General features: G+C 54.0%; 11 protein-coding genes across 18 annotated transcripts in view; 3 read left to right on the forward strand and 8 right to left on the reverse strand.

Annotated features, from left to right (window-relative positions):
• The window catches only part of SIGLECL1 (SIGLEC family like 1), a 16,775-nt gene extending 2,663 nt beyond the window's left edge, over positions 1-14,112 (forward strand). Inside the window, exons 2-6 of one of the 2 annotated variants that reach the window (XM_028129428.2) lie at positions 9,324-9,453; positions 10,649-10,918; positions 11,038-11,143; positions 12,238-12,379; positions 13,365-14,112. In XM_028129428.2, coding sequence (XP_027985229.2) covers positions 9,420-9,453; positions 10,649-10,918; positions 11,038-11,143; positions 12,238-12,379; positions 13,365-13,379 — 567 coding nt within the window. In that variant the 5' untranslated portion in view covers positions 9,324-9,419 and the 3' untranslated portion in view covers positions 13,380-14,112. The remainder of the gene's footprint in view (positions 1-9,323; positions 9,454-10,648; positions 10,919-11,037; positions 11,144-12,237; positions 12,380-13,364) is intronic. The other variant, XM_028129429.2, reaches the window with a different exon arrangement.
• A 5,080-nt stretch (positions 14,113-19,192) lies between these two features.
• LOC103297734 (myelin-associated glycoprotein) lies at positions 19,193-32,242 on the forward strand. 3 transcript variants are annotated; one of them, XR_003613379.2, is made up of 7 exons: positions 19,193-19,277; positions 21,018-21,371; positions 22,095-22,343; positions 22,685-22,966; positions 23,884-23,986; positions 30,461-31,008; positions 32,167-32,242. XR_003613379.2 is itself a non-coding variant. In XM_028129401.2 (6 exons), exons 1-6 carry the CDS (start codon positions 19,253-19,255, stop codon positions 30,681-30,683), a joined length of 1,236 nt encoding a protein of 411 aa, XP_027985202.2. In that variant the 5' UTR covers positions 19,193-19,252; the 3' UTR covers positions 30,684-31,181. The 3 variants fall into 3 exon arrangements, 2 of the variants coding, with proteins under 2 accessions (XP_027985202.2, XP_054567285.1); XM_028129401.2 differs by lacking the exon at positions 32,167-32,242 and having other exon boundaries at positions 30,461-31,181; XM_054711310.1 differs by lacking the exon at positions 32,167-32,242 and having other exon boundaries at positions 30,467-31,181.
• A 1,988-nt stretch (positions 32,243-34,230) lies between these two features.
• On the forward strand, positions 34,231-51,413 carry IGLON5 (IgLON family member 5). Its single transcript, XM_054711313.1, has 8 exons — positions 34,231-34,309; positions 41,423-41,501; positions 42,284-42,516; positions 45,033-45,152; positions 47,294-47,428; positions 47,602-47,722; positions 48,224-48,378; positions 50,024-51,413. The coding sequence occupies exons 1-8, from the start codon at positions 34,231-34,233 to the stop codon at positions 50,110-50,112; spliced, it is 1,011 nt and encodes a 336-aa protein (XP_054567288.1). The 3' UTR covers positions 50,113-51,413.
• A 2,512-nt stretch (positions 51,414-53,925) lies between these two features.
• Positions 53,926-63,510, reverse strand: VSIG10L (V-set and immunoglobulin domain containing 10 like). 2 transcript variants are annotated; one of them, XM_054711303.1, is made up of 10 exons: positions 63,471-63,510; positions 62,551-63,396; positions 61,900-62,193; positions 61,455-61,739; positions 60,566-60,820; positions 59,840-60,121; positions 59,075-59,371; positions 56,255-56,368; positions 55,887-56,041; positions 53,926-54,461 (listed from the first exon to the last, which is right to left on the reverse strand). In XM_054711303.1, exons 1-10 carry the CDS (start codon positions 63,508-63,510, stop codon positions 54,390-54,392), a joined length of 2,640 nt encoding a protein of 879 aa, XP_054567278.1. In that variant the 3' UTR covers positions 53,926-54,389. The 2 variants fall into 2 exon arrangements, with proteins under 2 accessions (XP_054567278.1, XP_054567277.1); XM_054711302.1 differs by lacking the exon at positions 53,926-54,461 and having other exon boundaries at positions 55,766-56,041.
• A 3,524-nt stretch (positions 63,511-67,034) lies between these two features.
• Positions 67,035-78,938, reverse strand: ETFB (electron transfer flavoprotein subunit beta). The gene is made up of 6 exons (XM_008154306.3): positions 78,815-78,938; positions 72,646-72,804; positions 71,744-71,902; positions 69,717-69,779; positions 68,131-68,289; positions 67,035-67,246 (listed from the first exon to the last, which is right to left on the reverse strand). The coding sequence occupies exons 1-6, from the start codon at positions 78,869-78,871 to the stop codon at positions 67,076-67,078; spliced, it is 768 nt and encodes a 255-aa protein (XP_008152528.1). The 5' UTR covers positions 78,872-78,938; the 3' UTR covers positions 67,035-67,075.
• Positions 78,939-79,836: 898 nt separating this feature from the next.
• On the reverse strand, positions 79,837-81,652 carry CLDND2 (claudin domain containing 2). 4 transcript variants are annotated; one of them, XM_054711316.1, is made up of 5 exons: positions 81,608-81,652; positions 81,072-81,253; positions 80,603-80,740; positions 80,204-80,296; positions 79,837-79,953 (listed from the first exon to the last, which is right to left on the reverse strand). In XM_054711316.1, the coding sequence occupies exons 2-5, from the start codon at positions 81,238-81,240 to the stop codon at positions 79,880-79,882; spliced, it is 474 nt and encodes a 157-aa protein (XP_054567291.1). In that variant the 5' UTR covers positions 81,241-81,253; positions 81,608-81,652; the 3' UTR covers positions 79,837-79,879. The 4 variants fall into 4 exon arrangements, with proteins under 4 accessions (XP_054567291.1, XP_027985237.1, XP_008152527.1 ...); XM_028129436.2 differs by having other exon boundaries at positions 80,226-80,323; XM_008154305.3 differs by having other exon boundaries at positions 80,204-80,323.
• A 1,545-nt stretch (positions 81,653-83,197) lies between these two features.
• On the reverse strand, positions 83,198-84,785 carry NKG7 (natural killer cell granule protein 7). The gene is made up of 5 exons (XM_054711317.1): positions 84,382-84,785; positions 83,966-84,143; positions 83,737-83,883; positions 83,521-83,652; positions 83,198-83,423 (listed from the first exon to the last, which is right to left on the reverse strand). Exons 2-5 carry the CDS (start codon positions 84,114-84,116, stop codon positions 83,365-83,367), a joined length of 489 nt encoding a protein of 162 aa, XP_054567292.1. The 5' UTR covers positions 84,117-84,143; positions 84,382-84,785; the 3' UTR covers positions 83,198-83,364.
• A 5,261-nt stretch (positions 84,786-90,046) lies between these two features.
• Positions 90,047-94,377, reverse strand: LIM2 (lens intrinsic membrane protein 2). Its single transcript, XM_008154304.3, has 4 exons — positions 94,203-94,377; positions 91,987-92,136; positions 90,387-90,521; positions 90,047-90,194 (listed from the first exon to the last, which is right to left on the reverse strand). The coding sequence occupies exons 1-4, from the start codon at positions 94,375-94,377 to the stop codon at positions 90,133-90,135; spliced, it is 522 nt and encodes a 173-aa protein (XP_008152526.2). The 3' UTR covers positions 90,047-90,132.
• A 1,809-nt stretch (positions 94,378-96,186) lies between these two features.
• On the reverse strand, positions 96,187-97,503 carry C21H19orf84 (chromosome 21 C19orf84 homolog). Its single transcript, XM_008154302.3, is given in 3 exon segments — positions 96,187-96,396; positions 96,398-96,731; positions 97,469-97,503. Coding segments are annotated over 3 exon segments (579 nt in total).
• A 13,038-nt stretch (positions 97,504-110,541) lies between these two features.
• SIGLEC10 (sialic acid binding Ig like lectin 10) lies at positions 110,542-118,945 on the reverse strand. The gene is made up of 10 exons (XM_054711304.1): positions 118,495-118,945; positions 118,076-118,360; positions 117,732-117,779; positions 116,575-116,838; positions 114,936-114,983; positions 114,557-114,814; positions 114,160-114,467; positions 113,475-113,575; positions 113,228-113,387; positions 110,542-110,757 (listed from the first exon to the last, which is right to left on the reverse strand). Exons 1-10 carry the CDS (start codon positions 118,943-118,945, stop codon positions 110,542-110,544), a joined length of 2,139 nt encoding a protein of 712 aa, XP_054567279.1.
• A 14,317-nt stretch (positions 118,946-133,262) lies between these two features.
• Positions 133,263-136,132, reverse strand: part of LOC103297728 (sialic acid-binding Ig-like lectin 6) — an 8,239-nt gene continuing 5,369 nt past the window's right edge. Inside the window, exons 6-9 of the mRNA XM_054711150.1 lie at positions 135,334-135,439; positions 135,243-135,255; positions 134,913-135,011; positions 133,263-133,471 (exon numbers count right to left, since the gene is read on the reverse strand). Coding sequence (XP_054567125.1) covers positions 133,292-133,471; positions 134,913-135,011; positions 135,243-135,255; positions 135,334-135,439 — 398 coding nt within the window. The 3' untranslated portion in view covers positions 133,263-133,291. The remainder of the gene's footprint in view (positions 133,472-134,912; positions 135,012-135,242; positions 135,256-135,333; positions 135,440-136,132) is intronic.

Genomic DNA, 136,132 nt, shown 5'->3' on the forward strand with positions numbered 1-136,132 from the left:
ATGAGGATTTGGATTCAGAGAAGAGAATGGACTTGACCATGCTTACACAGCAGTTTTTAAGGAAAATTTGTGTCATGGAAAGGACACTGCCTTTGGAGTCAGGGGTTGAGTCTGAAATCTGTCAACCTAATGGCTGCAAATGTTTGGGTCAGTCATGTACTTCTGGGTCTGTGCTCTCTTCTGTGAAGTCATAATAATGAAACCTATCTCATAGGGTTATTGAGAGGTTTCAGTGACATAAAATTTCCAAGTCTCTAGAGTTGTAAATGACAACAATATTTTCTCATTAGATGTTAACTGCAAAGTGGTTACCAGTTGTAGCAGCTGGTATTATAATTGATTCATAATAGCCAAGGAGTAGAAACAATCCAAAAGTCTGTCAGTTGATGAATGGGTCAGCAAAATATGGTATATCTACCCATACATGAAATATTTTTCAACCATAACAATAGAAGCACTGATACAACGTGAATGAACCTTGAAAACATTATGCTAAGTGAAAGAAGCCAGACACAAAAGACCACATACTGTATCATTTTATTTGTATAAAACACCCAGAATAGGCAAATACATAGATACATAAAAATAGATTAGTCGTTACCTAACACAAGGGGGTGGGGATGAGGCTTAGGGGAGATTAAGAGTGAATATTCGCCCTAGCTGGTTTGGCTCAGCGGACTGAGCATTGGCCTTCGGACTGAAGGGTCCCAGATTTGATTCTGGTCAAGGGCATGTACCTTGGTTGCAGGCTCAATCCCCAGCCCTGGTTGGGGCACATAAGGGAGGCAACCAATTGATCTCTCTCTTTCTCACATTGATGTTCCTCTCTCTGTCTCTCTCCTTCCCTCTCATTCTCTCTAAAAATCAGCAGAAAAATATCCTGGGGTGAGGATTAACAAAAACAAACAGAAACAGAGTGAATGTTCCTGGATACCAGGTTTTTGGGAGAGGGGGGTACATTCTTTATGACTGCTGTGTGAAACATGGGTCATGTAGAAGGCAAGAGTGGAAGCACAGAGACCATTTGGGAGGCTGCTTCAGGCAGCCGGATAAAGGTGATGGCTTGGCTCAGAGTGAAGATTTGAGACTACTTGTATTTGGAGTTAAACTGAGATTAGTTGGTGAATTAGATAGAGAGGTGAGGGAAAGAGAAGAATCAAAGATGACAAGTTTAGACAGTTATTATGTCTGTCTCCTCCACCAAACTTTGAGCCCTGTGAGAAAATCACTGTGACTCAGTCACTCTGACTATCCAGCACGCAACATAATATGTGTCCAATGAATATCACTGATGAAAGAAAAGTTTTGAACTGAGAGTTGTTTTACCTACAATTTTATAATCGATTTTAAAAATTGAGATGTAATTGACAAACCCTAACACTCACCCCTTTTAAGTGCACAATTAGGGAGTTTTCAGGATATTCACAAAGATGTACAACCATCACTGTTATCTAATTCCAGAATGAATGTGTTAAGCATGATGAACTCCTCAAGCTTTACAATTGCTGTGCCCTCTGCCTGCCATTTTCCTCCCCCAGTTTGCCATGGTTTTACTCCTTCTAGGTTTCAGCTGAAATGTCACTCCTCAAAGAGGTCTTTTCTGACCCGCCCTACCTGTTTAGTTACCCCATCCCATAACATCCCATAGCTATCCTATCATCCTGTGTTACTTTTCTTCATAGTACTTACAACTACCAAATTGTCTTCATTGTCAACCTGCTTATTGTCTAGCTTCTGTATTAGAATGAGGACAAGGAAGAATCATTCTTGTTTACTGCCATCTGTCATATAGAAGGAGCTCAAAAATGTTGTTTGACTGGAGGAATGAAAGAAAGAGGGCCAACACAAAGGAATGTGCTTTTTTTAAAAAAATGGAATTTATTGGGGTGACATTGATTCACAAACCATCCAGGTTTCAAGTGTACAACTCAATAAAACATCATCTGCGCACTGCATCATGCACCCATCGCCCAAAGTAAAGTCTCCTTCTGTCCCCATTCCTCCCATTTGCCCACCTCAAACTACTCCCCACCCCCCTCTCCTTCTGGCTACCACCAACTATTGTCTGTGTCTATGTGTTAATCCCTTCACCTTCTTTCATCCAGTCCCCCAACTCCCCTCGTCTCTGACAGCTGTCAGTCTGTTCCATGTATCTATGCCTCTGTTTCTATTTTGTTCATCAGTTTATTTTGTTCATTAGATTCCACATATTAGTGAGAGCATGTGGTTTCTGTCTTTCTCTGATTGGCTCATTTCACTTAGCATAATAATCTCCAGGTCCATCCATGCTGTCACAAAAGGTAAAAGTTCCTTATTTTTATGGCCTAGTAATGTTCCAGGTATAAATGTACCACAGGGTTGGTGCAGCCACTGTGGAAAACAGTGTGGCGTTACCTCAAAAAATTAAAAATGGAACTGCCTTTTGACCCAGTGATTCCCACTTCAGGAAATATAGCCTAAGAAACCCACAACACTAATTCAAAAGATATGCAATCCTATGTTCATTGCAGCATTATTTACAATAGCCAAGATCTGGAAACAGCCCAAAGTGCCCATCAGTGGATGAGTGGATAAAAAAGAAATGTGCCTCTTGAGAGAGACTCATTAGAGGGAACAAACCACTCTTTGAAGAAGAGAGCCTCTCTGCAGAGTGGCAGGAGCTGAGATCAGAGAGGAAAGGGGAAAGGGCCACATTGTGTGGAACTTCGGCTTTTACTCTGATGAGATGAGAGAGAGCACAGAGTTTTGGGCAGCGAAGGGGGGGGCATTTTTAGGGTGACTGCTATGTGGGGAATAGACTGCAGGGGACTCGGTAAAGCAGCAAGGCCAGTGAGAAGGTTATTGCAGCAACTGGGCCAGGATGGTGGCAGTGGAGGTGATTAGAAGTGGGGAGATTTTGAGAGCAGCACCAACAGGATTTTCTGTGGGACATGGAAGAAAAAAGACTAGTCAAAAAGAGGACCCCAAAGTTTTGGGTCTTCATTTCTTCCTGGACATCATTTTATTCAATTTAGAGGCATGTTTCTGAAATTTTAGGTGATTGATTTTTTTTTTTCTGAGATGAGTGTGTTTAAACTTTTCATACTCATTTCTACTTTTACTTGATTGCCTATTGGCCAGAGGATTGGGTAGATTATAAAATGTCTACTCTCTTGAAATCTGGGTTGGAGAAAGAGCTTGAGTTTTAAATCCATCATCACCTATTTTTGCTCAGTGACCCCAGGAAAATCATTTATTTCTCTGCGCTTCAGCTTCCTCCTCTATAAAAAGAAAATTACAAGACTTAATACCACAGGGTTTGAGGAAACAGACAAAGACCTCCCAAATGAGAACAAACAGGCTATTCATTCAGAGCTTGCTATGGCAAGAGGGTCAGCCCCCATCACTTGCATTTGACAAAGACTCAAAGGCAGGCCGGGCAGTGGGGAATCCTTACAGTGAAGAGGGGAAAAAAGAGAAAGAATTTTAGATAATGCTTGACTGGAGACTGTGCTCATGGGGAAGCTGGGGGTTAGCTAATTACAAGTAGGGCACCTCATGTGATTGATGGGGGAATATATTTGACTTTGGTTGGTTCTGAGCTGGAAGCAGGTAAAAAATAGGGAACCTGGTACTCATTGACCAAGTTCTGGCTGTTATGAGCCAATTGCTCTCTGCTTTGGCTTCTTGGACTGGTTGCTGCAAAATTGGATCAGAGTCATGTAAGTTGTATAGCTGAGGCTTGAAGGTCATACGTGGTCTGGCCGTTGTCTTTCTGTATATTCTATCTCTCAGGTTCTTGGGAGGAGTGTGAAATTGACAGACATATAGTAGACAACAAATGAATATTAGTTATAAAATACTTTTATTATAACCTAATTATGTAATTCTTTGTTTTTTTACTAATCCATCTTTATGAAAATAATTTGTTCACTCATAACACATAAATGCAAACTAATGTGTCAAACAGTACCAAGTGTATAGAATAAAAACTGAAAATCCTGCTCCATCTTTTCCATCATCTCTGCTCTCTCCATAGGTAAGTACTGGTGCTGGTTTATTATGATCTTTCTGTATCTTTGTTATATTCCCTTATGTATGTGCATATTTATGAATGTATTATGTATGAATATATAAATATGTATGAGTACATATATTTATGTATAATACATATATATGAAGCTTTCACATAAATGACCGTTGATTATATTTTCATTAAATATTATGAAATATTTCAGACATACGGAAAGGTGTAAAAACTGTGCAACAAGAGCATGTACCTACCACCCCAAATACATCTCCCACTCAAACCTAGAGTGAACTGCTACCTTGATTTTGCCATTTATCATTCTGTGCAGTAAGGACTTTAACCTAAGCCTGAAGAGAGGTCTGTCCTTTGCCCTTGGCTCCTGGGAGGTCATTTCTAAATCCTTAGAATATCATGCCTGATAGGAGTATCTGTTTGCCTGTGGGCCTTGCATCACACTGAATAGTCTAAAAATGTGATTAAGGGCAGGGCCTGGCCACACCAGATGGTTTCACAATGTGATTTAAACTGGGGTCTTTGGATCACCTGCCATCAGCTCAATTTCAAAAGGAGCTGGAGACTAGGATCAGCCACGGGGGCCATCAGCCGTGCCCACGAGACAGAGAGCTGATAAAAACTCTGGACATGAGGCTTGGGTGAGCTTCTCTGGTTGTCCTTCTCTGTGCACATCGTCACACATCATTCTCCATGACTCCATAGGGCAGTGATGGGCAACCTTTTGAGCTTGGTGTGTCAAACTTCGACAAAAAACTGAGCATAACTCGGGTAGTGTGTCACTTTGAGGAAAAAACATTATTTCGCAAATGTTTAATCCTCAGGAGCAGCAAATGTTTCATCCTCGGCATGCGGCCGCCTCAGCGGCCGCGTGTCATCAGAAATGGCTACGCGTGTCAGTGCTGACACACGTGTCATAGGTTCGCCATCACTGCCATAGGGAGAGGACAGCTGGAAGCTCTCAGGTTGGAGCTTTCCTGGACTCCACCCTCTGTGCTTCCCTTGGCAGATTTTTTTTTTTAATCCTCACCCGAGGATATTTTTCCATTGATTTTTAGACAGGGAAAGACAGAGAGAAATATCGATGTGAGAGAAATATCAATTGGTTGCCTCCAGCACGCACCCTGACCAGGGCCTGGGCTAGGGAGGAGCCTGCAACCGAGGTACATGCCCTTGACTGGAATGAAACCCAGGACCCTTCAGTCCACAGGTCAACACTGTATCCACTGAGCCAAACCAGCTAGGGCTTCCTTAACAGATTCCAATCCATATCCTCTGGTTGTAATAAACAGCGACCACAAGTATAACAGCTTTTGGTGAATTCTGTGGGTACTTTTAATGAATTATTGAACCTAAACATAGCCTTGGAGGCTTTAAAGCTTGAGGTCAGTATCAGAAATGAGGGTGGTTGTAGAAACCCCTGGAATCTGCAGCTGGGGTCTGAAGTGAGGGCATCTTGTTGGGCTGTTCCCTAACTTTGTAGTTGGCATCAGAGATTCTGGAGAACAAACCTGGCTCACTGAAACGTGGTTAGGGAAGAGGAAGGATGTGAGGTCAGGGGATATTGAACCTTTGATTCCTGAATGGTCCCGAGGCCACCCACAGGCATGGGAATACAACTGTTCTGCAATCAGTAACAGGAGGTGAAAGCTACCAATAGTTTCTATAAAATTATGGATCCAATCCCCAAGAAGCATGAGGAAATGCAGAATAACAGGAAAGGAGCTAAATACACAGACCCTTGGTTAATTTTATATATGACTAGAGGCCCGATGCACGAACTTCATGCAAGAGTAGGTCTTCCTTCCCCTGGCTGCTGGCACTGGCTTCCCTCGGGCCCCAGGCAGGCATCCGGGACCCAGGCTTCCCTAGCAGGCCTGGCTTCTCACAGAAGGACATCCAGTCTAATTAGCATATTATGCTTTTATTATTATAGAAGATAGCTAAAAGGAAAGTAAAGAAAAGGATTGGGGTGGATCCTGATACTGGGCCGGTCCCAGGTTCTATCCAGTTTGAGCTACAGCTGCTGGCCTCAGGGCTGCTACTAAAGGAAAATGTTATGTTGAAACAACAGATAGCAAAGGAAATTAGAGCAATTCATAAGAGAATGAAAATAGATGAAGGGGTATCAACAATAAAAATAAAGTTAAAAAAAAGAACTTCCTTACTAATTAAAAAAAAAAAGTCAACAGGAAGGAAATTTTTATAAATAGTCATTAAGAAATGGGATGAATGAAGTGAACATTGATGGAGTCAAAACAAAGTTCTCAATGCAGCACTCTCAGAGATTGGGTAGGCCAGCAGAAACCCCAGCATCAAGGCCCTTAGTCCAGTCTGCTCTATTTACCCTCATTTGGAGGGAATTTAAAAAGCCAAATTTAAGAAGTGATGTGACAATGTGAAAAAATGACATTTTTCTTTTTTTTAAAAAAATGTATTTATTGATTTCAGAGAGGAAGGGAGAGGGATAGAGAGATAGAAACATCAATGATGAGAGAGAATCATTGATCGGCTGCCTCCTGCATGCCCTCTACTGGTGATCGAGCCCACAACCCGGGCATGTGCCTTTGGCCGGAATTGAACCTGGGACCCTTCAGTCTGCAGGCGGGTGCTCTATCCATTGAGCCAAACCAGCTAGGGTGACATTTTTCCTTCTCTAAAAATCAAATTGCATGAGGTGGTAGTCTCATATAATCTAATCAAGATACAGATTGATGAGAGGGCCTGGGTTCCTTGGCGCACCCCCCACTGAGGGCTCAAAGCTGTATGCACATTAGTGTAAAGTGGTCATGAGAAGAGATATTCCTGGGACTCCTTACGGTGGGAGCTCCATGATTCTAAAATCTGTTGGTGAGTCCCAGTGGGAGTTACAGTTAGATTGGGATGACATGGGAATGCAGGCATTGGTGGGATTAGGGTGATTGAACAGCTATTATGTGAAGTCATTGTGTCTGCTCCTTTACCTGAATGTAAATAGATGCTGTGTCTGACTGGGACACATTTCCTAACCTAGCACTATAAAACAGGACATGGCAAATGAGAACCAATAAGATTTCCCAAGGCCACGCAGGTTATAATTTGAAAAATATAGGATATCTGACTGCGGGGGGGGGGGAAACATGTTAGAAGCTCAGTGTTTGGTTGGCTTATTTGGATGTTGGGAGACACATAGTCTATATCTGTTACTATTACTAGCCTCTCTTTATAAAACTAGCAGAAAGAAATCTTGGAGTCCTTTCTTATGGCAAAAGCCAATGAGCACCACTCAGTGGCAACCAATGGGATTTTTGGCCAGAAAATTTCCGTTACAGAGACAACTGGGTGGCTATTGGGCTTTAATTGAAACTGCCCCTATGACTGAAAAACATAAAAGAATACTGAAACCTGAAATACCCATGACATCTTGGGTAATCCTATATAATAAAACGCTAATATGCAAATTGTCCCCTTGACTGGGAGTTCAGCCAGGGGGTGGGGCCGGCTGGCTAACTGCCCACAGCCCCTCCCCCCAGCTAGCACCACCCCCAATTGGCCCATCCCTGATTGGCTCCCCCTCCCCAATCTGAGGCAGGGCTGGCCGGACCCCACCCGTGCACGAATTTGTGCACCGGGCCTATAGTCTATAATAATAAAAGCGTAATATGCTAATTAGACTGGACAGCCGAACAGCCTTCCAGATGTCCTTCCAAATGACCTTCTGGACAAGGCCAGGCTGCAAGGGCTGAGGCAAGCCACCACCACTGTGAGGGCCAAGCCCGTTGCACAAATTTCGTTCATTGAGCCTCTAGTGTTGAATAAATACACTAATAAGGAAGGCCATGCCCAGAGGAGTTCCATAATAAAATGAAGATGGTTTATAGAGGAACATTCTAGCAAGGGAATGTGAGGAGGTAGTCATCGTTTTCAGGAGCAGGTGGCCTCTTTGTCCTTAGGACCGACTCTGGAACCACCTGAGAGTCAGCCAGATCCTCTTGCCACTTGGGTGGTGCCAATGAATAGCTCTCAACTGACTAAAAGCTGTGGCAATTCCAAGGTGAATGACTTTCTTTGAGTGGGAAATATTAGTGGTGCTGTGCTGGTACATATTTAATGGCCTGATTTCCAAAGGGCAGGGGAAGCCCTGAAGTACAGTATTGCCCGTTTCCACTGTGTAAATACTCTCCCCATAGTCCATTTCTAGCTACCAACTATGATGTAGCGCTAGGAAGAGCATTATGTAGTATTTCCATCATACAGATATAATAAATGTATGCAACCTCAAGAACACAGATAACAGTAAAATGTATTAGAAAAATTGGAAGTAATTGGTTTTGAGTAATTATTACCTTTGTTCGTAATATAATTTGCTTACCCATAGGTTTATATAATTTAACTTTTAATAATGAATGTGTTTACAACCAGCCATGAGCATTCTTAAAAATTGAATAATCAGCAGTGAAATTTTAAAAAGGCATGGGGAATGTTGGAAAAGGCACAGAGGGAGATGAGGCATGGGTGCAGCCAAATTGTAGAGAACCTTATTTGTATAGCAAGGAAGTTTGGAACTTTTCCTATCATATTTCTTCTTCCAAAGGTCTACTAAATATGCCCCCTCCTCTCCATCCCTCACAGCCCATGCACCATCTCCAGAGTGTCATTCATTCCATACCACCACACCCGTCTCTTCCCTGGCTACCTAGGAAGTCGCTTCCCCTACAGGCTGACTCTCACATGGGCCCCAGTGGGATATTTGGAACATGCAGACCTGAGCCTGTCCCTCTATGGTACATGAGCCTCCCATGGATCTCTGTTAGCTTTTAGAGGGAACCCAAAGGATCTGGTAATAGAGTCCCTCCAAGGGGGCTGGGACTGGGAGTGAAAAACGAGGGGAAAGTGAAGAAAGGAGACCGGGCATGGGGCTTCACAGGGGGATTGGTGTGGCCTGCCCTGTCCCTAGATGTTCTTGAGCATTTCCCATGTAATTCCTGCTTCTCGGGGTAGACTGGCCTTCAGGAGGACCAAAGAGACAGAAACTCCTGGCTTGCCAAGAATACTTTCTGGCCCAGCCAGTATGGCTAAGTGGTTGAACATTGACCCTGGAACCAAGATGTCAGGGTTCTATTCCCGGTCAGGGCACATGCCTGCTTGTGGGCTCAACCCCTAGTAGAGGACATGCAAGAGGCAGTGGATTGATGATGTTTTTCTCTCATCAGTGTTTCTATCTCTCTATCCTTCTCCCTTCCTCTTTCTCTAAAAATCAATAAAAATATATATTTTTAAAAAGAATATTTTCTGCTCCCTGTATCCCCACATCTTCTTTCAGTTACTCATCCTCTCATCCCTTCTGGACCACACAGTTCTGAGGTCGGAGCTGGCTGCAGTAAAGGCCCTAGACTTCTTCTGTCCCTGAGAGCCACCAATGCTGCAGATGGTGGTGCCGCCCAAAGGTCTGGGTGAGTGATGGAGAGAAGTGACACTGGGGTGTTTGAGGAAGCTGAGGGCTCTGGGAGCACGAGGAAAGAGAACACGAGGGTGCAGGATATCAAATAACCAATCCGGATCAGACATCTGTGGGCCAGATTCTGGCGGGGCTGGTGGTGTCCAAGGCAAGTAGCAGATTGGGCCAGAGAGTGGAATGGGAGGTGAGGGTGGTCTGCAGAAAAGAGAGCACAAGGAGCTGTTTCAGATACCACTGGCACTCGCTGGGAGCTCATAGGGAGTCAGGCATTCCACAAGCTCACTTTCCCAGATGGAAAAAAGAAATAATCTAGAGAACAGCAGTGGAGGACATGGTACACATCACCCATAACCAGGCCTGCAAATTCCTCATCACCTCAAGTGACCAGATGAAAGACCAAGATCCAGGGTTATTGTTTAGGGGGAAATGACCCCTTTCCTCCAGTAACCTCAACCAACTCCAATGAAAAAGAACACAAAAACACTAAGGACCTCCCTAAGCCATGATATTCACCAGGTGGACAATATGTCCCACCTATTCTTTGTAGAGTGAGGCAGCGTCAGATGTTGTTATTCAAAAGATGTCACAGCAATCTTTGCCTTAGATGAATGCTCAAGCATTGTCCACTTGCGGTTGGGAAGAAGAAACTCTAGAAAGGTGTCTGTTTATTGAATGGGTAATGCTTGACTGCACACTGAGCTAGGAATACTGCAAACATTAGGGCATTCATCCCTGCAGCAATGATAATATGACACAGGTTCAGTGAGCATCCCTATTTTCCAGACTAGGAAAGAGCAAAGAGAGGGAAAGGGATTTGCCCCACAGCATCCAGCAGTAAGTGATGAAGGGAGAAATTGATCACAGATGGAGCTGGGAAGGGGTAGGACCCAACGGGAGAGTGGAGATGGGAGGAAGAGAGGGGAAATAGGGGCTGAGACTAGGAAGTCTAGCCTAGGGGGTAGATAGGGATTGTATGCAATGTAGATCCCCAGAAAATTCCAGTCTAGAAGGTTAAGCATTCAGGTTCAGGCCAGATGAGGAGAGAGGTCTGTGAGGCTCAACTCCTCTGGGCCTCCAGAAAGTCTTTCAAAGTTCCTTGTGACTCACGAATAAGGAGCAGGCTGGATCCTGGGGAAAGTGAAGAAGGGAAGTCAGGATGCTTGCCAATCCCTGACCCTCCCTCCCCACAGAACCTGCGGAGCTGGTCTCTTCCTCTTGCTCTTTGAAGAAGATGCTGCAGTGCAGCTGCTCCTTCCACGGGGTTCCCGCACCCTATGTGCGGTGGTGGTTGAAAGGTGATGTCATCGGAATAGACAACCCCCAGGTGACTTCTACCATCCTTGCCCCCTGGAGCAACACCACCATCAGCCTGACCGAGATGCCAGAAATGGGCACACACCTTCTCTGTGAGGGGAAGAACGAATATGGAAACCATGCTATGAATATCATACTGATGTCAAGTGAGGATGGGGAAGAGCGGGATGGGGATGGGCACTGGGGCCAGGGGAGGAAGCAGAGCTTTGGCTTCAATTTGAAGGTCACGGGGGAGAAGCCTTTCTCATATGTTGTCTACTTTCAGTAAAGAGTCCTTTGGCTACCCAGAGTTTCATCAACGGGCTCTTCCAGGGCCTTGTCTATGGAGTCATTGCAACTACACTGCTCTTTCTCTGCCTCACCCCATGCATGTGAGTACTGGAGTGAAAACCCATCAGCCAGCCTCTCCCAGAGCCTGCTCCTCAGCAGGCCTGGGTGCGGTGCTGGCACAGAGCAGGCAAAGACAGGAGCTCAGGGCCTGGCAAGGGAAATAGGCATCACACATGGTCACCAAAATCCAGGGCCACCAGGACTATTCTGAGTCACAAACAGGCCTGAGAGACAGGAGCTTTCAGCAAATCTCAGAGGAGAAGGCAAAGGAGGGAGTGGCATCCCTGGAGAAGACAGCAGAGCCCCCAAAGTACTGTCTATAGCGAATCGGGGGGCCAGAGCACTCACTGTTTGGTGGAAAGCGGTCTATGCAGACCCTAGGACATGTTTGAGGAATTCCCAGTGATATATGCTATGTTAGTTGCATTGAGAGTGACAGATAATGGCCAAAAGTGAAGGTGAAAAGGCCCTCTGTGTCAGTTCAGAAAGATTCTTGAAACTTGGCTAAACCTATTGGCTAGAAGCCTAGAGTGAGAAGAGCAGAGTTACCAGAGGTGAGGCCAGAGTTTGGCCCGGCGGGGGAGGGGGGGGAGGAGGGGAGTCTGGTCAGTCCAGACGTCTTGGGCTTAATCCTGAATTGGGAGCCATGGACGCAGGCTAAGTTGGGGAGAAAAGCATGAGCTTGGGGTGGAGCACAGACCAGAGAGGGAGAGTCAGGAGGCCTGGGGACTAAGCCAGGCTGAGCCAGGGCAAGTGATGAGGAGCAGCCAGAGACATGGGACTTGGCAGTGACCGGATATCCCAGGTGAGAATAAAGAGGAGCAGAGTGGCAGGGCCAACTGGTGAGCCGTTTTCAAAGAAGAGTCATCTAGACTTAAAAAAACAGCAACAGCCCTTTACGGTTTGCAAAGCCCTTTCATAGCTGACCTCATCTGAGCTCCACAGCCTGATAGACAAGGTGGCCCCCTTGTATGAAATATTAACTAAGTCCCAGAGAGTGGTCTGGCTCACCCTAGATAACACGACAAGATGGTAGTGTCATTGAGGCTCTAAACCAGAACTGCTAAGACCACAGACCATGTGGGGGTACTGGGGGGTGGAGAGCCAGAACTGATCCAGAGGGTCATTTCCTTAGAATGGGCCACATCAGAAAGACATTGTCAAAGATAATTGCAGTGATCAAGGCCGAAAGGAGCCCGTCAGAACCCAACATGGCTCTGAATCCTGAGGAACCAGAAAAATCCACAATCATGCCGTCTTCTGGGAGCAAGAGTGTGGTGGGTACCCATTGTGTCTGGAATCTAGTCTACCATAACAATGTAACAAGACCCACGAGGAGAGGCACATGCAGTGCTCAGGAATTGCCCTCCTCAGCCTATAGAATGTCTGATTGTCCTGGACTGTCACCTTACAGATGATGAACCTAGGCTCAGAGAGGGGAAAAAGGATGATATTAAGAAAAACACTTGAAGGGTAATAAGAATCAGCAATACACACACACACACACACACACACACACACACACACACACACACACACACACTCTGTGTCCCCATTGAGAAGAGGGTTGAGAAACCTCTAACAGCAGTTGTAGCATTAGAGTGAGGACCAAAGGGTTTGGTCTCTGAGTGGCAGTCTACATCAGCACAGGCTATAGATGTCACAGGCCCAAATCAGCCAAGGTGCTGGAGGACCAGACTAAGCCTGGGTTACTTCATTCACCCTGCACCCCATATCCTCAGTGGGGCTTGGAGGAAACAGTGCTTGAGAGAGCTGGGTCTCACTGTTACCATTGTTGATTCTCTAGGACCAGAAGTGCCCTGCTCTCCTTATACCCTGCACTGGGAACTGGTGTTCTTTTGTATAAACCACGCATCTGCAATACTTCACAATATTTCCTGCAGTCTTTTCTGATATCCATGTGGCAATTCGGGGATCTCAGAAGTGGGTCCACCCCAGGCTGGTGGGACAGGCACCCTCTCAGTAACAAGGCTGAGCTGGGGTTCTGGTTGCCCAGAGGAAGCGGGGACTGAACCTACCTGCAGAAGCAGGCAAAACTTGCCAAGGGAGTCTGGGAACAGTCTGGTGCTGTGAATGCATGGGGAGGACCAGCAGGAGAAGACACAGTTTCAGGCTCCCACCAGGGCAATGCCTGCCCCATACTGCCCCAAGTGCCCAAAGAGGGGACCGAATTCTGTCCTTTTAGGTTTGGGTACCTCATCTCTGAACCTGTTCCAACATCCTTCTTTCTTTGCTCTCCAGGACACATTATCCTAAACTTCCAGGAAAAAGCAAGATAATTTGGGGCTGACAAACCCTGGGAGAACTACATTCACACCTGGATTGGCCATTATCCCACGGAACTGTTAAAGCCTGGAAACCAGGAGCCTGTAACAAATCTGGACCCCCTGAGTCTCAGTTTACAAAGGCCTCTCAAGCCCCTACCCTGTCCTCACACTGGTTCTCCATCGAATAGGGTTACTCTTGGACCTGATCATAGAAGCTTTGAAAGCAAACTATGAACTGTTGTTTTAGCCAGAAGAAATATGCCCTGTCCTGGAATGGTGTCAAAGGAAGGAAAAATAAACATGAGACTATGAAATAGGTCCACCAAAAAAGTGCCTTTTGAGCCCCTACTGTGTGCTCAGGACTTGGAATATACATACAAGAGGACCAAGCTTTGAAACCATAATATATGGATTAAATCCCAACTTCAGTGCTTAGTGGTCATATGTCTCAGATAAGACCACCTTTGACCTTTTAACTTTTAACTTCAGTATCCTCACCTGAGGTGTACCTGGATGGAGAGTGAGTGAAAAGTGTCCAGAGATACAGGTGGAGAAAAGAGACAAACATGGGCCATGGATGCCAACATAAGGCAGTGGAGCTTTATCTGGTAGGACTTTATTCTGACTCACTCAGAATGTAAGTTCCATGAGAACAGGGATGTTGTCTTTTTTTTTCTCTACACTTAGAACAGTTTAAAATAAACTCTCACAGTAGTTTAATAGTTTAATAATTTAATAGTTTAATCATTGAATGAATGGATGGATGAGTGGATGAATTGTAAGCTGCTGGAAGATTTGAAGCAAACAAGCGGGGTGACCAGATAAGGTGAAGGCAAAGAACCCAATTAGGGGGTTATTGCAATATTTCTTGGCCAGGCTGAAAGGTGGGCATACAAGGAATGAGAATGGGGTTCTGGCATTAGAATGGACCATGGCTGTGAAGGGTTCCCCCTCAGCGTAGATGACAACCTTTCTGGCGCCAGAGGCTGGTGACTTGCAGCTGTTGAAAAAAGGGTCATCTCTTCCCTGGGGCAGTATTTGGGAGTCAATCCAGTGGTTCTTCACTCAGCACCAGTGAGATGGCCGTCTTGTACTCAAGGTAGATGCTTATACAAGTCCCCACATGTATGGGCACCTTTCCTGTGTGCAGCTCATACACTCCACAGATGAGGCAAACCAGCCAGACACTGACTTTGCCTCTGTGGGGCTCATGGTCTCCATGAGCTACATAGAGAATGAAGAAAGAAAGAAACATAAAATAACCTAAAATGACAAGTGCCAAGAAGAAGAAGGACAGAATACTATGAGCATGTGTAAGAGACCAGAGGAGGAACCTAGTGTGGATGAGAAAGTCAAAGAAAGTGACATTTCTGCTGAGACCTCTAAACTATTTGGAGCTAGTCAGAGGGAAGAGCAGATTCTGGGCTCTGAGATGGGAGAGGTTTGATGAGTTCAAGAACCCCAGGTCAGCAGTGGAGTGGGTGGGTCTATGCTGCTGCAGCTCAGACTGGGGGGTGAGCTGCCGAGGAGACAGACCTTTCAGGGCCTCGAGGTGAGAAGTTCAAGTTTTATCCTCTCTTGGGGAGAGGTATTGCCTCATGTGTTTTGTAATCCTGGAAAGAGGGCTCCTATTCATTAGGACTTCATCTCTGAGAATATTGTGTAACAGAAGTTTTAAGTCGAAGGTAGGATCCTTCATTATAGGTCTTAAGTTTGCTTCTATCAAAGAAACAAATCCTGTATCAGGGAGGAGTGGACAAGGATTGGGAGGGGGGGTGGTAGGTTTGAGGAAGGGGTGGAGGAGGAGAAAAAGGATGGGAACTGGGGTGGAAATAGGTCAGGCCTGGGTTGTCATGAAAATGGAGAGCTGGGTCATCTTTGTGTGTGTCGTTTTCTTCGGGAAAGGGGCCTTGGTTGCAGGACAGGGAACAAGGGGGTACCAAGGCGCCTTCTGATTGGCCATGAGGGTTGTGCACTTGGCATTCTGGTCCTTGATCAATGGCCCCCAATCTGCCCATCACCTGCTTCCCCACAAGTACTGGGTGGAGGAAGAATTTCCCCAAACGACTGATTGGCTCTAGGAGTCTAGAAAGATGGTTCTCCTAAGGGCTGGGGAAGGGGATGCCCAGCTGGAGTCTAGGGTTCCCAGTAGTGACCGTTGTTCCAGACTGGCTCAGCCACTGGAGACCCAGGAGGCCCCTCCCCATTCAGCAGCCCCTGCGCGCATCCTCAGGCCTGGATTGGCTCCTGACGGCCTCGCGCATGCTCATTGGTGCACAGCGGGTGGGGGAGGCCTGGGGGCTTGGAAGACTGCTTCTCGGGGAGCGGGTATCCGCACGTGACCTCTGGCTGGTGGGACGTTGGTGAAGCTTGGGGACACCAAGGAAGTCTAATGAGCTGGTTATAAGGCGACTAATCAGGTAGCCTTCCTCCACCTCTCACTTCCCGGTAAGTCCCTTAGTGATTGTACACACGGTTATTCCACGGGTCAGTCAGTTCATCAGGCTCATGGTGAGACGTTAAATCAGCCCAACAGTTCCTTGCTATGGAAAGTAAGTTCCCCAATCAGTGTTCCATATCACTGACTATTAACTATAACTTATAGTTAATGAGTCCAGTTAGTCATTGGTCACTCAGCAAAATGCAGGAGGACATTCAGTTTTCCAGAAAGTAGCCGGGTGGACAGATGTTAAGGAGGGTCCAGGCTGGAACTCTTGGGACCTGAACCCGAGACGAGGAGGTAACCTTGGAAAAGGACATTTGGAAAACGAAAGAGGTTGCCCGTGAAGACAATACATGGAGGTGGCAAGGCCTGGAGAAGGGAATGAGATGTGGAAAAGATAAGAATGTTAAAAACTGAAGGACCGTTGCATATTGGGCAATAAAAACCTCTGGTGTTATAGATGAGGAAACCGGGGAGAAACCAGAGGGGACCGCGCTCATGGTTACTTCATGGTTGTCAGATGGCCCTTCCACCTCCCGCGTTACATCCATATTCCAGGGAAGAAGCAGCAAGTGACAAGGAGGAAGCATTGGTGCCAATATCAGAAAAGCAGAACTTCCCAAAGTCTCCAGCAGACAGGCTCATATATTTGGTATTTGGTATAGACGGGTCTCAAAATATTTGCTTAATAATAAGTCTAGCAGAGTCCAAGCATTTTTATTTTTGCATCGTCCATGTGGAAAAAGAAAAGCGTGCAATCCCACAGACAGGTATACAATTTAGGAAAACAATGCCATCCATCACAATGTTTTGTTACCAGAGCAAGAAATTATCAAGTAAGACAACTGGTCAAAACTCCATTTTATTTGAATATCATTTTCATAAGACATGGGATAATTTGTAATATCTTTGGAGTCTCATAAGACCACTTTGTTTAAATTGTTCTTTCAAGGGAGTATTTGTATTAACAGAGAATGGGACAAGTCAATAACACTCATGAATATTCATTAAAGAGCTGTATATTACAGAGGAGAACATAAATTATATTGTTTTTTGTTGCTATTAATCCTCACCCGAGGATATTTTTCTACTGATTTTTAGAGAGAATGGAAGGGAAGGGGAGAGACAGAGACACACAGAGAGAAGCATCAGTCGGTTGCCTCCTGTACTGGAGATCGAATCCGAAACCTTGGTATCTGCTCTGACCAGGAATCAAAACTGCAACCTTTTGGTGTATGGGACGATGCTCCAACAAATTGAGCCACACCAGCCAGGGCAAAAAACATGTACCATAGTATTTTTTTTTTTTAAACTAAGCTCTGGAGTTTTATTAATAGTATATACAAAAAAAAAAAATCCTAAAACAGATATTCAGATCTCAATTGTGATGGCAAAAAGAAAAATGGTTTAAAAGGCTGAATAGGCTTTTTAAAATGTATTTTTATTGATTTCAAAGAGGGGGAGAGAGATAGAAACATCAATGATGAGAGAGAATCATTTGATTGGCTGCCTCCTGCACTCCCCTACTGGGGATCGAGCCCACAATTTAGGCACGTGCCCTTGACCAGAATCGAACCCTGGGACCCTTCAGTCTGCAGGCTGAAGCTCTATCCACTGAGCCAAACCAGCTAAGGCTGAATAGGCTTTTATATCCTGATAATTCAATAACATTTTTTAAAATTTGACTCAGTAGCTGCATGGCCACCCCTAAATATAAAAAAGGCAGGGAAATACAGGTTTGTTTTTTAAAGAGCAGGAGACTTGATCACCTGAATAAATTTGGAATAATGAGGCACAGGAGGGTTGATATCATATAGAAAACTCTTCGGGACAGCCTGAGACATTGCCGTAAAAGATATGGTCAGATAGGGAGCTGAAGGGTCAGAGAAAGACGGCTTTCTGGTTGTGGATATTTTTTAATGCTACCATGAGGAAGTTCCATTTGATCTGGATTTGAACAGAGTGGTAGGATTTGAACGTAGGCAGAGGAGAGAGTTGCAGAAGGTTACCATGAAAAGGGCAATGGCCCAAATAAACACACAGAGGTAGGAATATATGACGTATGTTTGGAATCAGTCCCTTTAAAATATATATATATATAAAATAAAAGAATAATATGCAAATTGACCATCACTCCAACACACAAGATGGCCAGCAGGGGAAGGCAGTTGGAAGGGACCAGGTCTGCAAGGGAGGGCAGTTGGGGGCAATCAAGCCTGCAGGGGAGGGCAGTTAGGGGTGACCAGGCCGGCAGAGGAGGGAAGTTGGGGGCAACCGGGCCTGCAGGGAAGGGCAGTTGGGGGGAACCAGGCCTGCAGGGGAGGGCAGTTAGGGGTGACCAGGCCTGCAGGGGAGGGCAGTTAGGGGCAAACAGGCTGGCAGGGGAGTGGTTAGGGGGTGATCAGTCTGGCAGGCAGAAGTGGTTAGGGGCAATCAGGAAGGCAGGCAGGCGAGCAGTTGGGAGCCAGCAGTCCTGGATTGTGAGAGGGCAGTCAGACATCCCTCGAGGGGTCCCAGATTGGAGAGGGTTCAGGCTGGGCTGAGGGACACACACACCCTCCATGCACAAATTTTGTGCACTGGGCCTCTAATATATATATATTAGAGTGCCCTGGAATCAAACCATGACCTCCTGGTTCATAGATCCACCCTCAACTACTGAACCACACTGGCCAGGCTGGAATGGGTACCATTTTTCTCTTTTGCATGCAAATAATGGCATAGGTGTGGGGAGTGGGGCAGTGGAGATAGAACAAGTGTGGGGCAAAATCATGGAAAGCTCGAATGCAAAGCAAGGGAGTTTGGAATTTATCCTGTCCGCCATAGAAATGCCTTTGTGTGTGTGTGCAAATATCATAAGTATATCCCATCTTCTTACCCCCACCCCATAGTCACCATGCCAGCTGAGGCCACGTCATCTTTGTCCTGAACTCCTGTGTCCTCCTCAGTGCACACCCAGAGGGACCTTTATAATGCCCAAAGCTGCTCCCCATGGTTCAAAACCTTTCCGTGATTTGCATTTCTTCCCCATTGACTTGGGAGAGAGGCCAAGCTCCTCAGCCTGGCATTTGAGGCTCTTTAAGGGGGGAAGGAGCTGAGTGAAGATGCTAGGAGAGAGAAGAAAGCAGACATGGTGTAGCGGCTCCACAGAGAGCCATGGGGACTCTCCTCTCTTCTCGAAGCTCCTGGTGGTTGTTTAAATGAAGCTCCCCGTTCACAAGATGAACAGACCTTCAGGGTGATGGAAGAGACAATAGCCCCTAGTAAGAAGTGAGTCTGTTTCTGCCCCAACCTGTGTCGCTCACTGCTGCATTCCTCCTCACCCATTCCAAATCCTTCCCTCCAGATGGATCGGAGATCAGAGCTAGCGGCAGCATAGATGCTGGTCCTCTCCTGTCCCTGAGATCCTGCTGCTGCTGATGGCACTACCGCGGTTATGGTTGGGTAAGTGGAAGGAAAGGCAGAGTGGGAGGAGGTATCTCAGGTATCCAAGAATGCTCTGGGATGGAGGTGAGTGGTGGTGTAAGATGAGAAAGGCTGAGGTCGGGAAAAGTGGTGAGGACCTAAAGAATTAAGTACTTGATAAATAAGTAATAAAGAATCCCATGTGCACATTCTGTGACCCACCACATGTCCCATTTCATCTACCCAACCGCCCCCTGAGGAATTATTATGCCCATTTGACAGATGAAGACACGGGCTTTGAGAGATTAAGCAACTTGCCCTAAGTCCCTGGAAATTTTGCTAGTGGAACCCAACTTGACTCGTAGTTCCATTTTAGAACCAAGATGATAAGTGTGCCCACATCTGCTCTCTCAACATCATCCTGTATGATGAGCATTATTAGGTCGAATCTTAGAGAAGAGACACAGCACAGTGGCCCAGAACTGTGTCACGACCCACAGATGTGATGTCTCAGAGTAGCAGACTTCATGTGTGAAAAGCTGGGTCCTGGTCCTGATGATGCTACTCCTTTCTCTATTACATGGGACTATGTCCTTAATCTCTCTGAACCTCATTTTCCCAGACGTCTAGGGGACTAATAATAAAACTATTATGAGAATGGCTTAAGCTGATTTCTATGAAGGCATAGAAAATCTATATGCACTTACTCAAAAACCATAGTTCTAGCCCTAGCCACTTTGGCTCAGAGGATAGAGCATCAGCCTGCGGACCGAAGGGTCCCAGGTTTGATTCTGGTCAAGGACACATACCTCGGTTACAGCCTCTTCCCTGGTCTGGACCCTGGTCAGGGCTCACGCAGGAGGCAACCAATCCAAGTGTTTCTCTCACATCAGTGTTTCTCTCTGTCTTTCTCTCTTCCACTCTCTCTAAAAATCAATGGGAAAATATCCTCGGGTGAGGATTAAAAAAAACAGAAAACAGAGCTTTACATTCCAGATATTCCTATGGCCAGGGAGCCTGTGAGTAGACCTACACCATCAGAAGCTCCTGCATAGAAACCAAAGCCCACTTTCTCTCCTGGAAAGCGGCCAAAATCACAAGATACAGTTACTACCAATAACAAGAACAACAAAACAAAACAAAAAACAGCAGATGACATTATATTGGTGCAGTTTGGGAGTCCCAAGACCACCCTCAGGTTCCATGATTCACAAGAAGCACTCACAGAACTCAGCAGAATGGTTATATCCATGGTTACAGTTTATTAAAGCAAAATAATAGAGATTAAAATCAGCAGAGGGCAGAGGCATATGAGGCAGGGTCTAGGAGAGACCAGATATGAGCTTCCTGTTGTCTCCCCCAGTAGAGCTGTGCGGACGGTGCTTGCTTCTCCCAGCAACAATGGGTGGCAACATGCATGGTTTTGTTTGTTTTTTGTTTGTTTTTCTGCGGGGGCGGGAAAGAGTCTTATCCTATAGGCATGGCTGACCACCCCCATGGCCATCCTTAGCCCCCAGCCCCTACAGAAGTCAAGATGATATCGTGTGCCCCAAAGTCCCCACCTTCAATCACATTGTTAGCATATACTGTCTGTGGCCCAAGGCCTCAAGTAAACCAAGACACACTCATCATTCTGGATATTCCAAGGGCTTAAAGGTTACCTCCCAGGATCTGGGCAATGGCCAAACCTTTCTAGGATAAGGTTAATCCTTTAATGCACCATTGGGATACTGGGACACACTAGGTGAGTCTGTTTTCAACATGAATCTCTCCCCACAGGGTTACTTTCTCATGCTTTGATGGGAGTCACGAAGATACCACTGGAAGAGAACCTGTGTACCACAGTCCCTTGCAGATTAGCATTTCCCAAAGAACCTCTGGACAACTCCATGATCATGGGCTACTGGCTCAACAAAAATGTCAGCGCCCCTGTAGCTACCAATAAGTCCAATGTTATCATAGATGATCACAACAATGGGAGATTCCACATTCTTTGGAACCTTGAAGAACGAGACTGTACCCTGCTGATCCACAATGTACTCAAAAGGGACGACGCGACATACTTGTCCGCTGCAGATCTTCAAGAACAAAAGACTGCCTTCCTGAGGGAGAACATCACACTCTTCCTGTCAGGTGACGTTTAATCTCATACAATGGGTGGTTTGGAAAGGAGGAACTCCAGAAGGGGTTCTAGTAATTGTGTGGTGTCTACCTCACCAGGCACTGGGGTTAAAAAAAAAAACAAAACTTAGTGATTTAATTTTTACAACAACAATACAATGAGACAGGTACAGTTGAAATCTTTCTCTTTCTGAATCAAAATGGTAAAGAGAGAGAAAGTGACTTACCCAGCAGCAGCAAGCCAATGAGAGCTGGAGGCACAAATGATCACCGATCAGCTTGGAAGGGCAGCGCCTACAGGGAGAATTGGATTGAGAAGGAGGGAGGCAGAGTAGAAGTTGGCCTAGGAAGTCTAGGCTGGGGGACAGACAAGGGACCATAGGCCATCTAGATCCTCAGGAAATTCACTCACTTTCACCTTGAAAGTCCAGGGTTCAGGCTCAAGTTCAGGCTCAAGACCTTAAGCAAGTCTCTTTAGTTTGCTCACCTAGACAGTGGGGAATGCTCCTTTCATGCAGAGAAGACAAATATACTTATGAAAAGCTACCCAGGCTCCCTGAGGTTGGAGGAATGGGGGAGGGGCATTAAATGAGCTCATGGGTGGGAAAGCACTTTGTAACCTGAAAACGCTATGCGTCAGCGACGTGTCCATGAGGGTCCCTTGTCCCCAAGGTTTGGGTACAATACATCTCTGTCCCTCAGACCTGACTCAGAAACCAGAGCTCTACATTCCAGATATTCCTATGGCCAGAGCGTCTGTGACCTTGACCTGCACCATCAGAAGCTCCTGCATAGCAGCCAAAGCCCGTTTCCTCTCCTGGAAAGAGCCTGCCACGTCCTTCAACACCGATGGCTCCAGAAACTCCTCCGTCTCTTCCTCGGTGCTGCACTTCACACCAAAGCCCAAGGACCGTGGCACCACACTGCAGTGCTACTTGAACTTCCCTCTATCTAACTCGACCGCTGTCAGGTTCCCAGTGATCAGTGAGTGCTGGTGGGCAAGGGAAGATCCAGAGTCTGAGAGAAATGATAACCCCAAGAGAAACCCCTGAGGCCTCATAGGAAGGGAAGGGACATCTGGGGAGCAGTCACATCTTAACCTTGGCCTCTGGGGCTGAAAGGTCAGAGGTAAGAGCTGAGCCCAAGTCTGAGAAAGATGAGAGAGGATGGAAGGGGAACTGCTCTGAACTCCAGCCCCTCTGAGCTTCCAGAAAGTCTTACTGCAGCTCCTGTTGAATCATAAATGAGGGGAAGGCTGGGTCCTGGAGGAAGTGGAAAAGGGAAATCAGGGTGCCTTGGTGACTCCTGGCCCTCCCTCCCCACAGTGCCCGCCACACTGTTGTATTACGTGTGTTCCTTGGAGAAGATTCCGCAGTGCAACTGCTCTTTCTACGGTATCCCCACACCCTTCGTGCAGTGGCTTATGGACGGTGTTCCTGTGATAAAGAAAAACATGAGTGACACCTTCCAGGTGACGACCACCATAACTGCCCCCTGGGCTAACAGCACCATCAGATTTACTGGGAAGCCGGAAGAAGTCATGAGCCTTCGCTGTGAGGGGAAGAACAAATATGGAATCCAAGAGGCAAGCATCTTCCTGGTACCAGGTAAGTATACAGGGGTCTAGTGACTGGGCTAGAATGACAACACCTAGGGACTGGGATGAGGATGGGCACGGGGACGAAAGGAAGAAGAGCATCTCAGACTTCACAAGCTGGGCTGATGGCTGCGAGCATAGTGGCGGTGGTGGGAGCCTCTCTTGCCTCCCTGGCAGTGCTAAGGATGTCTGACTGTGGCTTAGGCCCACTCTCCATGGGCCTAACATTTTAGTGTTAATTTCATGGGTCAGCAGTTCAGGTACGGTCCAGCTGGATGATTCTTCTGCTTCCCTTGGCATCACTGACGTCACCTGGTGTAGTATTCAGCTAGCAGCTGGGCTGTGCAGGAGAGCCCAGAATGCCTTCACTCACATGCCCAGCATTTTGATGGGGGACAGCCAGAAAGCTGGGCCAGCTGGACCCCTGTCCCTTTCCCTGTAGCCTCAGGGCCTCGCATCTCTTCCAAGGCTGAAGTTGCCAGTCGTCTCTACGGTGAGGCCTGGAATTGACCGAGCATCACTTCCGCCATATTCTGACAGTCATAGGCTAGCCAAGATTCAAGGGGAGAGGAAACAGACCCTCGCTCTCCATGGGAGGAGCACCCAAAATCCGCAGCCATCTTTGAATCTGCCACAGGAACATGTGGACCACAGATTGAGTGTCAGACTTAAACAACAGAGACTTGTTTCCTCAGAGCTCTGGAGGCTGGAAGTCCAAGATTTAAGTGTCAGCAGGGTTGGTTTCTCCTAAGGCCTCTCTCCTTGGCTTGTAAATGGTTAGCCTCTGGCTGCCTCTTCACATGGTTATTCCTCTCTGCATAGACCTGAAGTCTATGGGTGGGTGGGGTGATGCCCTCCTACCCAGTGTCTTCCTTTCACAGCCTTAGGAGAAAAAACAACAACACTCTTGCTTCCCTCTGATTCCAGATGAGAGTTCAGTTCCCATATTGTTCGTGAAAGGGCTGATCCAGGGCATCGTGTATGGAGTCATTATTCCAGCACTATTCTACTTCTTCCTTGTCCTTCTTCTGTGAGTATCAAGTTAAAGCTTATCAGCATGCCTTTCCCCAAACCTAATACACTTACTTATTTACTAGAGGCCCAGTGCACAAAAATTCATGCACTCAGGGCTGGGAGGGGGGTCCCTCAGCCTGGCCTGCACCCTCTCGCAGGCTGGGATCCCTCAAGGGATGTCCACCTGCCGGCTTAGGCCCACTTCCTGGGGGATTGGGCCTAAGCTGACAGTCAGACATCCCTCTGGCAGCCCGGGAGCCCTCAGGGGAAGCCCAACTGATGGCTTAGGCCCGCTCCCCATGGAGAGTGGGCCTAAGCCACAGTCAGACATCCTTAGCACTGCCAGGGAGGCAAGAGAGGCTCCCACCACCGCCACTATGCTCGCAGCCATCAGCCCAGCTTGTGGCTGAGTGGAGCTCCCCCTGTGGAAGTGCACTGACCACCAGGGGGCAGCTTCTGTGTTGAGTGTCTGCCCCCTGGTGGTCAGTGCGTGTCATAGCAACCGGCCATTCCGCCATTAGGGTCAATTTGCATATTACCCTTTTATTATATAGGATTCATTTATTTTATATGTTTTTATTGATTTTTTTAGAGAGAAAGGAAGGGAGAGAGAGATACAAATATTGGTCAGCTGCCTCCTACACACCCCTTACTGGGGGTCAAGCCTACAACCTGCGTATGTGCCCTCACCCAGAATCGAACCAGTGACCTCTTGGTGCATGGATGATGCTTAACCAATTGAGCCACACTGGCAGGGACTTATTTTTGTTCTTTATGTACTTCCTTATAATTCCTCCAGTTTATTCTATTGTGTCTACCCTCTTGTTATGGATTTGTATTATTAAATTAAGTTATTCTTCTTTTCCAATATTTGCCTTTAAGGCTATAAATTTTCCTCTAAGAATAACTTAAGCTGCATCTCACAAATTTTAATATAAAATATTTTATTACCACTTAGTTAAAACATTTTAATTTCCATTATGATTTTTGATCCAATGATATTTTTAGATACATCAGTACTTTCTAATAACCCTCATTTCTTTATTTCTAGCTTAAGTCTAGTAAGTTCAGAGGATATATACAATGTATGATTTCAGTTTTTTGTTTTCTTTGTTTGGTACAATTTTTGTTTAGTTTTTATAAATATTCCATGTCGATTTGAAAATAATGTGTATTCTACACTTGGTGAATTCAGTGATATATATAGAGAGAGAAAGATAGATAGATAGATAGATAGATACTTTAAATCAAGTTAATTAATCATGTTGTTTAAACTTCTTGAGCTGTATTGTGACTTCTGCTTGGTGAGCCCCTCTTCACTTAGTCTCCCATTTCTGTTCCCTCCTCTTACCTGGCCGATGTTTATTCATCATTTAGTACTCAGCCCATAGCTCTTCCATCATGAGCTCTAGGAAACCTTCCCTGGCACCTGGGTTGGGCATCTTTTAATGTCTCCCATAGCCATCTGAGCTTTGGAGTACTCACACTAATAATGCTTTCACCCTGATATGACTAAGTGTGGATATCTTTTTATGTTTGTTCATTTGTTTGCTGTTATTTATATTTGGGGGCCTCTTTAATCTGTGTTTTTTGGTGTCTTTTATAAATTTTGAAAAATTCTCAATCTTTGGTTCTTTATATATTGCCTCTGTCCTTCCCTTTCACTGTGGGGTTCTCATAATATACTTGTCAAACTTTCTTTCAATCCTTTTTTATCTAACTCTGTAGTTTTGTATTTTCCAGCATGTATACAAGTAAACAAGTACTAAGTTAAAAGGTTTATACAAGGAAGATACTAAGGGAGCCCTATCCCTTCAATATTTCCATCCTTAAGTGGGGACAGAGCATCAGAAATGCTTCAGCTTATCCCTGGTCAGCCCTCTCCAACCTAGTACTCTGTCAGTTTTATAAATTAGTTTATTTCTTCCACAGCCCCCTTGTCTCCTCCCCCTCTCACTCTCAACAGCAAGTTTTACCTATACTTAACAGGAAAAAAGCAACTCCCAACACCTACAAAGTTATTGCCATTAGTGCTGATGATTCACTCCTGGTCTTTCTCAGAGAAAGAGGTATTCCTCTTCCTGTCTGAGGTTAGCTCCACCTCCTTTGCTTGGGAATCCATCTCCTCCACACTTGATTAATCATCCCTTCTCTCTCCTAAATTTTCAATCATTCTTTTTTTACTGGCTCTTTCTCTGAAGGATAATACAAACATGCCCAAATCTTTCCCACCTGAGTCCTACAAACTCCCTCTATATACCATCAAATGTTTTGTTTGTTTAAATATATTTTTATTGATTTCAGAGAAGAAGGGAGAAGGAGAGAGAGGTAGAAACATCAATGATGAAAGAGAATCCTTGATTGGCTGCCTCCTGCACGCCCCACACTGGGGATCAAGCCTGCGAACCAGGCATATGCCCTGTATCATAGGTCAGTCAACGCTCAACCACTGAGCCGTGCCAGCTGGGCCAAATATTTTCGTTTTGAGAGAATAGCTTACACCCATTGCCGCATCCTCATCACCGTTACACTCTTCAATCCACTGCCATCAGCTCTCCAGCACCATGCCCACAAAGTGGCATTGTCTAAAGCAATCAGTTATCCTTATCCTCAAAACCCAATTGCAAATGTTCTGTCCCTCTTGTTCACCTTTAGCTGGCATTTATGATTTGGGTGGGTGGGGTGATGCCCTCCTACCCAGTGTCTTCCTTTCACAGCAAAGGACATTGGCAGAGCCATCTGCTGAAAGTGATGTGGGTCAGAGCAGGGGTCAGGAGTAGGGAATTTAAGAAGAGCGGTGATGGTGTGAGGCGTGGTTGCAATAGGCACTGAGGGGAATAAATGGGATCTGTACAATGACAAGGAAGACCGTTAGTGAGCAGCAGTGAAGATCCGATGGTGACTGGAGCTTATTAATTGCCTGTGGAACCACCTGTCATGACTGGGGGACGTTTCCTCCCAGGCATGGTAAATGGAAGATAAAGAATAGATGGTGGCATTGATCCAGGTTTGGATCCCTGTAGGCAGAGTGCTGTCAAAGGCTGATTATATGGGTGGCGAGGGAGGCAAGGAGAGCGGAGGGAGAGAGCCCTTAGAGCAGGTAACCATTTACCCACTGGGGTAGGGAAGGAAGAGAAACCAAGACAGATGCTGGAGCATGTGAGGTCTTGGGAATGAAGCTTCCACCTGTGAGATCAAAGACCAGGAACACAGGATTGGAAGGCAAACACAAGAAAACCTGAGGGGATAGAACTACGCAGATCATGAGATATTGGGACTGAAAGTTTCAGAGGTGGAAATGTTTGGGGGGATAACGGCCCCTTGGCAGTTGAGGGAGACAAGTCTCATTAGACAGGACGGTTCCACTTGTGAGCAGTAAGAACAGAACTCCTGCCTGGCTGGCGCGGCTCAGTGGTTGAGCGTCGACCTATGAACCAGAAGGTCACGGTTCAATTCCTGGTCAGGGTACATGCCCAGGTTGTGGGCTCCATCCCCAGGAGGGGGTGTGCAGGAAGCAGCCGATCAATGAGTCTCTCCCATCATTGATGTTTCTTTCTCTCCCTCTCTCCTTTTCTCTCTGAAATCAATAAAAATATGTATTTTTTAAGAAGAGCAGAACTCTACAAGTTCAAGGAAAAAGAGAACAGTTCTGGTTATTGGTCGCTATGTCACTACCCCCAGAACTTGGTGACTTTAAACAATGATCATTTTAGTGTTAATTTCATGGGTCAGCAGTTCAGGTACGGTCCAGCTGGATGATTCTTCTGCTTCCCTTGGCATCACTGACGTCACCTGGTGTCGTATTCAGCTATCAGCTGGGCTGCGCAGGAGAGTCCAGAATGCCTTCACTCACATGCCCGGCATTTTGATGGGGGACAGCCAGAAAGCTGGGCCAGCTGGACCCCTGTCCCTTTCCCTGTAGCCTCAGGGCCTCTCATCTCTTCCAAGGCTAAAGTTGCCAGTCGTCTCTACGGTGAGGCCTGGAATTGACCGAGCATCACTTCCGCCATATTCTGACAGTCATAGGCTAGCCAAGATTCAAGGGGAGAGGAAACAGACCCTCGCTCTCCATGGGAGGAGCACCAAAAATCCGCAGCCATCTTTGAATCTGCCACAGAAACCTGTGGCCCACAGGTTAAGTGTCAGACATAAACAACAGAGACTTGTTTCCTCAGAGCTCTGGAGGCTGGAAGTCCAAGATTTAAGTGTCAGCAGGGTTGGTTTCTCCTAAGGCCTCTCTCCTTGGCTTGTAAATGGTTAGCCTCTGGCTGCCTCTTCACATGGTTATTCCTCTCTGCACACATGCCCCTGCTGTCTCTCCCTCTTCTTATGAAGACACCTGTCGTGTTGGATTAGGACTCCAGTTAATCACCATCTCCAAGGACAGTTGACCCTTGAACAACAGGTTTGAACTGTGTGTGGCTCCACTTATTTGCAGATTTCGATTGACCCACACAGTTCAAACCCTCATTGTTCAGGGGTCAACTGTACAGTCATATGGCGTAGGGCCCATTCATAGGACCTCATTTAAAGGCCCTGTCTCCAAATGGTTACATCCGGAGGGGCTGGGTGTTGGACCTTCCACATATGGATTTGAGGGCAGGGACACAATTCAGCCCACAGCAGGAAGTATCTGTACTTCAGGCCTGACTGGATCCAGGCAGGCAAATGATGCCCCCATCTCTGGAGGTTCTCTCCACCTTGTGGGCAGATGGCCCACAGCAGCCCCAAGTGCACATCCTCCTAACTTGGCAACCAGCTGAGAGAGAAGCTGTTTTTCTCTTGGTGATAGATCCATCCCAGTAGTGATGCTGGTTGTCCCTGCTAGAGTCACAGGCCCATCCTGGACCAATAGCCATGCTCACACGGGCGGGCGAGGTACTTTGATGAGCCTATCCAACGTCTGCTTACCCTGCCTTGTTCGTTCCCATGGAAACCACAAGAAAAGCTCCTAGCCACAGTTCCTCCTTACTCCTTGCACCTCCTGAGTGACCCTGGTGCCTCCTCGTGTGACCTTGCGTGGCATGGCATGACCACTCTTCTGGGAATTGTAACTGTCTTTTCTTTTCTTTTCATTTTATATATATTTTTATTGATTTCAGAGAGGAAGGGATATGGAGAGAGAGATGAAAACACCAATGATGAGAGAGAATCATTGATCAGCTGCCTCCTGCATGCCCCCTGCTGGGGATCAAGCCCACAACCTGGGCATATGTCCTTGACCAGAATCGAACCCAGTACCCTTCAGGCCAACACTCTATCCACTGAGCCAAACCGGCTAGGGTCGTAACTCTCTTTCCAATGGCAGTTGTCTTCTGATCTATTGGCCTCACCATAGCCAAATACAAATAAACCCCCAGTTACTTTTTAAAACAGCTCTAGAAGAACCAGCCTGGGCAAAGCAGGGGGACCACTGCAGTTGCCAGGGTAACCAATGGCACGCCCACACAGCAGAACACTACACAGCTGTATAGATGGAGGAAGCACTCCATGCACTGATATGCACAAATATCCCAGAAATCTATACATATAAAAGCCTAAGCGACCAGAATACCAGGATGACGAGAACAACTGGTCATTTTGACGCATACTGACTACCAGGGGGCAGATGCTCAATGTAGGAGCTGCCTCCTGGTGGTCAGTGCACTCCCATAGCCAACCTCGCGCGGCTGGCCAACCTTCTTCGGTCCCTCTCCCATCTGGCAGACCCTGGCCAGCAGCCAGCGACCAGCAGGAAGGCCCTGATTGGCCCTGATTGTCCGCCAGGCCTAAGGACCCCGCCCATTCATGAATTTCATGCACTGGGCCTCTAGTATTAAGAGAAAGAAGAGAGATACCAACAAAGATTTGTCCAGGAAAAGAAGCCCACTATACTCAAATCAAGACACTAAAAGGCTATCTGGCCAGCATAGGTTAGTGGTTGAGTGTCCACTATGAACCAGGAGGTCATGGTTCGATTCCCGGTCAGGGCACATGCTTGGGTTTTGGGTTCGATCCCCCGGTGGGGGGGTGGGGGGCATGCAGGAGGCAGCCAACTGATGATGCTCTCTCGTCATTGATGTGTCCATCGCTCTCTCTCCCTCTCCCGTCCTCTCTGGAGTCAATAAGAATATGTCTATTTTCAGAAGACTTTAGAAGGCTGGGAGGGAAGCAGCAGGAAGATGAAGTCATGAAGGGCCACCAGGTGGGAGGGCTGAGACTTTGTCCTGGGCGCTCTTGGAGCTCTGAGAAGACTGAGCAAGGGAGGGGCAGGGGCAGCTCTGGGCAGGAGGCCCGGAAAGAGGCTGGGAAGAGGGTCCAGGCCAAAAGGTGGGTATTTGTACCCCCATCTGATGAAGGGAGGGGAGGGCTGGTCACAGAGCCCACAAATGGAGGAAGACTCAGTCTTCTGGCCTCCACCCAGGGCTCTGTCTGGTAAGGGGAAGCGGCGGAGGAGGGGGGAGCGGGGGGAGACTGACCACAGCATTAACCACAAGGTTCGTTGCCTTAGAATCAGGTTTCTTAAGTGGTGGGTGAAGCGTCAAATCCCCAAGGAGGAAGAGGCCCTGATCCTCAAGAAGCCAGAGCTGCTGGAGGAGCCGGAAACGTCCAAGGAGACTAAAGACACAACCTCGACCAGCTGGGCCGGAGAGAAGTCCCTGGAGCGGCTGGAGCCCAGGCCGTCCACCAGCCAGGAGGCTGCACTGCTGCGGCCCTCAACGAGCGCTCTTTAGAAACGGAGATGCCCCGGGCCCCCTGGACCCTTCCGCCCTGGACCCCAGGGCTGGACCGCAGCTCATTCCAAGGCCTGGCGGCCAGCACAGGGAACCAGGGCTGGGCCTCAACAGCCACTGTCTGCTCTTCAAGCTGAGCTCCCCTTCCAGCAGCCCAGCCCCTGGCCCCAGAGGAGGCCACTCCATCCCGGCACCACTGCTCGGCCCGGGGCGAAGAGGAAATGCTAGGAAGGGAGCTCAGGCTGCTGGAACCACGGTCCGCAGACCGGGTGGTTTACACAACAGAAGGCAGTTTTCCATGATCCTGGACCCTGGTGAGATGAGGGTGAGTCTGAGGTGAAGGTGTCGGCAGGGTGGGTTCCCCTGAGGCCCCTCCTTGGCTTGCAGGTGGCCAGATTCTCTCTGTGTCCTCCCGGGGTCCCCCTCCCTCTCCGTGCCTCTGTGTCCTCTCCTCTCCTCTTAAGGAAATCAGCCCTATTGGAGTAGGGCCCACCCTAATGGCCGCATTTTATCTTAATTCTCCCTTCAAAGGCCCTGCGTCCAAATACAGTCTCATTCTGAGGTCCTGGGGTTAGGGCTTCATCGTATAAATTTGGGGGGGACACAATTCAGCCCATACAGAGGCTTCCAGGAGCTGGCTGGGTCCCTCCATTGCTGGGAGACCTGAGGAGGGGATGGAAGGCCCAAATCCGGTTCTCAGGACAGATGGTGACATTGTAGAGCCACCGCCTAGTCAGACCAGCACAAACCTGCAGAAAGGGGGAGTGGGGTGATGAGAGGCCAGCTAGGCGCTCCCCCATTCAGCCCAGGCCTCCGAGCACAGGCCTCCTGTCAGCCATGTCCAACGGGCCCACTCCCTGCCCCGAGGAGCAGGTAGGAAACACGGAGGCCCCTGGGGCACAGGAACGGACTCTTGCTGGTGCAGAGGCCGGGAGGGCACTGTGACCCCAGAGTGACAGCGACCCTCCCACAGCCGTGGGGCACCACCATCCAACCCGGCCGCAGCGCCGCTACAGGGACAGACCCGCAGGAAGGAAGGGCTGAGACACCGAAAAAGCAAAGCGAAACCAAGCAAACAGAGGTCTCTCTGTGGGGGCCTTGGGGCTCCTGAGACCTCATCCTCCACGCTCTGCTCTGCACAAAGGGAAACTGAGGCTCCCGATGCCTCAGGCCACACAGCAAGACTGTGCCCTGCTCAGGACCCCTGACTCCAAGGTCCCTGGTCCCCGTCCTTGGTCCTCTTCTCCTGACCTCATAGGACTCCGGTGCAGGGTCCGCAACCTCAAAACTCCACGGGGCGAGGCCGGTAACAAAAGGAGTGCAGTGGGCCTGGCGGGCCGCCTGGGGAGCAGGGGCCCACCTGCAGGGGGCGCCCGGCGGCAGCCAACCCTGCTCCCACCCCTCCCGCACCCCCCCCTGCCACCCACCTCCTGGCAGGAACGGGGACTCTATTGCCAGATCTTGTGACTTTTTTCTTTTTTAGGAGAATCTAGAGATTCAGAGTTCAGTGTGCAATGTCTGGATTCGAACATGCTGGTAATTAAAGCCGTGTTTTTAAGAAGCAGCGGGGGGTCCAAGAAAAGCCTCTCATTTGCAAATCTGATTAGAAGCCCAGAGACGGAAGGGACACCCTCTCTCCACACCCACGTCCTGCCAAAAGGAGGTGCCTCCACTCCGAAGGCAAACCCCTTGCCAAGCGCAGATGGAATCCCCAGACACTGGGCAGAGGCGTGGGTGTGGGCGGGTGAGGAGTTCTCGAGCAAAGCTTACATTCTGGAAGTGGGGCGTGCGCCGGGGGGGGGTGGGGGGGGGGGGGGGGGCACGGGGGGGGGGAGTGACTGAAAGAAAATACACACGTGAACACATGAAATCAGGGAATGGGAAATGCCGCGGAGAAAGCAAACCCGAGGCGGGACAGAAAGACACTGCCGGGAGTGGGGGTTCTGTGCAGAGCAGGATCCGCAAAGCCTTCTTGGAGGGGAGACAGACCTCCATGATAGTCTTGTGCCAGTCCGCTAGGAAGAGCACTGCAGAAGAGGGAACAGCATGTGCAAAGGCCCTGAGGCCGAAGTAAGTTTGGCTTTTTCCAGGAACAGAAAGAAGGGCAGGCAGCTGTGTGGGGCGATGTTCCGGGATCTTTGAACTCAGGAGGTGACAAAGGTGGGGGCTGGGGGGCCAGGGCGTGGGCTGCTGTGGTCGGAGCAGCCATACCTGGGGAGAAGGTGGCAGCTCAGAGCGACTTTAAACGTTCCAGCCCCCAGCTGCCCCAGACATGGAGCAGGCTCAGAGACTCTTCTCAGAGGCCTATACGAAGGACGGGACGGGACAGGACACTTCTCCTGGGGGCCAGGAGGGAGGACTATGCCAGGAGGAGGAGGAACTAGAGGTTGTTGGTGTGCTGCCAGAGTTAACACCTCCCAGGGTCTTCCTCATTCTCCTCGGTAACCCCGGGGACGGTGGGGGTTCCATCCAGCAGGGCAGGACCCCCAGGTTCTGGGAAGAGAAGTGACTTGTCCAAGGTCACACAGCCAGGCCCCCGAAAAGAATGAGTAAACGGGGTTTTTTGCACCTAAGCCTGGGACCGCCATCTCCTCGCCATTCCCAGCCCCCAGATCAGGTCTCCCAGTCCCCCCCCCCCCCCCCCCCCGCCATTCTCTTGTTCTCCTGGGGGTGAGGGTTGGGATGGAAGGAAGAAGGAAATTTCTTCCCTAAAGTCAATGTTATTCGTGAAAGTAGAGAAGCTGAACTATGTCCCACAGGAAGGAGGGGCTGGGGGCCTGGACTCCTGGGTCTGATGGACGAGGGGCTGGGGGCCTGGACTCCTGGGTCTGAGGGAGGAGGGGCTGGGAGCCTGGACTCCTGGGTCTGAGGGAGGAGGGGCTGGGGGCCTGGACTCCTGGGTCTGAGAAAGGAGGGGCTGGGGGCCTGGACTCCTGGGTCTGAGGGAGGAGGGCTGGGGGCCTGGACCCCTGGGTCTGAGGGAGGAGGGGCTGGGGGCCTGGACCCCTGGGTCTGAGGGAGGAGGGGCTGGGGGACCTGGACTCCTGGGTCTGAGGGAGGAGGGCTGGGGGCCTGGACTCCTGGGTCTGAGGGAGGAGGGCTGGGGGCCTGGGCTCCTGGGTCCGAGGGAGGCTGACATTGCACCTGAAGCAGAAGGGAGGGGCTTCAGAAGAGTCTCAGGCCCGGGGTTCTGGGGATCGAGCCGGGAGGACGTGGGGACGCCGGGGGCGGGAGGGGGTAGGGGCCGGGCCGCAGTAACAAAGGCCTCTCCCTCCCACAAGCAACCCCCCTCGGCCCCGCCTCCCCGGCCCCCCGCTCGCCCTGATTGGTCCGTCTTCCTGCCCGTCAGCGCCGCCCCCCTCCCCGGGTCTGCAGCAGCTCCGGCCGCCTCGTCGCGCCCCCCCAGCCCCTTCCCCCGCCCCCGCCGCCCCCCCGGGCCGGTGCAGCCGCTGGCGGGGTCCCCTCCCCCTCCCCCTCTCCCCCCAGGCCTCGCGCGCCCCGGGACGGCCCCCCCTCTCCCCTCCCCCTCCGCGCCGCCGCTGCCGCGATGCCCCCCCCTGCGCCCGGGGCCCGGCTCCGGCTCCTCGCCGCCGCCGCCCTGGCCGGCCTGGCCGTCATCAGCCGAGGTACCGCAGCGCCGGGGGCGGGGGTCCGGGCGCCGGGTCCCGGGCGGGGACGGGGCTGGGGGGTTGCATCCGCGGGCGGGGAAGGGGACGGCCCCGGACGCCGAGGTCTGGGCCCGGGCGAGGGTGCCTCCCGGGGCTGGCAGAGGGGTCCTCGGGCGCCTGGATCGGTGCCCGGGGGTGGTCCGGTTCTGGGGCGCGAGCCTGGGCCTGGAGGCGGCGGGGCGACCGAGGGTCGCGGACCCTGGCCCCGGCGGGGGGCGGGGTGTGCGGCCCCGGATCAGGGAGGGGAGGGGGTCGGACGCTGAAGTAAGGGTCCCCGGGCAGGATCTCTGAACTGAGTTGGGGCGTCGGGGCCGGGGAATGCCCCGTCGGGGGCCGTTCTCTGCGTGGAGAGGGCCTGTGGGGGTCCTGGCCCGAGGGCCGGGGCTGGAGTGTGTGGGCGAAGGTGGGGGATGGGGTCTCCCCGGGGTCAGGGTGAGGAGGGGCCAGCTGTCCCGAGACCTCGGTCCCAGGGCCAGGCCGGCAGGGGTGGGGGCTGGCCTCCCAGCTGGGTCCTGTCGGCTGGGGGAAAGTGTGGTATTTGGGGGTGCAGTTATGTGGGGGGAGGGGGTCCAGGAAGTTGGGCCGGGGACTCAGAGGCGGGAGCTCCTGGTTCCCAGCGGGACTGGGGGATGAGAGAAGGGCAGACTGAGAAGGGAGGAAGGGCTGACCCGGGTCAAGGGTGAATGTCAGCCCTCCGTGGGGAAGGGGGCTGGGGGCTGGCCTGTGGAGCAGGGAGGGGGTGCAGGGGGTGCAGGGGGTGCACGGGGCAGTGTCTGCAGAGAGGACGTGTAGCCCGAGCCTGTGTCCTCCCAGCGGGGGCTGCCGCCCAGGCGGCCTGGCAGATGCCCCTGAGGAGGGAGGGGCGAGCAGGGAGGCAGGGTTAATTGGGGGCTTCTGGAGCCCCTCCCCCTGCCCCCCAGCTCTGCCTCCAAACAAGGGTCACGGAGTCAGGGACACACAGTCAGGGACAGCCGAGAGCCCCCAACAGTCTCAGCGAGGCAGCTGCTCCCCCCGCCTCCCGCCCACACACACCGGGTCTGGCTCCGCCACATCAACACGTCACTGAGGCCAAGGCCGAGCGCACCTGGCCGGGCACCTGCAGCCGCCCACGGCCACGCCAGCAGGGTGGTCCCGCCAGCAGGGCTCTGTGCACGCAGGTCAGGGGTCAGCCAGCCCTCACAGCCTCGGGGCCCAGCATCACCCCCTCCCTGGTGCAGGTCTGACAGGCTAGCTGACTGTCCATCTCTGTCACTTGTTCTTTGTGTCTCTCCAGGCGTCTCAGCCATTTCCGGGGGCTCCCTGGCTCCCACTCCCTGGGTCTGTCTCTCCATCCCTGCTGGTCTCAGCACAATCTCACGTGGGTCCCTCCTGCCTCTGGAAATGCCCCCCATCGTCACCCGCCCCCAGTGCCTCTCCGTCCCTTCCTGGCTCTCCCACCAGAGCCTTGGGCCTCGGTCACCTCTGGGGATTCACATCCCCTTTGGTCCCTGACACCTCCCTGTCTCCTGCCTCCTCCCTCCCCTCCCCTCACTCCCTTCCCTCCCCCTCCACCTCCTCCCGCCCTCTCTCCCCTTCTCCTCTCAAAGTAACTTCCCACTTTTCACTTCTCTGGCCCTCAGACTTCCTGGTGCTGACACCTGCGGGGCTGGGAGCTTAGTGGGGCCACGAGGAGGCTTAGGACCCAGGCCAAGTGCCTGCCCAGCTCTGGGCCTCGGATTCCCCACCTGGGAACTGGAGGGCTGGGGAGCAGGGGGCGGGGGAGGAGCTGATCAGAACCAGGAGGCAGAGAGCCAGCCCCACCTGCCCACCCACTGACGGAGCTGGGGCTCCCTGAGAAAAAGCTCCTGGGAGAGACACAAAATTGCCTCTCCTCTCTTCCGTTTTCCAAATTGTGGGGGGGAATGCGTGCAGGTTACCAGTCCTCTACAGGGTGTCCCGGCCCCGCCCTCTCCCACCTACACCGTCGGACACCCAAAGTTCCACGCGATGGAAAACAGCTAAGCCCGCTTCTCTGCCGTTGGCATTTTTCGACTTCTCCGGCATTTTAGATATCGTTCTAGCTTTCACTTTTTTGCCTCTAACTTTTTTCTCCGTATTAGACAGAGAGGGCAGGGCGGGCCCAGCCGTGCGGACCAGGGTCCACCCTGCTTGTCTGGACCGAGGTCTCGGCCTCATCCCTTCCCGTAGCACGTACTGACTGAGCACAGTCTGTTCCAGGCACTGAGTCTGCACAGGCACAGCCAGGGGGTTCTCCTGGGACCCAGGGAGATCAAATAACGAAAAAACCTAAAAGCAAGCCAGCAAGTCAATATGGGTCAGTTCAGAGAGTGACGGGCGAGTGGAGAAAATTAGGGTCGAGCTGGCCACGTGAGCAGTTGAGACGGAAAGGAGCGGAGAAGTCAGCCTTCCAAGGACCCCGAGAGCCCCGGGGGCAAAGGCGGGAACCAGCGGAAATTTCCGGGGGCCTTGGCTCAGCGTTCAGGCTCCGGGCATCAGTGATGGGAAGGCCCCTGGACTTCCACCATCAGCAACGAGAAAGAGGGTCTGGGGGGGGGCTTTTCGGTGTAGGGAGGCCAGGCCCCACCCCTCTCACCCTCTTCCCTGTCAGAGCCACAAACCCCCTCCCAACGTGCCCCCCCACCCCTCCCCGGGCTCACACACACTCCTGGGCCTCGGGGTCCCCACCTGTGGGTCCCCAGGACTGTGGAATCCACGCATCCCCTCATTGTTTGGCCCTAATTTTAACCAAGTTTCTTCCAGGCGCAAAAGGAGGTCTTATCTCCAACTCAAGGTCACCCAGCTTGTTAGAAACCCCCTTCTGTCCCGGGGCGGGGAACTCGCCCACCTGCCACCTTCACCCCCTGATTTAGGCACGGGGGCTGCTAGTTTGGACCGGCTGAGGCCCATGTGGTCCCTCCGGTCATTACTGGACCCCCAGACAGGCTGGCACCTGCCCCCTAATTACCCGACCGCGCAGCTGCTGGCGGGCACTTAACCAGCCGGCTCTGTGGTGAACCGTTCCTTGAATGACCTCATTTCCTCCCCCTCCCCCCCCCACCACCACCTGAAAAGGCACGATGATCATCCCTGATCACAGGTGGGGAAACTGAGTCCCAGGCAGGTGGAGGAGCTTGTGCAACGCAGAGGCAGAGCTGGGATTCGAACCTGAGCAACCCAGCTGCCCAGTCCGTTCTTCCAGGCGCCTGCTAAATGCTAGTGTCAGAGCTGACGGGGCATCTGAAAGGTCACCAACGCGGGAGGGTGCTGGGCACAGAGGCACCCTGCCCTTCCCGCTCCCCACCCCCGGGAGCCTGACCCTGGACCAGGGAGAGCCATAGATGTGGCTTTGGAACAGCAAGCATTTATTGGGTCCTTTCTGCATGCTAAGCCCTCAGAGGGAGAAACTGTTCTCTCTCTCTCTCTCTCTCTCTCTCTCTCTCTCTCTCTCTCTCTCTCTCTCTCCCTCTCCCTCTCCCTCTCCCTCTCTCTCTCCCTCTTCCTCTTCCTCTTCCTCTCTCATCTTTAAATATATTTTTATTGATTTCAGAGAGGAAGGGAGAGGGAGATAGAAACATCAATGATGAGAGAGAATCATCCATCGGCTGCCTCCTGCACGCCCCCCACTGGGGATCAAACTGTGACCTCTTGGTTCCCGGGTGGACGCTCAACCACTGAGCCACAACCGGCTGGGCTATTTTTCTCTCTTTTACAGACGGGGGAACTGAGACTCAAACTAGTGTGTGTGTGTGTGGGGGGGGGGGTCGTCACCCAGACAGGAAACGGTGTTGCAGATATTTGATGTCCCAGCACAGGCTCCTCGGGGCTTTCTTATCCAGTCTCTGGACACCATCTATTCCCTCTATGAACAGTTCCCTGCTCTCAGCTGAGCCCAGCTCTGGGGAACGGGGCCAAGATTCGGGCCCTCGGGGAGTTCCTGGCCAGGTGGGGGACGCTGCCGCAGCGGAGTCAACGTTACCCGTTACAGAGAGTGGAGACCCTCTGCTGTGGACAGTCAGGGAGGTCCTCCTGGAGGAGGGGGCATTTGCGTTTGGGTCTTGAAGAATGAGTAGGAGTTCAAGAGTTGGGGAAGCATGTTGCAGGCATCCACGTATGTCCTTCCACTCATTCAACTATTTCCCAAAGCCTTGCGGGGCCACGCCCCGTGCTGGGAGATGCTGGGGACACAGGCCTGAGTCAGACCCGGGCTCTGCCCCCATGAAACTTGGGATTGCCCTCCGCCAGGCCCCGAGCTGGGCACGCTGGGGGCACAGAGGTGGGCTGCCCCAGCTCCTGCCCGGGAGGAGCAGGTTTGCGAGGCCGTTGACCCTGATCCAGGTTCGCCATCTCTCCCAGGAGAGGCCCCGCCAGAGCAGGCCCCTGAAGAAGGAGAAGCGTTTGATGGGAAACTATGAGGCAGAGGGATGGACCAGGCTGGGCCCCACGTGCACTGAGGGGGCCGGGCCGGAGAGGGACCCAGGGCCCGACACCGGGCTGAGGGGCTGGGGTTCTGTCCCGATGGCAGCACGGAGCCACGGGAGGGACCGGGCAGCTGTGCATTGGAAAGCCCCCCTCCGGCAAGGCGGTTGTCTGTCTGTATTTCTGTCCGTACTTCTGTCTGCCAGGACATTTGGGTCCTGGCTGCTGGTGTGGGGTCCGCTCCTCGCCCCAGAGCCCTGGTGTGTGGGTGCAGCTCCCGCAGAGGCTCCTGGCTGGAGTGGGGCTGAGCCGGGAGCCCTGGTGCCCTCGGAGCTTGCGTGGCACCTTGGACAGCTCCCTCCTTAACCCAGGCCGGGTCCCCCTCCTTTAAACTGGGACAGTGGCTGCTAAGGGAGTGGGGCTGCCCTCCAGGGGGCATTTAGCAATGACTGGAGGCATTTCTGGTTGTCCCCACCCTGCGGTGGGAGGAGCTACTGGCGTCTAGGGGGTCAAGGCCAGGGTGCTGAGCGTGAGCACCTCCTCCCCTGGGCAGGGCGGCCCCACAGCGAGGAATCCTCCGGCCGAGCCAGAGGTGCCGCAGTGGAGAGGCCCTGCCCAGGACATGTGTGACCAGGAGTGTGACAAATCCTGCGTGTGTGTGTGTGTGTGTGTGTGTGGCCATGTGTGATCTGATTGTAGGTGACAGCGTGACTGTGTGCGCCTGATCCTTGGCCCAGAGCGGCCCCTTTGTAGTTCAGAGGCTGTGGCGATGTGGCTGTGACATTGCACAGGCTGTAGCTTCATGCACGACATTCCAGAGAGGGGGGTGGGGTGGGGCTGGAGGTGTCACACAGGACTAGGCCAGCACGTGTGTGTGTGTGTGCGTGTGTGTGTGTGTGTGTGTGTGTGTGTAAAGATGGCCCCCTCGGTAGGGCTGTGACTGTGTAGACTTTGCACCTGTGTGTGGGAGGCGGTTGGTGTCAGTGTAACTGTGTTGTTCTGTCCATGGGGGCGGGGGGGTGAGGGGGGACTCAGGGTGCAATGCAGCTTGGCCTGACTGTGGCCACGGGGGTGCTCCTGAGAAAGACTCGCCTTTTCTAATGGCTTTCCTTTCCACTGGGTGTGTCCCGGGCGGTGTTGTCACCTGAGGGGGCCCTGAGCAGGCCCCTTCGCCATTCACGGGACCGAGTGTGGGATGTGTCCTGGGCCTGGCGGCTGTGCGTGTCCCTGTGCAGGTCCATCTGCTGGCCGCCTCCTGCTGCTCCCAGGGCCGTGGGTGGCCCTGTCCACTCTGCACCGCTAGGGCGGGCGGGCCCCTCCCTCCATCCAGGAGTGCCTGGATGAGGCCTGGGTGAGGCCTGGGTGAGGCCTGGGTGAGGGGCTGCCCACTGTGCTGGCTCTGCCCCAGCCCTGTCCTGAGGGGCTGCTGATGGAGAGGGCCCTCGGGAGTCATTGGGGCAGCACGGGCAATTAATTCATCAGATTAATTAGCTCCTCATCCCGGGGCAGGGCAGGGCCCTCCCTCCCCGGCGTCCAAGGTCATCCGGCCGCCTCCTCTCCCCAGCCTGGTGCATCTCCATCCGGCCGCTTCCACTGGCCCAGCCCCCACTCCTGGCTCCGGTCCAGCCCGCTGGCCACGGTCCACGGAGAGATGAATGGGTGGGGGCGGGGGCCCTGCCGGGCAATGGGGCCCGCAAGCTGCACTGGAGTGTGCAGGCAGGCATGGGCCTGTGCCCGCAAGAGTGCGTCCGGGTGAGCAGGGCACACGGGTGTGTCTGTGTAGACTCGTGTGTCTGCAAAGGTTTGTGTGTGGCTGTGCACCATGCCTAAGGGTGTGTTTGTGTGTTTGTGTTAGATGTGTGTGTTTGTGTGTATGTGTGTGTGTGTGCGTGCATCTGTGTCTGTATGTCTATGTGTGTATGCATGAGTGTTGAGTGCATGCAGCCAGCTCCATATGTGTGTTATCATGTATTTCAGAATTAATGTGTGCACATGTGTGTGTCTGCATCTGTTGGTTGCAGAGGTACAGGCTTCTCTGTGTATGTATCTGTGTACTCGTACATCTGAATATGTGTGCCCATGTCCATCTGTGTGTGTGTATGTGTGTATCTGTGGATGTGTTTGTTGCATTTGGGTATGTGTGTCTGCCCGTGTATATGTATCTATGCGTTTTTAATCTGTTCATGTGTCTCCTCACTGTGAATACATATGTGTGCCTGTGCATACATGTGTGTGTTTGTGTATGTGCACACATGTGTCTACACATGTATACATATCTGTGTGTATATGTATGTGTCTCTGTAAACAGTATCTGTGAGTATATGTGTGTGAACATGTGTGTTTGGTGTACATGTGTCTTGCATACATGTGTGTTCGTGTGCGGTGATTGGGGGTGTGGTCTCAGTGTCTCTGGAGGGTGTAGGTTTGTGTGTCCCGGTCTGTCTGAGTCAGTGTGGGCTTGTGAGAAGATACATGTTGTGTGTGTCCTCTCTGAGTGTGTCTGCCGTGTGCGTTTCTGGAGTCATCAGGGAACATGTGTGTGGTGGGTGCGGAGAATGTCTGTGTCTGTGAGGGCACGCGTGTGCGTGTGTGTGAGTGTGTGAGTGTGTGCCCAAGCACAGTGCCCGCTGTGCTGAGCTGGCCCTCCCTCCACAGGGCTGCTGTCCCAGAGCCTGGAGTTCAGCTCTCCCGCCGACAACTACACAGTGTGCGAAGGCGACAATGCCACCCTCAGGTGCGGGCCCGGCCGCAGTCCCGCCTCTCACCTCCCCTGGGGAACACCGTCCCGGCCTGACACAGCCCGTGCCCCCCTCAGGAGAGGCCCTCAGGGAACGGCCTCCGGCCTCGGTGTCCCTGTCTGTCAAACGGGAGGAGGAGTGGCAACCACTGTGTCCTTTGTGGGGAGTCAAGGTTCTGTACACCCCACCCCCACCCCCCGGGCGAGAGAGCCGCACACTGTGGCTGCTGAGTCCGTGAGAGCCAGGGTCGCTGTTCCCAGGCCTCGGCCTCTGCCCACTCTGGGTGCCTGTCCCCTCCCTCTGGGTCCCTGTCCCCTCCCTCTGGGACCCTGTCTGTCTGTCTCTCTCTCTCTCTCTCTGTCTCTGTCCCCTGCTCTCTGGGCCCCTGTTCCCCTCTCTCTGCACCCCTGCCCCTCTCTCTCTGGATGGCTATCCCCCTCTCTCTGGGTCTGTGTCCCCCATCTTGATGCATCTCTGTCCCCCTCTCCCAGAGTGCCTGTCCTCCTCCCTCTGGGTCTCTGGCACAACAATCACGTCATAACCTCCAGCTACCACCCCATGCTCTCTTGAGCTCACCACCCTCCCTCTCGGGGGCTCAGTTCACCCACCTGCGAAGGGGGCACCGTCACCTCTGCCTCCCAGGGCAGGGCTCCCGCGGGACCTGGACATGTGGTGGGCCTCCCCCCAGTCCTTCCCAGCCCCTGCGATGGGAGAACCTGGGGGACCAGGCTTTGGGGGGGGACCGAGAAGAACCTTCCTCCCCTCCGCCTCCCGGCAGCTGCTTCATCGACGAGCACGTGACCCGCGTGGCCTGGCTGAACCGCTCCAACATCCTGTACGCGGGCAACGACCGCTGGACCAGCGACCCGCGGGTGCGGCTGCTCATCAACACGCCCGAGGAGTTCTCCATCCTCATCACCCAGGTGGGGCTGGGCGACGAGGGCCTCTACACCTGCTCCTTCCAGACCCGCCACCAGCCCTACACCACTCAGGTCTACCTCATCGTGCACGGTGAGCCGGCGCCGCGGGGGCGCGGGGGCGGGGCCTGGGCTGGAGGGGGCGGGGCTACGTCCAGGCTCCGCCCACGGGGAGGCAGACACAGCCCGGCCCTTGCGGATTTCAGCCAGGAGGCGGGGACAGGCACACAGACAGCGGCCCTTCGGCGTGGCAGCTTCTAAGGCAGGAGAGCTACAGGGTGAGGGGAAGGTGTGCTCACAGGAAGACCCTATTCCCTGGCTCAGCCCCATTTATTGAGCACCTACTGTGTGCAGGCATTTGCTCCAAACTGGGGAGAGAGAAGCAGCCCATCAGGCTGCTCCCAGTCCTCTGGAGGTGACTTTCCTAGGAGAGGCGGCTTCCCAGACAGGCTGTCGGAGCTGAGACGTCAGCCAGGTGCAGAGCTGGGACCCGGAAGGAGCGCCAGGCGCGGGCGCCCAGGGAGGAAATGAGTCAGGCGTGCCCAGGGGGGCCTTGCAGGGCAGGATGCATCAGCTTTCGGAGTGGGCGAGAGGGGGCTGGGGAGGTCCACAGAGCGGGCAGGAGGAAGAGAGGGGGTTGAGGCTGCCTCGCGTGGCATCAGAAATGGGCTGAAGGGAGAGAGCATTCGCGGACTCGGGGACCCAGGCACAGGGACGGCCCAGCGGGGCCAGGACAAGCCCGACTTGGGAGCCAGACCCGCCGCCTGGCTCCAACCTGGGCACCAGCTAAGGGGCCCTGAGCAGGGGGGGTCTCGGACCCCTCACACGCATCACATCTAAGACATCAGCAATTGCAAGGGGCTCCTTTACTGTATGCTCTGCTGGAAAAGGGAAAAACCTGCCAATGAAACTGGCATCCTGATGATAGAGGCATGATCAAGTGAGATTTAAAAAAATAAATAAAATAAACAGCCCTCGCCGGTTTGGCTTAGAGGAGAGAGCGTCCGCCTGCGGATGGAAGGGTCCCGGTCGCAATTCCAGTCAAGGGCACGTACCTTGCTCGTGCGGGAGGCAACCAGTCCATGTGTTTCTCTCACCTCGATATTTCTCTCTGTCTTCCCCTCTCTCTCCCACTCTCTCTAAAAATCAATGGGAAAATATCCTTGGGTCAGGATTAAATAAACAAATAATAAGTAATAAATAAAATAAAAAACATCTACGTGGGTCAGAATTGCTGGACACGGCCACGTCTACCCCGGAGGGAGGGTGGCCGTGAGGGTTTCATAAGCTAATTTTTGCAAAGCACTGAGAACAGGGTTTCCCACACCAGAAGCACCAGGTGAGCATTTGTAAAATGAGCTATTTTTTAAAAAAAATTAATAATAGCAAATGAATAAAAATAGAGATGGGGAGAGAGAAACTCAGGACAGAGAATAGAAAAGCTAAGATAGGATGAAGGCAGAGACAGAGACGGAGAAAGAGTGAGGAAGACAGAAGTTAGACATGAAGCCAGATCCAGAGGAAGGGAAAACGGGAAAATCTTACAGAAAGACAGGGAAAGTCAGCTGGACTCCTGGGTCTGAGGGAGGAGGGGCTGGGGGCCTGGACCCCTGGGTCTGAGGGAGGAGGGGCTGGGACCTGGCCTCCTGGGTCTGAGGGAGGAGGGGCTGGGGGCCTGGCCTCCTGGATCTGAGGCAGGAGGGGCTGAGGCCTGGACTCCTGGGTGTGAGGGAGGAGGAGCTGGGGCCTGGACTCCTGGGTCAGAGGGAGGAGGGGCTGGGGCCTGGACCCCTGGGTCAGAGGGAGGAGGAGTTGGGGCCTGGACTCCTGGGTCTGAGGGAGGAGGGGCTGAGGCCTGGACTCCTGGGTGTGAGGGAGGAGGGGCTGGGGCCCTGGACTCCTGGGTCAGAGGGAGGAGGGGCTGGGGCCTGGACTCCTGGGTCTGAGGGAGGAGGGGCTGGGGCCTGGACTCCTGGGTCAGAGGGAGGAGGAGTTGGGGCCTGGACTCCTGGGTCAGAGGGAGGAGGAGTTGGGGCCTGGACTCCTAGGTCAGAGGGAGGAGGAGTTGGGGCCTGGACTCCTGGGTCAGAGGGAGGAGGAGTTGGGGCCTGGACTCCTGGGTCAGAGGGAGGAGGAGTTGGGGCCTGGACTCCTGGGTCAGAGGGAGGAGGAGTTGGGGCCTGGACTCCTGGGTCTGAGGGAGGAGGGGCTGGGGGCCTGGAGTCCTGGGTCTGAGGGAGGAGGGGCTGGGGCCTGGACTCCTGGGTCAGAGGGAGGAGGAGTTGGGGCCTGGACTCCTGGGTCTGAGGGAGGAGGGGCTGGGGGCCTGGAGTCCTGGGTCTGAGGGAGGAGGGGCTGGGGCCTGGACTCCTGGGTCTGAGGGAGGAGGGGCTGGGGCCTGGACTCCTGGGTCTGAGGGAGGAGGGGCTGGGGGCCTGGACTCCTGGGTCTGAGGGAGGAGGGCGGGGGGCCTGGACTCCTGGGTCTGAGGGAGGAGGGGCTGGAGGCCTGGACTCCTGGGTCAGAGGGAGGAGGGGCTGGGGGCCTGGACTCCTGGGGCCTGGGAGCCCATACCCAGCCTGTCGCTGACCTCTCTCCCCTCCCCCGAAGTCCCTGCCCGCATCGTGAACATCTCCTCGCCTGTGACGGTGAATGAGGGGGGCAACGTGAACCTGCTTTGCCTGGCTGTGGGGCGGCCCGAGCCTACAGTCACCTGGAGGCAACTTCGAGGTGAGGACCTCACCCCTGGCCCAAAGCCCCTTCTCCTGCCCCACAGTTTGGGCCCCATGTTTCCCCGTGTCCCTACCAGATGTCCAGAGCCCTCCGTTCCCCCAGCCGTGATCCCCCTCACCCTTGTGATGACTTGCTTTGCCCCTCCCACCCCGCTCCCCTCACGTCCCTGGCAGACCTCAGATCCTGAGAGCCTTCACCACTTGGCATCCCAGGCCTGGGGCCACACCCTCCACATCATCCATTAGATTCCAGCCCTGCCCCTCCTCCCCTCACTCCACCCTGTCCCTACCCCCAATATCCGCAGTGTCTTCCCCACCAGCCACAGGATTCTCCTGGACTCAGGTCCCTACTGAGCCAGGTCATGGCCAGTGGCCCCACCCACATTCCCGCCCCCTGGTCACCTGGGATGCTCCAGCCCAGCAGTTCCCAAAGTGTGTTCCCAAAATGGCAGCATCAGTGTCACCTGGGAACTGGCCAGAAAAGCACAGTCCTGACGACTAGATTTCCAGACGACTAGAAATCTCCCCCATCACCATCTCCATCTCCATCACCATCTCCATCTCCATCACTCTCTCCATCTCTATCACCATCTCCATCACCCTCTCCATCTCCATCACTCTCTCCATCTCTATCACCATCTCCATCACCATCTCCATCTCCATCTCCACCACACCATCACCATCACCATCTCCATCACCATTCCCATCCCCATCTCCATCACCATCTCCATCACCATCTCCATCTCCATCACCATCTCCATCTCCATCACCCTCTCCATCTCTATCACCATCTCCATCACCATCTCCTCCATCTCCATCACCATCACCCTCTCCATCTCCATCACCCTCTCCATCTCCATCCCCCTCTCCATCTCTATCACCATCTCCATCACCATCTCCATCCCCCACTCCATCTCCACCACACCATCACCATCACCATCTCCATCACCATTCCCATCCCCTTCTCCATCTCCATCTCTATCACCATCTCCATCACCCTCTCCATCTCCATCACCATCTCCATCTCCATCCCCCACTCTATCTCCATCACCGTCACACCATCACCATCACCATCTCTATCACCATCACCATCACCATCACCATCACCATCTCCATCACCATCTCCATCACCATCACCATCTCCATCTCCATCACCATCTCCATCACCATCTCCATCACCATCACCATCACCATCACATCTCCATCTCCATCACCATCTCCATCACCATCTCCATCTCCATCACCATCCCCATCTCCATCACCATCTCCATCTCCATCTCCATCTCCATCTCCATCACCATCTCCATCACCATCTCCATCTCCATCTCCACACTTTAACAAGCCCTTTAGGTGATTCCGACGGTCAAGCTGAGAGCCACTCCCTAGTCTACCCCCAAACATAGTCCCAAGCTGCCTGAGCGTGACTTCCCAGACCTGACATCTCCCTTTTTACCTGGATCTCACTAACAATTCCCAGATCTCTAGATCCTCATTCACTGGGTCTTTGGAGGCCAATGGTGCCAATCACTGGACACCCTGAGACTCCAGAACCCAATAACTAGGTGTCAGATCCCTGATCCTCCCCCAGTGGGTCATCTGAACCCCACAATCCTGGTCTATGGTCCTGGTTTCCCAGGTGCCCTAAGTCCCAAAGGGTCTCTGAGCCCAGATCTGTCATAAGACCCTACGTATCCAGATTATTGATCACAATCACCAGATCCCTAGTCTCTGAATCCCAAGAACTAGACTCCAGAACTCAGGACCCTGCCCCATTGAGTCTGTATTTCCTGGATCTTTCTGAGCCCCAAGATCCTGGGATTCTCCCCCCACAGGGTCCTCTGAGCCCCATGATCTGAGTCATGTGCTCCCAGATCCCTGGATCCCCTGCACCCCCAAATTCTAGGACCCTCCCTTCTGGGTTCCAGTTACTAAGCCCGGATCTCACTCCCTGCCCCACCCTTAGCGGGAGGTCCCAGCGCCTCCCCCCCCCGCCCCCCCAGGCCCTGCCTATCTCCCATTGGCCCCGGCACTCAGGCCCTGCGGTGCCTGCCCCGCTGATGTGTGTCCGTGTTGTGCCCGTGTCGTCCCGTGTTAAGTGTTTGTGTCCGGCCCCGCCCCCTCCCTTCCCAACCTCCACAGACGGCTTCACCTCGGAGGGCGAGATCCTAGAGATTTCCGACATCCAGCGGGGCCAGGCTGGGGAGTACGAATGCGTGACTCACAACGGGGTCAACTCAGCGCCTGACAGCCGCCGCGTGCTGGTCACCGTCAACTGTGAGCCCCCGGGTGCCTGCGCGCGCGGAAGGGGGGCGGGGGGGGCGGGCCCTGGGTCCCCGGCCAGAGGTCCTGAGGGAGGAGAGGTTGGGGGGAGGGGGCCCGGGCTCCGGAGAAGCAGGGAGGAGGGGGCTGGCGGCTGGGAGAATCCGCTGACCCCCGCCCGTCACCAGATCCTCCCACCATCACGGACGTGACCAGCGCCCGCACGGCCCCGGGCCGGGCCGCCCTCCTGCGCTGCGAGGCCATGGCGGTGCCCCCCGCGGACTTCCAGTGGTACAAGGACGACAGGCTGTGAGGACGGCGCCAGCCCCGGGGCGGGGGCGGGGGCGGGGGGGGGCGGGGGGGACGGGAGGGGGAGGGGGCGGTGCCCGCGGAGACCGGAGGGGCGGGTCCGGCTTTTGGTGATGGGTCCGCGGGCCCCAGAGCGAGCTGGTGGGGACTTGCTGGGAGCTTGGGCCCTTCGGTGATGAATGCTGGGCCTCCATCTCCTGGGGCCATTCGGGGAGAAGGCCGGGTCGTTGCGGAGGACCTGGCGGGGACGCTTAGACCATTGGGGCCAGCGGAGTCCGGGAGTCCCTGGAGACGGGGGAGTCCAGTGTCCGGGGGGACAGGGGTGCCTGGAGAGGGGCGTCGGCGGCAGTGGCCCGGGATCCTTGACCTGGAGGCTGTGTGCCTGCGTGTGTCTGTCTGTCTGTCTCTGGGGTCTCCGGGGGCTTGGGAAGCCTGACCGTCGAGGGCCTGGCTCTGCGCCCCGAGGGGTCACGGCCCGCCCCCTGACCCGGGTCCCCGCAGGCTGAGCAGCGGCGCGGCCGAGGGCCTGAAGGTGCAGACGGAGCGCACCCGCTCGATGCTCCTCTTCGCCAACGTGAGCGCCCGGCATTACGGCAACTACACGTGTCGCGCCGCCAACCGGCTCGGAGCGTCCAGCGCCTCCATGCGGCTCCTGCGTGCGTCTGAGCGCGGGTCGGCGGGGGGCGGGGCCTGAGCGGCGTGGGCGGGGCCTGAGCCGGGTGGGCGGGGTCTGGGCGGTGAGACGTCCTGAACGCCCCAGACTCGCTCAGAACCTCGGGAAGAGAAGGACGCTGGGACTCCGGCAATATAACCAGAAACCGATCCCTTCAATGATGATCGATTCTCTGAGTGCCCACTGCGGGCTGGGCCTTGGGCGCTGCGCACACAGCAGTGCCTGGGAGACAAGATGCAGGGGCTCGCAGAATTTATGGTCTCGTAGTAGCAGAAAAGCAATAAACAAGTAGACACATAAATAAAATGAGAAGCAAACACACATACACATAACGAAGCCAGAAATAATAGGATTGGGGATGGTAGCATTAGATAACCCATCAAGAAAGCTTCCTGGATGGGGTAACCTTTTTTTTTTTTTTTTTTTTTTTAATCCTCACCCAAAGATATTTTTCCATTGATTTCTTCAGAGGGAGTGGAAGGGAGAGCGCAAGACAGAGAAATATCAATGTGAGAGAGACACATCGATTGGTTGCCTCCTACAGGAGCCCTGACCAGGGCCCAGGCCGGGGAGGAGCCTGCAACCTGGGCACGTGCCCTTGACCTGAATCGAACCCGGGACCCTTCCGTCTGCAGGCTGACGCTCTATCCACGGAGCCAAACCGGCTAGGGCAAGGGGGGTAACCTTTGAACTGAGTGGTAAGCAGCAGCCAGCTGTGCCCAGCCTGAGGGAAGGGCGTTGCAGGTGAGGGAACAGCACGTGCAAAGGCACAGCAGGAGGCCAGCAAGAATCACATTGACTGCCCTTTGAGGAATGGGCGGGGGGGGGGTGCAAATGGAGGCAAGGAGAGCAGACGGAGGCTACTGCAGTAATTCAGGCTTGGAGCGGTGGGGAGTGTCTACCTCAGGGAGATGTTTTGGGAGGTGGAGGGAAGAGTGAAGTAGAGGCCGTGTGATTCCAAAGTTGGCTTGAGCCTCTGGGTAGCAGGATGTAGTCATGAAGCACTGAAATGGAGAGGTGGTGGAGGCTGGGGCAGGGCGGTAGCCAGCCAGTCTCAGGGGACAGAAGTCTAGAGTGCAGTTTTGGACGAGCTGCCTGTATGATGCCTGGTGGCGGTTCCGGGTCGACGGGAACTGTGTGACCGAAAGACAGACACGCAGGGCCCCAGGCTGACGAAAAAGGGGGGGGGATGTGAGAAAAACGGGGAAATAAGAGAGACAGCCAAATGCTCTGAGATGCTGAGACTCAACACAGAAGAGCGGCCTGGCCGGGTGGCTAAGTTCGTGAAACACCCTCCCACGCACCCAAGGGTCCCAGGTTCGATTTCCAGCCAGGGCACATGCCCAGATGGTGGCGTCCATCCCCAGTCAGGGCACATAAGGCAACCGATGGACGTTTCTCTCTCACATTGATGTTTCTCTCTCAACCTCTCCCTTCCTCTCTCTCTCTAAAATCAACTTAAAACAATACAAAACCAAACAAAATATCCGAAGAGCAGGCACACGGAGTGAAAGGCTCAGAATGGCCCCGGGAGAGGCAGCCTCCAAGGAGACCCTCCGGGCCTTGAGGGAGACATGCAGGGTGCCCTCCTCCCAGGCCTCCTCCCGTGACCCTCTCTCTCCCCCCAGGCCCAGGCTCCGTGGAGAACTCAGCCCCGAGGCCCCCAGGACCCCTGACCCTCCTCTCCGCCCTGGGCTGGCTGTGGTGGAGGATGTAGGAAGAACCCAGTGCGGCTCGCCTCCCCCTGCGGGGGGCTGAGGCCGAGAGCAAGAGAAAAAGGGGGAGCAAGCGGCGTGGGTCTCGAAGGGGCCGAAGAGCTCTCGGCTACCGAGGAAGAAGAAAGGAGGAGGAGGGAGAAGAAAGATCTCTAGAGAACCCATCACTGTGAGGGATAACGCAAAATTATGCATCTTTCTACAGCCATTCTCGCCACCGTTCACGTTTCTGATTGTGACCCACCCCCGCCACTCCCACCCCTCTCTTAGCTCAGGCTGGCAACCGGATCGCATGTGGGGAGTGGGTGTGCGTGTGTGCGTGTGAGCCTGTGTGTGTGTGTGTGTGTGTGTGCATGGGAGTGGGTGGGCAGGGTGGGGAAGGGGGCTCCAACCTTCCCTCCCCGACACCCCCACGTCCACTGCCCCGACCCTGCTGCCTCTCCCCTAGGGCTGGAGGTAGGTATGGGGGCTTCGTGGCAGAAGCTGTGAGGGGAGGTTATCCGAGCCCCTGCTTTCCCGGCATATGCACGCACACCCCCTCTCCTCGCTGCTGAAGAGGTGTCTCCTGGGCAGGCAGGCCGTGGGGAGAGGGGCCAGGCTGTCACTCAGCCTCTGTGAGCAGGTGGGGGATCTCCATCTGGGCTCCGGGTCCCCCTGCTGTCAACCGCCCACTGCCTGCAGCCGAGGCTCCATCGCTGGCTCACAGCCTGAGACCTCCCACCTCCCCCGTCCCCGCCCTCCCTGGACTTTCTGGGCCCTTCCTGGGCCAACCGGTGCTTCCATCCAACTGTCAGGCTGGTGTCTGTGGCCACCTGTCTGTCTCAGTGCTTTGCCCTGCCCAACCCCCACGCCCTTTGGCCACCTGCAGTGCCAACCAGCTGCCCTCCGCGTCCCTGCAGCCGCCCACACCGATGGGCTTGCTGGTCTACTCCTCCCCGGCCTCTCCACCAACTACCAACTGCACCTCCCAAAGGCTGACGTGACCGCGCACGCGTGCACACACACACACACACACACGCACACACCCGCGGTGGACCAGCAATAGCCCCCTGGCTCCAGCTGTAGCCCGTGACCAGCCATGGATCCCCCAAGGGTGGGCAACCGTTGTCAGGAGACGGCGCTGCGGGGCTGTGGCCTCCGATTGTAGGAGCACCCCACCCCGGCACACCACATCACGCCAACTGGGGGAGAGAGGTCCCACACAGGCATCCGGAGCCCGGACCAAGATGGAGTCACCAGCTCCGACTCCCAGGAGACCCTCTACCAACACCCACCCTGAACCACACCACCCAGCGTTTGGGGGTTGGGGGTCGAGGACAGCAGGGGCAGGGGGGGCAAGGGGCAGTGACTGTACCTCAGACAGGGGCGTGGGCCCCATCCCACATTGTCTTCCATTCCCAGGGTCCGGGGGGATGGGGCTGGGAGGGGGAGGGAGGCGAGGGAGGGGGCGGGCGGGCCCTGGGGGCCGTGTGTTCCGATTCATGGGGAGTGTTGAGACCACCACACCAATAAACGCCTTTTTCCAAAGTCTCCGCCTGCAGGTGTCAACGTCATTGAAAGGATCCGGGTGCAGGGAGGTCAAAGGGTCGTGGTCATCGGCGGTGCCCCCCCAGCATCATTTCCTCTGGCCCCTTTCTCTTGGGGAGGTTTGGAACTGGCCTGGCACAGAGTAGAAGGCCTAGAGAAATTGAGCCCGCGGTGACAGCATGTGAGCTACTAGGTCAAAAGGCACCTGATGCCCACCTTCACTTACACACGCCACGTCCCCTGTGTGTTTAAGGCGATTTGTGTTAGGTTTTCTGTCTCTGGTGATCGAAAAAGAAATGACAACTCTACCTGATATAAAAGAGCTATAGCCCTAACCGGTTTGGCTCAGTGGATAGAGCATCGGCCTGCAGACTGAAGGGTCCCAGGTCTGATTCCAATCAAGGGCATGTACCTTGGTTGCGGGCACATCCCCAGTGGGAGGTGTGCAGGAGGCAGCTGATTGATGTTTCTCTCTCATCGATGTTTCTGACTCTCTATCCCTCTCCCTTCCACTCTGTAGAAAATCAATAAAATATATTAAAAAAAAAAAAGAGCTATGGAGGGTCCAGGGACCCAGGACTCCAGCCCTCAGCCCTTCAACATGAGCTCCATTTCCCAACGGCCTCTTGCACCCCAATCTTGAACCAGAGGCCTCACCTCCGCTCCTTCCCTGAGACAGAGGCCGGTGGCCTGTGCTCTCGTTATGTGCTCTCCCTGTGTCAGACCCGCCGCCGCCCATGATACAGGCTGAGAGGTTTGGGTTCACTCTCTTGCATGAGTGATACGCCCGGTTCTGGGTCAATGACACCAGGGACGTTTTCTGGCAGGCTTCAAGGAAGCTTTGCCCCGCTCAGGAGACGGGTCGAGGATGTGATTCCTGGAGCCGCAGCAGCCATCTTGCTACGTGAGGCAACCCGCCAACCCTCTGAGGATGCAATAAGCCCAGGTCCTTGATGGGGTCCCTAAGATGCTGCACCAGCCTGAACCCAACCACCCACCTCCATGATTCTTTCCACCATTTATTTTGTTAATTTCAGCCAAAAGAATCTTCACTGATGCACCCCTTCATTTCCAAGGGGAACCCCTGCTGATAAAGGAAGGCACCGTGCTGGGGAGAGCGGTGGCTAACCCAGCCCCTCGCTGGCACCCACACATCTGAGCAGTTCACCTATATTTATTGACTAGAAGCCCGATGCATGAAGATTCATTCAGGAATGGGCCTTCCTTTCCCTGGCTGCCGGCACCACCTTCCCTCTGGCCAGAGCTGCCTTTCTGCTCCAGACGCTTGGAGCCTGTGTATGCAAATTAACCCGCCATTTTTATGGGTTAATTTGCATACTCACTCCTGATTGGTTGGTGGGTGTCGCAAAGGTAGAGTCAATTAGCATGTTACTCTTTTATTAGGTAGATTGCCTGCTGGGTGCTAGGCTCTGTGTGAAGTTCTGGGGATAATGACATGGTCTCTGTCTCTGTCCACAGAGCTCTCAGTGTAGAGAGGGAGTCAGAGGCTAAACAAGTAAGGATGTATTTACAGAGGAGAAGCACAAGGCGCAAGGTCTCCAGGGCCTAACCCACGACTGAGGCAGGGGTTAGAGGAGCATCTTCTCAGATGGTAACTGTCACCTTTACGCTTGAGAAATGTACCACACAGGAGAAAGCACCATGCTCCAGACGGAGCAGACGGTAGGGGCAAAGGCCCGGGGCAAAATAACGTGGCAGAGAGAAGGCCTGTGCCACTGGAGTGGCAGGGGGAGGATTGGAACGGGAGGTCAGAGAGGCCAAGGGAGGTCAAACCACGAGGCTTTGAAGGTCATGATGAAGCGTTTGGACAACATCTGAAGGGCAATGAGCAACCAGATAAGCAGTGGTTCCCAATGTGGGGCACACACCTCACAGGGGGGCAATTTGATTTTTAAGGGGGGCAATATGAGAATGAGTTATTGACAGTGGATTTTTTGCATTTCTTATGGTTCTAGGGGCCTCATATACAGTATACAAATATGTATGGTGACATATTTATGCATTTCATTTCTCTATTACATGTTTTGAAACTTTATTTGCTATTTTTTCATATCACTTCATATTATTTTTATTTTTTAAACAATTTCTTAGTGATTTCTTCCTCAGTACTTCAACTGTCCTTTCATTTATCGTTCTCTTTCATGGATGCCATGTTCTTTGGAACCTTGTTTACACCAAGTTAATGGCCTTTTAGGCTTCCTCCACGTGAACAGGAGTTCACTTTTTGAATAATAAGAATTCTATGTCACAGGGTGGGGGCGGGGACATCAGGATTTTAGAGATGCTTAGGTGGGGCATGGCCAAAAAAAGTTGGGAACCACTGGTTTAAAGGGAAGAGGACATGTGATCTGGTCTGTTTTAAGGTGAAGACTCTGGAAGCTGGATGGGCATGGTCTGGGGGAGGCAGAAGTGGACATAGGAAGACCTTTTCAGGGATGAGGTGGGGCCCCCCTCTCTGGCTCAGAGTAGCACAGGAAGCCCCCCTGTTCGCTGCACAGCCCCCAGGTCTTGGTCTGCTTGGTGGTTTGCAACCACACTGTTAGGTCAGCAGGAGTCTCCCCAAGCCCAGGAGTCCCACCTCCTTCGTTGCACGAATACAGGCAGTCTTCTCAGTGAGAGAGGGAGACAGGAAGTCCCACTCTCAGAGTCTGACCTTGACTCACAGTAGGACAGGAGGCGAAACAGGAAGTCTTGCCCAAAAAGCCCTGCACAGAGCAGGCCATTCGCCGGGTCACACCTGTGTGGCTGCCCGCACAGTCTTCGGCACCCCACCTGGAGAGATGACTGGGCTGGGGCTGGAGGCCTGGAAGAGAAGGGGCGGGGGACAACCTCAGGAGTAACCCTGGATGTGAGATGACTCACCCTTTTCTAGCACTAGCTCTCATTATTCAGAAATTAGCGGGGTTTCCTCCACTTACAAGGAATAAAAAATGTCTAGCCTCCCTTGGGAGCGAGGAGACATGCAACTTTACTGGGAAAGAGAAATTCCGTTTCACTTCTGAGAGAAAATGGAAGTTTGGCCCATTTTTATGGGGAAATAAATAAAGGAGGTCCCATCTTACTCCCTTTGTGGGGGAAATTGGAATGTCACTCTTCTTTTAAAGCAAGCATGTCAAACTCGTGGGGCATAACGAATATTTTTGCGACCCAGCCAATATAACGGTATATAAGAAACGTTTTAATAAAAATTTTGTAACTTAATTTTTACAATATCCTGTTATACATAATCCTCTCTAATAAAAGAGAAACATGCAAATTGACCGTACCTTCGCTACACCCACAAGCCACGCCCAACCAGCCAATCAGGACAAGTATTCAAATTAATCCAACCAAGATGGCAGTTAATTTGCATATCCAGGCCAGAACAAAGACAGAAGACAGCGTAGAAAGAAGCCAAGCGCTGCAGAAAGGAGTGAAGCTGCGGAGAAGCAAGCAAGCGGGGCAGGGGAGAAGGAAGGGAAGCAGGTGGGGCAGGGGAGAAGGGAGAGAAGCCAGAGGGGCTGCGGAGAAGGAAGGGAAGCAGGCGGGGCGGGGGAGACCGCAGCAGGCAGCCCTATTGCAGGAAACTTCCTGCAAGGGGCCTCTAGTTATTAATAACAAACTACAACGTTCGCCAATGACTGATTACTATCATTGTGTTGCATTCATTTCCCTTACGCGCCTTACGCGCAGGCCCACCATTTCTCTCCACTAATACTAGCAGCGAATATTTTAGCAGCCAATTGCCACCTCATTAGTCTTGGACTGACTTGTTTGGTGTGCGCAACAGGAAATATTTCGCTTTCGGAGAACAAGAGAAATAGGTTTGTTTGCGTGACCCTTACTCATTTGTGCAGTAACTCGGTGTCTGGTAGGTTCGTGTTCAAGGAAAAAAAATATTAACTTTTATTAAAATGTTCTATTATTTTATGTTAACGATGACTCATTTATTTCAGCCCTTTGCATTCAGCATGTCTCTATTGAAATAAACCTACGTTTCTACGAAAATTGAAGCTTTTGTGGTTTATTTGCGGCCCACATACACTTACACCTTGTTTATTTGGCCCGTGTCAGCCTTTGAGTTTGACATGCTTGACATAAAGGTTGGATGGGAAACCCTGTCCAGTCTTTACATATTTTCAAAAGGATAAAATGTTACCAGGATTGTAAACCAACCAGTAAAGCTGTGGGAAGAGAACTCGGAGCATTTCATCTCCCTGACTAAATAACGCAGAAATTCCACACTCACTTGGTGGGCCCCGGCTGGGCTCGGGTCCTCAGGCGGGACTTTGGGGGGCAGAGGCTGTGGAGCCTGCACTGGGGGCAGGCTCTGCATCTTCTTTTCTGGTGGGGGGATCACAGGGGCAAAGGTGGGGAGGTGCTTCTTTTTCTTGGGAATCTCTCCTGGAAAAGAGAGAGGAAGAAAAAAAAAGAAAACAGAAACATGTGATTGGCTGCTCCAACATCCTGACCCAGCCAATGGAAAGGGAAGCTGGGGGCTGAGAGGCGGAGCCTTGATCTGATTGGCTGCTATGGACCTGTAACCACGCTGATTGGTTCAGCCAGGCCTCCAATCGGGTTTTACCTAGGGACCCTTCCAGGGGGTGGCTCACTCACCCTGGAACCTGCGCAGGCAGCAGACGCACAGGAGGATAAGCGCTGCCAGGAGCGCCAGGCCCAGGAGGGAGCCAAGGACGATGCCAGCGATGGCCCCGGGGCCCAGGGTGGGGTCTGGAAGAGACAAAGTGAAGCAGGACAAGGAAAGTGAGAGCCGGGGCTGGATCAAGTCCCCTGCCCCAGCTCTCAGAACCCAGGATGCTGGGACCCAGCACTCGCAATTCATCTAAGGTTTACTCAGGGACTGTGTGTGCCCAGCATTCTACCACGTGACGAAGACCCATTGCTGAGCAAACCCAAGATACCTTCTCTCATGGGGGTTCATTTTAGGAGGAAAATCCGAAATGAATGTGCAAATAAATAACATAATTATATGCCCAGCTGGGTGTGGCTCAACTGTTAAGCATCAAACTGGAATCAGGAGGTCACTGGTTTGATTCCTGGTCAGGGCACATGCCAGGGTTGCAGGCTCGATCCCCAGTGTGGGGTGTGCAGGAGGCAGCTAATCAATGATCTCTCTCATCATGGATGTTTCTTTCTCTCCCTCTCCCTTCTCTCTGAAATCAATAAAAAAAAATTTTTTTTTTTAATAATAACAGCCCTAGCCAATTTGGCTCAGTGGATAGAGCATCGGTCTGTGGACTGAAGGGTCCCAGGTTCGATTCCAGCCAAGGGCACATACCCAGGTTGCAGGCTCAATCCCCAGCGTGGGGTGTTCAGGAGGCAGCTGATCAATGATTCTCTCTCATCATCGATGTTTCTCTTTCTCTCTCCCTCTCCCTTCCTCTCTGAAATCAATAAAAATATATTTTTAAAAATATCAATAACGTAATTATAGATTTCACTAAAAAGAAAACAATAAATGTGCTGCGATAGAAATAATGGGAGGGGGGTTTACATTTAGAAAGGAGGGTGAGGAGCAGGTCTCTGAAGAAGTAGCATTGAGGAGAGACCTGCGGAATCCGGAGCCAGGCATGCTAAACCGGGGAAGGGTGTTCCAAGCAGAGGGAACAGAAAGTGCAGAAGCTCAGAGGCACGAAAGAGTTTTCTGTGTTTAAATAAAGGCCAGTGTGGGTTGAGGACATGGAAGGAGAGGGAACGAGGTAGAGGATGATGTTAGAGGGGTTAGCAGGGGCCAGAGCCTGGGGGAATCTTGGAGGAATTCATGAAAGGCTTTGAAGGAGATCGGCAGCGACATGATGTGGTTTCTTTGACTCTGGCTTCTATGCGGTGAAGGATGGGGTGTCGGAGGGCAAGAGGGGGCAGCGGGCGACCAGATAAATGGCTGTTGTGGGCAAGAGAGGATGGCGGTGTCTGACCAGGGCGTTGGAAAGAAATGGATGGATTAGAAATGCATTTGGGGAGGAACGTTGATGGGACCTGCTAGTACTGGGGATGCTGGAGGTGACTTGAGCATGTGGGTGGTGCCACCGACCAGGAGTGGGGAGAAGGGAAGTCAGATGGGAGCAGGAAGGTGGGGTGCAGTTTCGGGGGGAACCATGAAGCGGTCTATTTTGGACACGTGGAGTCCAAAATGCCAATTGGACATCCAAAGTGAAGGTGTCGAGTAGGGAGGTGGGCTTTCAAATGTGGGGGTTCAGAAGAAAGGTCTGGGCTCAGGATCAGACGTTGAGAGTCATCTGAGTAATCACGAGATTCCAGGCAATGAGAGGGAACAGGGTCACACTGGGCAGAAATACAGCCAGAGGAGAGGGCTGGGCACTGAGGCTGGAGCCATCCAATACTCGGAAACTGGGAAGTGCTACCGGTTGAACCGGGTCTCCCCCAAGAAAGAGATAGTGACACCCTAACTGTCCATACCTGTGAATGCGACTTTATTTGGAAACTGAGTCTTTGCAGATCGTTTTGACTGGACCACCCTCGCTCTATTTCCGAATAAGGTCACATTCACAGGTACTGGGGAGTAGGGTGTCAATATATCTTTTTTCGGGGAGACACAATTCAACCAGTCAAGTCAAGATTAGATCACTAGGGTACACCCTAACCCAATATGACTCGTGTTCTTGCAAGAAGAAAATGGAGACACGCAGGGAGGCGGCGGCAGTGGGGAGCTGGAAGCAGAGATTGGACTGCAAGCCAAGGAACCCCTGCCCGGCCAGTGTGGCTCAGTGGCTGAGCGTCAACCCAGGAACCAAGAGGTCGCTGGTTCCATTCCCGGTCAGGGCACGTGCCCAGGTTGCAGGCTCCATCCCCAGTAGGGGCATGCAGGAGGCAGCCAATCAATGATATTCCTGTCTCATCTGGTTGATGTTTCTAACTCTCTAACCCTCTCCCTTCCTTTCTCACTAAAAATCAATAAAATTTGCCCTAACTGCTTTGCCTCAGTGAATGGAGCGTCGGCCTGTGGACTCAAGGGTTTGGTTTCGGTCAAGGGCATGTACCTTGGTTGCGGACACATCCCCAGTAGGGGGTGTGCAGGAGGCAGCTGATCGATGTTTCTCTCTCATCGATGTTTCTAACTCTCCCTTCCTCTCTGTAAAAAATCAATAAAATATTTTTTTTAAAAAAATCAGTAAAACATGTTGGGGAAAAAAAACATTGCCAGGCAATGTCAGAAGCTGGAAGAGGCAAACAGGGCTTCTGCCCAGGGCCCCTGAATTCAGGAGCAGGACCCAGAGGACCCCTTTATTTTTTGTGGCCCCCAGAGCTGTGTGCAGATGGGTGTCTGTTGTTTCAAGCCACCTAGTTCATGGTCCTTTGTCATCGCAGCCCCGGGAAACGATTCCAGGGAGAAAGAGAATCCGAGGAACCAGACGGGTGGACGCAGCCAAGGAGAAGGCTCCGGCAGTGCCAACTCACCGGCATTGTAGACCCGGCTTTGGGATGGGGTGCCTGGCCGGCCCCCCAGGGTGGGCAGGATACGCAAGGCCCAGGTCCCCGGGTTCTGAGGAGGGAGGGGCACCACGGCCGAGCGTTCCTGAGGGCCCAGGATGAGCAAGGAGACCCAGTCCTGGTAGCTGGTGGTTCTGCCCGGGTCAGGTCCCTCCGGCCGTGCCTGGATCTCAAAACCACTGATCAGGGACCCGCGCTCCACATCCCAAGTGAGCACCGCCGAATCCTGGGCTCTCTGCAGCCTCCAGGAGGAGATGGACGGTCCTGGGGGGATCAAGGTGGGGGGCGGAATTTGTGGGTCCTAGAGGGGAGAGGGGAGGGGGCTGCGGGCCTGGACTCATAGGTCCCAGGGGAAGAGGGTCCAAAGACCCAGACTCTCCGGTGTGAGGGAGAAGGGGCTGGGGAGCTGGACCACTGGGTCTGAGGGAGGAGGGGTGGGGGCCTGGACCCCTGGGTCTGAGGGAGGAGGGGCTGGGGGCCTGGACCCCTGGGTCTGAGGGAGGAGGGGTGGGGGCCTGGACTCCTGGGTCTGAGGGAGGAGGGGCTGGGGCTGGACTCCTGGGTCTGAGGGAGGAGGGGCTGGGGGCCTGGACCCCTGGGTCTGAGGGAGGAGGGGCTGGGGAGCTGGACTCCTGGGTCTGAGGGAGGAGGGGCTGGGGGCCTGGCCTCCTGGGTCTGAGGGAGGAGGGGCTGGGGCCTGGACTCTGGATTCTGGGAAAGGACAGAACTCACCAGTGAGGGTGATCTGGTCGCCCCCAGCACCCAGCACCCCACTGCACAACACGGAGTAATTTCCTAGGTCCCAATCCAGGCTGAAGTTGCCAATGAGGAGCCTCCGCCCATCCTGGCTGAGCCTCAGGCGCCCCCCGCCGCCTCCGGAGGCCAGAGGCCGCCCTTCCCGGGCCCAGGATGCTCGCGAAGGTGGCGGACAGCCAGAGGCCTCCAGCGCCACCTCGGCCTCCCCAGACCGCGCCTCCTCCACCATCGGGCGCAGCAGCACCTCTCGCGGGGCCTCTGCAGGTGCAAGAAACGCAGTGAAGGAAGTCAAGGCCTTGCCTTGAAGTCAGAGAACAAGCCCTGTGGCCTGTGGTGAATCAGGACATTGAAACTCAGCACCCCAGTTAGACGAGGACGCACCCTCCACTCACCCTCCCCCCGCCCCGCCCTCATTCATTCAGCATCTGGCTTCCTGAAGGACTGACTGAGTACATGCTACCGGCCGGGCCCTGGGCTGGGAAAGCCATGCGGTTCTCAGCCATGTATTGCTCTGAACACGTGGGAAGGGGTCAGCCCTCCTCCCTGGTCCAGGAAAGAACTTTTGTCCCTGTCTCTGCTTAAATATAGGGAAAACCTGGGTCCTTCGGGAGTTAGGCAGTTCCCCCCTTTTCATGTCCCAAAGGGGCTAAGATAGACCCCGTCCTCCTCAGGAAACGGAAAAGAGGGCCCACCCGCTCTCACCTGGGGTGACAGTGCAGGTGCGCGTGCTCACCAGGTGGCGGGCCAGGCAGGTGACCGGGACGCCGCGGAGCCGGGGCTGGGCGGGGACAGCCGCGAGGAGCACGGAGTGCGCGGGGCCCGCGCGGACGCCTTCGGGGAGACCCTGGAACTGCAAGGAGGCGGCAGGGACCCCCCCGGGCCACCAGCAGCGGAAGCGAAGGCTGCGGTCCCCGGGACCCCCTTCGACTGAGCACTGTGGGGACCCCGGGGGCGGATCTGTGGAGCGGAGGTGAAGATCCAGGCGTCAGCCTCGCGCCCCTCTACCCCCGCCCCTCCGTGCATTCACTCGGCCCCTTCTTCCCTTAGCCTCGCCGGAGCCGCTGGCCCCGCCCCTCCACGCTGGCCCCGCCCCTTCTCTGAGAATCCCCGCCCCTTTTACGGGGATCTCTGTCCTTCGGCGATGACCCACCCCTCCGCTGCGGCCTCACCGCTCCCCGCTGGCCCCGCCCCCTGTCCGGGTATTGCAACCCCTAGCAGCTGGTTCCACCCCTTCTCCAGGGCATTCCCCGCCTCTTCTTCAAGGAATCTCCGCCCCTCCATGCTGGCCCCGCCCCCATGTGTATTTCAGACCCTGGATGGTTCCGCCCCTTCTCCTGGGCAACCCTGCCCCTTTACGCGGAATCTCCGCCCTTCCCTGCAGGCCCCGCCCCTCCACGTGGACCCGCCCCGCCCTCCCTTGCTGGCCCCGCCCTCAGCGTTAGCACCGCCCTTCCTCTCCTGGCCCCGCCCTCAGTGTTAGCACCGCCCTTCCCTTGCTGGCCCCGCCCCTCCACATTGACCCCCGCCCCTCTGCGTTGGCACCGTCCTCTCCAGGTCCCCCGCCGCCCCATCCCGCCCCGGCTGCGCTCACCCGCCACCGTGAGGTTGAGCAGCGAGCGGCGGCGGTGGCCGGTGCGTGGGTTCGCGGCAAGGCAGGCGTAGGCGCCGGCGTGGCCCGGCCCGACCGCGGGCAGCAGGAGGCGCGGGCCAGCGGGCACCGCGGCCTCAGCCGGGTCGGCCAGGCTCCACGCGATGTCGGCGGGCGGCCGCGAGGCGGCGCTGCAGCGCAGGGTCACGTTGCTGCCCGCGGTGACATAGAGGGCCGGGGTGGCGTCGCGGTCCGAGGAGATGGTGATGACCGGCGGGTCCGGGCCGTCTGGGTGGAGGGAGGGAGTCGGAACCACGAGTGTCGGGGTCACCCGGGACTCCTGCAAGGCCACTGGAGGCTGGACCGCCAGCCCGCTCCTCCCCGGGACTCAGGAGCCTGGGCCCCCAGGTCCCTCCCCGACCCCGGGCTCCCCGCGCCCCCCACTCACAGAAGACACTGACGTCGGCCGCCGCCTCCGTGTGGCCGAAGGGGCTGCGGACCCGGCAGGTGTACCGGGCGTGGTCGCTGCGCACGGGGCGCGCGATGAGCAGCTGGTCGCCCTCCGCGCGGATCCGAGGCGGCTCCGCTCCCTCCGGGTCCGCGGCTTCCAGGGCGCGGCCGTCGCGGCTCCAGCTCAGCTGCCCGCGGCCCGGCCCCCACCCCACGCAGCGCAGCCGGAGCTGGGCCGCCCCCTCCTCGGTCTCCGGGGCCTCGGGCTGCACGGACAGCTGGGGCAGGGGCTCTGGGAGAGGAGGGACGTGCTCAGGACCCAGTCCCCTCTCCCCCCCCCCCCCTCCTGTAGGTCCAGGACTCAAAGCCCCAGCCCTTCACCCCCTACACCCCGGACTTCCAGGCTCAGCGGGGCCTCCTCCTCTCACAGACCCCAGTCTGAGTCTGCAGCTCTTTCCTCTGGAGAACCCAGGAGTCGAGGGCCCCCAGGTCCAGCCCCTCTTCTCCTCCTCCCCTCCCTCCACCCCAGAAGTCCTCTCTCCTCTGCCCCCTTCTTCTGGGGAGCAAACCTCCTCCGAACAGCAGTGACCAGCCCGAAGGTCTGGCAGAGCCCTTACAGCCTGCCTTCTGGACCTCAGCGCCCACTTACCATACACACCCACCGTGAACTCCCGAGTCTGCCGGGAGACCCCGGCCCGGATGACCTCGGCCGTGTAGACCCCAGCATCCTCCAGCTGGGCCGAGGCCAGTTCCAGGGCCCCTCGGGCCTGGTCGAACCGCAGGCGGTCTCGGTGAGCAGGGTCCAGGCTGATCAGAGGGGCCCCTGACCCCAGGCCCCCAGCTGCCAGCACCTTGGAGCCGCGGCGCCAGACCACCAGAGGGTGCGGGGGGCCAGGGCTGGGCACCGGAAGCAGGGGCAGCTGGATGGTGCTCCCCACCAGCACCGCCAGGGGCCCCCCCACCTGCTGGGGGAAGCTTGGCCCTGGGGGCGCCTCTGCAGGAACTTTGGATGCCGGACTCTGAGCAGAGAATTTAGCATCCGGGTCGTCATGGGGGGACTGTAAACCCGGGCCCCCCACAGACACGGGAGCACCAGGGGCTGGAACAGCAATGTCTGACGCTGGAGGCCTCGCGGGGAAGGAAGGCTTTGAGGCGTCCGCGGGAACCTGAGCGCCCAAGGAGTCAGGCCGGGCTGGGGAGCCAGGGGTCCCGGAGATGGGGGGCTCCAGGCCCAACGTGTGGTCCCCAGCAGAAACATTTGGCCAGAAGGACCCAGGCCCGTCCTTCAAATCCAGGGCCTCGGGGATCCATTTGGAATGGGGGATATCAGCCGTGGCTCTTGAACCTGGAGACTGATCCGGAATGTTCCCTCCGGGGGGTTCGTGGAAAGAAACATTCGAACCCGGGCCGTGGGAAGAGCTTCCCGAGTCAGAGGTGAGATGGGTTCGCTGAACTCCGGAAGAGGCTCTGAGGGTGAGGACCCCTACGGCCGAGGCTGCAGAGGAGAGGAGGGGAGGGCGTTGGGGGGCTGCTGAGAAGCGGGGCTCGTGGGAAGGGGGTGAGACTTACCCAGGAGCAGGAAGAGCAGCAGGGCCCGTGAGGTGTCCATGGTGCTGCCGCACCCAGGAGGGCTCTGCAGTGAGACTCGGGCCGGCACCCGTCCCTCCCGGGACAAGTCCGACTGGACTGGTAGCTTCCTGGGCGGGGAAGGGAGCCAGACCCAGTGGGAGGTGCCAGGGTCCCCTACCCCGAGCTGGTGGCCTAGCTACCCACCCCACCCCACTGGTCCTCATCAGCTGGTCCCAGCCTGCCCCTGAGCCCCCCCACACACACACACCTCCCCAGGGAGGAGATAGTGAGACCTGAGTCCTAGCTGGAAACATAGGGGCAAAGCCAGGAAGAATTCCTGGAGGAGGGTGAGGTGACCTTTCAGAGAGCCCCACCTCTGATGGCCTTGGCCTCAGCTCAGGCTTCCTGCTCCCCAGCCTCCTGGCCTCAGGTCCACGCGGTCCTGCCTGCAGCCTCAGATATACCAGGTGTACCGGTTAATAATGTGGATTTTTTTCAATAGATGGAGACACATCTGTTGATATATATGCGATTTGATATGTACGCAGTTTTGTTGTATTGACAAGCTTCAAAACTTCATATGTCAAATTTTCTGAAGGTGTTATCATCGATATTTTTACACTTAAAAATGTCGAATTTCATGCCAAAAAAAAAGAGCATTTGCGGGAAGTTTTAACTCATTATTTTATTTTGAAGAAAAGTGCTGCTGAAAGTTATTGTATACTTTGGGAAGCTTATGGTGAACATGCTCCATCTCAAGATACCTGTGAACACTGGTTTAAACGCTTTAAAAGTGATGATTTCGATGTGAAAGACAAAGAAATCCAGGTCAATTTGAACCACGCTTTGATCGTGAAACCACCAGAATGGGCCAGAAGATACAGCAAAGTAATTTTGCTTCATGGTAACACATCACCACACACTTCAAAACCAGTTAAAGACACGTTAAAAGATCTTGCCTGGGAAGTATTAACCCACCCGCCGTATTCACCAGACCTCGCTCCTTCAGATGACCACTTGTTCCGATCGATGGCACACGCACTTTCTGAGCAGCACTTCAAAACGTACGAAGAAGTGGAAAATTGGGTCTCTGAATGGTTTATCTCAAAACAAGAAAAGTTCTATTGGGACGGTATCCACAAATTACCGGAAAGATGGGGGAAATGTGTAGCTAGCTTTTGAATAAAGCATGTTTGATGTTTCTCTTGAAATTTTGTGTTTTCTTTGATTACAGAATCCGCATTATTAACCGGTACACCTGGTACCCACGTCTGGCCCTGCTCCTCCTCTGCTCCAAACCCTCCCATGATTTCCTGTTGCCCTCGGGACCAAGTTTCAGGTGGCTCTCTCCCACCATCATCTCTCCTGAGACCCAGAACTGCATCTTCACGGCCACTAGAGCCTCCATGCCCCGCGTCCCACTCATCTCCGCATCATCCCTCCAATGGTTAGAGTCTAACCCGACCCTCCTCCTGGATTCTCCATCTCAAGTACAGTTCCACCGTCTGTGCAGAGGCCGGGAGCCTTCCTCCCTCCACCCTCCCCACCCCGCTGTGCATCTCTGCCCCTGCATCTCTCTATCCCATTTCTTCCTCTCAGTTCCCATGGGCCGGGTCCCAACAGAAGCCTTGTCCCCCATCCCCTCGCCTAGCCTTCTACCTTCAGCCTCATCTCCGACAGTCCGCGGGTCCTTGCAGGCCCCTGAGTCCTTCTGCACCCAGATCTGCCCCTGCCTCTGCCCCTCCCCTGCTCACAGCCCTCCCGTGGCTCCCTAGGGCTCTCAGGAGACATCCAAGGAATGGCTAGACCCTGCCTTGCCCAGTCCCACGCACTCCACCCGCTCCCTCCCGCCTCCAGCGCTGACTCTTTGAACACATTGCCATTCTTCAGCCCATCTCTCCCCTCCCAGATCAGCAGACAAAGTTTCCTCTGCCTGGAATGCTCTCCCTCGCTCTCCGCCCCCTCTCCAACCTGGCTAATCCACAACTTGTCCTTCAGGTCTCTTATTAAGAACCAAAATAATAATTACCACTTATCCGGTGCCAGGAACCGTGCAAAAATGTCTCCCGGACGTTATGGGCTGAACCCTTCCAAACGCCCCATGAGCTGGTGTTTACCATCCGGGAGACAGCAGCTCAGAGACGGGCCGGCCGGAGGTTGCACGGCCAGAGGGAGAAGCTGGGCGGCCTCGGCCCAGGATGGCCAGGCTGGGCACTCCTGAAAGCTTTTCCTACCACCCATGCTGGCCTCACCAGTCCTCTGAGCTTGCCCAGGTAGAGTTCTCGCCATGCAGATAATAATAATGATAATACTATATAGTGAGCATTTTCTGCACGTCCAGTGTGGTTCTTGGGGTGCTGCATTAACCCTTCAAACCCCCATGGGGTGGGTTTTATAGTCTAAAGACAGTTGCAAATTCAACCCTCCTCCCATTAAGGAGTAGGGTCTCTGTCCCCCCCTCCCCCTTGCAGCCTGGTAGGCTCTGTGACCTCTAGACCAAGAGAGAACAGTGGAAGTGACCCCGCTCTAGCGAGGCCTCAAGAGACTGGCGTATTCCACTTCCTGCATCGTGAACCACTCCTGCTGGGAGCCCAGCCGCCATGCTGTGAGGAAGCTCAAGCAGCGGCACGGAGAGGATTAATGGCCCCTAGTGAGCAGCCAGCTCGCAAGCCTGTGATGGATCCATCTTGGATGTCGTTCCTCTGGCCTATCTGAGCCATGGAAGAGAAGCAAGCTTTCCCTGCCAAGCTCAAATCTCAGGTTTATGAACAAACTGAAGGATTGTTGGGTTACGCCACCAAACAACTGAAAACCAGACTGTCACTAACTGCGCCTGATGGAGGAGGAAACTCAGGCTTAGAGAGTAGGAAGTTGTCGAAGGTTCTCCTGGAGACAGGATTGGCCAGGATCTGAACCCAGGGTCCCGGGATCCAGACCCAGGCTGTAACCACTGCGTGGACCTCTTACTGTCTCAATAGGTCAAATGAATAGACTGAGGCTCAGAGACGGGAGGTAACTCACTCAAGACCTCACAGCTGGTAAGTGTGAGAGTCACTAAGGCTGACTCCAGGTCCCAGCTCTTTCCCACACCAGGTTTTGATTATCTCTTGCTTGTCTGTCTCCCCAACCAGAATCGGACCTTCTGGCCTCCTTCCTTCTTGTATCCCAAGTCTCCGCAGGGGCCTGGCACCCAGGAGCCGACAGCAAACACCTCGTGGATGAAAGCCCTTCTTACCCCCACCCCACCTCACTGGCATTTGTCTTTCAAGACTCAACTTAGATGCCACCACACTGGGAAGTCTCTGACCCCACAGGCCTGCTCAGATTCCCCATGTGGGTCCCAGTGCCTCCACGTACAGCACCCGGCACCCCACCTCACGGTTGCCTTTGCCCACGTCCATCCCCCTTCAACATGGAAGCTTCTCAGGGGCAGGGACTGGACGTGACTCACCTGGGTCTCCGGCGTTGCCCAGCACAGGGCCTGGCACACAGGAAAACTAAGTAAATGTTTGTTGAATGAATCAAGGAATGGGTGTCCATGGAATGAGGTAACAGAGACAGACGTCGAGAGTCATAGTTTTATTGCCAAGTTTCACGGACGGGGCTCAAATCCGCCCGATCTCCTTCAGCTTGGCCACCAGGTCCTCCGTGGTCTCCACCTTGACGCCAGCCGTGCGCTGGGGCGGGTCCTCCACACTCACCACAGTGAGCTTGGAGGTCAGGTCCACGCCCAGGTCCCCAGCCTTGAGCACCTCGATCTTCTTCTTCTTGGCTTTCTACGTACAGGAAGCCACAGATCACAAGGCCGCCGAGCCCCCTGCCCACCCTCCTGCAGCCCCCAGGGGTGCCACATCCGCTGAAGGACTCCCATGGGCTGGACCCTTCTGGACCTGCCCACTGGCCAGGACACATGTGACCTCTTACAGGGCCACACCTGGTGCAGACGACTCCTGTTGCCTGGGATGACCTGGGAAGCCCTCCTATTGCGGAGTCCTCCTTCAGTCAACAGCCTCCACTGGCTCGAATGAACTGGCAAACTCATCCTCTGGCAGTAATAACTCATTGGACTTTTGGCCAAACTGATCCATTAAACTCACCCTATTGGCTGACATGACTCAATGAACCCATCTTATTGGATTAGATGACCCATTGAACGCTCCCTACTGGCTGAGATGACCCACTGAACCCTCACTATTGGCTGAGGTGACCACTGAAATCTCCCTATTGGCTGAGGTGACCACTGAACCCTCCCTATTGGCTGAGGTGACTCATTGAGCCCATCCTAACGGCCAAGATGACCCACTGAACTCTCCCCGCTAGCTGAGGTGACCCAATAAACCCTCCTCATTTGGCTAGGATTCCAGAATGAACTGTCCTATTGGTGTAATGACAAGGGGAACCCTCTTTATTGTCTGATCAAGGCTTTCATTGGCTGAGGTAAACAGCAAGCCCTCCCTGTTAGCCAAACAGCCCCATGCGCTCTCATTCTCGGCACAGATGGCCCCGTGGACCCTCTCTGTTAGCCCAGATGGCCAGTGATCTCTTCCTTTGGAGGACCTGTCCCTTGGATCCTGTCTCCTCCCATCTGAACACCAGAGAGGCACAGGGCCTACAGCACTCACCCATCCCCAGACCCGTGACCCATCTGCCAGCTGCTCACCATGATGTTGGGCAGCGTGGCATACCGGGGCTCATTGAGCCGCAGGTCGGCGGTCACCACGGCAGGCATCTTCAGGCGCACGGTCTCCAGGCCTCCATCAACCTCCCGCTCCACCTTCACCTTGTCCCCTTCCAGCGTCAACTGGGAGGCAAAGGTGCCCTGGGGAGAGACAGCGTAGGGGGATTGGGCAGATTAATTCAGGGCAGGCCCCGAGCAGTCCTCCATTGGCTACTCTGCGGAGTGCAGCAGAGGCAAGAATGAATGACAACAGAAGAGGAAGCATCCTGCAAGGTGATCTATAGACATCAAGTTCAAATACAGGGGGAGGGGTAGGTGGGGGCAGCAGGCATGGCTCAGTGGTTGAGCGTCAACTCATGAACCGGAAGTCACCTGTTTGATTCCGGTCAGGGCACTTGCCTGGGTTGCAGGCTCAATACCCAATAGGGGGCGTGCAGGAGGCAACCAATCACTGATTCTCTCTCACCATTAATGTTTCTATCTCTCCCTCTCCCTTCCTCTCTGAAATCAATCCTATATAATAAAACCCTAATATGCAAATCAACTGAACTGCGGAACAACCGTCACTATGATGTGCACTGACCACCAGGGGCCAGATGCTCAACACGGGAAGCCAGGCTCATGGCTGGCGAGTGCAGCGGTGGTGGCGGGAGCCTCTCCTGCTTCCATTGCAGGTGGGCGGTAAGGAGTGAGGGATCCCGGACTGCGAGAGCCCTGGACTGTGAGAGGGATGTCTGACTGCCAGCTTAGGCCCAACCCCCTGAGAGGTCCCAGGCTGCAAGAGGGCGCAGGCCGGGCTGAGGGACCCACCCCTCCAGTGCATGAATTTCGTGCACCGGGCCTCCAGTATTGTAATAATTATGTATGGTGTCAGGTGGGTACTTGAAATATCAGGGAGATCACTTTGTAAAGTATATGATTATCTAACCACTATGCTGTACACTTGAAACTAATACAAAATAATACCAAATATAAACTGTAATTGAAAAGTAAAATAAAAATATTGAAATGGAAAAGTTTTTAAAAAGAATCCAAAATAGTTCAATATTTTTTATATTGATTACATGTTGAAATGATATTTAAGATATAATGGGTTAAATACAATATCATTAAAATTAATTTTGCCAGCTTCTTTGCACTTTTTTAATGTGGCTATGAAAAAACTTTAAGTTGCGTCTGTGGCTTGCATTTCAATTGGACTGGCAGAGGCGGAGACTGGGGAATCTGGAGTTTGGAGGGGGCATGAGTATCTCGTACAGGTGGGCAAGGAAGGCCTCTCGGAAGAGATGATGTCTGAGAGGTCTCCACTGCAGGGGGAGTGAAAAGCCCTGAGATAATCTCAGGGGAACATGTTCCAGGCGGAGGGAACAGCAAGTGCGAAGGCCCTGAGGCGGGGACGAGCTGGTGTGGTTGAGGAGCAGACGAGGCCAGGTGTCCCTGATGGGCACTCTCCTTCCTGCCCGCTGGAGCAGCTGTCCTGCTTTTCGTCTGCCTCCCCCTGGAAGGGCAGGGACAGGTGACCATGTTCTGAGCCCACAGCAGGCGCTCCCCACTCCAGCCTCACCCACCTGTGGCCAGTCCAGAAACCCAGCAGTCATCTGCCCCGTCTGGTTACAGTCATCATCAATGGCCTGAGCGGGGAAAGAGAAGACCGTATGACAAGGGGGCTTCTCACGCACTATCGGGGCCTGTGTCTGCAACAGGGGTCGGCAGGATCCCGTGGTCTCTGTCCCAGCGCCTCAGCTCCGCCGCTGTAGTGCCTGAGCAGCCATAGACAGCGCGTGTCTGTATAAACGAATGGATGTGCGGGCGTTCCAATAAAACTTTATTTACCAAATTGTCGTCTCCATGGACCACAGTTTGCTGATCCCATCCCCTCAACTGGGCCCAGAGACAGGCAGTCACTCATCCAGGGGCACCCAGTATCCCCAAGGCCAAATCTTTGCCCCGCCTAAATATTCACAGAATCCTCCTGTGAGCCAGGCCCTGGGCGGGCCACACTGGGGAGCTGAGTGAAGGGATCTGGGCCAATGAGAACATTCTGTCCCTGACTCCAGTGATTGGCTCCGGGATGAACGCATGACTCCAGCTGGACCAATGGGGAGTGAGCCCTGAGAGCTTCGCTGGAGCCCTTGGGAAAGAGGCTCTCGTTTCTGCTGGGGTCACTGGGTTGGTGGGAGGTGAGCCTGGATGGAGACGCAGAGTGTGAAGCCAAAACAGAGGAACGGAGTCTGGAGCACAGGTGGACCCTGGATCACGCTGTGCCTGAAGCTCTCCTCACATGAGCTAATAAGGTCACCTTTTTGGCTTAAGCTGCTCTGAGCTGTGGTTCTGGCACCTACAGCAAAGAACGTAGCCAGTTCATCCAGTAGGCCCCCAGCAGGAGGCCCGGGCCCAGGGAGCTGTCCCGGACACGCAGGACAAGCAGGGCATTAGATGCAGGAAGCTTCAATAGGCCATGCCACCAGCACCTGTTACCGGGGGAGCTGGTGTGACACCTGAGCCCCCCCGCCCCACCACCACCCCACCCAGACCGTGCCTTTTTGGCCTCTTCTCTGGTTAGACCGCCTGCCTCAGTTTCCTGATTTGCACTCTGACTCCCCTGCTGTCATCTCTCTCTGTTTTCAGCTGCCTGGCTTGGGCAGGGACACCCAATGACCTAACTGGGCCCATCGGTCTCCCCTCGCCCCAGGCTGAGCCGGCCCCCTGGAATGCTGGTCTCCCCCCCGCGGGGACCCCAGCTCTACCTCTGAGCCTCCCCTAGGTCTCTGCAACCACCTCACCTCGCTGTCTCTGCCCTCCTTTCTCAGCCTCATGATCTCCCGTCCAGCTCCTGTCTGTCCCAGGCTCTTCTGAAGGCCCCCGCCCCCGAAACCCTTCCCCTGGGTGAGCCACCAGGTCTGTCCTGATGGGATGGGGTGGGGAGGCCGACCCCGAGGAAGGGTCTCCTGGGTGTCCTGGGATGCCGTGTGCTGGGGAAGGTTCTAGTTGAATTCTTGCCTCAGAGCACTATTAACCCCTTCCCTCCTCCCCAAACCCCTGGCCTACAGTCTCTCCCCTTCCAGGCCATTCCTCACGAGGTCTTTCTGCACCACAGCTGGGCCCTCCCTCCGTGCTCACAGAGCCCCTGAGGCTCCTGGGTGCCCTCCGACGGCCTCAGGTCTCTGTTCAAGCCCAGGCCTCGGTCAGAACCCATGTGGATGCCCCACCCTCCAAGTCAACCGTGCACAGCCCCACCCTCCTCCCTCCCAACCTCCCATCCTCCGTCCTCCCTCCCATCCTCCCTCCTCCCTCCCATCCTTCCTACGGGCCCTGTCCCTCCAGCACATCTGTCTCTGCTCTGTCCCATGGGCCGTGGCCCAGGCCTCCAGGGTTCCAATCCCACCTCATAGGACCCTAAGGGGACCTTCTGAGGCCCACAGTAACCCTGCCCTTCCTGCTCAAACTCTGGAGCAGGGATAGCAAAGTCCCAGGCTGCTCGGCCTGGGACCCATGAACCCGGGCCTGAGTCACCTGCCTCTCACCTCAGGCCTCCCCACTCCCAGGAAGAGAGGGCAACGAGGGATGGGGGATGGGGAGGGGCTGGCACACCCACCTGCTTGCCCAGCAGCACCAGGCCCACCTTCTCCTTCTCTGCCAGCTTGGCCAGGACCCGGGCCACCTGCAGGGGACCCAGGCGTTCCGCCTCTGCAGCCGGCACCTCCACGTGGATGCCTCGGTCTGCGCCCATGGCCAGGGCAGTGCGGAGGGTCTCCTGGGAGGAGAAGGGGCTTGACTTGGCTTCTAGCACCAGGGAGACCCAGGAGTCTGATCCCCAGCCCCTCAGACCCAGGGGTCCAGGCCCCCAGCCCCTCCTCCCTCAGACCCAGGGGTCCAGGCCCCCAGCCCCTCCTCCCTCAGACCCAGGAGTCCAAGCCCCCAGCCCCTCCTCCCTCAGACCCAGGAGTCCAGCTCCCCATTCCCCCCTCTTCCTTCAGACCCAGGAGTCCAAGCCCCCAGCCCCTCCTCCCTCAGACCCAGGAGTCCAGCTCCCCAGCCCCTCCTCCCTCAGACCCAGGAGTCCAAGCCCCCAGCCCCTCCTCCCTCAGAACCAGGGGTCCAGGCCCCCAGCCCCTCCTCCCTCAGACCCAGGAGTCCAGGCCCCCAGCCCCTCCTCCCTCAGACCTAGGAGTCCAGGCCCCCACCCCTCCTCCCTGAGAGCCAGGAGTCCAGACCCCCAGCCCCTCCTCCCTCAGACCCAGGAGTCCAGGCCCCCAGCCCCCCCTCCCTCAGACCCAGGGGTCCAGGCCCCCAGCCCCTCCTCCCTCAGACCCAGGGGTCCAGGCCCCCAGCCCCTCCTCCCTCAGACCCAGGAGTCCAGGCCCCCAGCCCCTCCTCCCTCAGACCCAGGAGTCCAGGCCCCCAGCCCTCCTCCCTCAGACCCAGGGGTCCAGGCCCCCAGCCCCTCCTCCCTCAGACCCAGGGGTCCGGGCCGCGCACCCCCCCGGGCCCTGGCACCTGGCACTGGCTGGGCCCGCAGCTGACAGCGATGATCTCCTTCACCAGCTTCTTCTCCTTGAGCCGCACGGCCTCCTCCACGGCGATCTCGCAGAAGGGGTTCATGGAGTGCTTCACGCCATCGGTGACCACACCCGTCTTGTCAGGCTTCACTCGGATCTGTGCAGCCAGGAGGGGAAGAGACAGGGTCAGGGGCCGGGGCCACAGCGCCAGCCCTCGCACAGGCTGGATGGGGACACGGGGGCCTGGAGAGGCGCAAGGCCTTGTCCGGGGCCCCAGGTCTCCGGGGACAGACGGGGTTAGAATTCGCAGGCGGGGGAAGGGTCGCCCTCTCACCCTCTCACTCAGATTCTCCCAGACACCGGGACAGATGACTCGTCTCTGCTCCTTGGGCCTGAAAGACTGTTTCTCAGTCGTAGCATCACCCGCAGCGAGAAACACATTTGATGATACGCCCAAGGGTATTGTAAGTACACACATGTGTTCACATGTAAATATAAATCCACTGCAATGTGAGGTTCGATGGACGATACTTAACCTTTACTCTATACACTATACATGACATTTTCTATTCTTTTTTTTTAAATTGATTTTTAGCGAGAGAGGAAGGGAGGAGAGCGAGAGAAACATCAATGTGAGAGTGAAACATCAATCAGGTGCCTCCTGCACACCCCCTACCAGGGATCGAGCCCAAAACCGAGGCCTATGTCCTCACCGGGAATTGAACCGGCGACCTCTCGGTACACAGGACGGCGCCCAACCAACTGACCACAGTGGCCAGGGCTATTCTGTTTCTCTTCATGCCAGCCCTCGACAGGGATTCCACGATCAGCGCATGGTCACCACCTGGTTTGGAAAGCACCCGCTTCAAAGGCCGTGGGGGCAGGGCAAACCTCTCCTCAGGGGGCAGGTCCTCGCTGAGCCCAGCTGTGTGCCTGGCTCTGGGCTGCACGGGTCATCTGGTTTCTCTCTCTCTTTCTTTTTGTTAATCCCCCCAGAGGGTATTTTTTCCATTAATTTTTTAGATGGAAACGGGTTTGGGGCCTAAGTTTCCTTTCTTTGGAGGGTCCTCCTTACGGGAACGGAGAGCTAATCATGGACACAGAAATGCTCAAGCCTCTCCTTGGGCCTGAAAGCCCTAAAGATTAAGCGTCATCAGCCTCATGGACATGTGTCCTTGGCCAGGAGTGGGTGTCAGTGGCTGCCAAATGCCTATTAATACCCCAGGGCCTAGACACACACACAGATACACACTCACAGAGACACAGACACAGACACACACATAGACACAGACACACACACAGATACACTCACAGAGACACAGACACACACACAGATACACACTCACAGAGACACAGACACAGACACACACATAGACACAGACACACACACAGATACACTCACAGAGACACAGACACACACACAGATACACACTCACAGAGACACAGACACAGACACACACATAGACACAGACACACACACAGATACACTCACAGAGACACAGACACACACACAGATACACACACACAGACACACACAGACACACACACAGATACACACACACACACACAGACACACTCACAGACACAGACACACTCACAGAGACACAGACACACTCACAGAGACACAGACACACACACAGACACACTCACAGACACACACACACACACAGACAAGACACACACACACACACACAGACACACACACACACACAGACACAGAGACAGACACACACACAGACACACTCACACACACAGACACACACACAGACACATTCACAGAGACACAGACAGACACAGAGAGACACACAGATACACACAGACACACTCACTGAGACACACACACAGACACACTCACAGAGACAGACACAGACACAGAGACAGACACACACACAGACACAGACACACTCACAGAGACACAGACACAGACACACTCACAGAGACACAGACACAGACACAGACACAGACACACTCACAGAGACAGACACAGACACACACACAGAGACAGACACAGACACAGACACATACACACACACATACACACACACAGACACACTCACAGACAGCCAGAGACACCGGCACATACACAGAGACACAGACACACACACACAGAGACATACAGATACACACACACACACAGACACAGATACACACATAGGGAGACACAGACACAGACACACACACACACACACGAGACAGACACACTCATATTCAGCCACAGACACACAGAGACACAGACCCACACATGGACAGCGGAGACACATTCACACAGAGCACAGAGACAAACACACACAGCATAGAGACAGTGACACACACACACACACACAGACACACACAGACAGCCAGAGACACAGAGACAGTGACACAGACACAGTGACACAGACACAGACACCCACATTCACACTGAGCAGCGCATTTGTTACGCTTTGAATAAATGACTAAATAAACTTCCATCGCTATTACTACCAATAACAACAACATCACTGAGTGCCAGCCCACCCTTACTGCGTGCCGGTTACTGTTTGAAGAGCTTATTTAACCTCCATGACAACCCAATAAAGGAAGTACTATCGTTATCCCTGTTGTACAGAGGAGGAAAATGAGGCTCAGAGAGGCTAAGCAACTCCCCGAAGGCCACACAGTAGGACGCAGACCCGGGCAGCTGGGCTCGGAGTCTCCACTCTGAACCTCCCGGCAGCGCACCCGCTGTCTAACCCAGATGGCAATGAGGGCACCAGACAGACCCTCCTCCCCAGCCAGAGCTCAGACCCTGGGAGGGGAGACAGTCACTAAAGCAAGAAACCTGTGAACTACCTCATGGGTCCCAAAGTGATAAAGGTCGGGTGCGGGGAGAAGGGGGGTAACAGCAAGGAAGCAGACAGGGACTGTGCGGCTGAGATTTAGGCAGGTGAGCAGGGAAGGCCTCACAGAGATGCCGTTGAACAGACTGGAAGGAGGTGAGGGAGGGAGGCTGGGAACACAGGGGTGGGTCAGAGCCGGCACACCCCGAAAGGAATTGCCGGGGTGGGGTTTGCCATCTGGGTAAGCAGGATCCCAGCTCAGTGTGGGGAGGCTAAGAAAGGGAAGCCCAAGGCCTGCAGAGGCACCCCGGGGCGCACCAAGACTGCTCAAGGAGGCGAGATGGGGGGCTCCCTGGAGGAGGCTGTGCCGATCCACTAAGCTCTGATGTACAGCAGGTCGGAGTGAGGCAGGACAAGGCAGGGGCACGAGAAGCAGAGGTTGGAGGGTGAAGTGGAAGGTGCCCGGGCAGAAGGCACAGCAGGGACGAAGGCCCAAGGCAGGAGGCAGCCTGCTGTGTTGGGAAAGCACAAAGGGTGAGAGGCGGCAGGGGGATACGGGTGGCTGAACAGGGGACTGGGGCTGAACCTCGAGGGGCCTTGAACCCCAGGCTGAGGGGTGGGACTTTGTCCTGAGGGTGCTGGGCCACGGGAGGGGTGGGGCAGCTCCAGGTGCTAGGAGACCCCTGAGGCTGGGGGGATCTGTGCTGGAGGGGAGAGACAGGAGCCGGGAAGGAGGCTGGGGCAAGGGTCCAGGTGGGAGAAGGTGAGGCCTCAACTGCTGTGCCCATGAGGCTGGGGAAGAGGGAATAGGATGGAGAAGAGGGAGATGGAGGGGGCAGGGGGTTGGGGCTGAGAGCTGATGGGCTGGGGGAGGTGAGGGAAGGAGGGGTGCCCGTCTCTGGCCCGGTGATTAGGTTGTTGCCAGTGTTGGAATCATGTATTTGTTCAGAAAGGGACATCAATAGACACATCCCTTCCGAGACAGGATGCCATGGAGGGGGCCCTGGGACTGTGGGAGGGGCAGGCAGCACCCACACTTCAGGAAAGTTCAGGAGCGGATACCAGGACCCTGCACAGTTCCCCTCTCGGGCATGCACAGCAGAGGCACCCGTGCAGGGCCCCAGGCTGGGCGATGCCGGGACCCACAGCTGAGTTCAGCGTGAGCCTGCCCGGTGGGGAGACAGATACGGCCCAGGCATCTCAGGCCAGGGACCAGGGCTGGGAGCTGGGGCAGAGGCCCAGCGGGGCGGAGAGGGGAGGCTGGGGGGCTACAGAGCCCAAAGGATCCCTGGGAGGCCAGAGGGAACCAGCAGAGTCGAGTCCCAGAAATCCGAGAGGAGCAAGTCTCCAAAGGCCTGGGGCCCACGCCTCTGCCAGAGCTGCCAGGAGGTCGGCGGCTGTGAGTGGGATGGGAGGAGGGCAGCTGGAGCAGAGCTTGCCTGTGTTTCAATACTGCCGGTCGCTGCCAACCGGGCAAGTAACGGAACCTTCATGGGCCTCAGTTTTCTCACCTGCCCAATGGGATTAATAAATCTAGAGCCGCCCTAGTTAGTTTGGCTCAGTGGATAGAGCATCGGCCTGCAGACTGAAGGGTCCGGGGTTTGATTCTGGTCAAGGGCACATGCCCGGGTTATGGGCTTGATCCCTAGTGGGGGGCGTGCAGGAGGCAGCCGATCAATGATTCTCTCTCATCATTGATGTTTCTATCTCTCTGTCCCTCTCCCTTCCTCTCTGAAATCAATAAAAATATATTTATAAATAAATAAATAAATTTAGAGCAGTGAGCCCTAGCTGGTTTGGCTCAGTGGATAGAGCGTCAGCCTGCGGTCTAAAGGGTCCCTACCGGGTTCAATTCCAATTAAGGGCACATGCCCGGGTTGTGGGCTCGATCCCCAGTGTAGGGCGTGCAGAAGGCAACCAATCAATGACCCTCTCTCAATCATTGATGTTTCTATCTCTCTCTACCTCTCCCTTCATCTCTGAAATAAATAAAAATATTTTTAAAGTAAATAAATCTAGAGCAGCGATTTTCAATCGTTTTCATCTCACAGCACGCATAAGCGACTAAAATTCTGCACACCACAAAATATATGATGCTTTTTGCCGATCTGACAAAAAAAAATTGGTATAATTTGGACTCATTCACGTTGGATGGCTATTGATGTGTTGGCTGTTGTCATTTTTTTTTTTTTTTTTTTTTTACAGTCTAAGGGGTATGGGGTCAGTGCCCCTGACTAAATAGTCAGGTATTGCACGTTTGAAAAGTTCTGCTGGCACAGCAGCGAGCCCAGGCACCATGGTTGAAAACCGCTGGCCTGGAGGATGCTGAAAGGACTAAATGGGTTCATCTCAGCCAAGGACTTAGAACGCTGCCTGGTGAACAGGTAAATATCCCCCAAAGGTGAGCTGTTATAATCACTGACTTTTCACACTGGGGTCTGGCTCCTCCCCAACACACACCCCAACCTGGCAGGGGCCCCGGTTTCACCCGCCGGAGGCCTCCAGCACGCCAGGTCCTGTGCGGGGCGATGCTGGGGACACAGAGGCAGGCTCCGGGTCTGCTGGGGGTGGGGAGGCAGCCAGGGGGACAGGACATGGGTGGACAGTCACCACCTTGTCTGGTTTAGGACAAGTTCTGAGAGGCAGTGAGTGGCCTGGGGCAGTGTGTCTGATTCGCCTCTGTCCACACCAGCTTCTCTCTGGGGACGAGCCAGGCGCTCAGAGAGGTCCCCAAACCGCCTCATGGAGGATGTGAGCCATCCCACCAACTTATCAGACTGGCTTCTGACTCCATGGAGCACTTTCCCCTCCTTTCCAGCTATGGAGGTGGAACAGATCTGGGTTCCCTGGGCACCTGGTCTGAGCTCCATGGCAGCACGATTCCTGCTCTGTGACACAGTCCGTGGGGTTTGCAATGCCGCCTGGCGCGGGAAAGCATGGCTTGTGTGCAGAGCACTGGCTGGGGTGAGGAGCAGACGGACCTGGATGGGAATCTCGGCTCCGCCCCTTCCCGGCTCAGTGACCGCTCTGTGCCTCAGTTTCTCCGTGTGTTAAACAGGGAACACGACTCCACCAGCGGGTCAGAAATAGAGGCGGTAACTCGCCCTGCACGCAATTATTAAGGCAGTGAGTTCAGAAGCGGAGAAAAGGAAACGGGGTCACAGCCCCGGAGGGTCGATCGGCTGTCAGAACCTCACAGTCTCTGGATCTTTGCCCTCAGGTGTGACTTTGACGTTTGGGGGGGAGGAGGAGAGGGCAGAGATCAGAGGTTACGAGAAGACCCCCCCCCCCGCCATACAAGGTGCGCTCGTGACCCCGGAAGCACACGGCCGCGGGGCACGGGGAGGTGGGAGAGGGGGGCCCGGTCACCTTCACGGCGAAGTCGATGACCCTCTTGACAGCCACCAGCGCGCGCAGCTCCGCCATCTTCCAGCCGCGGCCACCTGCGGGGTCAGGCCGCACCCTCGGGCCCTAGGCCCTGAGGCCCCGCCTCCTCGTCCTGCTCTGCGCCTGCGCCCGGGCCGCCAGCCAGTCAACTCTGCGGTGCCCGCCTCCGCCCCAACAAAGGACCAATCGGAAGGCCGGAGTGAGGGAGGTGTGTCAAACGGCTGGGGACCAATGGGAAGCGGATTCCAGAGAGAGAGGCGGAACCCGGAGGGTAAGGGACACCGGCTCGGAGAAGGGGGCGTGGCCGGGAACTAGGGGAAAGGTCGGTCCCGGGGGAGGGAGCGGAGGAGGGAAGGCGCCAGTCGTTCCAAACTTTCGCAGCGTCCTCCGATCTACCCCTGCCCCAGTTCCCTGGGTCTTCCTCGCCTCGCAAAGTCGCAGCGCCAGTGTCCCCACGCCCACCCCGAGCCGATGCCCCCACGCCCCCGAATCCTCCCGCGTTTGCTCTACATCCTCCCCATGTGCCCCGTGTCCCTGTTGCCCTCCATATCCATGTCCCTTTTTTTTTTTTTTTTTTTTTTTTGTTAATCCTCACCCGAGAGAGGCAGGGGGAGAGAAGAGAGAGAGAAACATCGATGCGAGAGAGACACCTCGATTGGTTGCCTCCCGCACGCACCCTGCCCTGGGCTGGAGATCTAGCCTGCAACCGAGGTACGTGCCCTTGACCGGAATCGAACCCGGGACCCATCAATCCGCGCAGGCCGACGCTCTAGCCACTGAGCCACACCAGCGACGGCCGCATCCGTGTCCTTTGTCCACTCCGTGTTCGTGTCTCCATGCCGTGTCCCCCAGGTCCTATAGGTTCCACATTCCCTCTAGGTTCATGTCCTTATGCCCTCCCTGAACCTCCATGGAGCCCCGTGTCCTGTCACGTTCCCACGTGCGTGCGTGTCGCCCGTGCCCGAGTCCTCACTTCCCCAAGAAAGGCAGGCGGAGCCAGCGGCGGACGCTAAGCTGTTCCTTTATTCTGCCCCAGGCCGCCTGCGGTCACAAGCACACGGGGAACCCGCCGATGGCCTCCGTGCTCTGCAGGATCATGTCCGCCAGCAGAAAGCAGAAGCCTGGCGGGAGGGAGGGAGGGGAGCGCGCGTGGAGGGGGGGTGGGTCCAGGGGCGGATGGCGGGAGGGGCCTGGGGTTTGGGGCTCCTAGGGCATCTCTGTGGGGGCCTATGAAAGCCGGGAGTGGAGTGTGTTGGGGAGTTCCCGGGAGGTGAGAGTGGGGTTTCCTGGAAGGGCGGCTGGGGAGTCTGGTGCGGGGAGGAGGGTTCCCCCGGATATTCTCCTCCATCCCCTGCCCGCTGTCCAAGTTACCCGCGAGAATATAGAACGGTACCGCCAGCCACCCCGAAAAATAGGACCAGGAGAAGAAGACGTCGTTTTTCCACGCGTTCTTCAAGGTGTAGCCTGTCAGAGCGATCAGCAGCAGGAGGCCTGGCCCCGCCCACCCGCCAGATAAGCGTGGCCTGGCCGGGCGGGGGGGGGGGGGGGGCTGCACCCAGGCCCCACCCAGATCGCGCCCATCGCCCTGGCCACGCCCCCTCTGGACCTCCTCTCTCCAGAAGACCTCGCCCACCTCCTCCGGGTCCCGCCCCTGACCCCGCCCTCTCTGGCTGGGTTCCCTCCTCGGGGTCGCCAGCCCCTCTCCTTGGCTCCCTCTCCAAGGCCCTGAGTCGAGACCCGTGGCCCCTGGGGGCGCTGATACTGCCTCACCGCAGAGGAAGAAGACAGCGCTCGTGGTCCGGCCCCGCGGGTTGCCCTCCTGACACAGGATCCGCAGCGCCATCACCAAGCCCACGAGGCTGAAGGCGGCCCCCAGCACCATGCACGCCCCGGTCACCGCCAGCGTGGCTGGGGAGAGCCGCCGCCTCAGCCCCGCGCGGCGCCCCCCTGGCCACCGCCCGCCCCCCACCCACTGGCACAGGGCTGGCGGCAGAGTCGGGGGGTTTGGATGGGGACTTGGAAGTTGCCACGAGGGGTAGTTGTCATGGTGGTGGTGGCCTCGGTCACGGTCACGTAGGGGCAGCTAGATCTGAGGCTGGAGCGGAGGGGGTGGGGTGGGGCCCCCCCCAGGGGGTGCCCAGGTGTTGAGTCAGGGGAGGGGCCAGCTGTGGTCGGCGCTGGGGCTGTCTGTGTAGTGGGGGCTGGGGGGCTGACAACATCTGGGCGGCCTGGGCCTCACACTGGCAGGGCATGTTAGAGCAGGTGCCCTGGGTACACTCCTGCCACAGGCCGCTGTGTCCCGTGGGGAAGCGGATCCAGAAGTTGGTGGCCGTGGAGAGCACCGTGGAGATGTTGGCCAAGAGGCCCAGCAGGGTGCCCCCGCACTGAAGGCTCCGCTTCACCCCCATGCCAGGGAGGCGGCTGCAGAGGGCCACACAGGCTGGATTGGCCAACACCCCTCCCACCCCGAGGCCCCCTCCAGGTTCCCTGAGAGCCCCTCCCACATGTCTCTCCATGTCCCCGCCTGCTGCCCCAGCACCCCTGCCTGGGACCACTGCTTCTGGGGACCTGGAGGTGCCCTCCTTCAGGTCCCCCCCCCCCCAATGCTGCAGGCCCTTCCCCCAGCACCCCTGCCTGGGACGGTGAGACCTTCCCCCCAGGAGTCAATGATCAGGAACCCCCCTGCCTTCCAGAGACCTCCATCACCCAGTGGGATGTCCCTTTGGCCTGTCCAGGGTGCTCTCCACACCACACCCCCACACTTGTGTGACTCACAGCCAGCCCCCAGGGCTTCCTAGAAGCAGGGTGCAGAGGGGTGGGGGAAGGGAGGCTGGGTCAGGCTCTGTGAGGCAGCAGGAGTTCCAGAACCCCCCCTCCCGGCGGCCATTTAAAGAGATAACCACCCAGCAAAGTGACAGCTCCAAGCCCGATGGTAGGTCTGCGGGGAGCCTGAGGACCAGGACATGGTAGACGACATCCTCCTAAAAACCTCTCTTCCCTTGACCCATAATCACTCCTATCCCCAGATCTGACTGCCTCCCAGGCCCCCACCCAGGCTCCTGCCCTTCCTGCTCCCTGCATCCTGCACCTTCTCCCAGGCGAGCTTCCTCACTCTAACGGCTTCAGTGGCCACGATGCTCTGAGGCCATCCCAGACTCCATCACTAGCCCTGGTCTCTCTCCCGAACCTTGGGCTGGAGCCCTCACCTGCTCCTGGCCATCTCCCAGGTCCGTGCACTCAACACCTCCCACCTGAGCTCAGCATCTTCCACCAAACCAGGAATGACCCGCCCCCCCGCCCCCCATCTCACCCCTTGGCACTGTCCTTACCTTCTTCTTGCTCTTCACCCCACAAAGCCCTTGGATCCCCGAGGCCGGTTCCTCCTGCTCCCTGAATCTTTCTGGCTACCTCCCTCCTTTCCACCTCATGCCCTGTTCCCTGTCAGCCCTCGTCCTCACTCATGTCCCACCTGTTGGTTGCACTGCCAAGCTCCTTTCTCCCTCTCAGCCTCTCCGGGATTGTACCCATGGCACCGGAGAGGGCTTGCTGGCGCTGGGGGGCTGACACTGTCCCGCCTCTGCTCTCCTCCTGGCTCCCCAGCCCCCCCTGAGAGAAAGTCAGTTGTGGCTTTAGGGGTCCTGGCTCCCACCCACCACTCCGTTCTCATTTTCTATCTCCCACCCCCACATCCCACTTCCAGCCTTCTCATGCCTCTGCCTCGGCATCCTTCCTCCTGGATTGGTCACAAGCACACGGGGAACAATGTTTGGGGGCCAAACCTTTCCTTGGCCCCCAAGAAGTCCCTCAACACCCCTCCCCCACAGAGAGCTCACCTCCACCCCCCACAACACCATCACCCTTTGTCCCACATCCTTCCTGGGCTGTGCCTGTCCCCTGGCCTGTGTTACCTCCCCTCCCCCACCTGACTTGCAGCCCCCACCCCCTCCCAGTGGGCATCACCTGGATCTGACTCCTGTCAGCGTCCCCAGCCCCCAGCGAGGCCCAGCAGAAAGGATGTGCGTGGGGAAAGCCCACAGAAGGAGAGAATGAACGACTGAAATGAGCAATGAGAACGAAAGCGCAGGTGAGGGGCCGAGAGGGAGTGGAGAGGAAAGTGCTGGAGCCAGAAAGGCATAGGGAAGAGCAGAGAAAGGAGGACGAAGAAGAGAGATGGAAACAGAAGACAGACAACGGCTAGAGAAGCGGGGAGAGGACGTGGGCAGTGCCCGAATCCACACTGGGGCGGGAGCCCTCGGAGAGCAGGTAGAGGTTTTGGATTCCCTTCTGGGGGCCCAGTGTCGCCCACCGGGGAGCTGGCGTGCCATCAGCTTGTGTCCTGGTGGAATTAATCTCAAAACAACCAGACTGCAGCAAATCGTTGTTGAAAGGATGAATAAACAAACAATGGGGCTATGGAAGGGCTGGGGGGTGAGGGCCGAGGGAGGGCCAGGTGATCCCCATGGCTCCGGATGAGGCTTGGATGATGCTTTCCAACCCACCTGCTGTCCTCACCTTCGGCTCACATGTTGGGCTCACACTTGGTCGTAGCCAGGCCGAGGGGCACGGGAGTGAGCGACCAGACCCAGGCTCCCTGGGGTGGCAGAGGGAGGTTAGCACTTGCCCCCGCCCCCACCTGCTCCCACAGAACCCCCAGTGGGCCCTCCTGAACTCCCTGGGGCAACAGTCACCTGCAATGAGCCAGAGAGGAACTGAAACCCAGCCCAGGTAGAAGGACCAGGAGAAGAAGAACTGGATCTGGGGGTGTTGATGTCTCCAGTGATAACCGGTGTAGACGGCCATGGCCACCAGCATGAAGAGGGCTGAGACAAGAGACAAGAAGACTGCTCAGCCCCTCTGCGGGAATTCACAGTCCCCGAGGCCCACGGGCAGTCCAGATTCCTTACCTGAAACAAAGGCTTGGATGGCCGAGATCCGGGGGCCACGGCCCGGGGCGGACAGTGAGGGGATGTAGGACAAGACCAGGAGGCCCAGAGACATCAGGCCATTCAGGGCGGCTAGAATGCTGAAGGACTGCGTCACGTGGATGAAGGCTGCTCAGAAAGGAGACCTCTGAGGACCTGTCCCCTCTGGTTCTCCCCTGTCCCCCAGGCAAGACACACCACTCCCCCTTACCTTCTACTAGATGCCCCTGCGGCCAGAGGCCCGAGTGAATTGAAAAGCCAGGCCCGATGGCCACGATCCAGAAATCCGTGCTCAGAGCAACCAAGGCAAAGACCAGGGCCAGGGTGCCAGCCAGCAGGGCCAGGGACCGATAGGGCTCCATGGGGGTGAGCGCTGGGTTCCTGGGTCTCTGAGAGAAGAGGCTATGGATCCAGACTCCTGGGTCCTCTGAGCCCCCCAAAAAACAAAGCCAGCAAGCAGTTGAAGCAGCTCTGGGGGGAAGGTGGTGGGGGAGGCCTGGGCTCCTTAAGACCAAACTGGTTCTGTTTCACCCATTTCAGTTCCTGGCAACGGATTCTCACACACCCTCCCTTCCTGGGTTGTAACGATAAGGTCTCCCCTCCCCGCGGTCCTGGTCCCCCACTCACAGTGTCTGGTGGGGAAGGGTGTCATCAGTGGTTTGGTCAGTGGTTCAGAACCTGCCTTGCTGTCTCGGGTTCTGTAGCTCTCACCCTCGGAGCCTTGCTCAACACCAGAGGGGGGGCTTCCCGGAAGAGAGGACAGAGAGGCTTGGGGGTTCAGAGTTGGGGTTGGCACAGGAGGCCAGGGTGTGAGTTCAATGAGGGGAGGGATGTGGCCACACGGGACAGTTGGGGGATGTGTCATGTTTTCCTGTGGGTGCTGCAACCTTCCGTTCTGGGAGAGGGGGGCCCCCCCACTCTAAGGTCTCCATGATGCCTGGGGCTGAAGGAGAAAGGAGCTGGAGACGTGGACACCAGGTCCGGAGGGAGGAAGGGGTGCGTGGGCAGGTGGCAGGTTCCTGGGCCCCTGCTGGCAGCGTATGCTCAGGGGCAGGCAGAAGGTAGAGAATCACAATTGTAAACGTCTGTGGAGGAGAAAACACACCCACATCCTCCTCTGACGTGTGAGTTCACACAGCTCAGCTCTGAGCACGGCCAGCTTGAACATGAGGATCACAGTACCTGCATCAATAATTCCAGCTCCATGCCCTGACCGGTGTGGCTCAGTGGATAGAGCGTCGGCCTGCAGACTGAAGGGTCCCGGGTTCGATTCCGGTCAAGGGCATGTACCTTGGTTGCAGGCACATCCCCAGTAGGGGGCGTGCAGGAGGCGGCTGATCGATGTTTCTCTCTCATCGATGTTTCTAACTCTCTATCCCTCTCCCTTCCTGTCTGTAAAAAATCAATAAAAATATATATATATATAATAATAAAAATAAATAAATAAAATAACTCAAGCTCCAACCCCAACCCAATTTCCCAAACCAGCTCTTAACCCATCCCGTCCCAGCCCATCTCTTAACCCCAGCTCCAATCCCTAATTTAACACCCTCCCTATCCCACAACCTAACCCCATTCTTATTGGCAAACCCAACCCCAAACTCACCCCATCCCCATCTACAAACCCACACCCACCCTCATCCTGAGACTTAACCCCATCCTCATTGCCTTCCTCACACCAGAATGTCTCCAATCCCAGCCCCAGCCCCAGTCCTACATCCACTTCCTTTCTCATACTTACCCCCAACCCCTATGAATCACCTTCACCTTCACCCCATTTCATGTTCACCCCATTTCCAAGTTCAAGGCTGTAACCCTGTTTCTCATCTCCCTAAGTCCCACCACTATCATTGACCAAAGAAAGCTTGACCTTGCCTAGTCCTGGGAGGAACCTCCTGTCTGCTAAGGGTCTCTGTGTACCCGGAGGCCTTGGGCCACACCAGATAGTTTATGCTATCGATGTGGGGGTGGGGGTGGGGATGGGGAGGTGTCTACTACATCAGTTTGACCCCTGGAGATGCTGGAAACTGAATAACTAAGGCCAGCCATGGGGGTGCTTCTTGCCTGACCTCCCATGAGAACCCTGGACACCAGGGTTTGGGTGAGCTGCTCCTGTTGGCAGGACTCTGTGGGCGTCCTCACGCATCCCTGTTGGGAGAAGTAAGTGCTGTCCTTACGGCCCCACTGGCCGAGACAACGGGGGCCTGGGGCCTGGTCTCACCTGGATGCCGCTCCTTCCTTTGCTGATGTTAAATTGTACCCTTTCGCTGTAATAACTTAACTGTGAGTGCAACCGTTTTCCTGAGCTCTCTAAGTCCTTCTAGCAACTCACTGAACCCAGGGGTGGCCTCCGGGACCCCTGAACTGTCGTGAGTGGGGGGGGGGGATTAAGTCAGAGAGTTAGCAGGGCCAGAACACAGGGCATTTTGAATGACCTGGATAGACTTTAGTTTTGGGGTTTTGGTTTTTTTTTTACCTGAGATCGGAGCCACTGGGGGGCTTAGAGCGGGAGTGACATGATTTATTTTTTGTTATCATCACCTGAAGATATTATTTCCCATTGATTTTTAGAGAAAGTGGAAGGGAATGAGGAGAGAAGGAGAGAGAAACATCGATGTGAGATAGACACTGTGCCTCGCCAGCACAGCCAAGGGTTCGGCGAGCCTGAGGGAGGCTGGCGAAGGATGAAGAAAAGACGGACAGAGAGAATGAGCTGGGTCTAGGTCCGTGATGGCGAACCTGTGACACGCATGTCAGCACTGACACGCGTAGCCATTTCTGATGACACGCGGCCGCTGAGACGGCTGCATGCCGAGGATGAAACATTTGCGAAATAAATGTTTTTTCCTCAAAGTGACACACTACCCGAGTTATGCTCAGTTTTTTTGGCGAAGTTTGACACACCAAGCTCAAAACGTTGCCCATCACTGGTCTAGGTGGATCTCCTGTGCCTGGCTCAGACCACAGAACAGATCCAGACGGCAAGCTGAGCCTTTATTTTATAGTCAGAGGTAAACAAGGTAGTGGTCACCATAGTTACAGTGCTCTTTGTGAGTTTCACTTGTTTTTGGCAGCACTTGCTGCACCTCCCACAGCCCATTAGCTACCCAGGAAGGATCTAGGGAGCGTCATAAGGTCAAGCTTAATTATGCTAAGAGGGCTGTGTCCTCTAAGCTGGGACTTGTTTTTGACTTTGCCAACAGGTCAGTCCGAGACTTAACCCTATAACCCCTCCCTACAAGACACATTGATTATTTACCTCCTGCAATCCAGGTACTTGCCCTTTAACAAGAATTGAACTTGCGCCCTAACCAGTTTTGGCTCAGTGGATAGAGCGTCGGCCTACGGACTCAAGGGTCCCAGGTTCGATACCGGACAAGGGCATGTACCTTGGTTGCGTGCACATCCCCAGTAGGAGGTGTGTAGGAGGCAAGCTGATCAATGTTTCTCTCTCATCGATGTTTCTAACTCTCTCTTCCTCTCCCTTCCTCTCTGTAAAAAATCAATAAAAATAAAATATTTTTTTTTTTTAAAGAATTGAACTCGCCACCCTTTGGTGTGCAAGCCAATGCTTTAGCCACTGAGGAACACCGGCCAGGGCAGGAGTGACATGATTTTAATATTTCTCCAGACGCTGCCTAGAAAATGAACTGTAGGTGGAGGAGGGCAGGCAGGGTAAGGGCTGAGCTGGTTAGGAGGGTGTGGCAATAAGCCAGGTGACAGACGACGGACAGAAGGGAGGTGGCTTGCATTAGGGTGATCACTGGTGAAGCACACGTCAAATTCCTAAACACATTTTAAAGGTAGAGCCAACGCCATTGGCTGATGAATCAGATGTGGAATGTAACAGAGAAAGCAGCCGAGGAAGATCCCAACGTGCATGCGTGCGTGCGTGGCTTGAGCAGCTGGATGAACATGGAGTTGTCGTTTACTAAGACGGGGAGACCATGGGGGGAGCAGGTGTGGGGTGTGAGAGGGACCAGGAACTCGGCGTCAGATATGTGAGGCGTGAGACGCCTCTTCTTTTCGAGCGGAACGGCTGAGTAAGGAGTTGGAGGTGTGAGTCTGCAGTCACCACATCACCGTTGCTAGAGTAAGCCCCTATAAATATGATTACTGGAACAAGCCTACTTAACGAGGCCTCAGTAAAGTAGGATTAGAGAAGGCCTCAATTGCCATTATTTTGGGATGAAGCCTCTATAAACATAGCATTATTGTGATTTGAGGAGGCCCCAGTAAATCTTATTTCTAGGGAGTCAGCCTCTATGAATATAGCCTAGATGGGTGATAAATATTACTGAAGTTGCCCTTGCTAATAGTCCTATTATTTTATGATTGGCATCAGTACATGTCATGGTAATCAACATCAGTTTATTTGGGTGAATGAGTGGATGAAGACAAGGTCAAGCTCATGAATAGTGTGTGAAGAGGTGGTTGAAGGAGGTGAAGGGTCAGCGTTCTGGAGCCCATTGGGGAGGGGAGAGGACGTTGGGAGAGCCAACTGGAGATGGGGTGGGGCAGGTGGACAAGGAAGCTAGTCTGTTTGTTTTTTTCCCACTGAGCTCTTTATTTATCCTACTAGAGGCCCGGTGCATGAAATTCATGCATGGGGCGGGGGTGTATGTCCCACAGCCCAGCCTGCACCCTCTCCAATCTGGGACCTCTCGAGAGATGTCTGACTGCCCATTTAGGCCCGATCCCTCTCACAATCCAGAACTGTTGGCTCCCAACCACTCACCTGCCTGCCTGCCTGATTGCCCCTAACCACTTCTGCCTGCCAGCCTGATCACCCACTAACCACTCTCCTGCCAGCCTGATCGATGCCTAACTGCTCCCCTGCTAGCCCCATTGCCCCTAACTGCACTCCCCTGCTGGCCTGGTCTCCCCAACTTCCCTCCCCTGCAGGCCTGGTCCCCCCAAACTGCCCTCCCTTACAGGCCTGGTCACCCCCAAATGCCCTCCCTTGCAGGCCTGGTCACCCCCAACTGCCCTCCCTTACAGGCCTGGTCACCCCTAACTGCCCTCCCCTGCTGGCCTGATCACCCACAACTACCCTCCCCTGCAGGCCATCTTATGGTGGCCATCTTTGACCACATGGGGGCGGCCATCTTGTGTGTTGGAGTGATGCTCAATTTGCATATTACCTCTTTATTATACAGGATTATTCTACTGTGTTATTGTGATTTCTAATAAGAAATATATATTTGGTCTGGGTCCTGATTATGACAGCTCCTAAAAGCCCTGGAATTTCCCGAGTCATGAAAGCCATAAAGGTGCAAATGAGGTAACTTTTGGACCCCACTTAAGGATGGGGGAACGGTTGCCAGGGGAGCCAACCATGTGATGAGAGGGTTGGAACTCTCAGTCCCAGCCCCTGACCTCTGGGGAGGAGAGAGGAGCCGGGATTTGAGTTCACACACCAATGGCCAAGGATTTAATCAATCACACATGTGTCATGCAGCCTCCTCGGGGAGTTTCAGGGGTGGTGAACCCATGGAGACTTGTGGAGAGTGGTGACTTCAGAGAGGACATAGAAGCTCTGAGTCCCTTCCCCACACCTGGCCCTCTGCATCTCTTCCATCTGGCTGCTTCTGCATTATGTCCTTCTATGATAAACTGGCAATGTAGCAAGTAACATGTTTCTCTGAGTTCTGTGAGCATCCCTAGGACATGAATAGACCCAAGGAGGGGGTCATGGGAACCTCCAACCTATCGCGGGTGGTCAGAAGCACGGGTGACATCCTGGACTGTGATTGGCCTCTGAAGGGGGCGGGGTGCAGTCTTGCAGGGCTGAGCCTTTAACCTGTGGGATCTGATAGTATCTCCAGGCAGATAATGTCCGAATTGAGTTCATTGCTTGGTGGTGTGAGGGGAGCAGAAAAAATACACATTGGAATTGTTGTCAGAAGGGGACCTACACACCCGTTTCCTAGAAGTAGAATTGTCATCTCTGGGGGCTGCATGATGGATCTCTGTCCCCATGTCTACAGAAACAGCAGGTTGGGTTGCCATCATACACCCCCCCCCAACCCCATCCACCACACTCACCCCCACCCCTCAGGGAGTCACCCTGTGGTGGTTTCACATCAGTTTTATTAGACTCCAAAAAATCACTCTAATGGATATTCCATTTCTCAAACACCGCCCCCCTCTCCCCGCGGGTGGAGCCTTGAGTCTTCCAGGTCCCTCCCACCAGGCCCCATTCTTTCTCCTTCCACGTGGGACTCAGGAGTCAGGCCCCCTCCCCCAACACCCAGAGTCCAGGACCGAGACCCCCTCGTACCCCCAGGAACCAGGATTTCAGGCCTCTAGACCCGCCCCCTCCTCTTCAGTGACCTCGTGTTAACTTCCCGATGAAGTTGGTGGACACGTCTGGGCTCAGCGGGGCGTGGACAGGCGCCGACATTCCTTCATCCGGTAGGCACACATGTAGAAAATTCCTGTGCGAGAAAAGGTCCCAATGGACACCCCCCCACCCCCACCCTCTGCCAAGCCCCCTGGGTGTCCACAGGATCTGGAGTCTGCCTCCCGTCTGGGTGCTGGGAGCCCATGGGAGACCCCCTATCTTCTCGCCCTGGCGAGTACGCTTGCTCATCCCGGACACTGCCCTCCCCACCCCCAAGCCCAGGTACCTGCAAAGAAGGTCATGAGCAGGGCCACCCAGCCCAGGATGTAAGACCAGGAAAAGCGCCAGTCCCCGAAACGGCGGCCGAAGAAGCTGACGGTGACTCCGGTGTAAATGGCCAAGGCCAGCAGGACAAAAATAGCTGGGGTGGACACAGGGATGAAGTTGGGCTTGGAGATGGGGGGTGGACGTGAGATTGAGGAAAGGGGCAGGGTAGGGTAGGGTAGGGTAGGGTGGGGTGGGTGGGTGGGGATCTGGTGAGGACAGGGTTGAATTGAAAGTGGGAGGACAGGTGGACAGGGAGTGGTGGAGATGGGGCAGGGCTGTGCGATGTCATAGAGAATCTGACTGGTCTTTGTCTCTGGCTCCTGGGAGGACGCCACATCCTTGGAGCTTCCTGAGTTAGGCGTGTCTTTGCCATTGTGGAGCCTCTGGAATCACACCTGTTGTTGAGCTGGGATGACTCAGGATGGGAGCTGGTCACCAGAAAGACCAACCACCAGAACCGAAAGTTGAGGCTTTGAGCTGGTTGATATTGGCCCCTCTGGGGAGGGGAGTGGGGAGGAGGTTGAGTTCAATCACATGGCCAGTGATTCAGTCACTGGATGCCAAGTGCTGGGAGCTTCCTGGTTGCTGAACAGAACACGTGGGTGTGCGGGGGGGCTGGTGGGGGGGTGGGGGACGGTCCCTCTCAGGCGTCTCCTTCTGCTTCTGTTTATTTGGCTGGTCTTGAGTTGATCCTTTATAACAGGAGTGGGAACCTGTTTTCTGGCAAGGGCCAGTTGGGTTTGTATAACATCATTCGCAGGCCATACAAAATTATCAACTTAAAAAGTAGCCCGCTAAGCCCTAGCTGGTTTGGCTCAGTGGATAGAGCGTCGGCCTGGGACTGAAGGGTCCCGGGTTCGATCCCGGTCAAGGGCATGTACCTTGGTTTCGGGCACATCCCCAGTAGGGGAGTGTGCAGGAGGCAGCTGATCGATGATTCTCTCTCATCGATGTTTCTAACTCTGTATCCCTCTCCCTTCCTCTCTGTAAAAAATCAATAAGATATATATATATTTTAAAAGTAGCCTGCTATGTTTGCTCAAACATGGAATTAACTCACCCCTAAATGCCTTGGCAGGGCCAGACCAAGTGATTTCGGGGGCCTGATACGTATGACCCACGGGCCAAACGTTCCCCACCCCTTTATAATAAAACTGTAATTGTTAAGTACAGTGCTTCTCTGAGTTTTGGTGAGTTGCTCTAACAAGATTTTCAAACCCGATTGGGTCCTGGAAACCGTCAACTTTGAAGCCAGTTGGTCGCAAACACGGGTGGCTTGGGGAACCCCACTTGCAGCTGAAGGAGAGGCGGTCTTGTTGGGAACCGTGGCCTTAAACCTATGGAGTCTGGCGCTAATGCCAGAACTGAATTGCCATGTCGGAAAAGGAGGAATTAGAAACAGCTTTGGTGTTGGTGTTGGTTGTGGGGTTGGGATGAGGGTGGGAATGGGGTTGAGAGTGAGGAGTCTGGGATGAGAGTGGTGTTGGGGGTGGGGATGGATTGGGGTTGGAGATGGACAGGGAGTAGGGAGAGGGAGAGGGTAGGGCGGGTCCACTCACTGGAGGCGAAAAACATGATGCCGGTGGAAAAAGGCCGGGAGAGGCGGGTGAAGGTGGGCTGCTGAGCGAAGGCCAGGATGCCCATGATGATGCCGGAGGTGGCACACAGGGAGGACAGGATCATGAAGGCCCGGGTGGCGTTCCAGTATGCTGTGGGAGCACCCGGTGGTCACTCCTGGGCCTCCCCTGCCCTCAGCGGGAAAGCTGCTACCTCTGAGAGCAGGAATGCCTTACCCCTCTCCCTATCCCCGCCCGAGCTTCTCCTTCACCTCTTAGCAAGTGCCCTCCTTTCCACCTGGCAAACTCCTATCCATCCCTCAAAACCCAGCTCCCAAATCCCCTCCTCCAGGAAGCATCCCTTTGCCACTCAGGTATCATCCTCAGCCCCTGCTCTGGGTTGTGACTCTTTATCTGTCTCCCCCTCCAGTCTGATTGCTCCCTGAGGACAGGGACTGGGTTGACTTTATGTCACGAATACCCCCAGCATAGATTTGGTTTGCACGGGGCCCGGAGAAATGGTTGCTGGGTGAGTGAGTGAATGAATGATGCTGACTCCCCATATTGTCCTGCTGATCGTTCTTTATCCTCTCTCCCATTGCTCTATTGCATTGCCTTCATGCCACGTGCCCATATCTGAAAAAACCCCAATTATTTATTTTTAACTTGTTTATGATGTCTGTGTCTCCCCAGGGAATTCTCAGCCCTGTGAGGACCAAGGTCTTGCTTTCTCATTCACTGCTATATGCCCAGCACCTTGAGCCTGGCCTATGACAGATACTCAATAAGGATGTTGCAGGAAAGGGTGTTGAACACTGGGGATCATTCTTCTCTCTTCCCATAAATTGTATACTATGTAATATATTACATCATAGATAGAGATGTAGCATATTACATAATATATCATATATATACTATACATACATATGTGTATAATATACATTGCAAGAGCCTTCTACTGTAAGTACTATTCTTATTCCCATATTTATAATATACACTGAGTGGCCAGATTATTATGATCTCTGAATGCAGTGTGTGTGTGTGTGTGTGTGTGTGTGTGTGTGTATATATATATATATATATATATGTATATATATATATATATATATATATATATATATATATATATATAGTAGAGACCCGGTGCATGAATTCATGCATGGGTGGGGTCCAGCCAGCCTGGCCAGGGGGAGGGGACATGGGCGGTTGGCCAGCCTGCCTGCTGGTTGAACTCCTGGTCGAGGGGACAATTTGCATATTAGCCTTTTATTATATAGGACATACACTGAGTGGCCAGATTATTATGCGTCCAGAGATCATAATAATCTGGCCACTCAGTGTATATTGTAATATATACATACATATACACACACATACACATATACATAGAGTTATGTACATATATATTACACAGCCTGGCACAGAGCAAGTATAGTACCTCATCCAGTATTTAGCAAATTTAGGGTCTACCTTGCTTTTGTATCCCCCAGTACCTAACAGTTTTTTTCCCCCAATTACAGTTGACTATCAATATTATTTTATATTAGTTTTTGGTATACAACATAGCGGTTAGAGAATTATAGAATTTAAGAAGTAATCCCCCGATACTTCAGGTACCCGCTGGCACCCTACATAGTTACCACATTATTGCTGACTATATTCCCTATGCTGTACTTTACATCCCATATCTACTGTGTAGCTACCAACCTGTGCTTCTCAATCCCTTCACCTTGTCACCCCACCCCCAACCCCCTCCTTTGGGGTGACCATCAGTTTATTCTCTGTGTCTGAGTCTGTTTATGTTTTGTTCATTTATTTTCTCTTTTAGATTCCACCTATAAGTGAAATCGTAGGGTACTTGTCTTTTCCTGACTTACGTCACTCAGCATAGTAACATAGTTCTTGATCCATCGTCAATATTTAGAAAATGCTGTTCTGGCAGCCACAGCCCCACCTGCTATAGCCAACCTCAACTTGTGTAGGACATGTCCCCTCTCCCTACTGAACCCCTCAATCCATACGTGCTTCGACGGCACTGGGGAGGAATACTGAAACCCCAGCCTTCCCCCTTCCCATGCTCAGTGACCTTGGCTTGACCCTTTCCTTCTCTGAGCCACAGGTTTCTCCATCTGCTGGACAGGAGGCCCGCCCTTGGGTTGTGAGGCTCTGCCCCACGAGCTCTGCCCCAGGCCCAGCCCAGACCCCGCCCAGAGCCTCACCAACGCTCTCCGTCTGCAGGTAGCACTTGTGGCCCAGGCAATACCGCCACAGGCCCTGGTGGGCAAAGGACCCCGACAGCCGGTACTGCATCCAGTGGTCCGTCGCTGTGGCCACCACTAGGAGAATAGTCCCCACCCAGGCGCAGAAGAGGCCGCCGCCCATGAAGCTGTACATGGCGATCTGTGGGGAAGGGGAGAGATGGGGACAGGAGCTGGGCTCCTGGGTCTGAGGGAGGAGGGGCTGGGGGCCTGGACTCCTGGGTCTGAGGGAGGAGGGGGCTGGGGGCCTGGACTCCTGCGTCTGAGGGAGGAGGGACTGGGGGCCTGGACTCCTGGGTCTGAGGGAGGAGAGGCTGGGGGCCTGGACCCCTGCGTCTGAGGGAGGAGGGACTGGGGGCCTGGACTCCTGGGTCTGAGGGAGGAGGGGCTGGGGGCCTGGAAAACTGGGTCTGAGGGAGGAGGGACTGGGGGCCTGGACTCCTGGGTCAGAGGGAGGAGGGGCTGGGGGCCTGGACTCCTGGGTCTGAGGGAGGAGGGGGCTGGGGGCTGAGGGAGGAGGGGCTGGGGCCTGGACTCCTGGGTCTGAGGACCTGGACTCCTGAGTCTGAGGGAGGAGGGGCTGGGGCCCTGGACTCCTGAGTCTGAGGGAGGAGGGGCTGGGGGCCTGGACCCCTGGGTCTGAGGGAGGAGGAACTGAGGAGCTAGACCTCTGGGTCTTGGGGGAGAAATATCCTGAGGGCCTGGATTTCCAGGTCCTAAGCCAGGAGGCGGTGTGGGCACTGGGGCACCAAAATCCCTGGGGGAAGAGGAGGCTGGGGCCCTGGACTCCTGGTCCCGGGTGTGAAGGGGACCAGGGCTGGAACCTCACCAGGCCCCGGGAAAGGAAGGAGCTGGAGAACTGGATGCCTAGGTCGTGGGGGAGGAGGGGCTGTGGGTCCCATGCCCGGTCCCTACCTGAGTGGCAGAGCCTGTCCTGAGCACTCCGTCTGCCGCGGCCCCTCTGTGCAGACTGAGCCGAGCCAGGTCGATGGCCTCTCTGCTCCCCAGGCCCCCCAAATCCCTTAAGCCTCCCCACACAATGGCCCCACAGCCCAGCAGCTTCCAGCAAGCAGAAGTGCAGCGGTGGCAGAGGCCCCAAATGGAATTTGCTGAAGCAGGAATCCAGGCCTCCCTCCCTGCACCCCCCCCCCCAGCCCCACTGGCCTCTCTCTGTGACCCTCAGCGACCCTCCCCCTGTCACAGGCCTTGCTCACGGCACCCACCGGGTCGGCCTGAGCTGCGTAAGCACACACACAGACACAAGACAAAGGGACACGCATCCATTTATTGTTTAACCAGGCTCCCCCGCCCACCCCACTCCCAAGGGCGGGAAATGGGGTGGTGTCTGGGAATACTGGGCCAGGGGGGATGCTCTGTGGATGAGGTCAGAGGGCATGTCACAGTTGGGGCAGGACAGGAAGGAAGTTGAGGATGAGATGGGGTGGAAGATGGGCTGGGATTGGGGCTGAAGTTGAGGATGAAGTTGAGGTCGGGGCTGGGTTGACCTGACGTAGGTAGGTCGGGGGGTGAGGATGAAGATGCTGGGAATGAGGTGGGTTCAGTGGAGATGGGGACAGAGACGGGAATGAAGGGGATTGGGAAGAGGGTACTGAGTGGGGGTGGGATGGGGTTGCAGAGGCCGGTGAATGGCTTTGGGGTTGAGAATGGGGTCAGCGTCCGGATAGGGAATGAGCTGAGGGTTGTCGCTGTAGTTGGGGGCGGTGCTGGGATGGGGAGAGGCACTGGGTATGAGGGGCAAGGCTTGGGATGCTAAGTCAGGGCCAGGTTTCACCAGGGCCCCTGCTGAGGCCGTATTTTTTGGGGGGGGGGGCATGGGGGGAGAGGATGGGGTATCTCTGACAGGCTGAGGTCCCCCGTGGGCTCCAGGACCCTCTTGGTGACCCTGAGTGGCCTCCGGATGCCAAGGTGCTGGGCCTTCCGGGTCCTAGTACTCAATGTCCCAGTCCTCAGCGGCAGGTGGCGTGGCCAGGGGCGGCTCCGGACCTCCCGCTTCCCTCTTCCCATCCTGAGTCGGCAGTGTTGGGGGTGATGACGGCATCGTGGGTGGGGTCCTGGGGCCAGCCCCGGAGTCCCCTGCCCAGACCGGCGTTGGCTGCTCAGACCTCCCAGGGCCCCGTCGCCTCTGCCCCCGGCCCGGGCCCCGGGCCCCGGCCCCGGCCCCAGCCTGGCCTGCGGGGGACGTCCCAGTCCCCACCCCCCCGGAACGGCCTCTTGGCGGCGTGGGGCTGGGGGTCGGGAGCCTGGGGGTGGCAGGTGCAGGAGGGCAGGGACTGCTGGAGGTTATAAGCCCCCAGCAAGGCGCTGTGCAGGAGGTAGGAGAGGGCGTCCAGGCGGATGGGCACGGTGACAGAGGCCAGGCTCTCGGGGAGCCCCAGGTGCGCTGGGTCTGGGGTGCCCAGGAGCGGAAATGGCAGGGCTGGGAAGGGCACCGGGGGCCAGGGCCCGGTCCCGGGCGGTGGCAGGCTGTTCCTGGAATGGCAAGAGGGACAGGTCAGCGGCTCCCACCGCCCGCACACCTTGCCCAGGCAGCCTGGCGGCCTCTGTGCCTCCAGGGGCCCATCTCCCCGTCCTGACTTCTGCGTCCACCTTGGGCGCCCTCACCCCCTTCGACCCACCCTCTCTCCTCCCACCCTCTCTCTGTTTCTCCTTTTGCAGAGAGACGGGCAGCTGGGCTGGCCCTTCAGCACCAGGGGGATGTCTGTTCCAGTGCAGGCTGCCCGCCCGGCTCGCTCTCAGGCCAAATCACGTTCCCACGCTAACCTCGAGTTTTCCTACCAAAACATGCCTTTCGGTGGTACCCAAGGTGCCGGTGAAACGGCTGGGTCTGGGACGTGTTCAAGAAATACAGGCAGTTATTATTATTATTATTATTATTATCATTATCATTATTATTATTATTTCTCCAGTCCTATGGCTGTTCCTGGCATCTTCCATTCTCCTGGTTCATTCTCGAAATTTCTCTCTGTCCCAGGAATATCTGCTTCTAGCTCTCTCCCTCCCTAGTCCTAAGTTTCTTGCTCAATTCTGTCACCAAGATCCTTCAAGGTTCTGTTTCTGGGCCAGGATACCTGAGACTTTTTTGTTTCTCTGATGCTCTGGGGGGATGGGGGGGGGGCGGGGGCGGTCAATTCACCTCCCCCGGATTTTCTCTGTCCCCTCCCCGCTCTGGGTCTCTGTCCTCCCCAGGGAGGTCTTGAGTCTCTCACCCGTCCGGGCCCGTCTCTTCCTTCTGCTGCTCCATCTGCACGGGGGTCCCTCGAGTCTCTTCTAGCACCTTCCGCTGGATTTCTCCAGGGCCAGGGAGGTGGGAGGGGTCCGGGGAGAAAGTGGGCGGGGCTTGTCAGAACAGGGGCGGGGCCGCAGGGCGTGAGGAGCCTTGGGGAAAGAATGCAGGGCAGGAGGTAGTTCCTCAAGCCCACCCAGCTCAAGACTCAGCTCCCACTTCCCGCAGACCCAGGGGCCCAGGCCCCCGAGCCCTTCCTCCCTCAACCCAGGAGTCCAGGCCCCCCAGCCCCTCCTCCCTCAACCCAGGAGTCCAGGCCCCCAGCCCCTCCTCCCTCAGACCCAGGTGTCCAGGCCCTCAGCCCCTCCTCTCTCTCCACCTGTACCCCTGTTTTCTGGGGACTGGATGGTGTTCTTTAGGACTGAAGGAGCATTTAGACAGGAAAATCTGGAGGTCTGGACCCTCCCCGTGGTAGAGGGGTTAGTAAATGGGCTGGGAGTTTCAGGGGCTGGATTCCACTTTAGGCTCTGTCTCTGTCTTACTTTGTGACGTTAAGGTCTATGTTTTGCCTTCTCTATCTGAGAAATGGGGCTCTATTACCCTCCAGGTTCTTAGGATACCACGTGTGTCAGGTAGTCAACACAGAATCGGCACTATCATTAACCTCAACAAGTGAGACTTACTTATCATTACTGCTGGTGGTCATCGTAGTGTTTTACTGAGGAGCTATAGTCATTCTTTTATCCATTTATTTAAGAAACACCCACTCGGTGCCTGCTCTGTGCTGGGCTGGGCGCTGGGGGTGCAGCCGGGATAAAACAGATGCGGCCCCTGTTCCCACATGTGTTGAGAGACGGGGACAAGACACAACAACACGTTTCCTATAGGTACTGCGGCGGTGTGGAACCAGGGCGAGGGGGTTCAGAGGCGCAGGGAGCAGCTATTTCAGATGAGATGCTTAGGGAAGGCACCCCAGGGAACAGCAAATGCAAAGGTTCGAGGGTGGAATCGGCACAGTGTTGGAGGGACTGGGCCGGAATGAGGGCTACAGGGAGAGGAGCGGGAACGTTCTATTTTTTTTTTTTAAATAAATGGTTGATTTTGGAATGTTTTTATATTTACAGAAAACTTACAAAGATAATAGAGAGTTCCCATATACTCCTCACCTAGCTTCCCTAATGTCAGCGTGTCACACGGCTGTGTAGCACTTGTCACGGTAACAGACCAACATGACTATGAACTAATTTTTACACTAATGTTCTTTGTCTTTTTGTGTGTGTCTTTTTTTTTTTTTCTGTTCCAGGGTCCTGTAGTGAACCCCTTTCAACGTCCCGCGTGGTTCAGGGTTCAGGTTCAGGGTTCGGGCTCTGGAGGAGGCCGCACGCAAATGACAGAGACTAGAAAATATTAATTTGGGAATATTGGGGGCCAGGCGGGAGCCCAACTCGAGGGGAAGGACTCCACCCCGCTCTGGCCTTGCTATCCCTCTTATTAAGACTATGGGATACACCCATAGCCCTTAGGCAGGCAATTCCAATAATAGCCAATCAGCAAGAATTTACATAAAACTAGAAGGTGGAAGTTTCTTTAGCTAGCGAGAAATCCCAGATACTAACTTTCACTTTCTGAGTTCGCTAGAATCCGGGCCTTTCGCTGGATAATGCCAGTGACGCCAAAATGATGCAGAATTGGTACCTGCCCTGCAAGGGCTCTCTCAGTCTTGAGGGGTGGGGTGCAGACACAGAGATGGACAAGTAACATTGCAGGGTGCCCAGAGCCAGCACACAGGGAGGAACGGGAGCAGTGAGTGCCCTGAGCAGGGAAAACAGTGTTGCCCGCAGGCAAAGGGTGCAGGGTGATGTCAGGGAAGTGGTTTTAGAGAAGGTGGCCCCATGATCAGCGGCCTTGTGGCTAGAATCTAAAGATTTTTATCAAGGAAGGCTTTTGCCCAGCCGGCGGTGGCTCAGTGGTTGAGCGTCCACCTGTGAATCCAGAGATCACGATTCTATTCCCCGTCAAGGGCACATGCCCGGGTTGTGGGTTCAATCCCCAGTGGGGAGCGTGCAGGAGGCAGCCGATCAATGATTCGCTCTCTCATTGATGTTTCTCTCTCTCTCTGAAATCAATAAAAACGTATTTTTTTAAAAAAAAGAAGGAAGGCTTTTCTTTCCTGGCGACTATGATGAGGATCTGGGTCTCCAGATTTGAACTTTGGGTCTACCCATCCGGTTACACCTTATCCCAAAGAGGCCGCTTATGTGTCTAGGCAGGGTTTGTAAATTCAGGGCTCGAATCGCTGCCTTTCACCCAACAGGTTGCTTAGGCTTTCTGAGTCAGCGTTTCTTTGCAGAGATAGCGCTTCTGCTCAATTCCAGCTTAGGGGGAGTGCTGCGGTTCTGCTCGGTTAGGTTTCTCCTCCGTCCGCGATCCGGCCCGACTTCTTCAAGTACCTCGTACCTGGCCCTTTAAGGCTCTCCTCCCACGCTGAGAGAGAGGAGGCGGGATCTTGCGTCTCTAAAGAAATGCCTTTTGTACAGCTTTCTTTCAAAATTGACAGCCAAGTTCCGAAAAGTGACCAATAGATACCAGAATCGGGGTGGGGGCGGCGGGGGAGGGGATGAGTGAAGCTTCTGATTTGCTGGGGACCAATTTGGCCCCGCCCACTCCTTGTACGTGAAGCAGCGCCAGATAGCTCCCCCCACTCTGATTGCAGAGTGAGCTTAAGCTGCGTCCCTCCCTCCTTCGCTCTTTGATTGGCTACGTCACTGAGCGCGAGCCTCTTTCTCACCCTCTGATTGGCTGTCCTCTTTCCGCTTCTGTTTTTCGGGCTGTAACTGACATTTTTGGCTTTGGCCTCCATCGGGGGCGGTTGTCTGCTCCGGAACGGTCTTTTCCACCGCGATCAGATCGATCAGATCGAAGCTGGGAGAGGACGGGGGCCCTGGGCTGGGCTGAGGGGGAATCCCGCCCACGGAGCCCCATTGCCTTACCCCCGCCTGAGGGCCGACCCCTCTCTTCATGCCCCCCACAGGCTCACGGATTCCCTCAAGGCCCCCTTCACCCCACTTTCGGCCCCTCCGGACACCCCGCCCCCATCCCCCACCCCGCACTCTCCCCTGAGCCTTCTCCATTATCTCAACCCTTCCAACTTGGGGTCCCCGGTCACCTGCCTTCCATCCTGCTTCCCACTCGCTGGAGGGCTCTCCCCTCACTGCTCCCAAGGCCCAGAGGTCACATTGAGACTTTAACCCAAGAGTTCTGCTTCTGCACCACTTATTTCTAGCCCCTGGGCCCCTCAGATGATCAAGGGAACCCTGCAGACTCCAAGGAGGGGTCCCATCCTTCCTGAGGTTTATGCCTCCCTCCACAGCCCCCCTACATGTAGGCCCTTGAGGATGAAGGTCAGGATCTCCCCCTCAGTTCAGCCTTCCCCATGTCCCTAGTCTTCCTGATCCTTGGGAAGTCCTGGAACCCTGAAAGTTGTAGGAGGGGGGGCGGCCATACTGAGGGCCCCCACTCAGGGAGCCCCAGGCATCCTTCGGTGTCCAGGATAGGAGGTGGTCTCCAGGGAAACCTCTATCTTCGATCCATATTCCTTCCCCTTCCTTTTCCCTGTTCATAGGGCCCAACCCTCACTACCATTCTCCTCTCCCCTACCCCACTCCCTTTTTATAGGTGTTTTAGTGACATTTTTGAAATTCAGGAAATCATCTTTAAGGCTCCCACCCCCTTCCTGAGGTCTCTGCCACCATATATAGGTGATCATATATATATATATATATATATATATATATATATATATATATATGCAAATTAACCCTCACACCCTCACAAGATGGCTGCCTACGACCAGGCTGGCAGGGGGATTAGTGAGGGATGACCAAATGACTGAAGAAGCAGGCTGCATGGGGCAACCAGGCCAGTGGGGGTGCTGTGAGGGGCAACCAGGCTGGCAGGAGGGGCAGTTGGGGGCGATTAGGCTGGCAGGGGGGACAGTGAGGGGTAACCAGGCCAGGAATGGGGGCAGTTGGAGGCAACCAGGCTGGCAAGAGGAGGGCAGTAAGGGGTGACCAGGCAGGCAGGCAGGTGAGCGATTAGGAGCCAGCAGTCCAAGGGGTCCCAGATTGTAGAGGGTGCAGGCTGAGCTGAGGGGACACCCCACCCCCCCATGCACGAATTTCGTTCCCTTGGCCTCTAGTATAGGAATAAAGTAATAATGCATATGTTTGAAGATGTACATGACATTAGACTCTATTCCAAGTGCTTTTATCTAATTCAATCACAACAGCCCTAATAGGTATTATTATTATTCTCATTTTACAGAGGAGGAAACTAAGTCACGGGGAGGTTAATGACTTGCCCAAGGTTATACAGCTACATGTATGGCATTTCTGTGTGTGTGTGTGTGTGTGTGTGTGTGTGTGTGTGTGTGTCTTAGAATCATTATATAAGAGTTTATTTGAGCCAAACTGACGACACATGCCAGGGAGCAAGATCTCAAATGCCCTAGAGTCTGGCCTCTCTTAGCTGCTCTGGCTATGTATTTTCTTAGGTTTGACTTCTTGAGGAATTTTAAATGGACGGATTAGGTGAAAATCCACCCGTGAAGGGGGACCCTCCGGTGATGGCTTCCGGAGAAGAGAGGATTGAGAGCCGTCTCAGAGGATTTGGGACAGGGTCCCTGTTATCCAGGGTAAAAAAAATAAACGCAGCGACTTCTCAGTGCATGGGACAAAGCTCAACTAACTGAGCCACAGCGGCCGGGGCTCCTCCTGAGTTTTGTCATTTCTAATAAACCTGTAATCATGGGCAGTGCTTTCCTGGGTTCTCTGAGTCATAACGGCAACTTACTGAACCCGAGAAGGTCACGGGGACCTCTGAGTCTGTAGCTCGTTGGCCAGAGGTGTTGGTGGCCTGGGATCTCCGAGCTTGTGGCTGGTGCCTGACGTGGGGGCAGAGGCAGTGCAGCCCACACCCCACAGCCCAGCGTGGTTGGGATGTGTGAGTCAAGTGGTCCCTGAGGAGGGGAGCTCGGTCTCAGCCTTCCAGAGGGCCTCTCACCCAGGAAGGCAGCAGGAGGCTGTGAGGTGTGTGCTGGCGGTGACATGTGTGTGTGAAGGTCCTGGCTTATGCAATAACGACTTGGGACTTGGCGGGAAGGAGGTGTGTTGTTGTCCAGTCCTCTCAGGGAAAGGCAATGCGGTGTCGATGGGAAGGACAAAAGAGACAAAATGGACAAACACCACCAGGTCCAGAGTTGGAGGACTCAGCTCCGATTTTCTCTATAACCAGTTCTGAGACTCTCACCTCCGGGAAATATAACTATGACACAGCTCCATGTTTCTGTTTGTTAGTTGTTTGTTTAATCCACACCCAAGGGTATTTTTTCCATTGATTTTTAGAGAGAGGGAAAGACACAGAGAAATATGATAGGAGAGGAACATCACCGATTGGGTGCCTCCTGCACACACCCCAGGGCCCGGGCTGGGGAGGAGCCTGCAACCCAGGTACATGCCCTTGACCGGAATCGAACCCGGGACACTTCGGTCTGCAAGCCAACACTCTATCCACTGGGCCACTTCCATATTTCTGGTTACCGACTCAGTTGTGTTCTGTTAAAACTTTTTTTTTTTTTTTTTTGGTCCCTAACAGTGTCTTGGACATTCTGTAACTTTCCAGTCAGTTCTGATGGCAAAAATCAGCCTGATCTGCCCTAGCTGGTTTGGCTGCAGACTGAAGGGTCCCAGGTTCCATCCTGGTCAAGGGCACATGCCTGGGTTGCAGGCTCAATCCCCAGTAGGGGGCATGCAGGAGGCAGCCGGTCAATGATTCTCTCTCATCATCGATGTTTCTATCTCTCCCTCTCCCTTCCTCTCTGAAATCAACAAAAATATATTTTTTAAAAAATCAGCCTGATCTTACACCTTCAGCTCAAACTTGACTTAAATCCCAACACCTCCCCTCTCCATCCAGCAAGGTTGGTCTCTGCCCCAGGTTCCTGGCAGAGCGCTCCTGCGACCTCATCATTTCTTCAATGATAGGAATGTCTTCTGTTCTAATGAGGTGACTGGGTGGGCTCCTGGATGGAGGCTGGTCCCCAAAAAGACCAAGTCATAGAGTTCCATAGAAGCCTGGAACTTTCTCCCCTCCGGGGAAGGGAGCGAGGCTGCAAATGGAGTTAAGGATGGATCACGCCTACGTGATGAAGCCTCCATAAAAATCTCAGCCTCCGGGGCTCAGAGAGCTTCTGGGTTGGTGAGCGCGTGAGGATGCTGGGAGGGGGATGCATCAGGTGAGAGCATGGAGGTTCCCCACCGCTTGCCCACCCTTGCCCTATGCATCTCTCCCCCCTGGCTGTTCCCTGTAACCTCCCTGTACAATAAACCAGCACATGTAGCTCAGGGTTTCCCCCTGACATCTGTGAGCCATTATGAAATGATCAAACCCAAGGAGGGGGGTCGTCGGAACCTCCAGTCCACTGCCGACAGGTCAGAAGCACGAGCGGCTAACGGACTTGTGTCTGGCGGCTGAAGTCGGGAGAGGGGCCGGCTGTAGGCCTGAGCCCTTCACCTGTGGGTTCTGATGCTGCCTTGAGGTAGATGGTGTCAGCATTGAGGTCAATTGTAGGACAGCCAGCGGGTGTCACAGACTCTCTGATGTGTGGAAAACCCACATGTCTGGGGTCGCAGGTGTGGCAGCCGCATGGGAGTGAAAGAGGAACACACAGGAGGGGTGCTGTCCGTTGCAGTGTGGGAGGAGGACACAACGTTCGTGTTGGGAAAGTCTCAGCCAGACAAGTCCTCACTCCTTTGCTCCACGAGAGAGTGCCAGTCTTTGGACACCTGCCACGCAGAGGGTTAGCCAGAGAGGCCGTTTCAGCCGACAGGAAACCATGGCTGTGGCCAGTTAGGTCAGGAGTCCCTTGTCCCCATACCTGTCCTTCCTCTGAGCCCCAAGACTTTGGGAAACTAGGGCTCGCAGTGGGAATGAAGGGAAGGTGTGTCAGGGATACCTGGTCTCTGTGTCTCCTCCAAGGAGTCAGGTCCCAGCTCTGCTGGATGGAGAGGCCAGGGATGGCGGGATTTAAACCAAGTTTGAGCTGAAGGTGTAAGATCAGGCTGATGTTTGTCATCAGAACGGACTGGAAAGTTACAGAATGTCCAAGACAATGTTAGGGCCTAAAAAAAAAGTTTCAACAGAACACAACTGAGTCAGTGATGAGAAATATGGAACGGTGGCCCAGCCAGCATAGTTCAGTGGTTGAGCATCGACCTATGAACCAGGAGGCCACTGGTTTGATTCCAGGTCAGGGCACATGCCGGGCTTGCAGGCTCAATCCCCAGTGGGGGGTGTGCAGGAGGCAGCCGATCAATGATTCTCTCTCATCATTGATGTTTCTCTCTCTCTCTCTCTCTCTCTCCTCTCTCTCTCCCCTTCCTCTCTGAAATCAATAAAAAGATATCTGAAAAAAGAAACATGGAGCTGTTTTATAGGTATATTTCCTGATATACCTATATCAGCTGATAGTCTCTGATAAGTGGTGCTACAGAGTATCTGGCAATACAGAAGGTCCACGCGGGGTCTTCGGACTCCAGGCCTGGTGGTGTGTGTGTGTGTTCATTTTTTATTTTTTTTGTGTCCTTTTCGTGGACACAGCATTGCCTTTCCCGGAGAGTACCGGACAACCGCGCTCTTCCTTCCCTCCAAGTCCCAAGTCACTATTGCACAAGCCAGGACCTTAACACACACATTTCACAGTCACTGACCCCTGGTCAAACCTGTTGCCTAGCAACACAGCCTTCTAACCTTGCAATTCCCCAGGTCAGACACAGGCGGGAGGCTTGGTCTCCTGGAAGGACGTGGGGGTCGGGGTCCAGGGAGGGGAACAGAAGCTCCCCTAGTGCCCGCCCCACTCTAAGTGGATGAAAAAGAACTGGGGACCTGCCATGCTCACCTAGGTTAGGGCCTGAGTTTGGGTCTCACTTCTGCTATTTTGCGGTGTGACCTCAGGCAAGACCTTGCCCCTCTCTAAGGCCCACCTATGGGTGCACTGGGCGGCCCCATCCGTGAGTCTGGAATTCCATTCCTGTGTGTGTCCTGGCTTCTGGGGCCAACTGCATTCCGTTTTTAGGCTTTTTTAAAACTTTCACCCGAGTATGTTTTTTGTTTTTGTGGGTTTTTTTATCCTCACCTGAGGATATTTTTTCCACTGATTTTTCGAGAGAATGGAAAAGAGACAGACAGACAGACAGACAGAAATATGGATGTGAAAGAAATACATGCACCCCTCCTGCATGCACCCCGACCAGGGTCCTGGCTAGGGAGGAGCCTGCAACCAAGGTACATGCCTGGTCGGTCCACAGGCCGATGGTCTATTCACTGAGCCCTGGCTGAGTATATGCTTTTTATTATTTTTATTTTTAGAGAGAAAGGAAAGATAAGAGAGAGAGAAACATTGATTAATTGCCTCAAGTTGGGGCCCCAAGAACCCATAATCTGGGTATGTGCCCTGACTGGGAATCGAACCTGCAACTTTATGGTGTACGGGACAATGTTCCAACCAACTGAGCCACCCAGTCAGGACCAACTTTTTTCATTTTATTCAGTACCCAGAGGCATTGGCACATGGCACATGGCAGAGGGGGCCTCCTCCCCGTATCTTCAATTACCCAGGAACTACCAACTCAAGGCTCCTGATTAATTAGGGTTTGGCAAGAGGGTCTTTGGCCAAAAATGGCCTTCACTTTCCGTATTCGGTGGGGGTGACGGAAGCATCAAACAGCAGTGGCTAGGGTAAGTGCTCGCTATATGTCAGTCAGTGTTGTAAACACTTCCACAGGTAAATCGCTCTGGGACTGGAGAGGGTTTGTCTCAAGTGGGTGTTATCTCTGGACGTCCTCTCTCATGCCCTCGCTCAGGACACCATGACTCAGGCACCTGTCCGCCCCCCCCCCCCCACCCTGGCCGCGTGTCCTCGGAAACGCTGACCTGGCCGCTCACGGCTTCGTCCTCTCCGTCTAGGTTGTCTGTCACCTTTTGACATTATATGCCTTCCCTTCTAAATCTCGCCTTGCTCTTCAGCATCTGTTAAGTGTTTATTTATGTATTTATTTTCCCCTTCGGGGGAAAAATGAAATGTGTACTATCAGATGATATAATTTTTTTGCAGAGAAAATCCAAAATAATGTACAGATGAATTATTTAAAATAGGCTAACCTCTCCAAGTTGGTAGATTCCAGGTTAATGTGCAAAATTCGAGTGTAGCCCTAGCTGGTGTGGCTCCGTGGATAGAGCCTCAGCCTGCGGTCTGAAGGGTTCTGGGTTCCATTCCGGTCAAGATCACCTGCTGGGTTGCTGGCTTGATCCCCAGTGGGGGGCGTGCAGGAGGCAGCCAATCAATGATTCTCTCTCATTGTTGATGTTTCTCTCTCTCCCTTCCTCTTTGAAATCAATAAAAATATATTTAAATATACTTTTTAAAAATTCAAGTGTATTTCTATATACCAGTATGGACAAGATGTCATTTTTCCCTTTATTTTTATTGTTGACACATTACAGATGCCCCCATTTACCCACCTTTGCCCCCTCCACCCAGCCCCCACCCCCAAAATATGCCATTTTAGTAGAACCAAAAAATATTAAACACCTCAAGAGAAATCTAACAAAAATATGTATGTCTTCTACACAAAAAGGTTATAAAGTATTATACAGAGCGAAAATCTCAAAGGACTCAGTAAGTGAGAGGAAAGATCATGTAAAACATGGACTGAATTTTCTAAAGCTGTCCATTTTTCCAATTAAATAGCCTCCTTTTTAAAACTTATTTTTCAATTACAGTTGACATTCCATATGGTATTCGTTTCAAACGTACAACATAGTGATTAGACATTTGTATACCTTATGGCGTGATCCCCCATAAGTCTAGTACCCACCTGGCACCATAAAAATCATTACAATATATTTTTAAAATATATTTTTATTGATTTCAGAGAGGAAGGGAGAGGGAGACAGAGACAGAAACATGAATGATGAGAATCATTGATCCGATGCCTCCTGCACGCCCCCTACTGGGGATCGAGCCCACAACCGGGGCATGTGCTCTTGACTGGAATCGAACCAGGGACCCTTCAGTTCCGCAGGCCAACGCTCTATCCACTGAGCCACACCGGCCAGGGCTCATGACAATATTATTGACTGCATTTCCTGCGCTCTACTTCACACCCCGTGGCTGGTTTTATGACTGGAAACATGTCATCTTGATCCTGCTGCCTGTAAGCCAGATCAGGCTCTCCCCGGAGCCGCGCCAGGGGCCCTGCCTGGGTTCTCAGTCCCTTTCCCCCAGGGGCGCCCCCTTCAGGAAGGGATGCGAAGCGCAGGGAGGCGCGAGGGAAGCTGTGGTTTCCAGTCAGCCTGTGGCTGCAGATAAATGAATTCACCTCTCTGAGCCTCAGATATCGCCACAATGGAGATCCGGTTCTCAGACACCGCAGTTGTGGGAGGAGATAACTATCCGTCATTGGCTCACCATGTGGTGCATAGGAGGTGCCCTGGCTGGGTTGGCTCAGTGGATAGAGAGTCAGCCTGCAGCCTGCAGCCTGAAGGGTCGCGGGTTCAATTCCGGTCAAGGGCACATGCTCCGGCTGCAGGCTTGATTCCTGGTCTGGGCAACCGATAGGTGTGTTGATATTTCTGTCTCTCCTCCTCCTTTCCACTCTCTCTAAAAGTACCTCCTCGGGGGAAGATTAACAACAAAAACCCACGAATTTCTTTTCCTGCTGTTATGACACTGCCACTTATGTATAGTTTGTGAGCAGACAAAAAAAAAAAAAATAACCACAAATGTTTGACCTGCTTTCTACCCATATTTTCCTCGGCTTTACTTACAACCTCTTCTGCTTTATTCCTACGTTTTCCTGCGCTTCCTGTCTGTGTAACATCACTTGTTTTTTATTGTTAACCCTCAATGAGGATATTTTTTTCCGTTAATTTTTTTTTTTTTACGAGAGAGTGGAAGGGAGGGGGAGCGAGAGAAAAACATCAATGTGAAAGAGATGCATGGATTGGTTGCCTCCTGCACGTGCCCTGACTGGAGCCGGGATCAAACCTACAAACCAAACACCTGCCCTTGACAGGGAATCGAACCCGCAACCCTTCAGGGCATGGGCCGATGCTCTAACCACTGAGCCCACTGGCCAGGGAGCTCTTTTCTTTTCTTTTTGTTGTTAATCCTCACATGAGGATTTCTTTCCATTGATTTTTAGAGACAGTGGAAGCGAGAGGGAGAGACGGAGAGAAACACTGATGTGAGAGAGACACATTGATTGGTTGCCTCCTGCACACACCCTGACGAGGGCCAGGGAACCTGCAACCGAGGTCCGTGCCCTGGACTAGAATCGAACCCTGGACCCTTCAGTCCACGGCCGACGCTCTATCCACGGAGCCAAACCAGCGAGGCCTAATGCAAAGGCCAGCGTCCTTCCTGGGATCCCTAGTTTTCTGCGTGACTGTTAACCATCCCCCAAGAGGACTGTCCATGAAGCAATCACCACCGTGACCTCGGGGAAGGGACCTGCTCTGCAGGGAGAGACAGAAGCCTCTCGCTCTCCCGTCACCAGCTGGTCGGTTGGGAGCAGCTGTCCGTTTCCTCCTGGTTCCACTTTGCCCGCGTTCCTGCTCCCAAGCCCCCGAGCGTTTGCTCTTCCCACGCGTCTACCCCCAACCCCCATGCCGCCTCCTGGCCCTGGAACCTTCCCCCTGGCCCGGTGGCTGGTCACGCTGGCCTGGGCTACTCTTGACCCCTTTCTGCAACTCTGCTTCCAGTTCCTCTTCTGCAAAACTGAGTGGGCGCGTTTATTTTAGATGAAGATCTGCGCACTTTTCCTGCCAAGGGCCAGGCGCTTGAATGTCTTAGGCTCTGCAGCTGCATGAGATCAGCCACAGAGGACGATACAGAAAAGCAGGGGCTGGGCGCGGCTGGCCTCTAAGAACGCTTTATTAGTGTGACACATTTGAATTTCATATGTTCGCGCATCACAAAACATTCTCTTGACTCTTCCCCCATTTATTTTTTTTTTTTACCTTTCTTTTTTTTTTGACATTTTTTTTATTGAGGTATTATATGTGTACATATCTTACCATTACCCCCCCCACCCACACCCATACATGCCCTCACCCCCCAGAGTTTTGCGCCCATTGTTTATGCTTATATGCATGCATACAAGTCCTTTGTTTGATTTCTTATCTCCCCCACCTCTCCCTAACTTTCCCCCTGTAATTTGAAAGTCTGTTTGATGCTTTACTGTCTCTGTATCTATCTTTTTGTTCATCAGTTTATAATGTTCTTTACTATCCATAAATGAGTGAGGTCAGGTGGTATTTTTCTTTCATTGACTGGCTTATTTCACTTACCCCCATTTATTTTTAATAAAACATGTGGGGTTTTGTTTTTTTTATTGATTTTGGAGAGGAAGGAAGAGAGAGAGAGAGAGAGAGCGAGAGAGAGAGAGAGAGACTGAAACATCAATGATGAGAGAGACTCATCAATCATCGGCTGCCCCCTGCACACCCCCCAACCAGGGACCAAGCCCACAACCTGGGCCTGGGCCCCGACCAGGAATCGAACCGTGACCTCCTGGTTCATAGGTTGACGCCCAACCACTGAGCCACGTCGGCCGGGGCAACGCTTTCCCCCATTTAAAACTTGGCTCTCAAGTGGTATGAAAATAGACTTGGGGCCAGGCTTGGCCTGTGAGGTTAGCTCGCTTGCCTCATGGAGACACTGCCGAACCATTTTCAAAGGTTCTCCCACCTCGGAGAAAAGTGGGACTGGGAGGCATCGGGGAGGGGGGTGCCTGGGCTTCTGAGACGAAAAGTGTATCCCTGTCCTCCGAATCGTGTCCCCAGAGAAGGTCCCTCTGGAGGGGGCGGTCCGGCTGTTGAAAGCCAGGCCTGCGGTGGGACGGCCCATCCTTGGAGGAGTCAAAAGAAGAAAGAGAGCGAGGCCTTGTCCTCTTTTCTCCATCAGCCTGGATCCCCGTCCCGCCACCCAGGGCGCCGTCAGCGGAACCTGATTTCGGCATATTCCGAGTTGGTGTCCTGGGCCTCCTGGGCCTCCTGCGGCCGGAGGCCGGGGAAGCTGAGGGCAGCATAATGGATCTCCTGTTGGCTGTTCCTTGATTCTGGGGCTGGAGGGGACATTTTCCGTCTCGGGGAGTTAGCAGCTGCAGGAGGGGCTCTGGAAGGGCTGCTGGGCTTGGCCTTTGGATTCTGAGCCTAACGGGGAAACGACCATCATTCATTCATTCATTCATTCATTCAGCAAATACTTGTGGGTACCACGTGGGAGGCACTGATGGAGGAACTGGGGTTACATCAGGGAGTCAAACAAAGTCTCCGTCCTCACTGAGCCCACATTCCATCTCGGGACAGAAACAATGAACAAATGTCCGTAGTCTAAGCCACTCAGTCCGTGGCCCTTTGCTGAGGCCGCCCTCGCAGACTCACACAGGTCGGCTCCTGTAACCACCATCAGGAGGCAGATGGTTCTAACCCCACAGACACCGGGCCCTAACCCCAGGCAGGCCCTGATCTGTTCTCCAGCTCTACAAATTCATCCTCTCAAGAGTGTTATATACGTGGAATCATGTGCAGGTGACCCTTAGAGACTGGGCATGGAAAAAAATGGTTTGGCCCTACGCTCTAGTTAACTGGTTGGCAGCAAGTATCACTCGTGTGTTCCTGCCTTTTGATTGTATGCAAGGGGGTTGGTGGACTTATTTGGGCTTTAAATGGATGTGATGTGCAGAGAAATAGATGGGGGTGTGGGAGCAGAGAGGACCCGCAGAAGGTGGTGGTGGTGTCCAGGTGTGTGGACTAGGGAAGTAGGAGGAGAAGTGGTTTGAAGGGAATTTGCTGATGGATTGATTGGGGGAGGGAGGGGAGGGTTTGATGGAGAAGAGAGGCGTGAAAGGTGACTGAGGCTTTAGGCCTGAGCAGCAGCTGGGAAGATGTGCTATTTGCTGTGATGGGGAGGATGGAGTAGATGCGCAAGTGGTGTAGTTACTCCTAAGTTTGCCTCTGGACAGGCTACGTTTGAGGTGCCTGCTAGACATCCCAGGGAGATGCTGCCTCGAGAGTTGCCCAAGAGTCTAGGTTCAGGGATGAGTCTAGAGTTCAAGGGTAAGTGTAGGGTTCAGGGGTAAGTCTAGGGTTCAGGGGTGAGTCTAGAGTTCAGGGGTGAGTCTAGGGTTCAGGGGTGAGTCTACTATTCCCCCATTTTAAAGTTCAAGAAAAGGCTCAGAGAAGTTAAGTGACTTGCCCAAGAACACACAGCGATGAACTCAGGTCTGAACCCAGCTGTTAGTCACCAGGACACACTGCCTCTCAGGGATGCTAATAATATTACATCATCTATATATATAAAAGGCTAATATGCAAAGTGTCCCCTTGGGAGTCCCACCTGGAGAAGGAGGGTTCTATTGCTCACCAGAGGGTGGAGCAGAAGGAAGGAAGGCCCCAGCCGGCAGCGGCCAGGCCTACGGACCCTACAGGTGCACAAATTTCATCACTGGGCCTCTAGTCCTCTCTAATAAAAGGATAATATGCAAATTAACCATCACTCTGCTACATAAGCCATGCCCACCAGCCAAGCCAAGCCACGCCCACCAGCCAATCAGGACAAGTATGCAAATTAATCCCAGCTAAGATGGCTACTATTGGGTTTCCCCGGCAACAGAAGAAGCTAAGCCTTCCACACACTCTGGCGGGCCCAGGCCTCCACTCAAGGATACAAAGTTTCAATTGTAGAAGGTAAATAAATTCCAGATACCAGGGCCTCTGCTTGGGTCACCAGCAGCTTGGCTGGCCTGCAAACCACCACAGGCCCCTTGCTCAGGCCTCTCCACGCCCCAAGGGAACCCCACCCTGATCCAGGACACCCTTCAGGGCAAACCAGCTGGCCCCCACCCTCGCACCAGGTCTCTATCCTATCTAATAAAAGAGTAATATGCAGATTGACCATCAATCCAACACACAATATGGCTGCCCCCATGTGTTCAAAGATCCTGCCCTTACGTGGACACAAGATGGCCACCACAAGATGGCCAGCAGGGGAGGGCAGTTGGGAGGCACCAGGCCTGCAAGGGAGGGCAGTTGGAGGCAATCAACCCTGCAGGGGATGGCAGTTAGGGGTGACCAGGCTGGCAGAGGAGGGAAGTTGGGGGCAAACAGGCTGGCAGGGGAGCAGTTAGACATCAATCAGGCTGGCATGGGAGTGGTTAGGGGGTGATCAGGCTGGCAGGCAGAAGCGATTTAGGGGCAATCAGGAAGGCAGGCAGGCGAGCAATTGGGAGCCAGCAGTCCTGGATTGTGAGAGGGCAGTCGGACATCTGTTGAGGGGTCCCAGATTGGAGAGGGTGTAGGCTGGGCTGAGGGACACCTCCCCCTCCGTGCACGAATTTCGTGCACCGGGCCTCTAGTTAATTATAACCAGTAATGTCATTGGTGGTGGTAATAACGGCATAGCTGCTACCTACGGAGCAAGGGCACGCTTTGACTCCTCAGACCAACTCTCAAGGGAAACGGAGGGAGACGCGGAGGCTCAGCGATTGTGGCCAAGGCCTCATAGGCAGTAAGCGCCCGAGTCAGGCTTTGAATCCAACAGCCATGCCTTTCCCACCTCCATGTCCCAGGGGCGCAGGGCGGGGGCAGGGCGGGGAAGGGGCTGCGCGCCCGGGCCACTCACCAGGCCGCGGGCCTTGGGGACCACGTTGATGTAATCCAGGATCGTGCTCCTCCGGGTGAGCCTGGACCTCCACGTCTCGGTCCGCCTGGGAGTCTCCGCCGGAGTCTCCGCCGCCGCTGCCGCCTCCTCCGGGGTCTGGGTCTTCCGCAGAATCTTCACGCTGAGGAGACACCCCGCCCCGCCTCGGTGTGCGCCCCGGGACCTCCCGCCCCCGGTCCCCGCACCCCCTCTCCCGCTCCTAACTCACATGACCAGGACGAGGCAGAGGCAGAGGCAGAGGCAGAGGAGGGTGGTGACGCCGGTGCCCAGAGCTACTCCTTTAGAGAATCCTTTCGCGATGAGTTCCTTCTCTTCTGCGCGTGGAAACGGCCAGGCGTCCCTGAGCCCCTCCCACCGCCACGCGCGTCCTCCCGCCCGCCCTCCGCCACCGGCTCGCAGGCCTCCGGCTCCCGTTCCTTACCTGCAACCCCTTTCGCTCTTTTCCTTTAAAACCCCCGGCCCAGGCTTTGTACCTTCCCCTCGGACCCCGCTTCACCTCCCCAGCTCCATCTCCAACCACAGGACCCCGCCCCCGCCCCACCCAGACCCCGCCTCCAGGGCCCCCCAGCAAGGCCCTGACCTGGCAGCAGCAGGACAGAGGCGCTCTGGGCCCCGTGCACATTCCGGGCCTCGCAGCTGAGTCTGAGGTCAGGGCTGAGCCCCGCGGGGAGGCTCAGGGCTGCAGGGGCTCAGGGCCTGCTCCTCCAGCACCAGCTCAGGTGACACCACCCACTCCCAGGACTCAGTCTCTCCTCTTCCCACGTCCTTGCAGAGCCCGCTGTCAGTTCTGTTCTGGCAGGAGATGCAGGCCCTGTCCTAGCAATCACCCCTGTCCCCGTTCAGCCCCCTCCCCCAGCTCCACCCTCTCTCTGAACCACTCCCTTCTCCGTGGCCTCTGCCCCCAGCAGGCCCTGACCTGGCAGCAGCAGGACAGAGGCGCTCTGGACCCCGTGCACATTCCGGGCCTCGCAGCTGAGTCTGAGGTCAGGGCTGAGCCCAAAGCGGAGGCTCAGGGAGCTGTTGGTCCAGGGCCCCTCTGAGCTGGAGGTGACCACGTGGGAGGCGTTGCCATGGTTCCCCTCCAGCAGCCCCGCCCCCAGCCGCCAGCGCAGGGAGGGGGCCGGCTGGGCCCTGGAGGAGCAGCTGCAGTGCAGACCCTGGTCCTCCCAGGAGCAGGAGGGTCCCAGCAGCTGCGGGGGGTCTGGGGGGAACGAGGAGCAGGGTCAGCGGTGCCTCTGCCCTGCCAGGACCCAGGGGTGCTGCCCCCCTGGCGCCCCATCCCCCACTCACAGTGCACAGAGAGGCGCAGCGAGACGCTGAGGGCGCCCAGCGGGTTCTGAGCGCGGCAAATGAATTCGCCTTCGTGCTCCGTTCGCACGCCGGGCAGCTCCAGGACCCCAGGGTCCGAGGGCTGGGAGGGGCTCAGGGTCTGTGGCCCCCGGGACCAGCTCAGCGAGGCTGGGGGGTCGCTGTGGGTGACGCAGAGCAGGCGCAGGCTTTGGCCCTCCAGGACCGGGAGGGACGCGCCGCTCCCGAGCGTCTCCAGGACTAGGCGAGAGAAGGGGCAGGACAGACACACAGCTGAGGACACTGGGACCCTTCGCAGGCGCACACCCCAGACGCCCGGGCCCCCACTGGGCGCCGAGAGGCCTCTGTCCCCTTTTCCTACCTGTCCCATTTGCTCGGGAGACGGTCACGGTCAGGTTCTCCGGGGCATCTGAAACAGACACAGCACCAGCTCCAGGCGGGCGGGGGCCTCGCTCTGGGCCAAGGGTCCCTGCGGACCAATGACTGTGGCAGGCAGGGGAGGAGGGTTGCATCACCCACCCACCGACACAAAGCACCCAAGGAAATGGGTGGGTAAGAAGGGTGGGTCCCTGCCAGGCCGGGGTGGCTCAGTGGTTGAGTATTGACCTGATCTGCCCTAGCTCAGTGGTCGGCAAACCGCGGCTCTCGAGCCACATGCGGCTCTTTGGCCCCTTGAGTGTGGCTCTTCCACAAAATACCACGTGCGGGCGCACGCATACAGTGCGATTGAAACTTCGTGGCCCATGCGCAGAAGTCGGCTCTCAAAAGAAATTTCAATCGTTGTACTGTTGATATTTGGCTCTGTTGACTGGTGAGTTTGCCAACCACTGCCCTAGCTGGTTTGGCTCGGTGGATAGAGCGTTCGCCTGCGGACTGAAAGGTCCCAGGTTCGATTCTGGTCAAGGGCACATGCCTAGGTTGTAGGCTGGATCCCCAGTTAGGGGACGTGCAGGAGGCAACTGATCAATGAGTCACCCTCATCATTGATGTTTCTATCTCTCTCTTCCTCTCTGAAATCAATAATTTTTTTTTTAAGAAAAGAAGGGTGGGTCCCTATGATATTGTGATGTATAATGTATATTGTATAGATATTTGGTCTTGGTCCCCATTCCTGGCACAGAGCTCCTGAAAATCTCCGTGTTTCTAAGCGATGAGAGTGATAAAGGTATCTTGATATTCATAACAAAACGCTTTGCCCCTGCACCCGAGTTTAGGTTAATGAGGTGACTTTTGGAAAGCACCTCAAGAGGGGGGCTGGTTTCCAGGGAAACCAGTCAGGCCGGGATTTGCAGACCCCCGCCCTGACTTCCCAAAGCGGGAGGGGCTGGAGGTTGAGTTCAATCACCAATGGCCAAGGCTGTAGTCATTACATCAGGCCTATGTAATGAAGGCTCCATAGACACCCAAAAGTGGGGGAGGGGGGAGGAGTGAGGGGAGAGCTTCTTCAGGGTTGGTGAGCACCTGGAGATTTGGGGAGGGTGGCGACAGGCGAGGGCGGGCGTGAAGCTCCGAGCCCTTCCCCTGTGCCTGGCCCTCCCACCTGCTGCTCCTGCCTTATAACCTTTCATTCCAGATGGGCCATCTAGTAAGTGGTGTGTTTCTCCTGAGTTCTGGGAGCTGCTCTATCTAGCCAGTTAGTGGCCCCTGAGGAGGGGGTCGTGGGAAGCTCCCCCCTATAGCCTCTGCTCTACAGTCAGCAGCAGCACAGAGGACTTGCTATGATGTCCGAGGCGGGGCCGTCCTGTGGGACTGGGCCCTTCACCCGCGGCACCTGCACCTCCGGGCGCAGAGGGTCAGAACTGAGTTGAACTGCCGGGCACCCAGCTGGTGTCAGACACTTGCTTGGCGGTGGGAGAAAAAACACCCGCCTGGGAATTGGAACCAGCATCGGGAGTCCCACAGGCCCCGGGTTCCAGCTCCTTGGAGCTCTGGGACCCCGTCCCGGCCCCTGCCCCCGCCCCTCGCCTCCCTCCCCGAAGCCAGGCCGCGGGCACACTCACAGCGCACAGAGAGGCTCAGGGTGCGGCTCCGGACGCCAAGCCGGTTCTCCGCGCGGCAGGAGTAGCGCCCTGCGTCCCCGGGCCGCGCCCCGGGCAGCACCAGCTCCAGGCCCCCGGGCCCCGCGGGGTTGGACCAGGAGAGGACCCTGTCCCCCAGGGCCCAGCTCAGGTTGGCGGGGGGCCGGCTGTCCGCAGCACAGAGCAGCCGCAGGGGCTGCCCCTTCCGGGCTTGCAGGTGTGGGCTGTCCGCCTGGAGCTCCAGGGCTGCGAGAGGGAGAGGGAGAGAGAGAGAGAGGGAGACCCAGCCGGGGGCTCAGTGGCTGAGCATCGACCTATGAGCCAGGAGGTCCCGGTTTGATCCCCAGTCAGGGCAATGCCCCGGGTTGATGCCCAGGTAGGTTTCGGGCTCGATTCCCAGTGTGAGGCATGCGGGAGGCAGCCGACCAATGATTCTCTTTCATCGTTGATGTTTCCTTTTTTTAAAATATAGTTTTTTATTGATTTCATAGAGGAGGGAGAGAGAGAGAGAGAGAGAGAAACATTAACGACGAGAGAGAATCATTGATCAGCTGCCTCCTGCACACCACCTACTGGGAATCCAGCCCACAACCCAGGCATGTGCCCTGATCAGGGATCAAACCATGACCTCCTGCCGAAACCGGTTTGGCTCAATGGATAGAGCGTCGGTCTGCGGACTGAAAGGTCCCAGGTTCGATTCCGGTCAAGGGCATGTACATTGGCTGCGGGCACATCCCTGGTAGGGGGTGTGCAGGAGGCAGCTGGTCGATGATTCTCTCTCATCGATGTTTCTAGCTCTCTATCCCTCTCCCTTCCTCTCTGTAAAAAATCAATAAAATATATAAAAAATATATATTCTTAACTATCAATTTATACTCTTAATCCTTTCACCTTTAAAAAAAAAAAAAAAACCATGACCTCCTGGTTCATAGGTCGACACTCAACCACTGAGCCACCGCGGCCTGGCTCCTCGTTGATGTTTCTAACTCTCTCCCCCTCTCCCTTCCTCTCTGAAATCAATAGAAATCTATTAAAAAGAGAGCGAGCGAGAGGGAGGAGCCCCATTTCCCCCACACTCCTGCCATCTGTTCACCCTCCAAAGAGGACCGGCCCAGCCCCGGCCCACCGAGCCTCAGTACCTGGCCCGTTGTCCCAGGAAATGCTGATGACCGGGACTTCGGGGGCATCTGCAACGAGATCGTGAGCCGGCATTGGGGAGGAACCTTTGTTTTCCCACAGCCACCGCGAGCCCACCATTTGGGACAGACAGTGTGGCCATCCTCGGGGAAGACAAGTGACAGGAGTGACAGGAACGCCTGTGGGTGAAGGACCACACGGCATCGCTTCCCCTCCTGTCCTCCTACCTCAGGACCCTACCCCTTCCCCTCTGTGGACCCCCCCCCCCAGCCACCCAGGGCGCCACGTCCCCACCTCTCCACCCACCGGGCCTGCTGGCCACCCCGATGTCCCCCACCAGACTCACAGGCCACGTTCAGCCGGACGCTGCGTTCGGAGCTCAGGCCCTGAGTGGAGAAGCTCGCGCGACAGGTGAGGTCGGTGCCGTGGTCCTGCCGTCTGGGCGTGAAGGTGAGAACGGAGACGTAGGCCGTTGTCACCCCGATTTCTTGGGGGGAGAGGGCAGCCCCCGTCCAGGAGAGGGTAGGGGCTAGACACTGTTGCGAGGAAAACTTAAACGCACAGACGGCTGTGGCCTGGCGCCCAGGCTCCAGGGTCTCGGGGACGTAGACGGCTGGCTCCGGTGTCAGGGCTGGGATGAGAGCGGGCACGTCAGGGGGCGCCCCCTGGCCCATGCCCCACGGCCCTCCCAGCATGAGAGACGTTGGGGGGAGGGGGGGATGGCAGGGGGAGTTCCCACCCCATTCCAGCCAGCCAGCTCCATACCTGTCACATTCAGAAAGAACTTATTGTTCACAAAGCTGTATCGCAGGGCAGCGCCGCCCTCGACCCGAAAGAAATACAGCCCTCGGTCTCCCATCCAGGCATCCGTGAGCAGCAAGGAGCAGCTGCCATCCCCGGGACTGCCCACGAGCTGGAAGCGGCCCTTGGCCTTCCAGTACAGCCTCCGGGACTGGTTGGTTGTGGCCACGGGAAAACCGCTGAGGGCGTCGGTCCCATCTCTGAACCAGTGGCCTTGCACCGGGGCAGCCTTGGTGTTGATCTCCCGAGGGTAGGAGAAGGAGCAGGGCACCCGCACACACAGGCCCCGCGGCACCGTCACCACCCGCTCCACCGTCAGCCGGTAGTCTTTATCCCGATCCTTCGCCTTTTTGGGGTCCCAACCCTCGGCCCACTCAGCGCCCCACAGCACCCCGAAGAGCAGCGGCAGGAGCATGGCTGCCCCGGAGACACTGGGCCCTGCCCTGAGACAGGCTCCTTCCCCGGCGACGCTCTGGCTGAGACGGGCAGGGACAGAAGAGGAAGCCCGGGGCCGGCAGGCGGAAGTGGGGCCTTGGGGGACTGATGCATGAAATGAGCTTCTCCTCTGAGACCCCGGGGATCTCCCTTTCTCCCCACTCCCCACCCCACCTGGCCCCCTGGACGCTCTGTCTGTGCTTCCTTAGTGGGGTGGGCGGTTGCCTGGCGTTGGGCTGGCTCAGCGGGTCCTTCCCGGGTCATCTATGTGGGAGGGCGCGGGAGGCCTGTGTCCAGCCCTGGGGCCTGGCTGTGGGTGGGTGGAAGGTGGGGGCTCCCCTGCTGGCCCCGGGTCATCGCCGAAGCAGAAGTGAAAGCTCACAGTGGGCCCTTCTTATGGGGGGGCCCCCCGGTGATGAGGCAGCTGAGGCCGCGTGCAGGGGAGGGTAGAGTGGTGGGGGTGGGGAGCAGGCCCCTTCTTGGCAGCTACCATGCAAGGTGCCCAGTGAATTTCACTTTCAGATAAACAAGGAATCTCTTTGTTTAGTAATAAGCACGTCCCAAATATTGCCCAGGTACCGTGGTCGGCAAACCGCGGCTCGCGAGCCACAGGCGGCTCTTTGGCCCCTTGAGTGTGGCTCTTCCACAAAATACCACGGCCTGGGCGAGTCTATTTTGAAGAAGTGGCGTTAGAAGAAGTTTAAGTTTAAAAAATGTGGCTCTCAAAAGAAATTTCAGACAAAACCGGTTTGGCTCAGTGGACAGAGTGTCGGCCTGCGGACTGAAGGGTCCCGGGTTTGATTCCGGTCAAGGACATATACCTTGGTTGTGGGCACATCCCCAGTAGGGGGTGTGTGCAGGAGGCAGCTGATCGATGTTTCTCTCTCATCAATGTTTCTAACTCTCTATCCCTCTCCCTTCCTCTCTGTAAAAAATCAGTAAAATCTATTTTTTAAAAAAAGTTTAAAAGAAATTTCAATCGTTGTACTGTTGATATTTGGCTCTGTTGACTAATGAGTTTGCCGACCACTGGCCCAGGACATACTTATCCTAAAATGACACATTGATATCTGAAATTCAAACTGAAGTGGGTGCCTTCTGTTTTTTTAAATATATTTTTATTGATTTTAGAGAGGAAGGGAGAGGGAGAGAGAGAGACAGAAACATCAATGATGAGGGAGAATCATTAATCGGCTGCCTCCTGCACACCCCCTCCTGGGGATCCAGCCCGCAACCTGGGCACGTGCCCTTGACCGGAATAGAACCATGACCTCCTGGTTTATAGGTCAACGCTCAACCACTGAGCCACAGCAGCCAGGCATGTTTGTATTTGCTAAATCGGGCAACTGCAGACTGGTCTCAGGGGCACCCCATCATCTTCCTTGGGGGTGGGGGCTCACTGACCCTGGTCCCCCAGGATCACCCACCCACAAGACCTGAGTCCACTTCCCATCTCCTCCTCCTCTTCTGCCATGCAATCGGGAGACCCCTACCTGTAACACCTGTTGTGACGAGGACACCTGCACCCAGAGGTGAGGCTGAGGGTGGGAGGTGCCGGCCATGTAAGGGGCATGGGAGGTGTGAAGGGAGTGGGATAAACTCCCCCACGTGTTGTCTCCCTGCCCCAGCTCTTCTTCTTCTTCAGACGGGTCTGTTTGGGTTGTGTAGAGACACTGCGTGTGTCCGCTCAGCCTCGTGTCCTGGGCCCTCGGGTGTGGCGGGTGCCACGCGGCGGACGGGCGACATGCAGGTAAGTCAGACACACCCTGTCTGGCCTCGAGGGGACCGCGCTTGGTAGATGAAGATGCTTAGAAACAGCCAAGTGCTAACGTGTTCATAAGTGTCCCTCTAAACCCCCACGCTGGGACGAATGTCGGGGAAGGGCCTGGGGACGGAGGGGTTCCTTCTTCCCCGTGAAGTCAGGAAGGTGTCCTGTGCTGCCACCCGCACACATTGACCCCCGCCCCGGGGGAGCCCCAGGCCCCAGGATCTGGGGATCACAGCGCTGGAGAGTTGCAGTTCTGCAGGGAGTACTTTCTCAGGGTCTGGACACGTTTGCAAAATTTTTAAAAATATATATTTTATTGATTTTTTTTTTTTACAAAGAGGAAGGGAGAGGGATAGCTAGAAACATCGATGAGAGAGAAACATCGATCAGCTGCCTCCTGCACACCCCCTACTGGCGATGTGCCCGCAACCAAGGTACATGCCCTTGACCGGAATCGAACCCGGGACCCTTGAGACCGAAGGCCGACGCTCTGTCCGCTGAGCCACACCGGGAAGGGCCCGTTTGCAAATTTTGCTTCTTCCAAAAATGCTGCCTTCGTTCTCGTTGCGCCTGCAAATGACGACGGGGCCCCTGTCATTGCACCTCGATGGGACGGGGTCTCAGATCAAACACTGTCACCACCCCCACCTGACCTGGCCCCCTGCAGACCCACCCGCCTCCAAATGTGAGACATTTCCATATCACCCCACTCTCAAAGCCTCGTTCTAAAACCACAGCCACCCGCTGCACTCACCATGTGACGTCTACTTGGAAAAACAGCCACCACGTGTCCCCGTGCGTCTGAGTGCCTCGGGGCTGCTCTCCCAGAGCACCGCGGACTGGGTGGCTCAACCAGCAGACATTCATTTCTCTCCGTCCCGGAGGCTGGAAGGCGTGGGCAGCTTCGTGTCTGTGAGAGCCCCCCTCCTGGTTCACAGATTCCGTCCTCACCTGGTGGAGGGGGCAGATCTCTGTGGGGTCTCTTAAACAGGGCCACCAGTTTGTTTGTTTTTTAAAGAAAAAATATTTTTATTGATTTCAGAGAGGAAGAGAGAAGGAGAGAAACATCGACGATGAGAATCATTGATCGGCCGCCTTTTGCACGCCCCCTACAGGGCATCAAGCCCACAACCCAGGCATGTGCTCTTGACCAGAATCAAACCCAGGACCCTTCAGTCCCCAGGCTGATGCTCCATCCACTGGGCCAAACCAGCTCGGGCAAGGCCACCATTCTTTTAGGCTTCACCCTCATGACATAGTGACCTCCCAAAGGCCCCACCTCCTAATATTAAAACAACCAGAGGCCTGATGCACGAAATTTGTGTAAGGGTAGGCCTTCACAGTCCAGGCTGCCTCATGGCTACAGCTGCCTCCTGGCCCAGCTGCCTCCTAGCCCAGCTGCCTCGAGGCCCCGCACCGCCCCCTGCCTGCACCAACCTTGGCCGGGTGCTGCCCGAATCTGCCGCCACACACCCCCCACCCGGTTCCCCCATTCCCTGGAGCCCCCCCCCCATAGATCGCCCCACAGAGGGTGGCCTGGGCCTCCCTCTGCGGGGCTCCATCCCCCCAACCCCCCTTATTGATCGCCTGCAGAGGGTGGCTTGGGTCTCCCTCTTTGGGGCAATCACAGAGCCCCCTGATTGATCGCCCTGCTGGCCTGGGCCACCCTCTGCGGGGCAATTGTGGGGCAATGGTGGGCCCCCTCACCAATTGCATCGCACCCGCCTTGGCTGGCCTGGCACCAGTGCGTGTCATAGGGTGGTCTCCCGGACGGTCATTCTGCTGTTCGGCCGTTTGGTCGATTTGTATATTACACTTTTATTACTATAGATGAGGGTTAGGTTTCAACATATAGTTTTTGGGGAGTCACAGCCTATAATACGTGGGGCCATTTTGGTCACATCTTTTCTTTGTCTTGGTTGGAGGTCATGTAATCGGCATGAGCCCTGGGCTGGGCCTTCACCCTTTCTTCTCAAAACAACTATGGCAGCCCTGGCGGGTTTGGCTCAGTGGATAGAGCCTTGGCCTGCGGACTGAAGGGTCCCGGGTTCGGTTTCGGGATGGAGCCCCAGTAGGGGGCGTGCAGGAGGCAGCCAATCAATGATTCGCTCTCATCATTGATGTTTCTAACTCTCTCTCCCTCTCCCTTCCTCTCTAAAATCAATAAAAATATATATATTTTTAAAAAACAACTATTACTAGGCAAGGAGGTGAGTCAGATACTGTAGGAGAATAACCTGGTTCACTCTAATTTCCAGGAAAGGAAAAAATTTGCAAGTTCCCTACTTTGTGATCAGTTATAATTGCTAATTACTGGTAGGTGTTGACACTCAGTGTGAAATATTATTTTTTCCAAAAGTAAATACCAATTAAAAAATATTTTTTATTAGTTTTACAGAGAGGAAGGGAGAGGAATCGAGTGTTAGAAACATTGATCAGCTGCCTCCTGCACGCTCCCTACTGGGTATGGAGCCCGCAACCAAGGTACATGCCCCTGATCAGAATCGAACCCGTGACCCTTCCGTCCACAGACCGATGGTCTATCCACTGAGCCAAACTGGTTAGGGCAGTGGTCGGCAAACTCATAAGTCAACAGAGCCAAATATCAACAGTACAACGATTGAAATTTCTTTTGAGAGCCAAATTTTTTAAACTTAAACTTCTTCTAACGCCACTTCTTCAAAATAGACTCGCCCAGGCCGTGGTATTTTGTGGAAGAACCACACTCAAGGGACCAAAGAGCCGCAGTTTGCCAACCACAGGGTTAGGGCAATACCAATTTTTTTTTGTTACAACCTAAGGATGTCTGGGATCTGATCCCTGTTTGACTTCTCCAACCTCCTAATACTTTACTCCATTACTTTACAAAATTACCCCCTCAGAAAGACTAACGCAGCCCCTGCCGACACGCACAGTCAGCCCCGATGGTCTCCTCTTGAACGTGAACAATATCACAGGATGTCACACCGGACGAGGCAAACTGTCTGTGGTGGAACAAGACTACTCCAGTCACGTCTCAGACACAAGCAAGAACTTGTCAAAGCCACAAAAGGGGCACACACCCCTCTTTCTAGGGTTACAGGAATGACTGCTGATTATGGAACAACTACAGCATTAGTCGCTGCTATGGACTGAACATTGTGTGTGTGTGCGCGCACACACACACACACACACACACACACAAGACTGAAATTTCACTGATTGAAGAGTCAAAAATTGGACATTAAGAAGACCGTCATGGCTAAAATGTGTACATCAGAATTTTAGGCAGGAAACAGCATGGCAGAAAGAGGGTTCAAGGTTGAGTTGTTTGCAAAATAACTAATGACATGTGCAAACCCCATGAGGCCTTACAAGAACAATTTCTAAAGAGAAAAACATTACCAGAGCTAATAGATGGAAAATTCCCAGAGAACACAAGTGCTTGGACTTGTGCATATTTCCTCCGGCTACAGTGAAGACACATCCTGTAGTAAATAGTATCCAATCAAATCTTCAAAAGTGAACGAAAATTAGCACTAAAATAAAGGCTATACTAGACCTGTCTTTAAAAAAGAGGCTAATAATAAAAGAGCTATAAAAATATCGGCACAATATGCAAGTCACTTGACTGCCTTCAAGAAAAAGAACCAATGTTCTTTAAAGAAATACAACAAAACCAAGCAGTCAACTACCTAAAAGTGACAATGTCCACCACCCAGTGAAAAATTACTAGACATATAAAGAAATATGAACCTGCAACACTTCATAAGAGAAAAACTTTTACTAGATGATGCTCAGACATGATAGAAATGGACTTCACAGACAAAGACATTAAAATACTTCTTTATTTCCTGTTCTATATATTCAAGGATATAAAGGAAAACATTACCATAATAAGAGAAAAAAATAAGGTTAAAAACTAAAGAACTGTAATTTCTAGAGAAGAAAATACATTAATCTGAAATGCAAATGTCATTAAATGAAATTAACAGCAGATTCGACATTGTAGAATAATCAATTAACTTGAAGATACACCAATATTTTCTGTTCTAATTGCAGAATAAAGAGGAAAAAATCAGAAGAAAGTTGCGCAGATGTTCAAGGCCCTATGAGATAATAGGGGGCCATCTGGCATATGTAAAATTTTTGACGTAGAGAAGGAAGAAGGGAGTGAAAGAATAATAAATAAATAATATATTTGTTTATTAAATAAATAAATATTGGCTTCTGTTTTCACAAATTGATCACAACTATAAATAGACAGATTCAAGATATTCAACAAACTCCCAACAGGATAACATCTCTCTCTATTTTCCTCTCTTTATTTTAAACACACATGCCAAGCAAATACACACACACACACACACACACACACACACACACACCATACCAAGGAAGATATTAATCACATCACTTAAACCCAGTAAAAATTAGAAAATATTAAAACCAGCCAGATATAAAGACAAACTACAAATAAAAATTACAACAGAATTCTCATTTTATATATATACTAGAGTCTCAGTGCACGAATACAAGCACCGGTGGGGTCCCTCAGCCTGGCCTGCAGGGATTGGGCTAAAATGGCTCTCTGACATCTCCCAGGGAGTCCCGGATTTCGAGAGGGTGCAGACCAGGCTGAGGGACCCCACCAGTGCACGAATTCGTGCACCAGGTCTCTAGTATGCATATACTAATAAGATCTTTGGTTAATCTCTTCCTGCCCTCTCTCCTCCCCCCTCCCTCCTTCTCTCTGAGATTCATCAGTCTGTCCCATGTTTCCATACCTGTGGTTTCCACTCCTGTATTGAACATCTGCCCCCTGGTGGTGCACATCATAGCTACTGGTTGGACAGTTGAATGGTCAGCTGGTCGGCCAGTCACTTAGGTTTTTGTATATATAGATATGAAAACCAAAAGAAGTTGAAGAACTGAAGGGAAAAAATATTTTCCTAGAATCCCTCCTTCAAGAAAAACATCTTTCCAAAGCTAATGTAAACAAATCTTTTTCCAAAAAAGACCAGCTGGGAAAATTTATCACCAGCATACAAAAAGGTTTTCAGGTTAACGGAAAATGATAGGGAGAGGGAAATGAGGAAGATGGTCAAAAGATACAAACTCCCAGTGGTAACATACATAAGAACTAGGAATGTAATGGTCAACATGATGACTATCGCTAACACTGTTGTACATCTATAGAAGAGCCATTAAGAGAGTAAATCCTGAATTCTCATCACAGAGAGAAAAATGATTTTCCTTCCTTATGTTTTATTGCATCTGTATGAGAAGATGGATGTTATCTGAACCTACTGTGGTAATCCTTTCACAGTATACGTGCCCTGGCTGGTTTGGCTCAGTGGATAGAGTGTCAGCCTGTGGACTGAAGGGTCCCAGGTTCAATTCCGGTCAAGGGCATATGCCTGGGTTGTGGACTCTATCCCCAGTAGGGGATGTGCAGGAGGCAGCCAATCAATAACTCTCTCTCATCATTGATGTTTCTATCTCTCTCCCTCTCCCTTCCTCTCTGAAATCAATAAAAATATATTAAACATATTTATACATGTATATATATTAAACATATATATACATTTATTTACATATATATATGTATGTGTGTATATATATATGTATGTGTGTATATATATATACATATATATGTATGTGTGTATATATATATATATATATATATACTATCATGCTGGGTGCCTTAAACTTGTACACTGATGTATGTCAATTTCCAATAAAGCCAGAAAAGGGGGAACTGATACTACAGAGAAACTTGAATGGATACCAAAAAAATAAAGAGCAAATGAACATGTTACTATGTGTGTATAAATATTAAAAAGTTGCTTTTTCTAATTAAAAAAATTACTTTAAAACTAAATGTTTAAAAATAATATATTATGAGATTTATAACAATAAATTATGGGGTTGAATTATGGGCTTATCAGAACCACATTCAGGTAAGCGCACAGAAGCAAAATATTACACAGAGTATAATGAACATTAACACGGACATCTTTATCTGTCTCCGCACTCGCCCTCCATTCATTGAGAGAGAACTATCAGGAAGAGTCCTGGGAACCAGAGGGGAAGGGTTATTTCTGAATGGGACGCAGGACGGAGTCATCCAGCACCTCCTTGCTCCACAGAGCCGTGGGGCGTGGCTACCAGGATACAGTGGGTAGATGGACCCTCATCACCTGTCAGGGTGCTGGAGGCCAGACCTCAGCACCTCCCTGAGGAAGGGGCTCGGTCACTCCTCGCAGCCGTATCCCCAATGCGAGCCTCTACACCTGTGGGGGAAACAAGTTCTGAAATGACAGATCAGTTCCGTGGAGGGTTTGCTCTGGAGAGAACAAGATGTGTGAAGCCACCATGGTGTCTCCAAAACCTTATGAAACCTCGAGAAACCTCACCTGGTGGAGTAGATCCAGGCGAGCCCCTAGGTCAGGAGAAAGCCAGCCCTCATGAAGTGCCCACTGAGCAGGGTGAGGACCGGGGGCCAGGAGACCTGCTGCTCCCCGTAGACCTGGGTGCAGAAACAGGAAACACCTGGCTGGGAGGCGGGGGAAGCGGGTGCGAGGTGGAGGTATGACTTTCCTCAGGTCCACGCCTTAGTGCTGATGAATGCCTTCCAACCTCAAAACACGGGTGTCCTGCTAATCCTCACCTGCACATCCATGTTCAGGGAGATGTACAGGAGACCGATAGGTGCTGGGCGTGGCAGGTGAACGCTCCTCCAGCCCCTAAGACCATGTGGGGCAGCTCCAGGACCCCAGGATCCAAGGGCTTAGAGGGGCTCAAGGTCAGGCTTTCCGGGGACCAGCTCAATCTGGCAGGGTGGTTGCCGTCCGTTTCACAGACAGCGCGCGGGGACGGGCCCTCCTAGACTCTCAGGGAGGTGGCATCGCACAGGTCCTCTGGGCAGGAAGGGCAGGGCTGAGGGACCCTTCTCCGATTTGGTCACCCAGACACAGGAATGGAAAGTAGTGTCTCTGAGACAAGCATTGCAAGTGATGGCCAGAACGTCCATGACGTGAGGCGGGGGAAGGAGAGGCAACCTGCGGATCCCAGAACAGGGCGATGGACGTTTGAGGAAGAGCTGGTTAAATCTAGACCGGGGGGAGCCCGCTCTGAGGTGGACTTGGATGTGTGGCCTTGTGCAGAGGTGCTGACACAACAGGTCTGATCATCGCGGGCTCATGCACAGGGGATGCTCGCAGCCTCTCCCCTGAGGGATGAGGGTGCCAAGGTGAGTTCTGAGCAGGGAAGGGACAGGGTCACTTCCAGGGTAAGTAGCGATCATTTTGGGGCCCAAATTGTAGCAGGCTGGAGGGGGGGGTGGCGGTAGGGAGACTCCAAGGCCTCTCCCACCTGTGCCATTTCCCCTGAAGACGTGATCGGTCAGGTTCTGTGGACCACCTGGAAGAGAAATCAGTAATTGACCCCCTGCACTAGGACGGGCTGGTCATGAGCAAGGGGGTGGGTCTGGGTGTTCTCTCCACCTTCACTCCAGCCATGCATCCAAGAACAGTCGTCACATCTCCTCCCCCAGGGCCCTGCCCCACCCTGACACTGAGCCCCAGGGACCCGTGGTCCTGGCTGAGCACTCACACACGCTGAGCCGGATGGTCCTCTCCGTGCTCACCTCAGCTCCAGGGAAGGCCACTCTACAGGTGAGGTTGATGCCGTGGTCCTGGGACTCTGGTGTGAGGGTGACCACGGAGGAGTTGAACGTCCTGGAACCCAGGGAGGTGACGGTGACCCCAATCCAATAGAATGGAAGGGGGCGTCCCTCTCTCACAGGCCCATGGCTCCGTACAGGTAACATTCTTGGGGTGCCCAGATTCTAGGAACCCGTGGAAGTGGATGTCAGGTGTCCTTGAAAGAGCTGAAGAAAAGAGAGACAGACCCAGGTCCTGGAGGCGGGGTCCCAAGGGTGCCCCTAATAGCAGCCTCTACCTCTACCTCTATCCAGCCTAGAGTCCTGCCCCCATGACTCCCTGGGGTTTTCCCCGGATGATGTTCCTTCCGGGCCCAGGAGGCCTCAGGACCCATCCATGTGCCCTGTCCTTGATCCCATTCCTTACCCGTCACACGTACAGAGAGCTGGTTCTGTTTGCCTCATCCTGCCCTAGCTCCGCTCTGAAGAAGTATGGCCCTGTGTCCCTTTATGCCCGTTCTACGAGGAGGAAACATTTTTATCTTGGTTTACAAATAGTTCTGACAATATGTGGGCACAGCAAGAAGTGGACTGAGACCCAGTGATAGGAAACCGACCTGAAAGAGCGCGGAGGCGCCGCCACCTAGTGGCCGAATGTCGTCAGTACACTGGGTTTGCATTTCATCCCGGCTGAGAGATGGCCATGAGACCCAATACTCACCGGACAACGGCTGAAGGTTTGAATAATATATTTGTCTGGGAATTTGCCCAGTGACTATACAGACGTTGAATTTATGGGTTTTAGGGATTTTCATTACTTTCTGCCTAGTTGCTGCTACGTAGAGTAATGTCTTCTTTATGTTCCCGGATGCTGGTTGCTCTCGCCTCCTATATATGTATTTCTGGATTTAACTGAGCTTTGTCAGCTTTAGTGTCCGAATCAAAGAACTAAAAGTTCCTGGTGTTCATGTCTATTGAATATTTTCTCTATTTGGTCTTATCACTTCGTATTTCCTTCCTTCAGTTTCCTTTTGGTTTATTTTACTGTTATTTTCCTAAGGTTTTAAAGACAAACTCATTTCTGATATAGACATCTGAAGTTATATATATATATATTTCTTCCAATAACCACTTTAGTTTTCCACTAAACATTTTATACTTAGTATTTTTAAAATATATTTTTATTGATTCCAGAGAGGAAGAGAGAGGGAGAGAAAGATAGAAACATCAATGATGAGAGAGAATCATTGATCGGCTGCTTCCTGCATGTCCCCCACTAGGGATCGAGCCCACAACCCCAGCATGTGCCCCTGACCGGAATTGAACCCAGGACCCTTTAGTCTGCAGGCGGACACTCCATCCACCGAGCCAAACCAGCTAGGGCCTTAGTATTTTTATTATCACTTAGTTTTAAATAATTTTATATTTGCATTAATGATTATTTTATCCTTGACTTATTTATAAGGAATTTTATAAATTTCCACTAATATACATAGTTGTGTTTATGACTATATAATATATTATAAATATAATATGCTTTGTTATTGATTTCTAGCTTAATAGCCTTGGAATCAGTGAACATATTCTGTATTTCAATCCATTGACATATGTTGAAACTTTACTTCATATGGCCCAGTATATGATAAACTATTTGGGAATGTTCACTGTGTGTACTCAAATAGATTATATATATTCTCATCATTGGGACAAGTTTTCTATCTATGGCTGCAGATCAAGTTCCTTAATGATGTTGCTTATATGTAGTATAATAGCACATCCTTAGTGATTTTCTTGTCTGTGTGTTTCATCAGTGATTGTAAAATATATATTAAAATTCCCTCTAGGAATGTGGATTAGTTTTTTTTTTTTTTAATGTCAGTTTTTGCTGTATGTTGTCATATCATGTACTTTTCAAGTGTTATACCTTCCTGGTAAATTGAACCTGTAATCATTATGAAGTGGTCCCATTTATCTCCATTAATACCTGTATTGTAAAGTATATATTTTCTGATACTAATATACTTGTGATGGTCGGTATTCCTCAGAAAAGCCAATCAAAGAACAATCCAGGTTTCACACAGATCTCTTGTAAACAACATATATGCACATTTCCCCCCAGTCTGACCATATTTATGCTTTATTGAGGAACTAAGTCCATTTGTGCTTAGTGCAGTTTTTAAAATGTATTTGGGTCTAGTTACAGAATCTTATATTTGTACTACATATACGTTCTTCTCTTTTTCCCTCCTCTCTTAATCTTCCATTTCTTTTTTTCCTCTGGTTTGATTGGATAATGTTTCCAGAACCTTTTATACTTCTCCTAATTTGGAGGTGATAAACTTGGGGTCAATTCCTCTAAAAATATCCTTGAGATTACAGCAACAAAATATCAAAATCTAAAGCTTATCATAATATTTCATTTGCTCCTGAATAACATAAAGACTCTATCAAATGTAAATTCTATTTACACGTTCATGAATTATGTTACTATAGTATGGTATTTAACTATTATATTTTATGTTTGACCCCTCTACACATCATTATACTTTACTAGAGGCCTGGTGCATGAAAATTCATACACTGGAAGGGTGCGGTGCCTCAGCCCGGCCTGCCCCCTCTCACAGTCTGGGAGTCCTCAGGGGCTGGAGGCAACCCGGTGATCAGGGGAAGGCAACACCCCATCACATCTCTGCTGCTGCCACTGCTGGCAGCACAAGCCTCAGCCGGCCCTGGTTACCTGAGCCTCGGCCGGCTCTGGGAAGCTGGGGGGCTGAGGGGACTGGGAGACTCCAGAGGCAGGTGCGAGAAGCGGCTGAGCCCACCTTGGGGTGGGCCCGGTGTTGCCATGCGCCCGCCACCCCAGCAGGGTTGAGGGGACCGGGTGCCACCACCTTGTGGCTGTGGGCGCCGCCATCTTTGAGGGTGTGGTGGTCAATCAGCATATTCCCTCCTTGTTGGCTGTGGGCGCCGCCATCTTTTGTGATGGCGTGGAGGTCAACTAGCATATTCCCTCTTTATTAGCTAGGATAATAAGTATTTGTTTCCTTCTGCTCACATATTGGCCACTTTATAATAGTTTCATTCCTTTTTGTATATTTCAGCTTCAATATGGGATCATGGATACCCAAATTATATCTTTTAGCATTTACTTGGAGAAGTTTTTGTTTATGAATGGTTTCGTTTCTGTTTGTATTAAAAATATTTCACCTTCAAGCTTAAAACATAATGTTCAATAAGTAGGACTTCTAAATTAACATTTGTATCTCTCAGGACATATCCTTCCATTGTATTTGGTCTTCCCATATTGTCCCTGAAAAAATCAGCTGTGGGTCTAACTCTGGTCTTTTTAAATCTATTCTGTCTTTTTTTTTTTTTTCCTACTCTTTTTTTGTTTATTTGTTCATTCTGACCCAAAGATATTTTTTCCATTGATTTTTAGAGAGGGCGAAAGGGAGAAAGGGGAGAGAGGAAGAGAGAGAGAAAAAGAGAAACATCAATGTGAGAGAGACACATCGATTGGTTGGGCCAGGGTTTGAACCTGCAATCCAGATACGACGTGCCCTTGACCCAGAATTGAACCTGAGACCCTTCAGTTCTTGGGCAGATGCTCTAACCATTGAGCAACACAGGCCAGGGCATTTTTCTGACGACTCTTAAGAATTTCCCCTACTCCTTGGAGTTCATTGATTTTCTTCAGTTTCACAGACGATGTGGAGGCTTGGTTCTCTAAGAGGTAGCTGTTGGGATTGGCATGGGAAAGGAATGTGTGGCTGGTTAGAAATGAGGTTGGTGAGATCAGCTAGGACAGGGTGTGTAGAGCCTTGAACAGAAAGATGAAGTAAATAAACTTTACCTGGGGCACTCATGAAGACTTCGGAGCAGGTTGTGACACAAACATCGGATGCTGTGGCCTCTGGCACTGGCCCCTCCAGGCCAGAGGGGACAATTGTTGGCAGAAAGTTTGTTGTAACAGCTAACAAAAGTCCTGACACACACATATGTGCAGAGGTCACAAAAAGCTTTGTCGGCACTTTATTTATTTATTTACTTACTTACTTACTTATTTGTTAATCCTCACCTGAGGATATTTTCCCCACTGACTTTTAGAGAGAGTGGAAGGCAGAAAGGGAAGAAGGGAGGGAAAGAGGGAGGGAGGAGAGAGAGAGAAAGAGAGTTTGAGAGAGAGAAACATCAGTGTGAGAGAGACACATCGATGGGTTGCCTCCCATACAAGCCCCGACTCGGGCCGGGCATCAAACCTGCAACCCAGATACATGCCCTTGACCGAGAATCGAACCCCCCACACTTCAGTGCATGGGCCGATGCTCTAACCACCGAGCACACCGGCCATGGGTGTGTTAGTGCTTTTGTTAACTGTGTCATAGGTACTATTTATTGATCTTTCACAACAGCCTGGTTAGACAGGGATGATTTCCCTGCTTTGCAGAACAGCAGAGAAATAAACTGACTCACTCAGTAAGTGGTATAGATGGATTTGAACTCAGTTCTTTCAGACACACGTCCTCTGGTCCTTCAGACATACCAGAGGATTCAGACCATTGCCAAGAAAATCGTTCATTTTAAAATAATCAGACACTGAGATTATGGGCTGAAAAAAGATCATGAAATTAACCAGTTGAAGTCCTAAACCCAGTACCTCATCATGTCTCCTTACAGTTCTGTCAAGTTTCCACACAGAGTCTGTAAAGAGATACCTCGGTTCAAGGGAGGCCATTAGGGTGGGCCTTAGTCCAGTGTATCTGGTGTCCTTATAAGAGGAGGAGGTTAGGACACAGAGACACGGAGGGAGGACCATGTGAGGACGCAGAGAGAAGACGGCCGTCTGCAAGCCAAGCGGAGAGGCCTCCCCAGGCACCGGTTTTCCGCCTTCGGAACCTGGAGCAAGTAGTTCCTCACTTGTGTGTCTTGATCTCCGAGTACACGGTGTTGGCCTCTTCCGTTCCCTGCGGCTTCAGGTTGTGAAACCTGACGAAGGCGTAGTGGAGCTCCTGTTCCCCGTTGGCGAGGGAGCCAGCATCACCAGGGGCTGGGGGAGCCGAAGGTCTGTCCGTCCAGAACGGGTGCTGATGTGCCTGAGAGGAGAGAAGAGGAAGGATTCCAAGCTGCTCAGAAGGGTCTGGAAGAGAGTGGCCAAGGGCCGGGCTGAGATTGGGACTGGTGGGACTTTTATCGTTTACCAGTCCATTTATTTTAAAACTAGAGGCCCAGTGCACGGATTCGTGCACAGGTGGGATGTGGCTGGCCTGGCCCCAATGGGGGCGGATTGGGGCCAGGCCTGGTGGGAGGTTGGCCAGCCAGGGCCCCGCCTACCCCACATTGGGGCCTGATCAGGGCCAGGCCAGCTGGGGGGAGGGGCCAAGGGCAATTGGCTGGTGGGCCCCACCCCCAATTGGGGTGGGGGGCCTATTGGGGATCAACAGCTGGGGGAGGGGCCATGGGAGGTTGGCCGGCCAGCCTCACCCCTGATTGGTGTGTGTGGTGGGGGGGGCTGATGGGGGCAGAGCTGGCTGGAGGGAAGAGCCACAGGTCAATTGGGGTGGTGGGGGCCCATTGGGGGTGGGGCCAGCTGCGGGGGAGGGGCTGCAGGTGATTGGCCGGCTGACCCTACCCCTGATCGGGGTTGGGGGCCAATCTGTGGTGGGGCCAGGGGGGGGAGGGACTGCAGGAGGTTGGCAAGTCATCCCCACCCCCTATTGGGGTGGGGAGGGGGACAATCAGGGGCGGGCTGGCTGGGGGGAGGGGCCATGGGAGGTTGACCTGCCAGCCCCACCCCCTGATTGGGCAGGTGGGCGTCATAGCAACCATTCGTTCTGGTCATCACAGTGTTCAGGTCACTGGCAGATAGATAGATAGATAGATAGATAGATAGATAGATAGATAGATAGATAGATAGATAGATGTGCAGTCATTGCCCTGGCCAGTTTGGCTCAGTGGATAGGGTCCCCGGTTCGATTTCGGTCAAGGGCACCAACCTTGGTTGCAGGCTCCTCCCCAGCCCAGGGCCCTGGTCAGGGCTCATGCAGGAGGCAACCAAGGGACGTGTTTCTCTCACATCGATGTTTCTCTCTGTCTTCCCTCTCTCTTCTACTCTCCCTAAAAATCAGTGGGAAAATATCCTCAGGTGAGGATTAACAACAACAACAAAAAATGTTTCATCATTGCCCGCCTGGCACGGCTCAGTGGTTGAGCGTTGACCTATGAACCAGGAGGCCATGGTCTGATTCCCAGTCAGGGCATAGGCCCAGGTTGCGGGATCAATCCCCAGTGTGGGGTGTGCAGGAGGCAGCCAATCAAAGATTCTCTCTGATCATGGATGTTTCTATCTCTTCCTCCCTCTCCTTTCTTCTCTGAAATCAATAAAAAATCTATTTAAAAAAAATAAATTAAATTAAATAACCACTTGTGCAATTCCAGAAAGTGTTGGGCATCTAACACGGAAATGTCTAGAAGCCCCTCTGGCGGGCAGCATCCAAAAGGGATAATGCTGGATGGGAGCTACGTCCCGTCACTCACCCCGGAGCCGGAGCCGGAGCCGGAGCCAGGGTTCACATCCTTGTCCACGCTCTGCATTAGCTGGGCCGCTTTTTCCCTGCAGGTCTTCACTCTAAGGAAACAACCCCAGGCCTTTCAGCCTTGCTATTCGGGGCATGGAATGGGCAGACCACCCCTAGTCTACAGGAAGAGCACGTGATGAGGCGGGTGAGTCCTGTCTCCAGGTGCTCCCCCCACCCAAGCGCCAGACATAGAGTAGTTGGGAAGAGACCCCAATCTACCTGGCCCAGTCGATTGCAGGTTGTTTCATGCCAGCGCTCGACCTCCCTTCCCTGGCTCCTGGCTTTCCCACCAGCCCGGGCTCCTCCAGCTCAGGTTTTCTGTGATCCCCAGACCTTAAGTCCTTCCCACCCGGACCCCTCCCTCTGTCCCTGGAGCTCACTCCCACCTGAAGACGAGACAAAGGCAGAGAGAAAGCAGGGCCAGGGCCATGATGCCAGCTCCCCCAACCACTCCCAGGACTCCACCAGCCCTGGATTCCGGTTTACCTGTAGGTAATTGGAGATTGGTGTAAATTCTAACCCCAAACTGGCCATTTCTGTCTCTGTCTGGCCCGTAAGTGGACCCACTCTCATCTGTCCAGGACTCAGTCACTCGGCACTCTATCTCCTCGTAGACCCTGAATCAGACCCTTCCCCTCCAACTCCCCTTTCCCAACCTCAGGACTGAGGCTCTTACACATCAGCCACTCCCGTCCAAGCCTTAAAATGCCTTTTCCAAGCTCCCTCTCTCTGGGGCTGTTATGGCTTGAATTGTGTGCCCCCCAAATTTGTATGTTGCAGTCCTAACACACTGTACCCACCACCACCCCACCATGTCTCAGAATGTGACCTGAGCCTTAACCGGTTTGGCTCAGTGGATAAAGCATACGCCTGCAGACTGAAGGGTCCCAGGTTCAATTCCTGTCAAGGGCGTGTACCTTAGTTGCAGGCACATCTCCAGTAGGGGGCGTGCAGGAGGCAGCTGATCGATGTTTCTCTCTCATCGATGTTTCTAACTCTCTATCCCTCTCCCTTCCTCTCTGTAAAAAAAAAAAATCAAATATATTTTATTGAGTTTTTACAGAGAGGAAGGGAGAGGGATAGAGAGTTAGAAACATCGATCAGCTGCCTCCTGCACACCTCCTACTGGGGATGTGCCCGCAACCAAGGTACATGCCCTTGACCGGAATCGAACCTGGG

Source organism: Eptesicus fuscus, chromosome 21, assembly GCF_027574615.1.
Source record: "Eptesicus fuscus isolate TK198812 chromosome 21, DD_ASM_mEF_20220401, whole genome shotgun sequence".
Taxonomy (NCBI): domain Eukaryota; kingdom Metazoa; phylum Chordata; class Mammalia; order Chiroptera; family Vespertilionidae; genus Eptesicus; species Eptesicus fuscus.

Excerpts from the sequence above, each read along its gene's own strand:
- SIGLEC10 (XM_054711304.1), bottom strand. The coding sequence starts at position 118,945 with ATGCTCCTGCCGCTGCTCTTCGGGGTGCTGTGGGGCGCTGAGTGGGCC. Across the intron at positions 117,780-118,075 it reads CGTCCGGCTGAACGTGGCCT|ATGCCCCCGAAGTCCCGGTC; the intron begins GTGAGTCTGGTG and ends ATCTCGTTGCAG. Across the intron at positions 116,839-117,731 it reads TTCCTGGGACAACGGGCCAG|CCCTGGAGCTCCAGGCGGAC; the intron begins GTACTGAGGCTC and ends TCCCTCTCGCAG.
- ETFB (XM_008154306.3), bottom strand. The coding sequence starts at position 78,871 with ATGGCGGAGCTGCGCGCGCTGGTGGCTGTCAAGAGGGTCATCGACTTC. Across the intron at positions 72,805-78,814 it reads TCATCGACTTCGCCGTGAAG|ATCCGAGTGAAGCCTGACAA; the intron begins GTGACCGGGCCC and ends CTGGCTGCACAG. Across the intron at positions 67,247-68,130 it reads CCACGCTGCCCAACATCATG|AAAGCCAAGAAGAAGAAGAT; the intron begins GTGAGCAGCTGG and ends TCCTGTACGTAG.
- VSIG10L (XM_054711302.1), bottom strand. The coding sequence starts at position 63,510 with ATGGACACCTCACGGGCCCTGCTGCTCTTCCTGCTCCTGG. Across the intron at positions 60,821-61,454 it reads GCTCAACCTCACGGTGGCGG|ATCCGCCCCCGGGGTCCCCA; the intron begins GTGAGCGCAGCC and ends TCCGCTCCACAG. Across the intron at positions 56,042-56,254 it reads CTGCCTGCGCAGGTTCCAGG|GAGAGATTCCCAAGAAAAAG; the intron begins GTGAGTGAGCCA and ends TCTCTTTTCCAG.
- IGLON5 (XM_054711313.1), top strand. The coding sequence starts at position 34,231 with ATGCCCCCCCCTGCGCCCGGGGCCCGGCTCCGGCTCCTCGCCGCCGCC. Across the intron at positions 45,153-47,293 it reads CACCTGGAGGCAACTTCGAG|ACGGCTTCACCTCGGAGGGC; the intron begins GTGAGGACCTCA and ends CAACCTCCACAG. Across the intron at positions 48,379-50,023 it reads CGCCTCCATGCGGCTCCTGC|GCCCAGGCTCCGTGGAGAAC; the intron begins GTGCGTCTGAGC and ends CTCTCCCCCCAG.
- LOC103297734 (XM_028129401.2), top strand. The coding sequence starts at position 19,253 with ATGGCACTACCGCGGTTATGGTTGG. Across the intron at positions 19,278-21,017 it reads ACTACCGCGGTTATGGTTGG|GGTTACTTTCTCATGCTTTG; the intron begins GTAAGTGGAAGG and ends CTCTCCCCACAG. Across the intron at positions 21,372-22,094 it reads CATCACACTCTTCCTGTCAG|ATATTCCTATGGCCAGAGCG; the intron begins GTGACGTTTAAT and ends TCTACATTCCAG.
- NKG7 (XM_054711317.1), bottom strand. The coding sequence starts at position 84,116 with ATGGAGCCCTATCGGTCCCTGGCCCTGCTGGCTGGCACCCTGGCCCTG. Across the intron at positions 83,884-83,965 it reads GCAGGGGCATCTAGTAGAAG|CCTTCATCCACGTGACGCAG; the intron begins GTAAGGGGGAGT and ends CTTTCTGAGCAG. Across the intron at positions 83,653-83,736 it reads CATCCAAGCCTTTGTTTCAG|CCCTCTTCATGCTGGTGGCC; the intron begins GTAAGGAATCTG and ends CTCTTGTCTCAG.
- LIM2 (XM_008154304.3), bottom strand. The coding sequence starts at position 94,377 with ATGTACAGCTTCATGGGCGGCGGCCTCTTCTGCGCCTGGGTGGGGACT. Across the intron at positions 92,137-94,202 it reads CCTGCAGACGGAGAGCGTTG|CATACTGGAACGCCACCCGG; the intron begins GTGAGGCTCTGG and ends GTGCTCCCACAG. Across the intron at positions 90,522-91,986 it reads CATCATGTTTTTCGCCTCCA|CTATTTTTGTCCTGCTGGCC; the intron begins GTGAGTGGACCC and ends TGTCCACCCCAG.
- CLDND2 (XM_008154305.3), bottom strand. The coding sequence starts at position 81,240 with ATGGGGGTGAAGCGGAGCCTTCAGTGCGGGGGCACCCTGCTGGGCCTC. Across the intron at positions 80,741-81,071 it reads CTCTAACATGCCCTGCCAGT|CCACGCTGGCGGTGACCGGG; the intron begins GTGAGGCCCAGG and ends GGCTCTCCCCAG. Across the intron at positions 79,954-80,203 it reads ACCGTTCTATATTCTCGCGG|GCTTCTGCTTTCTGCTGGCG; the intron begins GTAACTTGGACA and ends CCCTCCCGCCAG.